This window comes from Myotis myotis, unplaced genomic scaffold (assembly GCF_014108235.1).
Source record: "Myotis myotis isolate mMyoMyo1 unplaced genomic scaffold, mMyoMyo1.p scaffold_m19_p_1, whole genome shotgun sequence".
Lineage (NCBI taxonomy): Eukaryota > Metazoa > Chordata > Mammalia > Chiroptera > Vespertilionidae > Myotis > Myotis myotis.
Window position 1 is genome coordinate 26998597 of NW_023416313.1, and position 144179 is coordinate 27142775.

The 144179-nt window shown below is 41.6% G+C and overlaps 1 protein-coding gene and 1 pseudogene across 1 annotated transcript; one reads left to right on the forward strand and one right to left on the reverse strand.

Moving 5' to 3' along the window:
* The first annotated feature begins 8906 nt into the window (after positions 1 to 8906).
* On the forward strand, positions 8907 to 108574 carry GRXCR1 (glutaredoxin and cysteine rich domain containing 1). Its single transcript, XM_036318250.1, has 4 exons — positions 8907 to 9373; positions 49602 to 49844; positions 98873 to 98938; positions 108395 to 108574. The coding sequence occupies exons 1-4, from the start codon at positions 8990 to 8992 to the stop codon at positions 108572 to 108574; spliced, it is 873 nt and encodes a 290-aa protein (XP_036174143.1). The 5' UTR covers positions 8907 to 8989.
* On the reverse strand, positions 18234 to 36155 carry LOC118665066 (annotated as a pseudogene).
* Positions 108575 to 144179: the final 35605 nt, after the last annotated feature.

Below are 144179 nucleotides of genomic sequence, written 5' to 3' on the forward strand. Positions count from 1 at the left end.
ATGAAGGGCGAATATATTCCTTAATAAGGGAGCTCAAGGCAGACTGTACACTAGGAAATGTCTAATGTTTTTCTTGTGTACTTACTTGAAACAAAGATTTTTTTTCCATGAATAACACTATTTTTAGAGTACTACCATTTTAAACCTGAGTGATTACTTGGGAACTTTTGGAGGTTAAACTATTCATGTTCAAATTGTTCTCTGTTGGTACTGGAACTGGCTAATGACTGGAAGAGAAAGCAGAGCAGGCCACTTTCTATGTGGGTGAGGATTAGCTTTGCCCATCAATGTGTGGGCAGGGCCAAGGGCAATGCTGAATACATGAGAAGTACTAAGAAGTACTTGCTGAATAAATGAATGGGTTGGGAAATTGAGCAATTGGATATCTAAGGGAAAAAGTGAAAGTCTAAAAATGAGTGTTGATTTTCTGACTTACTGAAAGATTACTGGCATTCAACTTCAACTCAAACATTTCATTTATATAGGACATTAAATGGGGATAAACAGTGAACTTGGAATAATTTTATCTCATTGTGCCTCACTTTCTTAAGTCTGCAGATTGGACATGGTAATTTTTACCTCCTTTTTAATTTTTTCTACGCCTCCCTTTTTCTAATTGCTTTAAATTTATGTTGCTATATGGTATGCATTTTTGTAAACTTCTTGTACTTCCTATAAGAATTGGGTGGAGTAAACATAAATTAAAAATAATGATTGTTATTTTATTTTAAATCAAGTTACACCCTCTGTAACTAAGCCGTCATAAATTCTCCATAAACATCTGTAAACATATATGAGGAGTCATTATTAACACACACTTTGCTTATTACTATTATAATTAAATAAAAGATTATTTCCCCCCAAAGTAAGTCACAGCTAATGTGCTGCTCTACCTGCTCATTCTATTGGTCCATGTTAGAGTTCATCTGTGACTCACCATTTAGTCTCACTTTTCCTATTTGTCAAATGGGTGTTTCACATCCCCTAGTCTCGGGAATGTTATAAGATTAAATAAGGTAACAGGGAGTGTTCTCTGCTGGTTTCACCCTGTTCATTCCTTCTCATTCTCACCTTTCCAGAAGGTACTCCCTTCCCCACCCACCGCGGTAGCATTAACATATTACATTTGTGCCATGAGGTGTGATTAATATTGATGAGAGAACATGGTTTCAGAGGTGCTCCATTCTGAAAGCCCTGAGCCTGTTCCCACAGTGGGGTGAGAAGAGCCCAATTCAGTGGCTGTTACCACATGGAGGGATAAATACATGGAGCACTGGGACCCTGGGAAGAGAACAGAGAGGAAGAAAAGGAAGAGGGTAGTGGGCAAGATGTGCATGGGGAGAGGAAAATCTTGGAAGACCCTCTGAGGCTAACTGTATTAGATAGAAAGGTGACCCTGTGGAGACAGCAGATAGCGAATGGCCTATCTGAGTTTTTCTGACTAGTAAAGATGCCTCTTTCCTGGGAATGAAGGTCTTGTCTTGGGATCTTGCACAGCTTTAAATAAAGGTTAAAGGTTATGTGTATGTGAATATTGTAGCATATGCCCATATTTCATTGAATCTAAGATGCTATCAGCTGGAAGATACATCCTTATTTTATGAACCATTGAGAATGGATGAAGAAGCCCTGCTAATTTAATCACGGCGCAATATTTTAATGTCACGAACTTTTTATTTAAACACATCGAAAAAACTCTTATTTTTCTTATTTTTCTTTATTTTTTCTTTATTGATTAAGGTATTACATATGTGTCCTTATCGCCCATTACCCCCTTCTCACCCCCTTGGTGCCTGTGTCCATTGGTTAAGCGTATATGCATGCATACAAGTCCTTTGGTTAGTCTCGCCCCTTTACCCCCACCCTCCCTCAAAAGAGCTCTTGTAGATGTATTTATACACAGCGTGCTCTTCTACATCACTCTTAAGTATACATATAAAGGCAAATAAATGTAAAATAAATTTATTAGGATATTCCTAACTGTGTTCCCAGAGTTTATTCTTGTGAATCATTTTCCACCAGCATCTTCGATGTGTGTGCTTTTTCACACAGTGCGGTCGGCCCTTCCTGCAGTCAAGGCCACTGATGATGCAGCGTTATTTAAGTGTGTGCTTTGCTATTGCTCTGATTTTCCTCCAAGGTGTTCATATGCAGGTGCTGCCAGCTATGTCATGACTGTCACCGAGTGATCTGCACACCAATTTCAGAGACGTGAACATTTGAAGAAACATGTCCTAGAATTTATGAAATATGGTAGGGAACATCCAAAGGATCCCCATGTCTCCCTTTTAACTACCCAAACAGCATTCAGGTTGAGTCTTTCACATGTATTCATGGGCGAATACATGTTGTGGGCTTCCACAACCTGAAAGAACAAATGATGCCTGAATTACTGTGGCTCTGAATCTTTAACTGATGGCGGGCTGGACTTAGGGTCCCCAATTCTAAAGCCTCCAGAATTATTTCTGGAAGAGGGGGTTCAGTGAGTCTCACGTGGAAAACTACACAGCCCTGTGTGGAGTGCTTTCCCCCCTTTGCTTGTGCTTATCAATACCCACTGCCCCAATGTGAAGCCACAATGTCCTCACCACAATGACTGTTAATCTCCAGGGAGTCAGAGATGTAGGAGTTTTCCTGCAGAGGTAGGGACAATGGATTCCCCTCAATTCTTATTCTCATTTTATTCCCCAGGTCCCAAAGCAGCAAGGTTCACCCCTGGAGTCAATTGCATCTTCCAAGAGACTACCAGCTTTTACATACTGGTACAGAGAACATTTTGATGGTTACCAGGTGGGAGGGGGATTGGGGAAAGAGGAGAAAAAGGTGAAGGGATTAAGAAGTACAAACTGGTTGTTACAGAATAGTCACGGGGATATAAAGTACAGCATAGGGAATATCTATAATAATAAAAGGGTAATATGCTAAATAGACCAGACATCATCTGAGACATCATTCCAGATGTCCTTCTGGACAAAGCCACAGCCAGAGGGAAGCCTGGGTCCCGGGTGCCAGACAGAAGCTGGTGCCGGCAGCTAGGGGAAGGAAGGCCTACTCTTGCATGATTTAGTGCACTGGGCCTCTAGTAGTCAATAATCTACACTAATAAAAAACAAAGATGCTAATTGACCGTACCTTCGCTATGCCCCAAGCCACGCCCATCAGCCAATCAGAGCGACTATATGCAAATTAACCCAACCAAGATGGCAGCTGGCAGCCACAGAGCTGGAGCAAGCAGGAGGCTTGGTTGCCCTGGTGATGGAGGAAGCCAAGCTTCCCACCTGCCATGAGCCGGCTGTGGCCTCTGCTCATGGCAACAAAGTTTCAATTATAGAAGACAAATAAATCCCAGATACCTGATTCCAGCCAGCCTCCACTGGGAGCTTGGGTGGCTGGAGGCCATGGCCAGCTTGCAAACAGCCATCAGCCCCTCACCCAAGCTGGCCAGGCACCCCAGGGAGGACCCCCATCCTGCAGGGGCTGTGGCCAGCCTGCAAACAGCCATCAGCCCTTCACCCAGGCTGGCCAGGCACTCTATATAATAAAAGGGTAATATGCAAATTGACCCTAACAGCAGAATGACTGGGAATGACTGGTCATCATGACACACACTGACCACCAGGGGGCAGATGCTCAATGCAGGAGCTGCCCCCTGGTGGTCAGTGTGCTCCCACAGGGGGAGCTCTGCTCAGCCACAAGCCAGGCTGAGGGCTGCCAGTACAGCGGTGGTGGTGGGAGCCTCTCCCGCCTCCTCAACAGCACTAAGGATGTCTGACTTCAGCTTAGGCCTGCTCCCCGCTGGCAAGTGGACATCCCCTGAGGGCTCCTGGGCTACCAGAAAGATGTCTGACTGCCAGTTTAGGCCCAATCCCCCAGGAAGCGGGCCTAAGCCAGCAGGTGGTCATCCCCCAAGGGGTCCCAGACTACAAGAGGGCACAGGCCAGGCTGAGGGGACCCCCCCGAGTGCACAAATTTTTGTGCACCAGGCCTCTAGTCCTATATAATAAAAGCCTAATATACTAAGTGTCCGGACAACTGGTCGACTGTTCAACCAATCAAAGCATAATATGCTAATGATGTGCTAAGGCTGCTCAACAACTCAGTATGACATGCACTGACCACCAGGGGGCAGACAGTTGTCCAGTAGACCAGTCACTATGATGTGCACTGGCCACCAGGGAGCAGATGCTCCGACCGGTAGGTTAGCGTGCTACTTGGCTCCATCCAATCAGGACTGAGCAAGACAGGCTGGACATATCCTGGAGCCCTCCCGCAGTCCCTCCCTGGCTGACCAACCTCCTGCATCTCTCCTTGGCCCCAATCGTGCACTGATGGGGTCCCTCAGCCTGGCCTAAACCCTCTCACAATCTGGGACCCCGCAAGGGATGTCAGAGAGCCAGTTTTGGCCTGATCCCACAGGCCAGGCCGAGGGACCCCCTGGTGCATGAATTTGTGCACTGGGCCTCTAGTATTCTAGTAACTATGTATGTGTGAGATGAGTATGAGATTTATCAGGATGATCACTTAGTGATATTTCTAATCACTGGGGTGTACATCTGAAATGAATATAATATTGTATGTCAACTGTAACGAATTTAATTTTAATCATAATTTGTTTCCCTAAAGATGACAAACTCCTTGAGAGCAAGGGTTATCTCAAATACCCTTTTTGCAAATCTTCTAATGGTGGGCAGCCAATATAAGTGATTAAATAATTTTTATTTAGCTTCTAATATGACTTCTATAGTCATACAGAAAAAAATATTCTATTTGTAAGTAGAGCTGACCTAAGCCAAATCACTCAAATTACCATCGAGTTCCAAATGCTTTGGAAACTGCATTAACTCACTTTGCAAAAAATGATGCAAAAATTATATATCTACAAAAGCCCTCTCTACAACGTATAATTGGACTCTGGGAGAGGGGGCTGAGCTTCTGGGATGATGTGCTTTTTCAGCCACAGAGCTCACAATTCGTATTCTATCATGTCTCTCTTTAGGGGAAATTTGGCCTCTTCTTGATAACCCTCAAGTGCTCTTAAATAATTTTCTAGTTTATTTGTGGACTCAGGACTACAATCCCACCAGAAAGCCAAAAACATCTCTAGATCTCTAATTTAACTCAGGGTTTTTTTCGTATCTTGCTGTCTCCCCATTTTTCCTCTCCCTGCCAGCTTTAACCTTCATCTCAGACACTAGAATCAACAGTCCTCTGTAACCTTGGCAACGATGATGATAGGATAATAGAATTAGAATTTCCCAGGGGTTCGTTCTATCATCATACTCTTGGAAGAAAAAAAAAATACAACACAAATCAAATTATAATTTGTGATACTTTAAAGTGGCAGTGTCCAATCATTTTAAACGTATGGCATTTATTGATAAAACATAATGTGTGTTAAAATTTCATTGATTTAAAAAAGTTCAGCCACAAGAATAAGACAGGAAGTCTGTCTCATTTCTTTTCTTGTTCATTTTTTAAACATATATATTTTTAGCCAGACTTGTATGTTTCTCTTGACATCCTGCTTTTTCATTAATTTAAAATGAATAAGAAAAATTTATCACAGGGTAGGCTCTGAGAGGATTGTCATTTTATTTCAATGGATTTGAAATCCTGAAGGATCTTTTTATACTTTCCACCAGAACATTCTCACTATGGAAAAATAAATTGCCACTCTAGGGATTTACACTCCCAGGCTGCCACAGGAAGCACTGACATTCTATTGTGCTGTTGATTTGAAGAACTAGGCTGATGTTTCTAAGACTGTGACTTAACGTCTCTGTTCTCTTATTTCTGTCCTGATTTTGGAAAAATCTCAAGGATAAACACTGGTCTTTTTTATATTTAGTAGGCTGTCTTGAGTATCCCTGGGTCTGAGTCAGTAATTTTGATGGTTTATTCATCAATCTTTATTCTTGAGTGCCATGTTCATACAGACCTTTTCCCCACCCCACAGCAGTTGGATTTGCTTTGGGTATGGATTCAAGCAGAAATTTAAGAAGTAAACTCCCCATGTATAGGATAAGAATAGACATAATTCCATTCATTGACTATCTCATTTCTTTAGGAATTAAAATATATCAAATCCATATACCAATATCTTAGAGTAATAATGCAGTTAGTTTAAAAATATTTTTTACCATAAGGCATATTTATAACTATTCTATAGACAGTGCCAATCTGATTGAAGAAGGACATAAAAGTGATTTTTTTCTGTATTGCAGTTTGAAGAATCTTAGCCACACGATACATAAGAAACTCATTATTCAAGAGGAAATAGAAAAAATCCTTGTTTCTTGCTTGAGAATGAAGCTTAAGTTTATTAAGTGGGAAGTGGACTGGATGTTTGAGTCACTTGGCTTTTGTAAATTGAAGGCAGCTAAGTCAAGTTTTTAACACCATTTAACAGGTAAGCTTGATTCATGACTCTTTCATTTCCTCTGGGACTTGGATTCTGTAGGCAGAGTATATTACTTGTTGTCCAGCATTCAACAATTTCTTATGTAGTGTAGATGGTCCTTTTATGATACCAATAGCATTAACTGAGATATTTTGCCCGAAAAGTTAATACATTATTTCTTGCCTTGCATTTGGACTGGAAGCAGGACAAGAAGAGATGGAAGTAATCATATTAGTTGTTATTTACCTCTCTCCTAATGTCAGTTTGTTTTGACTTTAAAATCTAACTTATCTAATTTCAATTCAGCAAACATTTATCTAAGCATTGTTTATATGCAAAATCCTTTACAAGATCCATTGGGGAATCAAAGATGAAAATTGAACTGTAAAAATTTATTTTGGGAAGTTGTTGCTCTGTGGACTCTATTTACCCTCCTTGTGTTAATTTTAGAGTTTGGGTATAACTATAAAATGGAAATGCTAGATTCCACAGCTGAGCAGTCCCAGGAGTCTGAGACAGCTATGCCCCCTCAGGATCAATAGTGAAAGGATGTATGCCAGCCCCAAGGCTCCCTGCCCCAGCACAGCTCTTAGATACACTAAACTCTCAGTCCAGAGACATACAGCATGCTGGAAACTGGAGCCCTTCTCCAGAATCTACGTAGTAGCAGGCTGGTTTAATCTGGAAGCCCTAGAACAGCGATGGCGAACCTATGACATGCGTGTCAGAGGTGATACGTAAACTCATTTTTTTGGTTGATTTTTCTTTGTTAAATGGCATTTAAATATATAAAATATCAAAAATATAAGTTTTTGTTTTACTATGGTTGCAAATATCAAAAAATTTCTATATGTGACACAGCACCAGAATTAAGTTAGGGATTTTCAAAATGCTGACACGCTGAGCTCAAAAGGTTCACCATCACTGTCCTAGAATCAGACCCAAAACAGAATGGGTTGCCTTTATTCCCTGTCAGTTACTTATGCTTTTCCAGTTCCATTCTTCTCACTGTCCCCAAATAGTATGTATATTTAGCTAGTTTAAGTAAACAAATAAGAATTCATAGCTATCGCCCTAACTGGTTTGGCCCAGTGGATAGAGTGTCAGCCTGCAAACTATAGGGTCCCAGGTTTGATTCCGGTCAAGGGCATGTACCTGGGTTGTGGGCACATCCCCAGTGGGGAATGTGCAGGAGGAAGCTGATCAATATTTCTCTCTCATCGATGTTTCTAACTCTCTATCTTTCTCTTCTCCTCTCTGTAGAAAATCAATAAAATATATTTAAAAAGAAAAAAAGAAAAAAAAAGAATTCATAGCTATCATTTGTTGAGCAGCGTGCTAACCATTTCATATACATCACTCTATTTAATCTTTGAGACCACTCTATGAAATAGAAACTGTTTGACAGATGAGGAAACAAAATGATGAACATCTCTTGTGAGATTATTTGTGACTTTTCAGCTTTGTGCCATTATTTTCTGTGTTTTCTAACATAGGTATCAATTAAGGTCATCATCAGTTAAAACTGTAAACATGAAAAAACTTGAGGGGTGGTGGGCGGGCCAGCTGCTTAATTTCTCTCTGAGACGCAGACAGGCCAGGGCCCTCACTGCAGTGGGAGTTTCAGTATGGCTCTCTACCACACGCGGTTCTTCAGGTGCTTGCCAACCTGACAGAAAATACACTGAGCACAGCATAAGGCGGACTCTTCTCTATGCATGGGTGATTTGGATATAATATTTATCAATGCCGATCACCTGGATTGCTTTGGCTGATCTGGCTGGCTTCGGGGATTTTCCATTCTTCCTTCATTGCTCCATATGTTTCCTTTCCAAACCTTTCCCTCTGTCCAAGAGAACATTTCTCTACTAGCAGAAGTGGGAAAGTTCTCTCTTTTCACAGCCTGTTAAAAAATTATTCCTTAGAAAAGCCCCTTGTGCATAACGATGTAGGTTGCAAATTCACTGTATACAAAGCTGGTAAAGTCTGATCAATGATTTAAGAACTAGCAATGAGAGCTCTATGCAGAAATAGCATGTTCACTGCCCTTTTTAAAGACTGCTGGTTGAGAGTGAAATACAGAGGAAATTAGCCCTGTGGGAAGACTGTGACATCTCTGATGCAATACATTTGATTCCCTATTTTATCTCTGGCCTCCACTCTGGACCGTGAACTGTAGAGATACTTCTGTCACTAAGATCCTTTTCAACAGTCCCTGTTGGCTTTGAAGTTCAAGTCTTTCATTTCTTTGCCCTTACTTATTTTCTGTTTCATTGCATGCCGCTTTCTTGCACTTGTCCTGTTAAAGAGCCCACCATAGCTATTTAATATTTAACGGCTGGGATCGTTTTGCAGGTTTTAGTGTAAAGGTAACCATAGCACACACACACACATACACACACACACATTCATTATTAATAGCCGAGATGCACTGTAAGTTCTTGGGAATCTCCTTTCCTTTCAATGTTAGTTTCATATGAGTGCTGCTGTCACCAGAATTACGTCCTGATATCGTTATGTGGCAGGTGGACTCATGCAGTGACGGGGGATCGGGAATGATGTGACCTGTTGTGTGGGTGGCTGTTGATCATGCTCAAAAGGGAGATGAAGCCGGAGAGTGACAGGCCACGGAAAGTCCGGTTTCGGATCGCATCGTCCCACAGCGGGCGAGTTCTGAAGGAGGTGTATGAAGATGGGCAACCGTCAGGCTCCCTGGACTCCGAATGTGCCAGTCTCTGCGGCATCGATGGACTAAGTGAGTCTGATGGACAGCAAAACGGCCACATAGGATCAGAAAGTGATGAGCACGAGAACGACCAGGATAACTTGCTGGTGTTAGCGAGGGCCGCCAGCGAGAAGAGTTTTGGTACCAGAAGGGTCAACATTTTAAGCAAAAATGGCACAGTCAGAGGCGTCAAATACAAAGTGAGTGCCGGCCAAGCTCTGTTTAACAATTTGACCAAAGTATTGCAGGTAAGTCATTGCCCTTCGCTCCTCCTGAACTTGCTCCCGGCTCACCATCTCCACACCCCTCTGCGCTCCAGTTTAAAGCCTCCCTTATTCACGGCTCCTACATACTTCATGAGCCACTTTCCCATCTAAGATATTGTCTCCATAGCCACTGATTAAAAACGGGGTTATTACGTTAGCTAACTAGATTGACTTCTCAAAGCCAAGTTTCTACCAGTGAAGGGGTCTTTTCTTCCAGTGTGTAATGACTAAAACAACATATTTATTTCTTAACCAAGAAAAAAAATGACACACTATAGTGTTCAAAGCATCTGAGCAAAACTTAGAAGTTAATTTCTGGTTTATCATCCTTAAGACACCGGCTTGGTGTTTATCATTACTTGTGTAAGTATTTAAACCAGAAAAAGACTGAGTGCTGCACTCAGTGGGGATGGATTCAGTTGGCTGTTGTAAAGAGAGGAAGGCTAACTCTTCCTCTCTCATTCCTGGGGAGGTTGCAGGCTCATCGGAGTTGCATTTCTCCATTAATTTGCTCTCTAGAACTCTGAGAACGGCACTTAGAATATTTATTCTTCTATAAAAGTACGGACTGAGATCCAGATTTTATAGTAAAGAACCTCCCTTAAAACGAGATAGATTCTGCACAGTGATGTAGGACTGTGGTATTCAGGTCCTGGGCCCGTGGCAATGATCTAATGTTAAGATAGTTTTTGGAATTGCCTGGAAACATTGGTAAAAATGATTTTTGGTTAAAAATAGGGATCAGATTCAGGAAGGAAATTCATTGTCACTATCATAAGGTAGCAGACCAATATTTTTCATTGTAATACCATTTTATATTATTCTCAGTATTTAAATAAAATGATATCTTATGAATTATTTAATGCCTGACATTATAGAAAGCTGCTAGAGAAAGGATTTTTAAAAAGGTACTTGACCATTTTTTTTTTTATTTCAAAGGAAGTATTTAGGAAGATTACAAATAAGTACCTTAAATCTTCAAAACCTACAAGAGAACAAATTTTCCTCCTATGGCTTTATTTTGATGGTGCTATAAATTTGCAAATAGGAAATGGGAAAAAAATTCCAAGTAAATTTTAGTACTAGATTAGCTTATAATATTTACATATATATTTTTCTATGCATAATTCCATTGCCCTTTTTGGGGGGGAGAAAGAAATGAAACTGTCAGTTTTTAATACTTTAACCCCATTCCAATATACTTTAAGAAGAAAATAGTGGTTACTAACAGAGGTCTCTCAAAGTCTTTGATATTGAATCAGTCCCTCTTCCCTCCCCCCCAGCCTAGTCCTTCTTTCTTTATAATGTGAGTAATCAGCATATTGTAGGTATTCACAAATGTTGGCCATCAGCATCAGTTTCACCATCATCACTATCATCATCGCCACAGAATATTCTCTGGTCTCTCCAGGACAAAACATAAGTTAAAGGCGTTCCTACCTTGAATCAGGGCTGCCAGTTGCACTATTTCAAGGGCTCCATTCACCTAATTGTCTGGGTGAACAGCAGCCCCTGGAGTTGTGCAATAGAACCTACACAGCATTAGGTAGAGAGCTGACTTGGATACTTGCTGCTTGCTAAGGGATGTGTCATAAGTGGTGATAAATGTCTTAGGCATATGTCTTAGAATGATTGTTTCCACATGCATTCCACAATGCAATAGCAGAGAAGTTCTAGGGGCTAAAAGCAGAGGTTACATTTCAATTCTTCCCATACTTGGGTTATGGGACCAGATGTGACTCTTCCTTGGAACTCTTTATATTTTCCATATCCCGTGGAAAGTAAGCAGCAAACTTAGCTACATGCAATTGTAACAGCAATTTCGTAGCAAAGAAAAAGTAAGGACTTGTACCTTGGATATTTGATTAAGGTTCCAGTGCACAGGCAGTCTTACTGAAGCAAGGAACTGTGATTGGAGAAACAGTCACCTCTTTCTTCCTGTTTTCAGTTATGAAATCTTGAAGCACTCAACTTGAAACTTGAGAGGAAACTCTAAATATAACTAAAATCTTTCAAAAACCCTATAAATCACTTTGCTTCCTCTCTATTAGTTTACCATTCTATTATTCCTATCTCATTAAATACTGGCATGTGCTGTGTAAAAATTTTAACTGTGCAGAGACTAGTCATTGAAATCATTTGCTTAAAACATGTTTACTTCTTAGCAGCACTTACTTAAAAAGTCATCTATGAAAGAGTTATTAGAACAAATTTCCATTTGATTTATCAATTAGTTTTCCTTATAGAATTCTGAGCGATTGAGGATGTACAATCTTAAACAAGGTTGCTACGGGTAGTGATGGATCAGAAGGCGTAGAGAAAAAAGGTCACTTGGATTCTCAGGGGAGTCTTATAGCAGGTGGATTTTTGGTTCCTTGGTGACTTGCTCAAGGACCTCCAGCTGGTCTAGATTGTAGCTCTTCAGATCCAGATGTTTGACTTTTCTAGCTCTCCTAGAGATGCCAAAAATTTAATGCTCAGGGGAGATCAGTTTGGAAATCTGAAAACCTAGAATCTAATAGAGTCCTGGAAGTATGCATTTATTGGAAGCTCTTCAGGTTGTTCTTACATACATTAAAGCTTGAGAATCATTGGCCTAGAGTGTAAAAGGGAAATCCATCCAGTTTCCTAAAGTTAAACATATTCCATAATGTTTTTTATGTCTTCAATATTTAATGAGGAGAACAAAGAAAATATAGATTGATCTATGATTTGTTAGAATATAAGGGGGGTCTTTCCCAAGTCAAAGATGAATAAAGATATCCTGACAGACATGTTTCCTATGAGTATGCTAACATATCAATTAGTTGGTTCAGGAGCAGGCCCAGAAATCCTAACAGTACACTCTGATATAGGCCTAATGTTTTGGTTATTTTTAAGACATTCTGCTATAAGGATATTTTTACCTAGATAAATGATTTTATTCCTCATTAATGGAATATTTTAGAAAGAAATTATTATTTTTAATTTTTAAAAGAAGTCACTGTGTTATGCTATGCAACATAAATTACAGAACCACTGTATAGATCATAGCTCTCATCACTCAGTTTGCATGATTGGATTTGAACTATACCTTGTTCTTAGCAGCAACATATTTCCAAAATCTCTTAGGATGGGTCAGTGATTCAGATAATTAAGGTAATTAATTTTTCTAACTTATGCTTACAGGATTAAATTTCAGACAGTAATTAAATTTCAGACAGTAAGCTTATCTTGACCTTATCCTCAAACTTGTATACTTCATTGGATACTCCATTAGAATCTTCTATTGTAATTTTTATAATATCATTTCCCTCTTTTTCTACAAATTTAAAGTTGTTGTGTAGAGAAAAATATATACAAAGAAGGAAAATCATTACACCACATATTATAATTTGGCGGCTCCTTCTAAGAACTCTATGTATATACATGCACATCTGTGGTTAGTGTGCTTATATTTATGAGTACTCTAATAATATTTCAAGACAAATAAAATAAGAGTACTATTGAATTTGCTGAATGAGTTGAATTTTGCAGAAGGTTTCCACATACATAATTTTGCTTCAGTATACCCAAAATTTTGTGAAATAAGCAAGAAAATTATTATTATTATAATGCAATTTTTAGATAATTGAGTGTCAGAGAAATCAAGCATCTGGCCCAAAGCTAGTAACATAAGAACTATGCCTTTCTCTGTTTTAGCTATGTACATTTTATAAAATAGAATGACATGTGCAAAAACTCCCAACTTTACCTTTTGAAGTGTTATAATTACAAATATGAAGATTAATAAGAGTAAGTCATGTTATGGTTTAATCTGGTCTTTTGAAAGGTCAACATTTGGTTAGAAGATTTTAAAATCTTTTACTTAATTATATTCAGTCTTAGCCAGGGAAGGTTTTTCTGTAAAATTAAATCACCTCCATTCATTTTAAAATTGTATTTTTTAAATATATCAAAACTTACCATGTCTATCACATCATTTGATTAAATTACCATGAAGTTACAAGGGTCACCTTTGGAACAGGATGCCTTAATTATTTCAGTAAGGACTGTGCTCAGTGTTGTTCACTGACTTTAGGATGGATAATATTAACAGAGCCATACTTATTATCTGTCTCTGGCTCACTGACTCTAGCTTTGTTAATAGAATATTACTCCAGTGAAAACAAGGTGATACTCTTAATGACTCCTTGGTCTCAGTGGTTTATTTGGGCCACTTTGGAAAAGCAACGACAACAAAATTAACACTGATTAAGTGTTTACTGAATGTCAGGCACTGTTATTATTATGTATGAGCATTGACATCTTTATTTTTCACAACTTTATGACATAGTGTTATCACTAACCTATTAATAATTTTAGCTTCTTCTCTGTGTATGAAACATTAAATTGTAGGATTAAAAGATTATTTTTTGAAAGCAGAATATAATAAATAAGTACCCACTATCAAAATAAGCACCCACTAATGGAAATATTGCCTTTTAGCTATCAGGGAGTAGAAAGAAACTCTAGAACTTTTAATACAATTCCAAACAGTACAAGAAACTACATTAAGCAATTAGGTGACTTGTAATTCAAGAAACAGGAAAAAAAGAAGCCCCCATATGCGTTGGTACTACTGATATATTTTTATGTGCAATTAAAGACTTGCAAACCAATATTCTTTAAAATCCTGTGACCACCTTCCACATACTGTCTCTTTGCTATTCTTAGTCACAACATTTGACACTGATACTGATTAGGACCTCAATAAATTCTTTCTTTGAATTATGAATTAAGTGAAATTCTCAAAGACAGTGGTTATTTTGTTCTTTTCCATCTCTTTTGGCTTTGGAAATTTCTCATCTTGGTTAAGAATAGTGTTTGCATCATGAAGCATCAATAGCTTGCTCCATTCAATCCTTTCTGCTTCAATATTGTTTTCAGTCATTCATTTAATAGTCATTTACTGCTGATCTATTATGGAGCAAGCACTATGCTACATAACTTGAGGGATGAAAACCAATTCTTGCCTTCATGGAATATTCAGTAGTGCATTGTGAGTGGGTGTGTAAAGTGATTCAGGGAAGAATTCAGGTATGAAACTCACTTTTGTTTCTTATTGCCATAGGACTCTCCTCTGTTTTCATGTTGGCTTAACATAGCCTCTGCGTTTCTCCAATGATTATATTTTTCTCCTTTTAGCTTTTCTCTGATTAGACTATAATTTTATTGCACCCCTTTCTTCAGCTTCTCTTGCTTTCTAATCTAGTTGTCTCCAGGCCCAATAACTGTAATTAGTGACAATCTTATCTTGATCCTACAAGTCTCCAGAAGTCTGTAATGATGACTCTGACCATGAGCACTGACGTATCCATGTTCTATGAATCTTACTCAAACTTTCTCTCTTTAGTTCATTGAATATCTTGTTGGAATATCTCTTATTCTCCTCTGTTCATTAGAACCCTTGTGTCATCATGACATTTTAATTTATGGGAACTTGGTTTTAATTGTTTGATGCTCTGAATCTATCTGAATTCTGTCTTTAGACTAACATGCTGAGCAAAACTACAGGTTCCACAGATAACTTGGAACTGCTTAATGAACTCATGCTGGCAACCCGTGGGTACCACATAATTAGGGAATTATCTTTAAAAGCCATATAACTGCAGAACTATACAGACATCCTTTGGGTGGCCTGGTCATGCTTGCAGAGTTTCTGATATTTTCTCTAAAATTCAATATTGTGAATGTTGCATAAGCACAATATAAACATTTAATAGTCTTGAATTGACACACTATGTAACTATATCAGTCCCTCAACCATTATTGCCTGGGAGGAATTTAAAAATTATAATCAGAATAAAATATCATAAAGAAATTTTCGGTTATGGAAATTATATTTATGATCTCTTTGCTCAATTTCATTTTTCTAACAATTCATTATCTTAGCTAATTGCTGGAAAATTATTTGTGTCTTAGAATATTTCATTAGGAGGGAAGAAATAGATGTACATTTGTTCATAAAACTCTCCCACGCAGTTAATATATCAAATTGTGGGAGTAGTCCTTATTTTATTGATTCCTAAACAATAAAATCAGGTCATGAAAGAAGTTGCTCTTTTTCTGAATCTTTTATGTAACTAGTGGTATGGAATTAAAGATCTCTTTTATTATTTCTTGCTTGTAGATAGACAGCAGGCTGACAGCTGGAGTGGGGGCATTGGGGTGGAGGTATTGAGCAAAAAAGAAAAAAGAGAAAGAACTCAGGAAACAGACAATAGCATGGTGATTGCTGGAGGGAGATGGGGGGGTGGAGGTGGAGGAGGTTATGGGGGAATAAATGGTGATGGACGGTGAACACACAATACAGTGTGCAGATAATGTGTGATGGAATTGTGCACCTAAAACCTGGTGAATCCATTATCATTGCTGCCCTTTCAGCCCTGTGATACTGCAGGCAGCCCCTGAGGCCTATCACATAAGTCCTTTCCCAGGATGCCCAACTTCTACTCCTTCTGACTCTTGGAATTACCCAACCTCATTGCTTTATGCCCAGCTCTTTAAAGCATAGCTATATTGATTACTCCCAGGGGCAAAAGAAGACCCATGTTTCTAGGAACCAAAACCCACTTTCTATGTGAGAGAAAGAAGAGACAAGTGTCATAATCCTCTACTAGTCTCTTAAAAGATTTTGGTGTTTATTTTCTCTCCACTAATGGGTCAGGGTACTGTTCTCTGGGGGCAGATGACCTGGTTTCAGAAGCAGAGTCTGCTGTGTCCTAGTTGGGCATTCTGGGAAAATTTACTTCTGTAAATGCCAGTTTTCTTCATCGGGAAAGTGGGGATAATGATAGTGACTATTTCCTATGAACTAAATGAACTGTCATGGGTAAAGCATTTTTCAAAGTGCCTGGAACATGGTAAGGGCTCAGTGAATACTGTTACTAGTTTTATTACCTATCCCTCAAACAAATTTTGAATTAATTCTTGCTAAGAACTCTGCTAGGCAATGCCTATGAAAATATGAATAAGGCATCATTCCTGTCCTCAGAGAAACTAAATTCCTTCTTATGAGGGAAACAAACACACAGTTACTGTAAAATGTAAGTACTCAGGAGCTTCCTGGGGGACAGAGGCGGGACTTATGTCCCAATTCTGTACATCTTATAGAGATTCTGCTCCCTTTACTCACCCCGCCCCCCTTCTCACATCTTTTAAAACCAGGGCTGCGTGGGAAGCAAGTCCAGGGCCACTCCTGAAAAGGCATTCTGGTGCTTCACGCTTTATTGGTGGAACTCACTTCCCTTTGGGAAATCCCAGCTGCTGCCTCTACACTTGGCTTAGCCCCTGTCACATACCCTGCTTCCCCAAGGCTAATTCCTCTGTTCAAGACCCTGTCTTAGTGGCAGCCCCTACCTCGTTTGCTTTGTCTTGGATTCTGTAGTGCTAACCTCCCGTGGCTACTTGGCCATGTCGGTCAGCCTGGCTCTGCTGCACTTGGCTCCAAACCTGTGAGCTCTGCCAGCCGGGCACCCATGCGCCTTGTGTCTGAGCATTCCTCTGCAATGCCTGTCATCCTGAAAGCTTGGCCTGCTCCTTCTGCATAGACCTGGACTCTTTCTCTTCTTTAACAATAGCCTGGGTTGATTTCTGATGTCATTCAACACTAATCCGGGTAATTGTTTGCACCTATATGGGATGTGCTGTGCTACAAGCCACATTGTGTAAGAAGCTCAGGGGAGGCCTCTGGGGTTGTTTGCTGGCTTCATAATGCGATAAACAAGCCAGTTCCTGCTCTGCTCTTTCCTCTTTAGCTTATGTGTGATGTTCCCTCACAGATTCCAGATGGCTGCTATAGCTTACAGCCAGGCCAGAATCAAAAACAGAAAGGGAGGAGTGACAAAAGAGAAGATTCTTTGTAGGTGTGCCTTTTCTATCAGAAAAGAAAAGAAAATTCCAGAAACTTCCTAGATGCTTTTTCATACAGTTCATTGGCAGAATAGAGTGTTACAGCCACTCCTTGTTATAACAGGAGGCTGGGAATGTGAAGTCATTTATGGCAGAAGAGAGCATGGGGCATGGGGTTGGGAATGTACTTATCCATGGAGCTCATGGATAAGTAAGCAATGGTGCTTGCCACCTCATCATCCAAGAACTTTGATGAGACCATTCTAATTTTATGCAATTTAACTCACATTGGGTTATGCTACTTGAATTACAAAACCATTTTAATAGTGATCTTATTTCACGATCTGCCTACATTAATTTTGCCTGTCCATGTTTTTCTGTCTTTCCAGTTTGTTTTTTTCTTAATTATTTTCAGTTTCTATTCCTTTCGATTTCTGACTGTTATCTATTTTTTTCTCAGGCCTAGAGCTTTTTTTGTTTGTTTGTTTTGTTTTTTACTTGATGGCTTTAATTATTCTAACATGGAAACTTCAGAACCTCAAAGTGACTTTAGGGGTGCTAAACCATTTATTTTCAACTAACAGCAGTTAAAAGTCTTAAGTATATTAGTTATTTATTATATCTGTTGTGGGGGGGGGGCTAATTGTGCAATTTTAAAGAGGTGCAAGCCACATTAGACCTAAGCTGAGCAATCCAAAACAGAAAGGCACTTCCCCCAAACGGTACATATTGCTTTATTTTTCCCCCTCCTTGTCTGCCTCCTTTAAATCAAAACTAAAATACAAAACAAAAACACAATGACTGCAGAGTCAAGGCGATCATTCCCACAGCTCCTTCCTTCCCTCCTGCTTCCCAAGCCAGGCACCTGGGGGCTCCGGAGTCAGTGGGCTGGAACTCTTTCACACTTGAGAACAATGATAGGAAAGCTCTCTGCAGATGGAGTAGGGCAGACCCTTCCTCAGAAAGCCATTCAGCAGTGCTGCTCCAGCTCTCCTGCTTCTGTTGGTCGTAAACAAGCTTTCACAAAATTAAAAAACTAAACGCAAAACCTCGAAGCATATTATGCTAAGCGAAATAAGCCAACCAGCCAGAGAAAGACAAGTATCACATGATCTCACTCATATGTGGAATCTAATGAATAAGATAAACTGATGAACAAAATAGATCCAGGGACATTGAAGCATGGAAGAGAGTGATGAATTTCAGAGGGAAGGTGGGGTTGGGTGGGTGGATGGGAGAAGTTAACCTGGGCAACTTGTATGCATATATGCACAGCCCATGGACACAGACAATAGTGTGGTGGAGGCCTGGGAGGGGCAGGTATGGGGTGGAGGGGGTCAGTGGGGGAAAAAACAAAGGAGATATCTGTAATACTTTCAACAATAAAGATAAAAAATTTTTAAAAATTATTTTAAAGAATACTATTAGTATTCATAATAAGGACAACTCTTTATTGAATGCCTACATGTGACAAATTATTTTAGGTCCCTTTCTTATAATAGTTTCTTTAATCCTCAGGGAAATTTGCAAAGTTGATATTAACTTGTTTTACTTGATAAGAGCTGACAACACCCCAATATGATTTAAAGGACCATGAGAAAACATGGTCCCCAAATATTTTGGCCTTAAGTGTTGATTTGCTATCTGAAAATTGTTCTGCTGTTTTTCCTACTTCTCTACTCTAGTAATCTCCTTTGTCCTAAGTTGAGTTCCCTAGAAGCAGAACCTGAAATTGCCTTCCTATGTAAAGTGATTTATTAAGAGAGCATTCTCTGAAGAAAGGGGGAGAAGGGAGCCGATTAGGACAGGGGAAGCAAGCTAAGCCGGGCAGTGATCTTGGCTGGAAACCAGCTTCAGCCTGGACATTCACAGTAGAAATTGCACCATGTATTTGGTCCCACTTACAGCAAAGAGCTGGCATTTTTGTATGCCTGTGTCAGTCTGTCATTGGCCATTGGCTTTGCCTGTGCATGTGTGTGTGTGTGTGTGTGTGTGTGTGTGTGTGTGTGTACATGCCTTATAAGTTCTGCTGAGACATTTTGAAACATTCATCTAGGGAAGGGGGAATTTCACCTTTTAGCAGCCAGTATTTACAGTACCCACTGTAGTCTGTCTTTTGCACCCACTTTAGCCTGCCCTTTGCACTATTCAGAATTAGTTGCTTCTTCCATTAAGTTTATTCCATCTGCACACAGCCTTGCCACAGTTAGTGAGAAAATTAGGGAGGTAAATTATAGCCCCAACACTGTTGTTGGCCTTAAAGTTGTAACTAATATTTATTCTCCCTCTTTTATTATCCATGTTAGACATCCTCCTCTTAGCTAGCACTTCTGCTCATCCAGGCAACTTTCAAGGTTGGGTTAGTCCCCGTGGAACCTGAGCCTCTGGTCACTATGCCCATACCAGGCAGTGGTTGCTGTACTTGCCTATTTACATTGAAAACCACGGGAGGTACCCAAGCACCAGGCATATTTTTACCTGCCCCTAATATGTAGCAGCAGTTCTTCCTCCTTAGACAATCAAGCTCTATTACCCCTGCCAGTTATGTAACTCCTTTTCATGTCAGCTGGATTACTGTCATGATGACTCCAAGGTTACCAGGTGTCAAGTGTAGCTTTAAGTTTAGTGGGCCCCTTTCTGCATTGCTTGGTGGAAGTACTCCCTTCTGGGATCAAGGACATAGACTAACCAGGCCTGAGGTTGCAGGGATGGACAGCACAATTGTCCAGGTGGGTGGCTGGGAGTGATGGTGAATGGGATCATTCCTACATCTACCCATTGGTTCCTGGACCCATGAATTCTAGCTATTTGGCAATATAGCTCCCTATAATGACCATTGGTTTAAAGTGTTGACTTTAAACAAACAGCCAGATATTTCTTTTAAAAAAGGGATTTATTCAGGAACAACAAAGGACTGCAATTTGGGACTTGCAGTCTAAGGCCAAACCACTTTGTGCAAGTGCAGAGAACAAAGGAGAGAATGTTCTATAGAGGAAAGGCTTATTATATATCCAGAAAGTTTGTGAGATGTTATGAAACCCTTGGCAGTTGAAATTGGCCATGGTGTGAGTATTCCCAGCAAATACTACAAAGTAGTATTTGTGCTTTTTTCTTCCCCTTGAAAGTAACTTACCAGCATACCACTGCTACTAAAAAGAGGCCGAAAAGAACATCATCAAAATAGGAAAAGGTGAAGACTCCTTAATAATTTATCCTGAAGCCAGCGCTAGTCCCTGCACATTTTTCCCCCCTAAAATGCACTCAGAACATGCCATCTGGTTAGTTATTTTCTCATTAAAAAATTGATCTACCTCCTGGATTTGGTCAGTAAGTCTATGTTGCTGTAGACATGAAGACATTCTTCCTATTTAATTTTCCAGCCTCCAGGCGTGCCTTCGGCGATCCTTTCCTCCTGCAACCGAAAAGCTAATCGTATTGCTCCCCTGATAAAAACAAACCAATGGTTCTCTTCCAGTCTCTCCCTGGACTTGTTCTCCCTGACAGCCTACACATACCAGCGCAGTTATCCTAACCATACTTTGCCATTTTATATAACCCTTTTTTTTGGAGGGAGGGGGTCTATGCTTACCTGCTGATCTCTCTTCTCAAAATGCAGCCGCTTGCTTCTCTTAGTTAACTAACCTCAGATGTGACTCTTTCCTGGAAGCTTCCATGTTTCCCCCAGTCAGCGTTCAATGTGCAATTGCTCTTGCAACCTCCTTATTGTAGCTCTACCAAAGCCCTCATTACCACATGCTGTAACTCTAACAGAAGCATCTACTTATACTCTGCACAAGGCTGTGAGGATCTGAATTCCAAATCCCCATGTTCTGAGGGCCTAGCATAGTACATAACGACATAGCTACATAATAAATGTCTAGAAATACTGTGGACTGGATGAATGAGAACATTTTGATTTTGCAGTGCATTTCTTTTACAAATTTTTAAAAAAATCCAATCTAAGACCATTCCAAAGCAATTGAAGCATGGATCTATTTTGAAAGAAGTCTACTAGGTGCCCAAGTATGTCACTCATTATGTATATAACTAAATAAGTAAATAACACTATATAACTATATGTGTAAATAACAAAGCAATGACAATGAAACTGTAAGAAAATCAAGCAATAAGTCAATAATAATGAGTGTATGACTTCTGCTTAGAAGAATTAAATGAATAAGACGCAAACATAGAACAAGATGACTAATGATAAAGGAGGAGGAAATAACACGCTGAGCTATGAAATAGTATGATGTGGTGGGGGGTAGGGGAATGAGTAGCAGGAAATATATGTGCTATGGTGGAGGGAGCTCTGTTGTAATTCGGCATTTTATTGGAAGCTTGTGCTATTCTCTCCCTCCTAGTGATTCTGAAAGCATGGGACGTGCGTAATTTTATTTCTCTTCCTTATTGACCTTATTTTGGGGGGAGGGATGAATGGAGTGATTTGGCTTCAGGCAGCCAGTGTTATCTGAGGGCTGACCAGACCTCTGAGATCTGGTCTTTTGGTGTCTTCCTTATCTATGGCACTCTCAGTCGGTCCCCAGGGTAATTAACATTTAAATGAAGATTTCTGATGAACTAATGTATGTGTTGATGAAAACGCTGAGAACAGAAATGCATGCTCTATTTTCCCACAGTCTTTCATTTTAACAGCGTGTGGTTGCTTTCCTGTCAAAGCTTGAGAGGAAACAAAGCCAAGAATTACCCCCTTAAAATGAACACTAATAGGAGGGTGGTTTCTGCAATTTGTTTGTATACATTGCCTTCAGAGGCTGCTGTTGTTTACCCAATACACTTGGCATTGTTTCTGTAGATAGGCATCTATGTAACCCAAAGTGCAATCCTTGGCATTATGAAAATCTAATGCGATTTTATTGCTGAAAGCAGAAGTTTATGGAGGAGGAAAAAAGTGTCCCATTTCCTCCAGTATTGGTAGCACAAATGAGAGTTTAGTGTTTCATTCCAATGAGACTGTGGCTTTCATTAATCTCACACTCACAGCTGATGAATGAAAATTGCTTTGTCGCGCTAGGCAGGCCGCTCCCGCAGAGTAATTAATCCCCAGTGAAGGGCTGGAACAACTGCCAGTGAAAATGCTGCATGTTTGCAGCTCAGCTGAGCCCCACCAGTGAGGGCTTTACTGCACTGACTCATGACTTTACATTTCCTCTCTCCGGCATGGGGAGAGGGACAGATGGAGCCGCCGACCCTGAAACAGGTGGCCAGTCAGTCAGGGTGAAGAAGGTGCAGGGGAGCATTATGCTAAGTGAAATAAGCCAGTCAATGACAGAAAAATACCACATGATCTCACTCATCTATGGATAATAAAGACCATTATAAACTGGTGAACAAAAATAGATACAGTCAGAGCAGCATTGAACAGACTGGGGAGGGTTGGAGGGGTGACAAGAGAACTTGTATGCATGCATATAAGCATAACCAATGGACACAAGACACTAGGGGTAGGGGAGGCCGGGGGAAGGTCAAGGGGGAAAAAAAGGAGACATATGTACTACTCTTTGTAATATTTTAAGCAATAAAACAAAATTTTAAAATAAGAAGGTGGAGGGGGCTTCTTAGGTAAGAGCTTCTGAGAGTGAATGTATTTCACTGGGAAAGATGCTGCCCTGGGCAGAAAGGCTCCTTAGTGCTTCTGTGTGGAACTGGAACGATTTGGGTTGTGAAGCACAAACCTTAAATAGGGAAACAAGATAGGAATCAGACACATGGCTAGGAAGGAAGGATGGCCATGAAATATTCACCTTCATATATAGCTTTTCAATATTAGGAGGTCTGATATAGAACCTAACTCGTGAGTATACATTTTAGGATTCCAGCACCACCAGCACTTACTTACATTTGAGTGTGGAATGGTTTGAAGTCAGTTTTATATGCCCATAATGTTTCTCCAAAACTCACCCTGGTGAGTGGCTCCCTTGCCACACAAGCCTCACCTTCATGAAGGCGTAAAACTAGGATCACAGTTAAAAAGCAAAATAATTATTAAGTCAAAGACAGGGTATGGCAAAAGGAGTATACAAAACACAATTTATTTTTGTATTATTATTTACTAGAGGCCGGTGCATGGATTCATGCACTGGTGGCATCCCTCAGCCTGGCCTGCATCCTCTCGCAATCCGGGACCCCTCGGGGGATGTCAGACTGACTGTTTCGGCCAGATCCCCACACGCCAGGCTGTATGCATACAAGATCTTTGGTTAATCTCTTCCCACCCTACCTCCTCCCTGCTTCTCTCTGAGATTCATCAGTCTGTTCCATGCTTCCATGCCTGTGCGTTGAGCGTCGTCCCCTGGTGGTCAGTGAGCGTCATAGCGAACACTTAAATGGTTGGCTGGTTGCTTAGGCTTTTATATATAAAGATTAATCATTGTACTTTTTTTCTATATGAATAGTTGTAGACCCACTTTTGTCCCGTCCTGTATGTATCTTGATCTTTGCTTTTTGTGTATAGAAACTTTCTTTCACTTCACAGTTATGCAAATAGCATAATTGTAATTTGGCTTAAAAATGTGTTCTGGGCAACATACAAATTGCCAATTTTATCCCTTCTCATCTTAGCCTTGCCCATGCTTCTGTGTCCCCACCAGTCTAGGAGATGCACATGCACATTATTCCCACAAATACCAAATACTTTAAAATTTCCTAAGATACTCCAACATTTTTTCCCCTTAAGAAACATAGACATAGGTAATTGATATTGTTCACTAACCAGACACCAGTTTGTGGGCAACAGTGAAGGTGATACACAGTTTCTTATATGATACCTTCACTCCAGTCTCTGTCTTTCAGGGGAACATTTCAGAATGTTAGTGAGTGAGCATGAAGTTATTATGGGGATAATAATAGTTTATTCTATTTTATATTAAAAGTTAGATAACTTAGAGCCCGGCTGCTGTGGCTCAGTGGTTGAGCATTGAATTATGAATCAGGAGGTCATGGTTCGATTCCTGGTCAGGGCAAATGCCTGGGTTACAGGCTCGATCGCCATAGGGGGCATGTAGGAGGCAGCGGATTAATGATTCTCTCTCATCATTGATGTTTCTTTCACTTTCTCCCTCTCCCTTCCTCTCTCTGAAATCAATAAAAAAAAAACTTATAAAAAGGGAAATCACTTACACACATCATTGCTATTACCAATAATAAGTTACCTGGCACAAATTGCACAACTGATGATGGCACTAAAGTTGACAAGTAGTTCCCTAGATTTAGCAGAAAAAGCAATAGAGAATAAGGTGCTTGAACAAAGATAGAGGATCTGATTCCTGAGAGGGGCTCCAATTTATGGAAAACCTTAGACAAATGGATCAGGTCCTGTAATTCATTTTCAAATTCAGCAAGTACTCATTAACAACTGACATGCTCTTAACAGTACTGTACTTTTAGAAAAAGATGTACAATAAGTGTGTGTGTATGTGTAATATACCAGCAATAATGTTTAATGGATTTATTATTTTAGGTATATTATCACATTTAATATTTAAAATAATTCTGTGGGAGAGATGAAGTTGATTTCATTTCATAGGTAAGGAAACCGAGGCTTAGAGAACTTCCATAATCTGCCTAAATTCATTCATTTAAGACAGAATGCACTAGCACAGTCATTATGGAAAGTATTATGGATATTCCTCAAGAAATTAAAAATAGAACTACCATATCATCCAGCAAACCCGTTTTTGGGTATTTATTCAGGAAACAGAATCACTATTTGAAAGAGATATCTGTACTCTCTTGTTCATAGCAGCATTATTCACAATAGCCAAAGCAGGAAACAACCTGTGTCCACTGACAGGTGAATGAATAAAGAAAATGTGGTTTAAATAAAGCATAGTATCACTTTTATGTGGAATCTTAAAAAAAAAAAAAAAAGGCGAACTCCTAGAAAGAGAGAGGAGAAATGTGGCTGCCTGGGGCTGGGGCAGGGGAAGTAGGGAGAGGAGGTAAGTGAGTACAAACTTTCAGTTATAAGATGAATGAGTTCTGAAGATCTAAAGTATAACATGGTGATATAGTTAACTCTGTAGGGTATAATTAATTTTGCTAAGAGACTCGAACTTAAATGTTCTCACCAAAAAGAAAAAGAAATCTCATATGTGAGGTGATGGACTGGGTTAAATAATTTGATAGGAGGAATCCTTTCACATATATGTGTACATCAAATCATCACTTTGTACATTTAAAATATCTTACAATTTTGTCATTTATACCTCAATATATCTGGAAACAACAACAGGAGCAACAACTAAAGAAGTAATGAAACTGTGTTGCAATTCAGGGCCTTCTGACTCTAAAACCAATTTTCCTTACTAGTATTTCTTTCTCATCCTTTATTTTTTCCTTTACTTAACAGAAATCTACAGAGAATGTGCAGGGTTGTTTTTTTTTTTAGTTGTTCTTTTTAAATTTATTTTTTTACTTTTTTAATTACAGGAGGGTATATAAAGCCTCGGACCCCCACCCAACTTGCCCTTCAGATGAGCTGAGAGCCCGTCTGCATTTAAGCCAGATGTATAGGTTTGCTTGCTTTGCTTTTTCAACAAAGGTGCATGCTTTATATTTCGGCTTTTCACAATGTAGTCAAGGTCTCTCGTATAAATTCATTTACATGAGAAGGCAAGGATCGAGGTTGGGGACAGCCTTCTCCCACCAGCTCAGGGAGCTGTCCAGTGACACCTCTCTGGTGTCGGTGAGAGGTGCCTCTAACATTTGGTGCCGCTGCCTCTAACAATTCTGTGTTTCTTGTTAATGTCTTCGCTTTAAAGTCTATTTTGTCTGATGTAAGTATTGCTACCCCAGCTTTTTTGTTTTTTTCATTTTTATTTGGATGAAATACTATTACCTTTTTCCATCCCTTTACTTTTAGTCTGTGTGTGTCTTTTGATCTGAAGTGAGTCTCTTATAGGCAGCGTATGCATGAGTCTAATTTTCTTCTCCATTTTGCCACCCTATGTCTTTAGATCGGAGCATTTAATTTATTTACATATAAATAGGTATGTAATTATTGCCATTTATTATTATTTTAACTTTTTTCTTCTTCTTAAAGAAGTCCCTTTAACATTTCTTGTGCAATACTGGTTTGGTGGTGATGAACTCCTTTAGCTTTTTCTTGTCTGGGATGGAGGACTGGTTATGTGCCAGGTTTGTTTCCAGGTGCTGTATATACAGCAGGGACAATGACAAATTTCTGCCTTTCTGGAGCTTATAATTTATTTGGAAAGGCAGATAGTCATCAAGTAAATAAATAACTAAACAAATAGTGTGCCTTCAGTTGGTGGAAAATGCTATGAAGGAAATCTCCAAAAGGTAAGGAGATTTAGAATGAGGGGTGGGTAACAGGTGGGGGCAAGAGTAAGATGGTCTTTCATAGACGGAAGTCAGGCAAGCCTAAGAACGGATGTGCTTCACAAGTCCTTGGCTACTTTACTGAAGCATTCAAGTCCCCCCATGGCCCTGTGAACAACAGGAATCTGTTAGTAGAAACCTTTACTTGCTTTCTGCAATTTGTTTGTAGCTCATGAGCTGTTATGAAGCAACACACACATTTGCTCTGAGCATCCCCCACGAGAGAGAGAAGTTTGTGAGATGTTTCTAAATGCGTGGGACAATGTCTGAGTATATTTAAGAAGATGTTAAGTTCTTACATGGCAAGCAGGTACAGATCCTATGTTTAGGTTAGATGCCCTTTAACCAAGACCAATATTATATGTTTGGAAGGAGTAAGAAAACGACAGTGAGAGGGTCAGTGAGGAATTTGGGAGGGCATTAGTAAAGGCAACTTGCTCATGAGAGCAGAATATGAAAACTATAGATTCCCCTCCATGGGAACTTCGAGTTTGTTTTACTCAGGAATGTATAAAACTAGGAATAACTCAATTCCAGGAACAAATAAAAAGTGAGTCATTTTACAAAGTGTATCAGCCCCCTAATTAGAGGTTCTTTTTTTCAAAATAAATTGCAGCAGACCAATTAACTGAATTTTTCTAATTTCAGTTGCCTATTATTTTTCCAGCAACTTGATTATCGTTGTAATGTATTTAAGCATTTTCCTAATAACCTTCTCAGAATGACATTTTCAGATATAACTGTCTTCAAAAATATGCTGAATCTATGCATGTAAAAATTTTACAGTCGATTTCCTTTTCTGCAGTTATAATTGAAATGGAATCATTTGGACTCAAGCCCTTCCACCATCTTTGCAGGGGATTTAATGAGGTGGAGAGAGAATGAAAGATGGAGAGAAAGTGATTACTTTGATAGAGACAAAAGGTGGAGGAGAAGCGGGTTGTACTGAAAGGTAGCTGATTCAGTTAATCCCACCAACCAACCGTTTTCACCACCTCCAAAGATAAGACCCTGACGCTGTTGAACACGCCTAGAAGTGAATGAGCAAGAAGTTCAATGTAGGATGCCTTTGGGTGGGAGAAGATCAGATAGCTCTGACTCATTAATTACTCGGTGAAATTTCAGCTGCTGTTGGAGAAATGGCTTTGTACATTTCAAATCTCCTCAAGTAAAAGGTTTCTTTCAAATGGGTTCTAATCTTAACGCTTTTTATCCAAAGAAGCTCAATCGATATTTGTTTAGTTCTTCCAGCTAATGCTGCTGTTTGTGAATGAGGAGTGACTCAGCATGTCAGAGGTCTATTCTAGGTTATAATAAACTGAAAAGAAAAATGTGCAATGAGTTCTAGTAGAGAGTTAAATTTATTTGTATGTTCTCTTCATTCTGAGTTTCTTTGAGCCCAAGTCTGGGCAAATACGGTAAAAATACTCCAAGTGTCTATTAGAATGTTAGCTCCGTATGGACTGAAATTATGTTTTAGTCTTTTTTTATTCACTACTGTATCAACAGTTCACAGAACCATGCTTGGCATATAGCAGATGCACAATAAATATTTTTAAGTAAATAAACAATTGATGTAGTATCACCCAATTTAGTGAATTTTTCAAATTCACCATTCCTAGATTTTGTGATTCTGATTTTTAAAATTATTTTTCTTTTGGGAAGCAATCCATTGAATGAAAAGTAACACTGACTTTTCTGTTAGATTCTAAGGCTTCAGTGTATTGTGCTGTGGATTTTATTATTCAAAACGGATGTTACACATATTTCACATTGGGTTGTTTTGCAAAATTGTAAGTCATTCATGATGCTTTGTTAGTTGAAGATCTTTTTAACATTGAAACCTTTGGCTGATTATTCTTTAATTGAGGCTGATAGCTAAGTGTGTGGTTTAAGATGTTTTTAATTGCCCAACTTTTAAATTGTGGTTGAAGATTTTTTCAGCCAGGTTTATTGAGGTATAATTGACCAATGAAATTGTTTGTATTTGAAGTGCACAACATGATGATTTTATATTTATATAAATTGTGAAATGATTACCACAATAAACCCACCATCAGCTCAAGATCTATATTCTTAGCAAATTTTAGGTATACAATGCAAAATTAATAACTATAGTCACCATGCTATACATTAAAGCTTCAGAACTTATTTATCTTTACTAGAGGCCCGGTGCACGAAATTCATCCATTGTGTGTGTGTGTGTCGGTGGGGAGGCTTCCATCAGCCTGGTCTGCACCCTCTCACAGTCCAGGAGTCCTGTGGCAGATTGTCCCACAGAGGGAGACCCTGCCCACCTGCCGTAGCCCACCGGTCAATGGCCTGGGCCTCCTTCTGCAGGGCGATTGTGGGGTGATGGCGGGGGGCCCCCCAACCAATTGCATGACACCTGCCTTGGCTGGCCGGGCACAGTGCGAGTCATAGCATGGTCATCCAGATGGTCATTCTGCTGCTCAGCCCTTTGGTTGATTTGCATGTTATGCTTTTATTATTATAGATAATTGAAACTTTGTACCCTTTGACCAACATCTTTCCATTTCCTTCATCCCCCATCACCTAGAAACCACCAATCTACTCTCTATTTCTATGAATTTGACTTTTTTTTAGATTCCACATATAAGTAATACTGTACGTATTTATTTTTGTCTAATTTATTTTACTTAGCATGATGTGCTTCAGTTTTGTACATGTCACAAATGACAGAATTTCCTTTTTTTATTTGGTAGAGTAATGTAGCATTGTATAAATATATAGTGCATTTTCTTTACTCACTTATTCATCAATGACCCTTAGATTGTTTCCATAACTCAGCTATTATGAATAATGCTGCAATGTGCATGGGAGTGTATATATCACTTTGACATAACATAGCTATATATGTTATGGTGATAGTTTTATAAGTTTTGTCAGTAGGATCTCTCTCACACTTACCATTTGTAAAGAACCTATTATTTGTTTGATAACCCTACATGTTGACAAGGATCTTATTGATCTTCATATAAGAGGTCACTCTGTGAAATCACAGATTTCTACTTGATCATTAACATCACATATATTAAACTCTGTATTTACCCATTATAAATTTTTAATAAACAATGAACCAAAAAAGAATTATAAATCATCACCAATAGAGCAAACCAGGCTTAATCAATTTCATAATTGACTAAATATTCAACTTATAAACTTTAATAAAGAGAATTAATGAATGATAAAAGTAATATTTAGAAGTTAGGAACTATTTTATATGGCAACATTAGTTAATGTTCCACTCCATTAAAAGTAATAAATCATCAGTTATTTTTATGTCTCTATATCACTGAAACAGCATTGTGTGCTTAGAGGACAAGTGGTTATCAGAAGCTAGAGAGTAAGAATAGGTATACATTTTTATTAAAAGTTAATTGTGTGTGTGCCCTAACCGGTTTGGCTCAGTGGATAGAGCGTCGGCCTGCGGACTGAAAGGTCCCGGGTTCGATTCCGGTCAAGGGCATGTACCTTGGTTGCGGGCACATCCCCAGTAGGGGATATGCAGGAGGCAGCTGGTCGATGTTTCTCTCTAATCGATGTTTCTAACTCTCTATCCCTCTCCCTTCCTCTCTGTAAAAAATCAATAAAATATATTTTTTTTTAAAAAAGTTAATTGTGTAAAGTGTTGGTAATTTTTTAAAAATATATTTTATTGATTTTTTACAAAGAGAAAGGGAGAGGGATAGAGTTAGAAACATCGATGAGAGAGAAACATCGATCAGCTGCCTCCTGCACATTTCCTACTGGGTATGTGCCCGCAACCAAGGTACATGCCCTTGACCGGAATTGAACCTGGGACTCTTGAGTCCGCAGGCCGACGCTCTATCCACTGAGCCAAACCGGTTAGGGCATAATTTTTAAAATCAAAGAAAAATTATTTTGTCAATGTCATTGAAAGGTAATATAGTCATTTAATTGAAATAATAAAACTAGAAGAGATTTCTAGAAACCCATAGGCACTGTTCCTTGACTCATTTATTGGGCTATACTAGAGTTACAATCTGATCATAGAAATTAACCATTTATTTTAGTTCAAAATACCCAATGAGATAATCATTAAAATGTAATAGTTTAGATTTCTGGCTTCAGCTCCAACATGTAAAAAGCTTAGAAGCGGTCACTTTCATCCTTACAAGAAAAGCTGAACAAAACCAAAATCACTGACTTTTCTTGGCCCCTCAAAAAACTCGGGTTGCAGGGCAAACTGCCATCCTGAAACCTGGAGAGATATGCAATCCTGGGCACTGCTTACCTGGCCTGAGAAGAAAGGAAAATAAGTATTAACTTTGGAGCCAGGAGCAAGAGGGTGGTAGTTGAAGACAATCATAGAGATTAGTCTTCATGGGAGGGAATTTATACAAAAGATATTGAGATTTGAAAGACTAAGTCTTGGGAAATACTAGTAATTAACAGCAGTAACTTACTCACGGTTGTACAAAGTATAGGCATGTCATTCATTTTATTTAATCCTTATAAGAGCTCAGTGACATGGTGCAGGTGGGTTTTACCTATGTTATGAATGTGGGAATACATTTACTATAGGTTATTTTATTACAGAGTAGCAGAGATTAAATTCACAATTTAGGTTTTATATCTCCCAATTCAGAATTCTTAATGCCAAGAAGTCAAGAGGAAGGAGATCAGCCAGGCATGCCGGAGATCGGCAGCCACTAATTGCATCAAGCCTAGTGATACATGAGCATAGGAATGGGTCCCACGCCCATGAAAACTGAAAGGCTAGTTTCCCTACAAAAAAAAAATTATTTCTGAAAAGGATTTTATTTCTGGAAAGCAAAAATGTCATCATAAAGTTCATTGAATCTGCTGGAATCCTGGGTATTATAACAGTATCTTTGGTTGGTCATGACAGAAACAAGACCAACTCAAACAAACAAACAAAAACACAGAAAGAGAAATTATTTATTGGCTCATGTAAATAAACCATGACCATGACAAGGATGGAGATGAAAATGAAAGTGGAAATACTGTCAAGACCCTTTCTTTCGTTTCTGCTTCTTTCCTCCTTTTCCATTTTTTGGAGGGGGGGCGGGGGGGAACGCCATGTCTGACCTCTTCTACACTTACCTTCTCCTAGGCTGGGAACCAGGGAGAAGATGCTTTCTCTTCCCCAGGGCTGGCTGAGGGTGTGACTGTGGCATGCAGTTTAGAGGGCAGTTGTTTTCTGATGGACTTTACATACCATGTCAGCTGATGCTACCAGGAAAACAGTGGATGATGACAAACGCCATCAGGCTTTCCTCCGGCATGACTCGCATCTGCACAAGCATTTCACCACATCCTGATGGAGAGCCGTGGAGAAGCATGATGCTCTCCATTGTGGTTTAGAGGTGGTGAGCCAGCTTCTGTCGCACCTCCCACTTCACAGATGCATATCTTAGAGCTCCACGTCACCGTCTCAGTCTCCAGTGTTTGTGGAGTGGTACCTTCTTTCATTTTAATTGTAACACAACTCTTTTCCCTTTTCATATGTTGTTTAAAATGATGCAATGAAGACAAGTGAGAGTCCTTAGGTGATTTGAGTGCATCATGTTGGTTGCTGGGCAACACTCAGCTGTAGCTTTTGGCCTGGCGAAGGGGTTTCAGTGCAAATCAGAGACAAGCATTACACATGATCCCACTCAGAATTCTATACACCGACCGGAATGGCTGGGCAACAGCAACAGCCTGCACTTTCACGCTGGGTATTTTGCAAAAGGTACATTAGTCATTGTTGTTATGTCAAAAATTTGTAAATGAGGTAGAAAATATATCCAGTGTACATGTTTCCCTAAGTGACAAATTATTTTGATATATACTCATGACATTTTGCTGGTTTGCTTATTTTGGATTAAAAACATCACTATGGAGATTTTTCTTTTTTCTTGATTTTCTCCTAAACCACACCATATTGTGTTATTATATTATCATGGAGAAAGCACAAAAACTTTAGGTTCTCACAACCTTAAGTTTAAATTTTAGTTTATTTTTCATTCAGCAAACATCTGCTTAGTGCCTCTGATTTTGCTCTAGGCATCTGTTAAGTGTGGTGGACACAAAATCAAATAACACAAACCCTTCGTTTGATCTAGGAAGTCCATAGTAGAAGAAGGTGGTGCAGAGTGAGTGTGAAGTGCAGAAGATGGGCAGCACACATCCCACTGCAGAGAGGGCTGGGAGAGACGCCCTAAGACAGTGGTCGGCAAACCGGCTCGTGAGCCACATGCGGCTCTTTGGCCCCTTGAGTGTGGCTCTTCCACAAAATACCACGTGCGGGCACGCACATACAGTGCGATTGAAACTTTGTGGCCCATGTGCAGAAGTCGGTATTTTGTGGAAGAGCCACACTCAAGGGGCCAAAGAGCCGCATGTGGCTCGCAAGCCGCAGTTTGCCAACTACTGCCCTAAAAGGTGCTGCTTGACCTGAATAGTGTCAGTTGAGAAAGAACAGGGGAAAGTGTGTTCCAGGCACAAGGACTACATAAGAGAAAGGCAGAGACACTGAAAGATGTAGTGTAATTTGGAGAACATATTTTGGTGTTCTGGAGAAGTTGGCACATAGTTGGAACCTATAAATATTAGTTAAATAATCAGTACATGACAGGAGTGCTGTGGAAAACAGGCTAGGGAAGGAAGTAAGAACCACATCACAGAGGGCTTTTGGGGGTATTTTTGACATTTATCCTGAAAGCTGTGTGAAAAAATTATTTATTATTATTATTATTTTATGTCAAGAAATGACATGATCAGATTCTTACATGCACCCTGGAGAAGGGATAGAAAAGGCCTCCGTTAGAGGAATGGAGGCCAGTTTAGAAGCTGGTGAGAAATTGTGGGGACCTGAGTTAAAGCTGTAGGAGTGGGGACAGCGAGAAGGAGGCAGGCTTGAAGCATATAAGAAAAAACTGGTAGGACTACTTGATGTACAGAACATGGGGAGTGGAGAGGGAAGGCTCTGGAGGAATCTGTTCCTGTATTTGAAGCAACTAGTTGAGTAGATCTAGTGACAAATATGAGGTTAGCTTCGGGCATTCTGAATTCCAGGTCTGGAGGGTATATCCAAGAGGAGATGCTACATAAAGAGCTGGACATCCAACCTGGATTGTTGGAGCAGAGTCTGAACTGAAGATGTAGGCTTGGAGCTCACCAATCTTTCATTAGCTATTGAAATTTCTGATGAGGTCCTCCAGACAATGGGGGCCTGTGGACCAAACTGAGAGTCCATGGGAACCAGCATGTTTAGGGGAAGAGTGACCACAGGTGAACATGAAAAAGGACTAGCCAGACATGTAAGAGAAAACATGAGAAGGATGTTATGTACAACAATAGAAACATATTTTTATATATTATGACTTGAGCAAGTTTGCAATATCCTTATTTACGCTGACAGTGAGAGTAGAAAAATAGTAACTATTGCATTATATTTTGTCAGCATTATAGTGACAATAAATGCATTCATTTGACATAATGCCTATAACATAGAATTCATTAGTGAATATTTTTTCTATTTCCAATGTTGTTAGCATTGCTAATAAAATCCTTCATGATAAAAATCTTCCACTTAATGGGACTTACTTTTTAGTTCAATAATTTAGTCAGATCTCTTGCCTAATGTCTGAATCTCCAAAATCTAATAATCAGCTCCAGTAAGGAGCTCTGTTATCAAAGCAAGCAGTGTCTGATGAAGAACATTTCCAGAATTAATTTTATTTTCTTCCTTTTGATAATACTGTGATCAATCTTGTTTAAAAAAGAACAGTGCTGGCATCTGTTTCTTATTCGAATATAAATCAATATCAAGTGTTAGACTTCCTTTACAGAATTACATCAATCATCTCGAACAACACAGCATATACTTGAAAACATAACTCCTAAGGTTTTGAGCATTATTTTTCACATCTGTTTCTGTTGGCTTCCTTTCTCACAATTTAATTGCTTTTATTAAAGCAACATAATTTTGGGGAATTTCAGAGGAGATGGGAAAGGCAACATTTTCTTGCTTTTGACTTATGATTATTTATTTTCTTTGAAGCTGAAAAATTAGCTAGATTCCTTTGTGGAGCTCACAGACAAATTGAACCTCTGAGTTTATGCAGTCATTTCAAACATTTTCATTTGTATTTTCCTTTTCATGTAATACAAAGTACCTTATTCATTTGGTTATACTTGTTGTTTGATTTTCAAAACAATTTCTAAGGCTTGTTTGACAATGGGAGGCAAAGCATATTGAAAGGTAAGAGATAGAAATGAGTAGAAAAGAGAGATGGGACACAGTCAATTGATAAAGAGCAGGCAAATCTTTTTTAATGCACTTCTTTTTTATTATTTGTTCAGGACCAACTTAGAGAATAGGCCTATTTGCAAGTAATTGTGTCAAATGCCTTGGAAGAACAATGTGTATTATACTTACTTTACTAGAATTTACCCTCATTTTTTTTATTACAAAGCTAGTAGATAAACACAATGAGGAAGATCTAACCTGATAATCAGAGGTTTACGTATTCTTCACATCTCATACATTTGTTCAAGTTGGGCTATCTCCAAGTTTCCTTTCTGTTTTAAGATTGTGTACCTTTTTTTTTTTAATAAATCTTTATTGTTCAGATTATTACAGTTGTTCCCCCTTTTTCCCCAATAGCTCCCCTCCACCCAGTTCCCACCCCACCCTCTGCCCTTACCCCCCCACTGTCCTCATCCATAGGTGCACGCTTTTTGTTGCCAGGTCAAAAGTCATACACATGGAAAATGTAGCTGTTTCCATCCGTGACGTGTCCCCGTGTTCGGAAAGGTCTCTCACGACTTGTTCACACTCTACTCAGAAAGGCTTTTTAAAATAATGTATCCTCTTATGTTTAAAATGAGGATTTCGCTACCAAAAGTGAGGAGAAAGCAACACTACAGCTGCTCTCGCCCCTCTCGCCCTTCGGGTGATAGTTGTGCTGCACGCTGGTGATAGGGCTGCACGCTGGTTTGCGGGCTGTCGTTGAAGCCATCTGGGTAGCTTGTGCGGTTCTGCCGGCTTCCCAGGGGGCTGCCGCAGCCTCGCAGGGGCATAGGAGCTTTGCAGGGGCTGTCTCAGCCTCACAGGGGCCATCGCAGCCTCGCAGGGGGCAGGGGCCGTCTCAGCCTCACAGGGGCCATCGCAGCCTCGCAGGGGGCGCCGCATCTCACATTGGGGGTGAAGGTGCAAGTCAGAAGCTCCTCTCGCTGTCTCTCCTGCTGCTCCCTTGCGTATCGCTGATGCTGGAAATTTCTGAGAGCAGTCTGCAGGTGCTGGACATCATACTTTAACTGGTCAACACGAAGTTTGGCATTTTGTCTTTTGTTGGGCGGTTCCTTGCTGGACAGAATCTCCAGGCGTTCTAGCTGGCTGAATATCTGGTATGCTTGCTTGGATTTCGTTTTCTACTAAGTGCACAGACTGCTTGTCTTCCGTCTCCTGGTGTCCCATGTGAGACTGGATCTGGTGGACCTGCGTGTGCGTTTGCTGGTACAGCAGTTCCATGTCGTCGGCCGAGCCAGGTCCGGCTCCGGCTTCCTCTGAACCTGATTCTGCTTCTTGAGTGTGTACCTTATGGATGCGAGGAGTTGAAATCTGCAGTTTGTTGGGTTAGGCTGAACAAGCACAGGTGGTTCCCTTTGTGCCACTGGCACAGCTTGGGTGGGGATGTAAATTGAATAGGGTGGGTCCTCCTGGATTCACCAGGGCAGAGCAAACAGCAATGGCATCTCCGAAACTCCTCGCCTCTCCTAGACTCCGCATCTCCATGTCCCCGAGTGCCGGCGAGCAGCTCCATGAGAAAGCCACCCTCGCTCTCCGACCCGCTGAAGGCCGTCCTGCCTCTCCTCATAGGGGTCTGGGACCTCAGAATCCCACCCCAAACAAGCTCAGTGGATTCGGGAGTTTGTAACCCCTTCCGATTGAAAAAATCTGCGCATCCAGTTGCAGCCTGCCTGGCGCACGACTCTGTACCTCTGTTCTTGGTGCCTCTGCACATCCTACTCAGTCTCAATGCTCTTCTTTCTTTCCTTCCAGTTGTAGAGCTTCCGCTGGGCGAGCTTTCCCATGGTTCTGAATGATAGCTGTTTGTCTTATAGTTGGTAGTTTCAATGTTGTTGTGGGAGGCAGCACGCACAGGTCTATACCTTACGCCGCCATCTTGGTTCTCCCAAGATTGTGTACCTTTCATTCCTATACCTAAGATCCAGTATCTAAACATCTATCTGGCTATCTATCTGGCTATCTGGCTATCTATCTATCTATCTATCTATCTATCTATCTATCTATTTATCTATCATCTATCTATCTATCTATCTCATCTATCTACCTATGGTAGGCTAAATAATCTAACGATCTACCTCCACTGCCAAATGTGTCCATGTTCTAATTTCCAGTGAATATGTTACCTTACAGCCAAAAAGACTATGCAGATATAATTAAGTTAGGGATATTGAGATGGAAAAATTATCCTGGATTATTTGATGGGCCCAATGTAATCACAAGGGTTCTTATAAGAAGGAGGCATGACAGTCAGAGTCAGAAAGGGGGTGTCATGGAAGCAGAGGTTGTTACAATACACTTTGAAAGTGGAGGAAGGGACCACCATCCAAAGAATGTAGGCAATTTCTAGAGCTGGAAAGGCAGGGTAATGGAGTCTCCCCTTGATCCTTTGAAGGCAGTGTGGTCCTGCTAAGACTTTATTTTCTGCCCAGTGAAACCCATTTGGAACTTCTGACCTCAAGAACTGCAGCATAACACAATGTTGTTTTAAGCCACTAAATGTAGTAATTCATTATAGGAGCTGTAGAAAACTAATATACTACCTATCTCAAATCCCTACATATTTATGAAAATTGGGGATTCATAAATTTGGTATATATCCCTCTAACTTCTTGTTCTGTATCAGATGAGATAGGGTATAGATGGACTCAAAGAGAGTCAGTACATGACCAAAAAGGTCATATAAAGAGGCCATTCTGTGACTCATTTGGATCAAGTACTAGCTCCATCATTTGATAGGTGTCTGACTTTAGGCTTGTCACATACTTCTCTGTGCTTTACTTTTCTCATGTGAAAAGTTAAGACACTGATAGTGCCTACTTTCCTTATAGAATTGAAAGACTTGGTACTCATAAAATAATTTTTTTGGCCTGAATACAGTGTTTGGAATCTGGAGAAAAACCTATTTAGGTGAGGTCGGGACCATGGCAATCTGTATAGTCAGAGGGACATTAGGTTTAAACCTGTAAACCTGAGGAGGAGGCAGGAATGAGGGATTTGCCTGAGGCTGGGTCCAGTAGTCTCAACTTCTAAGTTTCCACTGGCTCTGTTGCTTTCAGTCTTCAGTCTATTCTGGGAATTCCACAGAGACTGAGACGATGTCTCTTCATCAGGTTGGCATTTATGGAAACATCAGGTTGAGAAGAGATGCAGCTATTTCAACCCCACTAAAGAGAGAGATTGGCTCCATGAGGCTGATAAGGCATTTTCTTTGATGTAGAAATTCAAGGAAGGTTTTAATGTTTTGTTTTATTTTTATTTATGATATGTATGTATTTGGGAGAGCTGAAGGTAAAGAACACCATTCCCTTTTAGAAAGAGCACCAGGATCCCTAGCCAGGGAGCTCAGTTGGTTAGAGTGTTGTTCCGATATGCCAAGGTTGCAAGTTCAGTCTCCAGTCAGGATACATACAAGAATCAACTAATGAATGTATAAATAAGTGAAACAACAAATTGATCTCTCTCTCTCTTTCTCTCTCTTTCTTTTTCCCTAAAATCAATTTAAAAAAAAAAAGAGCATCAGGATTTTTGTAAAGTAAAATGGTCAAGGAAGGACTATCTAAGCACTTATTACTTTGATGCTATTGTTTAATATTTTTAGTTCCTCTTCTTTGGTTTTGCAACTTGAATCTTTCAAAAGATGAGAGGGAAAAATAATTTTTCAGTGTATCCATTTGTAGAATGTTCCTGATTCATTTGCTACCTACCTTTTCACTGTTGTTGTATGCACATTACTTTGGGATTGGATGTTCCTAAATATGGTGATTTTGGTATTTGTTTTTTTATTAATATATTTTATTGATTTTTTTTTACAGAGAGGAAGGGAGAGGGATAGAGAGTTAGAAACATCGATGAGAGAGAAACATCGATCAGCTGCCTCCTGCACACCCCCCACTGGGGACGTGCCCGCAACCAAGGTACATGCCCTTGACGGGAATCGAACCCGGGACCTCTCAGTCCGCAGGCCAACGCTCTATCCGCTGAGCCAAACCGGTCAGGGCTGGTATTTGTTTTGATATCACTTTTATCTGCTAAAATGAGCATAATCTCAATTGCCAATAAATAATTTTTGTGACAATTTCTATAGAAATCAAAGTATTCATATTGGAAGAGAGGTACTTTTGTCTGGTAGGAAGGTGGTTTTTATTAGATCCTTGTTCCTCTTCTCCCAGCCGTGTGACTTAGGGTGATTGTGAATAGCTAGTGTGTTTGTAAAGTTTTATAATTTACAGTGTATCTTCAGTTGCATTGTACCTGTGATCCCGCAACTCCCTTAGGGGCTAGATTATAGCTACTCCTATATTAGAGAAGAGAAAACATAGTCCCAGGAAAGTTAACTTATTTTCCCAGCTTATGCAGGAAAGTGCCAGAGCAATGGCTCAAGATACACATGTTGCTTATCCAAAAAAGTTTTGAGTCAGATAATTAAACTGTGACTCTCAGTTTCTTCCCATATGAGCAGACACATTAGACCAGATGTGATTTCACAAATTCAGCTAAAAAGGAGTAATATAGGCAATGTTAATGTAAGGAATTGTCCAGGCATTAGAGATGGGTATTAAATGTGGCATCAAGAGACAGGTGCCACTAACTGGGGTGCCTGCCACCAAGCTTCAATTATTGTTTTTGTGCAGGAATGCAATAATACTAGTGTTGTCATATTTTCTGCTTTTTCAAGAAAAGATAAAGTCTAGCTCTGGAGGAAACCTCCCTGTGTTTGATGAATGCTAAATGGCAAAACTGTGACCCCTTTACCAGGTCTCCATGGTGGGAGATGGTGGGCATCCTTATTCTCAGTAACTCTGATGTATTGTTAAATCAGCATTTTCTTTTGCTTGGAGGATTTATTAGGTTCATTGACTTTTCAGTTGATGTCTAGACCAATTTAGTAATAGATTTGGATACAAAAGATAATTCCTAAGGAAATAACTGAAGTTCATCTATTTATATGATTTTTGAGCATTATGAAAACTGAAAACATTTTCATATTTGCATGCATTGCTCAGGCATTTCTTGGTGCCACCAAAGAAACAAACTTTTCTGAACTTAGGAAAGGAGGGATTTTATAATGTCTGGTGTGTGTACACCACTCTACCGCTTTCACTCAGAATTGATGGCATGTGCAAACGAATGTGAAATGGTCATTCAACTCATTAAAGAGATTTTTTTGATCACTGTGTAATTATGAAGTTAACCTTTGTCATTCAAATTTATGTCCTGTGAATTTGGATTTGTTGGTTATAATGATAGTGGTGATAGTGCTGGGGCTGGTGTGTGTCAGTAATATTTTATTATAATGATGATATTAATAACAAAGAGATATAATTTTACTGAGTGCTTATTATGCATCAGGCTTTATGCCAAAGGTATTTCTGTTCATGAAATCATTTAATCCCTAGAAATCCCAATGAAGTAAGCATTAGTGTCCCTATATTTCAGCTAAAAAAACTGAGATATAAAGAGATTAAGTAAATGGTCCAAGATTATCCAGTTACTAAGAGGCAGATTCAAACCAATGTGAGGAAAGAGGCCAGAAGATATATATTGAGCATGTACTAGGTACCAGGTTATTTCCTGGGTTCTTAGTTCTAGAGAACAAAACGAAGTTCCTGGTATATTGGGGCTATATTTTATTTGTGGAGATTGACAGTAAACCATTAAACATATACAATATAATGCCCAGCAATGCTAGGTACAAAGGGGAAGAACTGGGTCAGAAGATATAAGGCCTGTTTCCCATGGGATGCTAGGGCAGGTCTGTCTGAGGGGTGACCTCTAGGCAGAGATATTAAAATGAAGTTGAGAGATAAATAGTGTGCATTTCTCAGACTGTCCTGTGACAGTCCCTTCATACAACCCAGATTTCATTTCTAGAATGGTATGACCCGTTGCTTGTTTGTGTTTAAGAGGGATATGTGGTATATCCTACAATAAGGATTTAGGAGGCAGACCCAAGTCAAAATTCTAGTTCTGTTCTTTTTCACTCTGAGCTATTTGGGCACCTTAAATTTTATTCAACTTTAGGGTCCCCATCTGTAAAATCTATATATACAAAAGCCTAAGTGACCGAATGACTGGTCAACCGGTTGCTATGACGCACCTGACCACCAGGTGGTAGACACTCAATGCAGTAGCTGTCCTCTTGTGGTCAGTGCACTCCCACAGCGGGAGTGCCACTCAGCTGACTGATGGGCACCAGACACTGGGCTCACGGCTGGTGAGCGCAGCTGTGGGGGAACAAGCCTCTCCCACCTCCGCAACAGTGGCAGGCGCAGCAGTTCCAGGATGAGCGGGAGCGGCCCGGCACCTGGCCCCACTACTACATCCCTCGGGGGATGTGGGACTGCTGGTTTCGGCCTGATCCCTGCAGGCCAGCCTGCGGAGATTGGGCCAAAACCTGCATTTCAACATCCCCCGAGGGATCCCAGATTGTGAGGGAGCAGGCCAGGCTGAGCGACCCCACCCGTGCACTAATTCATGTACCAGGCCTCTAGTTTATATAATAATCCTTCTCTCTTACGATCAGTGAAAATTGCACATCTAAAGTTCTAGGGACTTCAAATTGCACATTTGAAGTCCCTAGGACATATATATCCTATATAATAAAAGAGAAACATGGTAATTAACCGTAACTTCGCTACCCTTCCCATTGGCTAATCAGAGAGATGTGCAAATTAACTGCCAACCAAGATGGCGGCCTGCAGTAAGGCAGCTGAAGTGGAACAGGAGGCTTGCTTTCTCCAGTGAAGGAGGAAGCCAAGGTTCCCCGCCTGCCACTGCCAGCTTCTGAGCTTGGACTCTAAGAAACAATGTTGCAATTATAGAACCTAAACAATCCCCAGAAACCTGCTTTCAGCCAGCCGGGCTTGGAGCTGGAGCTGAAACAGTGTTTCAATTATAGAACCCAAACAAATCCAGATCAGCAGCCGAGGTCTCAGAGCTGGAGCTGAACCTCAGAGCTAAAGCCGGCTCTCAGTTCCAGTGACAGCCATAGAAGGTAAATAAATCCCAGAATAAAAAAAAAAAAAAGAAAAAAAGGAGAGGTTGGGAACTTCAGTCACCTGCCAGCCTGAAAACGGCCCTCAGCCCCTCAGCCAGACTGGCCAGGCACCCCAGTGGGGACCCCCACCCTGAAGGGGGTGTGACCAGCTGCAAACAGCCATCATCCCCTCACCCAGGCTGGCCAGGGACCCAAGCGGGACCCCGACCCTGATCCAGGACACTTTTCAGGGCAAACCAGCCAGCCCCCACCCGTGCACCAGGCCTCTATCCTATATAGTAAAAGGGTAATATGCCTCCCAGCACCGGGATCAGTGGAGCCACGAGGCCTCCCAAACCCGGGATCAGCAGAGCCACGAGGCCTCACGCCCCGGGATCAGCGGAGCCACGAGGCCTCCCAGCACTGGGATCAGCGGAGCCACAAGGCCTCCTGGCCCCTGGAGTAGTGTGACAGGGGGCAGTGCCCAAACCCCCTGATCGCCCTGCGGCTCTGTGTGTGACAGGGGATGGGGCCACAACCTCCCTATCCGCCCTGCTCTGTTTGTGACGGGAAGGTGCCCCAACCCCCTGATTGGCCCTGCTCTGTGCCTGATAGGGGGGAGCTCCCCAACACCCTGATCGGCCCTGCTCTGTGCATGACAGGGGGGAGCTCCCAACCCTCCTGATGGGCCCTGCTCTGTGTGTGACAGGGGGTGGTGCCGCAACCTCCCCATCAACCCTGCCTTGAGTACGGCAGGGGGCGGTGCCCCAACCCCCCAATCCGCCCTACCCTGAGCGTGGCTGGGGGTGGCTTTTCAACCTCCCAATCCGCCCTGCTCTGTGTATGACAGGGGGTGGCACCCCAACTCCCCAATCGGCCCTGCTCTGAGCCCGACCAGGGGCTGCACCTAGGGATTGGGCCTTCCCTGTGCCACCCGGGAGTGGGCCTAAGCCAGCAGGTCGTTATCCCCCCAGGGGTCCCAGACTGTGAGAGGGCACGACTGGGGCTGAGGGACACCCCCCCACCCCCCTCCCCCGGCCAATGCACAAATTTTTGTGCACCGGGACTCTAGTATGTGTGTGTGTGTGTGTGTGTGTGTGTGTGTGTGTGTATACATATATGTGTGTGTATATATATATATATATATATATATATATATATACACACACATACACATATATGCAGGAGTCATAGAATAAATAATAGCTATTATACTTATTTCTATATTCTGTGCCTTACAGAGGGACAGAGAGAAGTTCCCAGGGTTTTCTGTGGTCAAAGTGTGGCAAGGGGATATGGCATAGATCGCTTTTCACTTTCAGGGCTGAATAGGGAATAATTGATGGAATGGAAACAGATCCAGGAAATAGGCTGAGGTACCTGGTGTGGATCAAGTGGGTTTTGAAATCACATTAGTTAAGAGCAAGAATGAGATTTCAAGAGGTGATTTGAGAGCAAGGTGAGCAGGGGGTTACTTATTTTAATTCCGTATTAGAAGCATCCCATAATACACATATAGCTAGCTACAGGGGTTCACAGAGTCGCATGGAGATGAGAGAGAGAGAGAGAGAGAGAGAGAGAGAGAGAGAGAGAGAGGAAGAGAGAGAGAGAGGGATTTGTAAAATTCCCTTCCCTTTGTAGGCATGTGGCTGTTATTGAAAATGACAGTTTCTGCAGCCAGGTTGACCCATTTCCTGATAATCAAGAAATCTGGATCTAGTCCCCATTTGTCTCTGATATGCTGACCCTGAGCTGGTCACTTCACCTCTTTGCCTTTGGCTGGAGGAGACAAGACCCCTGCACTTGGCCCATCTCAAGGGAGTTTGTTTAGACAGAAAAAAGTAGCTTAAAATGTCCCCTCTGTGATGTTACTTACTGTTAAATGTGGGAGCATGCGTTAGTGAACAGGCAAACCTCCTCAAATTGCGGGCAATATGTCCTAGGCAATGAGTTAGATCTATAGCTACCTCTGGTTTGGCAACAACTTTATATCCAGGGGAGGGGGCAGCGTAACAACAGTGGCTCCCTGGGTCGATGTGGCTCAGTGGGAAGCACGCAGACTTTGGAAGAATGCGCATCTGGGTCCAGGCTTCTAACTTGGATGAATTTTAACTCTGTCACCTTGTCTAGGACACTGATCTCCTCTGAGCTTAGGTTTCTAGGTCTATAAATAATGACAGTGACACCACGGAAGCTATTGTGAGGATTAAATGAATGTAGAGCATTATGTCTGCCACTGACATTTTTGAAATGTTACTTTGCGGTTGTGGGGGGAGGGCCTATGTTTTTTTAAAATCTTTACTGTTGAGAGTATTACAGATGTCTCCCCCCTTCCCCCCAACCCCTCCACTTGGTTCCCGCCCTGCCCCAGGCCTTCACCACTCTATTGCCTGTGTCCACAGGTAATGCATCTATACATGTAAGATCTTTGGTTTATCTCTTCCCACCACCCCACCCAGCCCCTTGCCTCTCAGATTCACCCATCTGTTCATGGCAATAAATACATATCTATCAACAATTGAATCTAAATATCAAAACAAATGAACAAGGCATCTAATGAACAAAACAAACTGACGAGTAAAATAGAACCAGAGGCATGGAAACATGGAACAGACTGACAAAAAAAATGTTGATTTTAATTTTTGTTTAAGACCTGAATTCCTGAAGTTGTCTGGAGGCCATAACTTCTCAGTGGTTTGGGGGCAGACCGGGATAAGACCAGGAGGCCTTGTCGAACAGGGCAAGGCTGGGCAGGCAAGGGTCAAGTTGAAATGACCCATTGGATGGGCTGCAGCTGAGGAGCTGGGTCTGCTCCAAGTTCACCCTCTGACAGGAGGGCGGGGGTCTAATTCTTGTCCTGGGTCCCAGGGGCAGTTCCAGTGGGTGTGGGGCTCCAGAATGGTCCCAAGATGACCCGGTGACTGAAGTGCCTACTGTTCCGCAGTGACTAGTGCCGAACGAAGAGCAGGCTGAGGACATGTGCTGGCCAGTTAGTGACCTCTGGGTCTCATTCACAGCAGTGTGCCCAACCCTTGCCCACACCCTTGTCTAAGTTTGCTGTGGATTGTTGTGAGGCTTCGGGGCACCACTAAGATTCATATTTCTAAAATAAATTTTGTATTTAAAATTTTTAAATTATAGTTTGTATTCAGTATTATTTTGCACGTGTTTCACTTGAACAGCAATAGTCACACACCTTAGAAAATGATGCCCCTGATATTTCCAGTGCCTCGCGGGCACCAAGATTCATCTTTTTAATCAATGGAAAGGAGGAAATGACCTGCTTTTATTAGCATCTAGGTCGGCTCTCGGAACAAGCAGGCTACAAACCCTGCTGTCTCAGACGCTTCCTCCTTCGTTACGCTATTCCCATGGTAACCCTCGGCAAGGGAGAAGAGGGACAGCTAACCACGGAGACGCTATTTTTAGAATCAGGCAGATGCTTGACGAGTCTGTTGAAGGAGAGAAAATGAAACAAATGTAGGAGAGGATTTTTTTATTTTTGGACCAAAGACAATATCATTGAAAATTCATATTATAAAACTGGAAAAGACCTTGAGAAATCATTCAGCCTCCCTTTACCTTTAAGAAGATCTACTTCCAAGTCATACCCAAAGTTGTGCCATGAGATGATGTCAGAACATTTTACTTAATAGCCCACTCTAATGGGTACCCATATCTCTTCCCCTGAATTTACCCTGTATTCAATCTCGGCTCCAAGACCAAGGGAATTGGGAATGAGACTATGCATTGTATAGGCTCAAGCTGTGGACTATACAGCCCTGAAGGCATAACTCATGGAGCCTCTGCTACCAGCGACGCACCGGAGGTCTGTGCAGTGCATGGCCTGTGCACGTCTCCGCACTGGCCTCGCCTCACTTCCCTTTTTAAAATGTAAGTGCCTCCCAGCCTCCTTGAAAGCCTCAGGGACTTCTCATTGCTCTTAGATTACAGGCCCTGCGTCTTTACGGTGGCTATAAAGTACAACATGATATTGATCTTGTGCACCTGTCCAGAATCATTGAGTACTGTTACAACTCTCTCTGTTTCAGCAAAAGACCTTATTTCAGAGTCTCAACATGCCATCTGCCTCCCATTCAAGATCTTTGCACTCACATATAATACTTTCCCCCATGCTCTCTACCTAGGTAATTTCTCTGTCAAATCCTTCTTATATTACCAATCAGTATTCAAATATCAGGAGACACTTTCTCAACCTGTAAGATAAGGCACTCCTGCAATAGCGTCTCCTAACATTTTGTGCATTTCCTTACCAACATTTAACAGTTGTAATTTTTTATGTAACTTTTTGGCTTCCTTTTTATTGCTTTAGTTCTATGTTGTTAGGGAATTATATTCTTTGGTCACCATTATGTATCTAGCACCCAGCACCATGTTTGACAAATGAATTGCTCTAATAACTGAAAGAATGACTAGCAGTTATTTTAAAGGGATATAATCCCTGATTCTCTGCCAAGTCAAACTGCCTAGGTGATTGCACTGGAGCTCCTCAAAATGTCACGTGGATCTAAATTTCCAGAAAACTTGTTAAAATGCAGATTCAGATTCAGTAGATCTGGGAGCAGACTATGATTCTGTATTTCCACTGGTAACTAGCTCTAGAATATGGCTCCCCATTAGAATCAACACTGGAGCTTTAAAAAAAATCTCGGCTCTGCAGTCCCAACCCTGGAGATATTGATTTGATTGGCGTGTGCTTGGCGTGGTCTTTGGGGATTTGTAAAAGCTCCCAGTTTATTCCAATATCTAATATCACTCTAGGAGATCCACTCATTCTAGACAGAGCTCATCCTCAACAGCAGGTAAAGGGATATTTTTGTTATCCTTTGCATTAAACAGCATCCAACGTAACCACCGGATAGGGATGTATCTCATTACTAGTTTTCAAATGCACGACTCACAGAGACACACAGAGGAGTGGTACCTATTGTTTAATGTGTGAGTAGAGAGCATCCTATGTGAGTTGGTTAATGTGGCAGCAGAGAGAGCCAATCTCAAACTTCCCCACTTCTACACATGGGGCAAATGCATTTCTGATCAAATATTTTTAAAAAATACATGTAGCTGTTGGAAAAAAGTGGAACATTTTGGGAAGACCACATGCAGTTAAATGCAGTCTCTGCACCCAGAAGAACAGTGCATGATTACTCAGATAATAACCGGAAAAAGAGAACGTTGCTCTCCTAAGAGCTGTAGCATTTGCAGTGAGTTCCCTCATTCCAGGCTTCCCCCTAATGGTGAACGTGAACAGGAGCAATAGGTTCACGGGCATTTGGTTGCTCTCTTTGAAGATCAGTCCTTGATCATCTAAAGCAGCGGTTCTCAAACTGGGTCGCGATCCCTTTGGGGGTCAAATGACCCTTTCACAGGGGTCGCCTAAGACCATCGGAAAACACATATATAATTACATATTGTTTTTGTGATTAATCACTGTGCTTTAATTATGTTCAATTTGTAACAATGAAATTGGGGGTCACCACAACATGAGGAACTGTATTAAAGGGTCGCAGCATTAGGAAGGTTGAGAACCACTGGTCTAAAGCATAGTAGTCATCTCCTTGTCTTCTCATGTATTGCCCTGATTTTTCCACTGACTTATTTTCTGTGTGGTTTTAATCTTAAAGATTTCACAATGTATAATAACATTTTTGCACTTAGCTCAGTACTATATTTCAAGCCCCATACTAATTGTTTTCCTACTCTTGCTTACTTTATCTTCTCAGCAAATCTGTTAGGTAGCTGTTGCTATTATAACATTGTACAGATTAAAAAAAACAACAACTAAGACTTATTAGTCCATTAGTTTCTAAAAGACACACAGATGGTCAGTGGCAGAGTCCAGGAATATCAGATGCTGTTTCTGCCCCAGTGTTAAGATATTAGCAGTTTTTAGGCCAAATTCAGCCTTCAGATATATGGGTCTACATGGGCTCAAGTTTTAATGAGGTGCTAAAATTTAGAAAGAACATTTACTATAAAAATCCATGTTTCAAGCATATATTTAAAATAACCATGTCTGACAACAGTGAATAACATGCCTGCAAGCCTGAAGCTTGCCTGAAGCTGAGTAACATTTTTCTCTTTCATATGACACTCCCCTTGCCACTCACTAGGATCTCTTTTAGTCCTGAACTGTCTGAGAATTTATGACACCGGTTTGTCCACTCCAATTCTCTGGGGTTTCAACTTAGCCTCTAACCTCTTATTGAGGGAAGAAATGGTTCTTTCATCTTTAATCAACTTGATCATCAGGAAAGAAAGATGTCCTCTCTTATGGTGAGGTGGAGAACATTACGTTGCCGCCTTCATAACTTTGGGCCTTTTTAGAACTACCTGTACATATGCATCCAGCAGAGTGTTCTGATTTCTTTGAAGACAAAGTGGTGGAGCTTAGTATCCTACCTTCTGATTCTGGTGCTTAGCTGGCTGGAGCAGTTTCCATTCAAAGTTTGGACTTCACCTGGGTTTACAAATTGTGTGGTTGTGTTTCAACAACTGGAGCCCTGTGAAGACTCCCATGTCCCTTGTCTCATGGTGTAGCCATATTCTGTTCAGTCTCCTGCAAGTAGCCCTTGATAAGGAAGAAAAGGATCTTTCCTGATGATGTCAGGACCGACCTGGTGTGGTCTGAGCAATGCTGGGCAGGGTTTCCCAGGAATACAGTCCCTGACTTCTGATCTAGCAGGATCTGCTGAAAAAACAATTCTCACAGGAGACTTCTTCTTTGTTGTGAGAGTTGCTTGCCTCCGTTGCAGTGTACCTGTTGTTGTTGTGGGTTTTTTTAAAAAATATGATTTCAGAGAGAGGACGTGAGAGAAACATTGATTGGCTGCCCCCTGAATACCCCCCATGGGGGATCAAGCCCACAACTCAGCCATGTGCCCTGACTAAGAATCGAACCAGTGACCTCCTAGTACATGGGACAAAGCTCAATTAACTGAGCCACCCTGGCGAGGCGCAGTGTACCTGTGTCTTTGTTTCCTTGTCATGCCTGGCTTTGACCCACTCCCCACTTGGCTGTTGATTTCTATGCTCTCCCCCTGAGTTACTCAGTCTTTCATTCCTTGTGGCAAAGCCTTCCCACTGCACACTGGAGATCTGTTGCTCAACAGAGCACATGCCCAAGTGTTGTGCTGTTTAAACCTCAGAAAACTCCTATGGCATAGGTCTTGTTATTCCTAGGAAATTGTGGTGCAAAAGACTATGAAATTTGGTAAATTGATTAGTAAAAGAATTTTCAAATGGTTAAATGCTAACCTATTTTGTTCCATATTTTACTTTGGGTTTAAGAGGCAGATATCGTAATTTAACAATGTCTACAAAACATGAGAAAAATAATTCAACCAGTCCTTATTTCACCACATGGTATGCCAAGTGAGACATCATCAGTTTTAAGATATGCCATCATTCGACGTGCCACTGAGAACAGCAAAAATACTGTCAATTAGATTATGTCATTTAAATTATGATGATTGCTATCTCTATCTCAATTACAGATGTTTTAACTTAAAAAGTCATGTCTGAGAATATAGCATTTATTCAACTTTTATTGCATGCCCTTATTACATAAGACACTTGCTAAAACTTAATTGTCTTAAAATTAATTGTCTTAAAATAAGACGTAATAAAGTAAATGCAAACATATTTACACTACAATGTTTTCCCTTTAGCAACCATCAACGGAGCTAGAATTTGACCGTGTGGTGATTTATACCACTTGCCTTCGGGTGGTTCGGACAACCTTTGAGAGATGTGAACTGGTTAGAAAGATCTTCCAAAACCATCGAGTAAAATTTGAAGAGAAAAACATCGCTCTGAATGGTGACTATGGAAAAGAGTTAGATGAACGCTGCCGACGGGTTTCCGAAGCTCCCTCCCTCCCTGTCGTGTTCATCGATGGCCATTATCTTGGGGTAAGGAAAATCTTATTTTTATCAAACCCAGCCAGTATTGATAGAGATCTGTAAGCCAATGGCAAGATCACTTGCAACATAATCACCAGGACACTTGCTATTTTTCTTTTTTTAAAAAAATATATTTTACTAGAGGCCCGGTGCACAAATATTTGTGCACTCAGGGGGGAGGGGGGTCCCTCAGCCCGGCCTGTGCCCTCTCGCAGTCTGGGACCCCTCGGGAGATAACGACCTGCTGGCTTAGTCCTGCTCCCGGGTGGCAGAGGGCAGGCCCAATCCCTAGGTGCAGCCCCTGGTTGGGCTCAGAGCAGGGCCGATTGGGGAGTTGGGGTGCCGCCCCCTATCATGCACAGAGCAGGGTGGATCGGGAGGTTGCGATGCCACCCTCAGTCACGCTCAGGGTAGGGCCGATTGGGGGGTTGGGGCACCGCCACCTGTCACACTCAAGGCAGGGTCCATGGGGAGGTTGCGGCGCCACCCCCTGTCACACACAGAGCAAGGCCCATCAGGAGGGTTGGGGCTCCGTACCCTGTCACGCACAGAGCAGGGCCCATCAGGGGGTTGGGGAGCTCCCCCCTGTCACTCACAGAGTAGGGCTGATAGGGGAGTTGGGGCACCGCCCCCTGTCACACACAGAGCAGGGCGGATCAGGGAGTTGGGGGGCCACCACTGTCACACTCAGGGCAGGGCCGATAGGGAGGTTATGGCTCTACCCCATCACACACAGAGCAGGGCCCATGGGGGGTGGGGGTTGGGGCGCCGCACCCTGTCACACACAGAACTGCAGGGTGATTAGGGGGTTGGGGAGCTCCCCCTATCAGGCACAGAGCAGGGCTGATCAGGGGGTTTGGCTGCCCCCTGTCATGCTGATCCCTGTGCCAGGAGGCCTCGTGGCTCCGCTGATCCCGGTGCTGGGAGGCATATTACCCTTTTACTATATAGGACAGAGGCCTGGTGCATGGGTGGGGGCTGGCTGGTTTGCCCTGAAGGGTGTCCTGGATCAGGGTGGGGGTCCCCACTGGGGTGCCTGGCCAGCCTGGATGAGGGGATGATGGCTGTTTGCAGCTGGTCACACACCCTTCAGGGTGGGGGTCCCCACTGGGTGCCTGGCCAGTCTGGGTGAGAGGCTGAGGGCTGTTTTCAGGCTGGCAGGTGACTGAAGCTCCCAACTGCTCCTTTTTTTCTTTTTTCTTTTTAATTCTGGGCCAGTTTTAGCTCTGGCTCCAGCTCTGAGCCCTCTGCTGCTGAAAGCAGGTATCTGGTTTGTTTGGGTTCTATAATCAAGACACTGTATCAATTCCAGCTCTGAGATCCCGGCCGGCCAGCTGAAAGTGGGTTTCTGGGTTTTTTTTTAGCTTCTATATTTGTTACAATGTTTCAAACTGCAAGCTCAGAGGCCAGCAAGGCAGGCGGGGAACGTTGGAGTCCTCCGTCACTGAAGCAAGCAAGCCTCATGTTCGCTTCCAGCTGCCTGGCTGCCGGCCGCCATCTTGGCTGGCAGTTAATTTGCATATCGCTCTGATTAGCCAATGGGAAAGGTAGCAGTCGTACGCTAATTACCATGTTTCTCTTTTATTAGATAGGATTGATTTTTTTACATAGAGGAAGGGAGCGGGATAGAGAGTTAGAAACATCGATGAGAGAGAAATATCGATCAGCTGCCTCTTGCACACCCCCTACTGGGGATGTGCCCACAACCAAGGTATATGCCCTTGACCAGAATCGAACCTGGGACTCTTCAGTCCGCAGGCCGATGCTCTATCCACTGAGCCAAACCGGTTAGGGTAGCCATGGGCAAACTACGGCCCATGGGCCGGATCCAGCCAGTTTGAAATGTATAAAACTAAAAAAAAAAAGACCGTACCCTTTTATGTAATGATGTTTACTTTGAATTTTTATTAGTTCACACAAACACTCCATCCATGCTTTTGTTCCGGCCCTCCGGTCCAGTTTAAGAACTCATTGTGGCCCTCGAGTCAAAAAGTTTGCCCATCCCTGGGTTAGGGCAACACTTGCTATTTTTCAAGTTCAAACCAAAGGGAATCAAAACACGTATTTCTGTCTCAAACAATGTATGTGTTCAACAGTGTTCATCCCTACAGAAGCACGGTGAGATAAAATCAGCATGGAATTGCCTTTTTTAATAGGATACATTTTTTAAATGTTTGGTAGACTTGAATTTTGCGTTATGAAGCTCAACATGAGGTATTAAAAACTATTTTTTTGATAGAGGCAAGAAAAATGGATTATTTGTAAGATGTATATATATATATATATATATATATATATTGTGAATTCTCTTATACTCCATTCATTACCCAGCACTCAGTTTCCTACCTAATGAACCTAAGATGACAATCCTGAAATGAAATCAATAAGAAATAGGGCCTGGAGCCAGAATTTTATCTGCTTGTTTAAAATTATTCTTGATTTTGGTCATGCAGCAGCATGAGACACAAATTCAGGCTTACAACAAGCAGAGAGAACTCCCAGAGCAACAAGAAAGCATGCCGCTTCATCTAATAACTCCCATTGATCTGTGGGCACGCTTAAGCTGTGAGAAGGCCAGGAGAGGGCTCTAGAGAGCGCACTTTGGAAAGACTGGGAGCAGAGAGAGGGGGAGGGGGGCTGTCTACAGGATCTCCCAGAGAACAAAGAGGGACTGTGGAAGAACAGACAAATACTTGGATTTAGGTTTTGTTTTGTATCTGGCCTTAACCTTCAACTTTCAGGGGAGTTTAGAGAAAGAAAACAAACAAACAAACAAACAAAAAAACAGAGCAGAAAATACTTATGTTTTGTTCCAGGGAATCTCATATTCTTGTCATATTCCTATAGGGAACCTGTGTTCTGATCTCCTGTCTGGAGACACAATTATTCGAGGCAGCCTGTCATCTTATGGAAAGATAAACGCAGGGAGTCATGACTCAATAGCTATGACATTATGCCACCTGAATTTCAGAGCTGGGGACGGACTGCATTCCCAAGCAGAGGAATTTTGATTTGAAGTATTGAGCCTCATGTTTGCTATTTCAGTATAGACCCTTACGTCTCAAAAGCTGTAACAATTGTGGTGATAATCATGACATATCACAACAATAATACTAAGAATAATGCTAAACTGCGCTGTCAGCATTACACGTGCCTTCTTGTCCAGTCCTCCCCACAGCCTTGGAAATCAATGCTCTGGCATACTGGTTAGGAGGCCCCGGAATCAGCCAGCCTTGTTTCAAAGTCCTGCTCCGAGGCTTCCATGTCATTCTGGGCAATTTGTAAATCACTTTGTGCCTCGATTTCCTCAATTATCAAATGAGAATAATAGAACTAGTCTCATTGGCTAATTGTGGAGATTTTATGATATAAAGTGGGGCCTTGACTTACGAGTTTGATTCGTTCCGTGACGGAGCTCGTAATTCAAATTACTCGTATGTCAAATCAATTGTGAACAAGTGAGACACGTGATGCTGGGCTGATGTTGTGGCGTTCACTGTGACGTTCGCTGCGCCAACTAGCCGTGGGGTATCTGAAGGTGGCTCGTAACCTGAATTTTAGCTCGCAACTCAAAGCAAAAAAGAGATGGCTTTTTTGACTCGAGGGCCACAATGGGTTCTTAAACTGGACTGGAGGATGGCTCGTATCTCGAAAAACTCGTTAGTGGGGACACTCGTAAGTCAAGGCCCCACTGTATATATGTATATATATATATATAGTTCCTGTGCCTGGAACAAAGTTATATTTTCAATAAATATTAACAGTTATTATTTCTGTTTTGCAAAAGAGAACATTAAGTCCTTTGTACCAAGTCACATACAGAGCTGGTAAATGGCAGGGCCAGACCCAAGGTTAGGTCTGTCCAACTCCTTAGAACCCTGCTTTTTGGTCCATGACCTCAAGGAGAGGATCTTTAACTGGCTGCTGATGTCTTAGCACCAACTACAGGGCTTGGCACAAAGTCTCAAAAACAGATGTTGAATGGATGTGTCAATGATGCTCTCTCATCTCCTCAAAAATCTTCCCTTCTCTCCTGAAGACATTCTTCCATAAGGAAATAATCTGATAAACTCACCCACACCAGGGAGAAACTCACTGACAAGGGCTGTGGGCATTTGCCTTTTAACCCAGGGAAAACTCTTCTGACAATGTGAGATATTTCTCATTGTGGAACTTAAGTTTCTGTGGAACTGCACAATGAAACTTAGTGGGCGACCGCCTGCTTACACAGGTACAAGGTCGGCCATGCCTGTCGCCCTGCGCTGGCCCATGCTTCTCCTCTTCCTGCCTCTGAGACAATCTAACAGGCTGGGGCACCTTTTCTGCTTTTCTCTTGTAGTTTGGGGAATAGAAAGAGAGTGCCACAAAGGAGGTGGGGTGCTTTTGCTGGGCCATCACTTCATTTTCACACTTAGAAGCCCGGAGGAGGAAGGATCTCACAGGTGCTACCTGGTTGCTTCTGAAATTTGAAGCTTAAGGCTCCAAACTTGGAAAGAGGCCAGAGACAGTGATTTTTTTTCCCCTTACAAAAGGAGAATTATTTCTAAATCCATAATTCAACATGGAGGTAGACACTCGAGAATAACTTATATAACAAACCCCCACCTTCCACAAGAGCCTCTTTACTTGAGTCACAGTGCACAGTTGTCAACGGAAGACACTGCTGGCATTGCGGAGCCTTTTTGCTGCATCTGAGATGGAAGGATGCCCTCTGCTGGGTGTTGGCACGTGGAGAAGCATAATTTTTTAGGGAGAAAAAGAAGCCGATGTTGGTAATTTCCTTATAACTGTGATGTTTTAAACAGTCACATGAAACCATTGGTTTCGTTTAAATTTAGATGAGTGATAAAAATTAAGATGTGTGAATCATCTGCATAATACAACTTCCTGTAAGGAGGGAGAGAGAGAAGTAAAGTGACAGAAGGAGCCAGGGAATGAGTTAGACTGAGACAGAGGCACCTGGAGGCAGACTGTGTGACAATGAGATGGGTAGCGGAGAGAATGAGAACATTTTTCAGCTCCTTTTTTTCCTGTCATCATAGCCACCCAACCCAAGTGGGTGGTGCCAAAGGAAGTCAGTTACCTTCATTGAAGAGAAGACAACAGAGTTCAATGGGCAGGAGCAGGAGAATTGATAAGGATGCTGGGTTCTTTTCTCCTGAGGACTCTCTTTCCCAGCCAAACTAAAAACTAAAGATAAAAGCAATGCAATCATCAAGGGAAAGAAACCACTTAAGAAAACAAATTTATACTGCCCTAGGATGCTCCATTGCTTGGGAGTGGGGTCTGGGAGTAGACATAGCGGGTGGGAGCAAGTTCAACTTGGAACTTACTTAGGGCAGCTGTCCTCTTCTTTTGGCAACAGAAAATCTACACAAGATTATGTTCCAATAGTTTAGAAAGAAATTACCTTAGAAATTGCAGTAAGAAATAGGTTAGTTTTTAAATCTGGGCCAACCATAAAACTCTACAGTGGAAATCCACAAAACACACACTGGAACTGAGCTGTAAAACAAATAGAATGAACCTACGTGGGGGCTTTGGTAAGAGAGAGAAGAATAGAAGGCCTGGTGATTTAAGTAGGTCCCTCAAACTAGCTGATATTGAGGTGTGACTGTTTGATAATTCTATGCCTGGAATTGAAGTACTGTTTATCCATTAAGAATGCAGGAATCCTTACTAACTATAGCTAGTTTACAGACTTACAGACACTTAATATGTTTCTAGGGACCACTTGCAAACCTTCTCTCAGGCCTGTTTACTCAACTCAGGGAGTCCACCAGGCTCTGCTTGGATTCCCCCTTCCTACAGAACTTGGTAAAGTTGTCATGACAATAAGTTTAAGAAACCATAGATGTTACCTCATGTATTTCCTGCCACTCAGACATCATAGTTCATTGCTACCTAAGGTCCAAATTCATGAAAACAATCCTCTGAAAATCATTATTTGTTGAAATGAATTATCAGTTAGTCTACCTCCAGGCAGTATCTATAATAATAAAAGCATAATATGCTAATTAGACCAGCTGAACGACCTTCTGGGCATCATTCCAGATGTCCTTCCAGACTAAGCTGCGGCTATGGGAGCTGAGGCAGAGGTGGTTAGGGGCGATCAGGCAGGCAGGTGAGTGGTTAGAGGTGATCAGGCAGACAGGTGAGTGGTTAGAAGTGATCAGGCAGGTAGGCAGAGTAGTTAGGGATGATTAGGCAGGCAGGCAGGCAAGCAGTTAGGAGCCAGCATTCCCAGATTGCAAGAGGGATGTCTGACTGCCAGTGGAGTCCTGGATTGTGAGAGGATGCAGGCCAGGCTGTCCCTTCCTTCCTCCTTCCTCCTCCCTCCCCCCACCAAAAGAATTTTGTGTACTGGGCCTCTAGTAACAAAATAAAGTGAAATTGGCTGGATGTCTGTAGCAGTTATGAATTACATTATTTTTGGAATAAGAGTGATCCTTTCCCACAAAAAATTCCTAAACAAACAACAGCAAACCCCAAAGCATGAAAAACCAGGGGTTTACCCCCCTCCCCCTACACACACACATTAAAAATACAGTACAGGAAGATGCTCCAGAGAGGTTTAAAGTTGCATGGCATCATCCAGGACCACTTTCTCTTTGACAGCTCTGCCATTGTTAGCACATGCCTTCCATCTCCAAGGTCTCCTGAGTTCAGGATAGTGGCTGAGACTCTTGGCCTCATGCCTGCATTCCTGGCAGGAAGGGAATGAGAAGGAAAAGTGCTAAAGGAGCTCCCTTTTAAAGAACTCTTTCAGCAATCCCACTCAACTGCCATTTGCATCGTATTGTTCACTTATAGTTGCAAAGGAGGCTGGGAATTGTGGTCTTGATATGTTGAAAAAAGTCAGGTTTTTCTTAAATGAGAAGAGGGATCATGGCTATTGGGAAGGCAGTCAGTTAGTTTTGATATTTTAGCATTTAATTATGGAATCAATGAATTTAGATTTGTATCTTCCTTTTTCTTTGGAAGCCATCTTCATCCCTTTTTGGTCATTTCCTGATCATTAGCAATTTCATTAGAGGTCTGGATGGGAGAAGGATCCAATGAATGTTAAAATCTAGCCCTATTGTCTTGCATTTTGTTTGTAATAGACAAGGTAAGTGATTAATCTTCAAGCCTCCTTGTTCAAAGTCATCAAGTATTTTTCCCTGGTCTGTTCACTCCACTTCATACAGTGCAGGGATAGAGAAATTTGTAACTTAAGCCTTAAATCAGGCACTTGGAATTGAAAGTAAGCAATGGCTTTCTTGAATGATTGCTTTTTTTCTTTTTCCTGAATAACTGAGGAGAGTTTTTAATATCAACCACAATGACAATGACAGTAAAAACTAACTTGAATGATAATGCTATTATCATCTCTACCACTACAAATTTTGTACCTGAAGAAAAGCAAGGCTTAGTGATGTTAAGAAGTGTTTACAGACCTTCAGATCACAAGTGATCCTTAAAATGTAGTTGTGTCTGCTTTTAGAGTTTAACCATTCAAAATCGAGGCCACACAGTTCCTTAACCCTCATCTCTAATATCTTTCCATTTCATTTTTTAGCAGCATTTACACATCTTGAGTTACTTCATCATTTGAAACCACTCCACATTCAAAATCTTGAACTTAAAAATGTCCTGCCCTGGCCATAATTTTCTATCCTTTAATCTCTCTCCTTTGTCTCTCTATTAAAGTTACTGTATCATCATCAGTATTGTTTATCCCATCCCCCTTTCCATTTCTCTCAGCTGATAGTCACAATTTTGGTTTCACTTGCTTCCCTACCATCTTGTACTCAAGAATATAACACCTAGTCTGTCGTCACTTGCTGGATAAACTCTCTTGACTTTCCAAGGTTATTAGTTCTCAGTCCTTTGCAACCCTCTCCATCTGTTTCCTCCTCTTTTACTCCAAGGGAATTATTGGAGAAAAATCACAAAATCATAGCAAAGACGTCTACACCAGAGTTGTAATATCAAGGTCCATTATCTAACATTCCAGTTAATATTGTCTTGGTTTTCTATTGTGAGCCACATAACCAGTGCTCTTAATGTTTTCTAATTTCCCAAACAAGAATCCCATTGTCATCTCCTGCTCCCTCTTTTTCACACTTATTATTATCTGTATCTTTTTCAGCCTTCAAATCTATTTACAGTTCCTATCTTGTAGGGTATTTTAAATTTTTGCAGATATTTTATCTCAACACTAAAAAAATACCATAGGATGATTCTTCATTATTAGTTTCTTATTCCAAATCTCTGGTTTTGATTAATGACCCCCAATTCTCCTTGTCACTCAGACTCAAAAACTCACTTTTCTTGGACTCCATCATTTCTCTTCCTCATATGTAGTCAATTGCCAAGATTTACATTGTATCCTGTGGAGTCCCCCATCTTAGGGGCTCCTTCCGGAAGGTGGAGTAGCAGAGCAAAGTAGAAGCAGGCGTCTGGAAGCAAGAGTAAGTTCTTTGTCTAACTGGTACGTATGTTGGACAAGTTATTTAATCTCTCCAAGATGAACATAATAAAATACCTATGCCTGGGTATTTTAGGAATGAAATGAGATCAAGAATAAATACAGTTCCTGGAACATGGTATATACTAAGTACACTTTTGCTAATATTATTAAGGCAAGAGCTTTAGAGAAAGCGTACATATAAAGTCTATAGGTGGAAAGACATGGAGAGAAAAAAAACAGCATTAGGAGAGTGCTGGATCAATGAGTCATTCATGAGAGGAGAAAGGTGTAGGCTATTATTATAAGACTATGCTCAGACATCAATGTCCAAGTGGTCTAATCCATGGGGACAGGATGCTTCACAGCATCTGAGCTTCTGGATAGAGGTCTTGTTCTTAATAGAAAGCAGGTATCAAGGTCAAATAGCATTAAGTTTCATGTGAGCTGATATGTGGGATGTTAGAGATACTCCATCTCCATTCATGACACTTTTCTATGAATAGTAAATATAATTATTTATGTAGTGTTATATTTGTTTGTTTTAATACCAGATAAGTTATTATTTTAATTAAAAATGCTATTTAAAACATATTAATGAAAGTCTATAACGTAAGAGATTTAAAAATTAACTATATTTCTTTTCTCTTAAAATGAAACAGAACTTATGCACAAGAAACTCTATACCTTGTCCACTTTTTCCTTATAAGATAAACTTTGATTTCTCTCTCCTTTTAATAGTAAACTCACTTTTACTTTATTCAACTCAGAAAGCATTTCACTATGGCAGTAGTTGACATCTGATTTGCTACTTATTTTTAGAACAAAGCTAATAAATTTAACATGTGTGCCCAAGTCAGGGAATTAGGGTGAGAGAGTTAATTTCTTACACTCTTTAGTTAACATCTCCCCTCAGTCTCAGATTAAGACTAAGTTGAGAGACAGGTGGGACAACCCCGGAGATGAGATTGCAGAAGACTTCCTTTATTAGGTTTTGTAAAGACAAATGTAGATAGATGCACATAGAAGTTTCACACAGAAGCATAGACTATTGGATTTGAAAGGAAACTTCGTGGCCATCTTATCTAATGTTCCTCTCAGCACAAGAATCCTTTCTACCACATTCCTGGGCAAAGATGAGCAATCTTTGAACACAGCTAGTAACAGTATCCTCACTACTGTTCAAGCCAATCTATTTTATGATTCTACCCCTTTGAATATTAGAAAGTTCTTTTTAGGTTGAGCACAAGCCTGCCTCTGACTTTCTTTACCTGTTGGTCTTAGTACTTCTACCTAGAGCAATGCAAATTAAAACCAGTTCCTCATACTCATAACTAAAACTTCATATACAAAATGATGGCACGTTTTCTCCATGATTCCCTTGATTCATACTCTTATCACAAGGTTTTCTGAACTTCCACATCCCAATTACACTCCTTAGGACACACTCCAGCCTTTAAGTGCAGCACCCAAAGCTAGAGCCACCCTTCTAGATGATTATCTCCCTGGACAGGGTCTCTATCCCTCTCATAATGGGCCTTAGATTTCCTCTACGCATCATTACCATACAATTGATCATACTGAGTCTGAGGCCATGAACACTGTGGTCTGCTTGTGGGTTGGCTAGAGCTGGGTGGTCCGGGATGGCCTTACATAGCTGGAAAGGGCTCCTCAGATTTCCTCCACCTGGCTTCTCAGGGAGATTATCTGGGATGTGTTAAATGGCGGCAAAGGAGTTTCTAGCAGTGAAAGAGGGTGAGCCCAACGCTCAAGCACTTTTCAAGTTTCTGCTTGTGTCATGTTTGTTTTTGTCCCATGGACTAGAGCAGGTCACATGGTCAGATCCAAATACAAGGCGGAGAGAACAGACTCCAGTCTTGATGGGAGGACCACCAACGTCATGTGGTAGAGAGTGTCCATACAATGAGACATGGACAAGTCAGGGGCAATTACCACATAGTCTTCCAAAATGCAGAACTTTGACATCATCTAATCATGGCTTTTTGCCTGAGACAGGTGTGCTCACTGACATTTTCATATTTTCACGGAGGACTGGATGCTTTTACTAAAGTCAGTCCAGATAATTATGTTTTAACATTCCACGTGCCCATGAAATTTGTTTGTGGAACAGTTTGGCATTCAAGGAACAGCTACCTGGAACTAATCAAAGTGCCAAATCTCCCTGAAATTTCCAGAGTCAGACACCATTATCTTGTTCCTTCAGTAATACTGTAGCATCACTAGTCACACCTTGTGACATTTTTGGTCCATGGACCAAACCATTGCCTTCAGCTTTACAGATATGTTTGGCTATCACCTTATTCTCAGAGAAGAAATGAAGCAGCAATAGTTTCTTCATCTCATATTTCAGGTGCTGGAGTTAATTCCATGACATGAAAAAAAACCCTAGAGCAGTGGTTCTCAACCTGTGGGTCGCGATCCCTTTGGCGGTCTAACGACCCTTTCACAGGGGTCGCCTGAGACCATCCTGCATATCAGATATTTACATTATGATTCATAACAGTAGCAACATTACAGTGATGAAGTAGCAACGAAAATAATGTTATGGTTGGGTCAGAACATGAGGAACTGTATTTAAAGGGCCAGAAGGTTGAGAACCACTGCCCTCGAGTATTAAGTACCTCAAAACCTGTTTATGCACAATTCAACTTTCACTCCAAAAACTCAGAGTCTGTTAAAGAGAGGGAACTTTTGGGGCATGCAGACATTACATTTTTCTAAATTGTAGGCCCAAGGAACAACTTCACCCACGTAGGATTTTCTCAATATATATCCGGAACCTGGCTTCATCCTTTCACAAATGTAAATCTGCTGTCCCATTTGCCCAAGGCTTTGGTACCACTAGTTTGTCTGCTGTATTTCTCTGTACGGCAGGATACCTTAAAGTGTCTGGGAGGTCCATTGTTTACTGATTTGTATACTATGTCAAAAACTGAGTCTTAAATTTTGTGCTTTGGACCTGGGCATGTAAAGTATAAATCAGTTGTGTCTATTTGTAACTTGGCCACAGTTAAAAGAAGCTATAGAGCCCTAACTGGTTTGGCTCAGTGGAGAGAGCGTCAGCCTGTGGACTGAAGGGTCCCCGGTTCGATTCCGGTCAAGGGCATGTACCTTGATTGCGGGCACATACCCAGTGCGGGGTGTGCAGGAGGCAGCTGATCGATGTTTCTCTCTCATTAATGTTTCTAACTCTCTATCCCTCTCCCTTCCTCTCTATAAAAAAACAATAATAAAAAAAAGAGGCTCTAGAACGTGCCACTTAATAAAGGGCTCCAGGAGCCAATTTGCCTATATTTCAATTTAGATGTAAATTGCTAACTATGCTCAGTCTGATTGAGAAGAAAATGTACTTGCACATAATCAGTGTTTTCTTATTAGGATTTAAAGACATAATATAAGTAATTATTTGAGATCTTTTTTTAAAAAAACCTAGAAAATGCATAAAAATAAATTGAATTACAATGCTATGAATAGTGAAAATTAATAGAAATTTTAATAAGCATATCCATTTCTAATTGAACTTGAAGTCAGTATCTCAGTTAAAGAAACCAGGGGGGCGAGGGCATGGGTGGGGGCGGCAATGGGGGAATAAGGACACATATGTATTACCTTATCAATAAAGAAAAGAAAGAAAATAGAATATGGGCAGTGAACCACTTTTATACCAAACTGTTAAGATGAATACATTTAAGGAGAGAACCAAGATGGCGGCAGAGGTTAACGCCGGAGTTTGCTGCTTTGAACAACTACTTCAAAAGTGAAACCAAAAAACGGAAGGGACATCACCCAGAACCACTGGAACGCTGGCTGAGTGGAAGTCCTACAACTAGGAGGAAAGAGAAACGCATACGGACACTCAGAGGAGGCGCAGTGCTGAAGTCAAATTCTGAGGTGCGGAGTGCGCGAGCGGGCTGGCGGCAGAGGGCGCGGTTGGCGTTTTCAATCGGGAGGGAGTCGCAGAATCTGAGCTCCAGATCTGGGCGAGTCTTTAGGGACCCAGACTCAAACGGGAGAAGCGGGACTGTCTGGCTTCGGTCAGAGCGAGTGCAGCTTTCTCTCTGAGCTTTGCAGCGGGTGCTGGGACTCAGAGAGGCAGAGCCCCTGGGGACAGGACTGAGAGCCGCCATAACTGCTCTCTCCGGCCCACCCTGTTGATCCTGTTCGACCCGCCCCGCCCAAGCCCTGCACACAGGCATTTGCCAGATAGCCTCAGGCAAAGGCTAGATTAGCACCTCCCTAGAGGACAGAAGTTCTCTCACTGCTGACACAGCTGATTCTCATAGCCACTTGGCCTGGAGGTCAAACCCTCCCTGGAATTAGCTACAACAATCAAGATTTAACTATAAGACTGCGAACAAAGACCACTAGGGGGTGCACCAAGGAAGCATAACAAAATGCGGAGACAAAGAAACAGGACAAAATTGTCAATGGAAGATATAGAGTTCAGAACCACACTTTTAAGGTCTCTTAAGAACTGTTTAGAAGCCGCCGATAAACTTAATGAGATCTACAAGAAAACTAATGAGACCCTCGATCTTATATTGGGGAACCAACTAGAAATTAAGCATACACGGACTGAAATAACGAATATTATACAGACTCCCGACAGCAGACCAGAGGAGCGCAAGAATCAAGTCAATGATTTGAAATGCGAGGAAGCAAAAAACACCCAACCGGAAAAGCAAAATGAAAAAAGAATCCAAAAATGCGAGGATAGTGTAAGGAGCCTCTGGGACAGCTTCAAGCGTACCAACATCAGAATTATAGGGGTGCCAGAAGATGAGAGAGAGCAAGATATTGAAAACCTATTTGAAGAAATAATGACAGAAAACTTCCCCTACCTGGTGAAAGAAATGGACTTACAGGTCCAAGAAGCGCGGAGAACCCCAAACAAAAGGAATCCAAAGAGGACCACACCAAGACACATCATAATTAAAATGCCAAGAGCAAAAGATAAAGAGAGAATCTTAAAAACAGCAAGAGAAAGAAACTCAGTTACCTACAAGGGAATACCCATACGACTGTCAGCTGATTTCTCAACAGAAACTTTGCAGGCCAGAAGGGAGTGGCAAGAAATATTCAAAGTGATGAATACCAAGAACCTACAACCAAGATTACTTTATCCAGCAAAGCTATCATTCAGAATTGAAGGTCAGATAAAGAGCTTCACAGATAAGGAAAAGCTAAAGGAGTTCATCACCACCAAACCAGGATTATATGAAATGCTGAAAGGTATCCTTTAAGAAGAGGAAGAGGAAGAAAAAGGTAAAGATACAAATTATGAACAACAAATATGCATCTATCAACAAGTGAATCTAAGAATCAAGTGAATAAATAATCTGATGAACAGAATGAACTGGTGATTATAATAGAATCAGGGACATAGAAAGGGAATGGACTGACTATTCCTGGGGGGGAAAGGGGTGTGGGAGATGCGGGAAGAGACTGGACAAAAATCGTGCACCTATGGATGAGGACAGTGGGTGGGGAGTGAGGGCGGAGGGTGGGGCGGGAACTGGGAGGAGGGGAGTTATGGGGGGAAAAAAGAGGAACAAATGTAATAATCTGAACAATAAAGATTTAATTAAAAAAAAAGATGAATACATTTAAAAGAAAAAACTGGGAAACAGCTGCTGACTGCATAGAAGAGGAAATTTCACTACTGATTCTTACAGTTTTTTTGTTACGAAAGCAATGATTTTGCCAAGTTTTATAGTTCAGGAATCAGAACTTTCTACTGTTCCAAAAAATAAACATAAATAATAGCTAGTTAAAAAAAGGGGGCGGGGGGGGGGGGGGAAATCTTTGGTTTGTAATGAACTCTATTTCTGTTCTTGTGAGTATACAGGTTTAGTATCCTTTCCACCGCCAGAGGGCGCTCACAATCTAAGAAAATACATTAAATAGGAGAATAAAGGAAAATGGATGAACTCATTTATGATATACTTTAGCTCTCAATTTAAGTTAAATGTCTTAAATAGATTATAAACAAAATTTCCAATATATATTTCCTTTTAGGAAAATAAAAAAGATCAGGGGAATGATTTTAAATGGACTATTCAAGAACCTTAAACAAATATAATAAATATTTTATTATGTGGAGGCTTAATCCTGACTAAAATGCATATACCATTTATATTTTGACTGGGGGAAAATATAAAAGGAAAGTGCGTATATATTCTCTGAGAGTTTCTGGCCCATAGGACCTATTTTTCTATAAACATCTAGTTTGTTACCATGATATTATATATAATTACAACTGAGCAAACATCTCACAGGGGGATTTGACAAAGTAAATAGCTCAGGAGCCAAGTGGCAGGCTGCCTTCTGCCAGGTGGAATTATGATACATTATGTTGTGGTTTTGTTTTGTTTTTAATCACTCCTTGGACTCCTAGTTTGGTTAAGCTCATCCCAAGATGCCCGTCTCTCCAAAAACAAAAAATTAAGCTAAAGACCTGACCATATGTTTTTGTCCTGATGGTGTTTATTCTCTGGATTATATTCAGAGAATGAATAGAATGAATACAATGAAACAAACCACCTATCCAGCAACAAGCCCTGAAATGCTGATGTGGGGGGGGGGGGGGGAGGGCAGCGGGAGCAGGGGGGGAGCTCCTCTTCTTTGGGTGTAACAGAGGTCAGTCTTGCAGGAAATCAATAACATTCAGTCCCCAGGATCCTGTGCTCAGCTTTTTTGTGTGAGTTTCAGAGCCTCTCTAAGACTCATGTGGTTCATTTGAGGGGCTGAGGAGGCTGAATCAGAACTAGTGCTTTTCAAATAGTTCTCTGTGGTCCCCTAGAGGTTCCTTCGACCTTTCCTTAGGGGGCACCTGGTGGGTAGTGTGAACAGGAGGGATGTCAGTCAATCTTTTCTCCAAATGCCAAACAACACTGCTGATCCACACACTTTCTTGTATTCCACATATGATTTCCCTTGAATGACCTGAGTTAAACCAAAAAGTTCAGTTAAAAGACTTGGGAAACACAGAAATAAATAAAAGCTCTTTTCAGCTATTTTATGTCATTTGAATTTCTTTGGAACTTGGGCCATATTGCTAAAATACGGTGTGGATGGTGATCTACAATCAGAAGGCACAGGACTGTACATATGTCTTTGCATAGCCTCCAGACCTTTGTAAAAATAGTCACCTTGGAGGGCCCAGAAGGAACAAACATTGAGCACCCTCTGTGTTCAAAGTATCAGAAAATAGTCTAGGAACGCAAAGATTTTAAATCTCTAGAATCCGAATCTAGGCTCAAAATTTGAAAGGTGTGTGGGGTGAGGAGGTGGGGTGAGTATGGATATGAACTATATCACTCTGAACTACTTGTGCTATGTACTAAGTTGATGGTAAACCAAAGTTTATTTAGAAGGAAGCGTCATTTCAATCAGGGCAAGGGCAGAAGGTCCTACAAAGGAGGCAGCCTGTGAGCAGTGCTGTGTGAAATGAGTTAGACTCCATTCAGAAGTGGAGGGAATGAGCCCTTAATTCCATGCCACATGTGTCCCCAGCATAAAGGTTTCTAGAGAGAAATCTGGCGCTGCGCCTAACTGGTGGACATCTCTGAGTCTTTCTCATGAGGTGGGGTTCAGTTCAGTTCTGAGAAAGAGTTAGCTGATGAAATGCAGGGTAAAGAACTCTAGGGAATAACCGAGTTTCTTTCTGTAAGAAGGACGGGCCAACTTAGATCTCTTTGAAACGTTAGCACCAAAGGAGAAAGTTATGAGCCTGGTCTGACATTCAGCTTCACTCCTAGCCGATTGTGTCTGCGTCCCTGCTGCCTGTCTTTCATCGTGGCTGCCAAATGAAAGGCCCCAAAGGACCTTCGGGTCCTCTGAGGGTCCCAGGGGCCATGAGCTCCTCCTTGTTCTTCCCATTGGGGTCCTCAGGTGTCACATTTTTGGAGTATGCTGTGCTTTGGAGCTTGAAATGACTTGGGCTTTAGCTTGAGTCCTTTGTTTTCCCCTTGAGTGAGTCAAGAGAGTTCAAACATGTGGGAGAGGGTAGGAGAAGGGGGTTTCAAGGACGTGGGTGTTGGAAAGTGCTATCCTAGCCATGGGAATGCTTGCTGAGAATCCTGGCTCCACTCTGCCTACTGTGTTTTGTCTCTGGAGTAAAAAGGGCAAGATCGACATTTTCAGATTTTTTTTTCTTGTCGTTTTCAGATTTGTATAAGTCAAAATGAGAAATCAGTTTCATGCTGTCACTGGCTGAGAGCGCTGATGCAGAATGACACCAAATCTCAGTTCTTTCTCAAGCAGAGGATACAATAAAAATAACAACATGATTTTTCCTGAAGACTGCTAACTCCAGGCCACTCATTCACTTTGATAGTGCAGAACTCAGGTTAAACAGAGTTTATTCACAATAAATATTCTTTCAATGTCACTTGTATCCCATGTTCAAAACCATCCTATCTAATAAAAGAGAAACATGGTAATTAGCATACGACTGCTACGCTTCCCATTGGCTAATCAGGGCGATATGCAAATTAACTGCCAGCCAAGATGGTGGCCAGCAGCCAGGCAGCTTAAACTGAACATGAGGCTTGCTTGCTTCAGTGACGGAGGACTGCAACGTTCCCAGCCTGCCTTGCCGGCCTCTAAGCTTGCAGTTTGAAACATAGTAACAAATATAGAAGCTAAACAAAACCCCAGAAACCAGCTTTCAGCCGTCCAGGATCTCAGAGCTGGAGTTGATACAGAGTTTCGATTATAGAACCTAAACAAACCAGATACCAGCTTTCAGCAGCTGAGGCCTCAGAGCTGGAGCCAGAGCTAAAGCTGGCCCAGAATTAAAAAAAAAAGAAAAAAAGGAGCAGTTGGGAGCTTCAGCCCTCAGCCCCTCACCCAGGCTGTCCAGGCACCCCAGTAGGGACCCCCACCCTGAAGGGTGTGTGACCAGCTGCAAACAGCCATCATCCCCTCATCCAGGCTGGCCAGGCACCCCAGTGGGGACCCCCACCCTGATCCAAGACACCCTTCAGGGCAAACCAGCCAGCCCTCACCCATGCACCAGGCCTCTATTCTATATAGTAAAAGGGTAATATGCCTCCCAGCACCGGGATCAGCGGAGCCATGAGGCCTCCGGGCACCGGGATCAGCGTGACAGGGGGCAGCGCCCAAAGCCCCTGATTGCCCTGCGGCTCTGTGTGTGACAGGGTGTGTCGCCCCAACCCCCTGATCGGCCCTGCTCTGTGTGTGACAGGGTGTGTCGCCCCAACCCCCTGATCGGCCCTGCTCTGTGTGTGACAGGGTGCGGCACCCCAAGCCCCCCCTACCCCACGAGCCCTGCTCTGTGTGTGATGGGGTAGAGCCATAACCTCCCCACTGGCCCTGCCCTGAGTGTGACAGTGGCGGCGCCCCAACCCCCTGATCCTCCCTGCTCTGTGTGTGACAGGGGGCGGTGCCCCAAGTCCCCTATCGGCCCTACTCTGGGAGTGACAGGGGGGAGCTCCCCAACCCCCTTATTGACCCTGCTCTGTGCGTGACAGGGTACGGAGCCCCAACCCCCCTGATGGGCCCTGCTCTGTGTGTGACAGGGGCAGCACCCCAACCCCCTGATTGGCCCTGCTCTGTGCGTGACAGGAGGTGGCGCCGCAACCTCCCCATTGACCCTGCCTTGAGTGTGACAGGGGGCGGTGCCCTAACCCCCCAATCAGCCCTGCTCTGAGCCCGACCAGGGGCTGCACCTAGGGATTAGGCCTGCCCTCTGCCACCCAGGAGCAGGCCTAAGCCAGCAGGTTGTTATCTCCCGAGGGGTCCCAGACTGCGAGAGGGCACAGGCCGGGCTGAGGAACTCCCCTTCCCCCCCGAGTGCACAAATTTTTGTGCACCGGGCCTCTAGTATATTATAAAAAGTCTTACAATTCATAGTTTAATAAATTATTAGGAAGTTGGAATTGAAAATAAAATTGAATAATCAGCTATATTTTTATTTTTTAGGAAAAGGTGCATTTTCCTGAATGTCTCCTCATCATTCACTAGTTTAATATTTTTTAAAAGATTTTTAAAAATTGATGTTAGCATGAGGAATAGAGGGGGGAGGAGAGAGAGAGGGAGAGAGAGAGAGAGAGAGAGAGAGAGAGAGAGAGAGAGAGAGAAACAGATGCAGAGAAAGAAACATCTATCAGTTAGTTGCCTCCCGTTTTGCCATCCCTCTTACCAGGGTCAAACACACAACCTGGGCATGTGCCCTGACCTGAAATCAAACTCGCCATGGGCCAATGCTCTAACCAATTGAGCCAAACCAACCAGACACTACTAGTTTAATATTTTTGAAATTGTTATGCCCAGAGTTGGGGGTCCCCAATAATCCACCACCAGGGAGCCTTTTCCAATGCAAAAGCAAGGAGTCTTTATTATTCAAATCCAGGTTTGGCTCCCAGCCTCTGTCTGACATAGCGGTGAGATGAGAGAGTGTGTCCCAGGAGAACAAAGGTTATATAGGGCAAGTTATTTGGGTGGGCTTTAGGGGTGACGTGAGTTACAGAGATTGGTCATTTAGGTAAGGGTCAGGAAGTGACCAACACATTCTGAAGGTTAGAACCGTCCTCCACTATAGCCTTATTAGGACCTTAGCTGCATTTCTGGAGCTTCATTGGTCCACTCAGGTGGTGGTTGGGGGAGTTAGGACAATACCAGAATTCTTGTGGTCACTCTCAGAAAAGGGGGGGCTTGGGTTGAGGGCCCAGCCTTGCAAGACAAGACAGAGGAGAGGGAGGAGAGCGTGTCTCTACTTTGTCCTTGAAAGGGAGGAGGGTGTGTTTCTGCTTTGTCCTTTCAGAAATGACCAATTAATAAATGAATGGGAATCTATTATGCACTGTGTCCTTTTGGAGGATTAACAGCAATATAAGCTATGAGGTTTGCATGCCAGGAACTTGCAGTAAGACTGAAAAGACAAGAGTATATATGGAGTCCTGTGTGCCATATAGTTTTCTTCCCAGATTGTTAGTACTATAGAATATCAGCTGAGAAAAAGATCACTGGAAACTGGAGTTATCCTAAAAGACTTCTTGAGCTCATGGAGTTTCTTTATTTCATAATCCTTTCCACCACCAGAGAGCTCTCACAATATAACAAAGTATATTAAATAAGAGAAGGGCCACTCATGAGTTCTAGAATATAGTTTCTCACACTGCCTATTGATCAAGACAAGTCAGAAGCCCAGATACAAAGTAAGGGGATAGACCCCACCTCTCGATCAGTGATGTGACATATGTCTACAGGGAGAGGAGGAAGTGATGGTGGCCATCATTGGAGATCATCTATAAAATGTACATAGAAACTGTGGGAAATGAAACTGGAAAGGTTGCTAGATCCAGTTAATGGGATAATTCATGGGCTGTGCTCTGATATATGGAGCTGATTTGTTTTATTTATGGGCTTCTAGAGCGAGACTAAACTAATTTTAGAGTGTCCATAATGATAAAATTGTTTTTAATGGTTTTATACATTTTTTTTTGACATGTACCACACTTTTTTCCTTCTTTTCCCTACTCTTGACTATTTAGGCCCACTGTTTTAGAAAGTACTGCAATAAGCATCTTTGTGAATGTAATTTTTATATTGTTAGACTATCTTCTTAGAGAAGTTTCCCAATATGAGATAATTGAGGCCAAGGTCACAAACATTTTCACTTTTTTGGAGACATTATTGTCCTTATTGAGAATATGTGCTCGACAGAGGGGTCTTCTGACCACCACTCACCTCTGAATGAGCAAGCGTAGGTCATGTATTTGCAAATATTTTCTTCAGGCAGGCAACTCCCTTGATGGTGGAGTTCATGGAACATTCAGTCCTGTCTGCCCTTCTTTTTGCAACATATCCATTAAGTACCTGACATGTGGATATTATCCTGTTCAAGTTTTTATCATTAAGTCAAATTTTCCTCAACTCTTACATTTCTTTTTCTTTTCAGAGGAAATCTAGTTGTGGAGGATAGAAGAGTTAGACTCAAAGGCTTATGTCACCATCATACTCAGAAAACCATATGGCTATTTCCTAAGAAAATTCTAGTATTCATAGGCATGGCATTAAAACTGAGCAAATGCCCTTCTTCAGAGTGCTAAATAATTTAACACAGTTGATAATTAATAATCAGGAAAAAGAGGAGTACTGGAAATCAAGCCTGGAGTAATCATTTTATTGGAATGTCAATATCTTTTGCACACCAAAAGTTACTCTTCAAATTACTTAGAACGCAGATGACTAACTTATTGTGATTTTTTAGTTTATGTATTATAATGTAAGATGTATTATGCTGCCTACTATGTTTTTCTTTGAAGATCGAAAACATTTGAAGGTCACAAACATCTTATTATTCAGATACATAATTTTCATTCTTTCCTCTTGTCATAATTTCCTTACTTATAACCCTAATATTGGTGTTGAAAAAAGTTGAAAATCAGATTTGTTCACATTAAATTCCATACATTCACTGCGGATCATGCTATAGTCTTAGTAATCTCAAAATCTTCGCTCTTATTTTCATATTGGGATCCAGGAGCCCATAATGTGTAGTAGCTTGATTCAGGCTAATAACATGCTGAGAAAATGACTCTGCATCGTTCATGTCAGTACATTCAGAATAGTAAAGTGAGGTGATTGTCGGTGAAGTAAAGTTCACTCATTTTAGTATAATTACTTACATATACTATATAATAAACATGTAATATGCAAATTAACCCTCACACCCTTACAAGATGGCTTCCTATGACCAGGCGGGCAGAGGGGTTAGTGAGGGATGACCAAATGACTGAATAAGCAGGCTGCATGGGGCGACCAGGCTGGTAGGGAGGGCAGTTAGGGGCGACCAGGCTGGCGGGGGGTGTGCATTTGGGGGCGACCGGGCTGGCAGCAGGGGCAGTTGGGGGCAATTAGGCTGGCGGGGGGGGGGGGCAAGGAGGGGCTACTAGGCCAGTGGGGGAGGGTAGTTGGGGGTGACCAGGCCAGCAGCAGGGGGCAGTTAGGGGCAACCAGGCCAGAAAATGGGGGAAGTTGGGGGAGACCAGGATAGCAGGGGGGCAGTAAGGGGTGACCAGGCAGGCAGGCAGGTGAGCAATTAGGAGGCAGCAATCCAGGATTGTGAGAGGGATTGTGAGAGGGATGTCCCTGGGATCGGGCCTAAACCCGACATCCCCCAAGGGTTCCCGGATTGGAGAGGGTGCAGGCTGGGCTGAGGGGAACCACCGCCCCTCCCCGTGCACAAATTTTGTACACCAGTAAAAAATAATTGAAATGGGTTTCTTAAAAAGGATTTTAAAATCTTTTCTTTAATTTCTTTATTATTTCCCAATTTGGGGAGAAAATAGTAAACATGTAGTTTTTAAAAATATATATTTTTATTGTTGATAGCATTACTTATATTTCCCATGTAAAAATTTAGTGTTTAAAAAAGGTCTTTTCCTTCCCCCTCTTTCCCCATCTTAGCAAACATCACACACACTACATTTCGGCATAGAAAATACAAATGTGATTCTAATCAATGGTGGGATTTCCTCCCTTCCTCCCTCCCTCCCTTCTTCTCTCCTTTCCTCCCTTGTCTTTCCTTTCTTTCTTCCAACTAGAGTATGTTTTATCTTTCACAGGCAAAACATGCGGGAAATTAAAAGAACAGCTGAAAATGTGCTCCAGCCAGATTGGAGCAATTCACTTCAGTGACATCTCAGAAACACTCCCTTTATCTTCTTTGTTATCTGTCTCCTTCTTGCTTTTCCTGAACTCTGGGTTATTTATTTCTTGGTGCATCTCTGAGCTAAAAAGCCTATTGTATCAACTTCTCAGCAATAAGCTCTGGTTTTCAATTACTTGCTTTCAACTGGGAAACATCATTAGGTTCCAAGTAGGTATCAGCAAGTTCGCTGGAGGCTGTGTGTATTTTGAAGAGTGGAGCAGACACATTGTCTCTTTGTTTCTTTCATAAATAATCAAGCGTAGAAGAAATCCAGTAGAGCTCTGTGAGCATAAGGCCCCATTTGCTAATGCTGACCATGAATGGGCCTGGAAGGAGCTTTCTGATTTGGGAAAGGAGGGTGAAATGCTTTATAGGGCTATCCTATAGCCGCTATAGCAATAGTAGGTCAGCGGAAGTCCACCAGATCCAGGAAATAATTGGCCAAAGATGATTCTTGAAATAGGAAGTATTATTCTTGGAGATTAGCAACAACTGTTGATCAATTTGGATAATGTCAAGAAGGATGAGAGGGCAAGATAAGGGCTGAAGTCATGCACAGGCAACTATGGAGAGAATCAGCTTAGGTCACAAAGACAGAGTGCAAAAGTGAAAAATGCCTGGTGCTTCAATGTCTCATCTGAAGGTAATATGAGTGGTTGATAAACAGGAAGAAATGAAGAGATAGATTCCTATTAACACTACCAAGGGAACTAGGTAATTTTAGTATCATTGACGTTCTTATGTGGATTGGTAGAAATGGCCAAAAAGAATGAAGAACCACCCCTACACCTTGCTCTGCTCCAGATCCTATGATAGCGGGGACACGTTGTGCAAGTTAAAATCTCATTGAGTGTGTGCTGATATTCAATTCATTCCACCATTTTTTAGTATTTCCGATGTACACAGCCTTCTCTCATAAACTAGTAGAAAAAACAAACTTTAATAATCACCATAATGAGGGTATAATCACAAAGTGAGAGAGACATTCTGAAGGAACAGAATAAGGTCTTTGAGAACACTTAATAGGGTAGTTTCACTCAAAGGGGTAGGGTTAGAGGAGACTTTCCTGAGGAAGCGAGAGGAGATGAACTATTGAGGTGAATAGAAGTTGAAGAGAAAGCTGATTAAATCTGAGTTTTGACAAGTTTATTATTACCTTATCCTTATATATTACTCTGAAATAATTTGCAATCTAGATATGTTTTATTCTTTAACTTTTTGGGGAAAGATTAAGGATTTTTAAAATACGAATATAAAATACTCAGTATCTCTAGGGAAAGTACCTTATATGATAACATAATGATGAATACATGCCATACATTTGTCCAAACTCATAGAATGTGCAAATACCCTCATGTAACTATGGACTTTGGGTGATAATGAAGTGTCATGTAGGTTCAAATTGTAACAACATCACTCTGGTGGGGGCTGTTGATAATGGGGGAGGCTATACATTTGTAGGGGTCGAGGTATATTGGACTTCTCTGTGCCTTCCTCAAGTTTGCTGTGAACCTAAAAATGCTCTAGAAAAATAGTACTTGATAAAAACATATATAATACTACTACAATCATGTTAATTTTTCATATGGTCTTCCAGTATGTGAATATATATATATATATATACATATATATATATATATATATATATATATATATAGTGACATTCAAAATAAATGGACCATTTTTTTACTCTATTTGTTAAGCCTAATATATTAGCAAAAACATTTCTTATTTTTTCTATATATTTAAAATTAAACTTTGAGAATGATTTTATTATACACCATCATGATGACACAGTGGAATTGTTAAAATATTTCCCTCATGTTGGAAATTAATATTTCTAGTTTTGTAGTTTGTTTTATGATAATGTTGGATAGAGATTTTTGTTCATGTTGAATTATGTTTTAGGACAAAATCCCAGAGATGGGAGTATGGAGCTCTGATCATATTGTAGCAATATACATCAATAAATTTTAGTTTTCTTGCTGTGGATACTTTACAATATGCTTTTTATTATAAAGACTTTTTAAAGAGTTTATTTATACAGTGTATTTTGTTTTCATATGTAGAAATGATCCATTTAAAAATATTTCTGGTAGCAGTAATTTTTCGGAAGGGAGGAAACAGTATATATTATTTTTCTAATGCTTTTTAACTCTCCTGGAAATAGTTGCACAATTATATAACCACCACCAGGAGTCACTACTTTACCACATCTTGGCTGTAAGGAGCTCATACTTGGCAAGCCTACGCACACAGCTGAATTGGGTGGTGTTGAGGAAAGCTACATATGGTGCAAATCTTACTAAAATGCCAATACATTTGCTGCCTTAAAACAACAACAACAAAACACAAAGTATATGTGTGCCACACTTTAGGCCAATATAATGAATTGGTAAGTTACAGAATGATATTTTAATTTTTTCATGATTCTTTCCTTCTAAGGTGATGTACAGAGTAAGCAGTTTTATTTTTATAGAATTGGAGGGCCCACTCAGCCAGCTCAGGACAAAGCCTCACGGAGTCTGAAGGCTTAGAAGTTGTTTAAAGCAAAACTATGGTTTATTTACTCAGGAATGATGCCAGGCAAAACCAGGCACTACCTACTACTGTTTAATCTTACGGGGGAACACCTCAAATACAAATAACTGAAGCATTCCGATGTCTTCATTTTGCCACTACTATATCATAAGCTGCACTTAATCAATAAAGAGTAGATCGTTTTTTAAGAATGCTGTTGTTTCTCTAGAAACATGGAGAGAAATATATATATTTTTTTCAAGTATGTTTTTAAAGATGAAATTTAGGATCAAACTGTATTCATCAGAGGCAAATTTATTATGGAAGTGAAGTGGATTTGATTTATAAATCCTGCTTTATATGCAATGTCACAGAAACCGATCTCTAACATAAATAGAGTTACTGTCATCTGTCCCCATGACTTGTGGTTTGCTCTGCTGTGGCTAATACTGTCTGATTAAAAATACACATGATGGCCGGGTAGAAATAGCTTTGGTTACAAAATGACCGTGAACAAAGAAAAGACATAAATTTCCTATACCCAGTGCTATTTTATGATGCTGACAAGTCATCTTTCATTTGGACTTGAAGTGACTTGGAGACTAAATCATTTTAGTTTTTATAACTTGAACTTACTGATATGTGGGCCCTTTCGTTCACACAATTAAGATATCTTGATTAATAATCTATGTATTTGGGAGATATATTTGTAATTCTAGTAAAATAACAAATTTGCCCGTGACTAATTTTATTTTTGCTTTAAAATTGTTAAATATCAATTTTGTTGTGAATTTATATAGCACAAACGTAAGTCCTACAAGTTTGGATTTATTGTGGAGAGCTGTCATCCTCAATTATAGTGTTTTGAAGATAACTCTGTAATTTCCCCCCCAAAATTGCAATTATATATATATATATATATATATATATATATATATATAAAAGATGGTAAAATAACATACTGACTTACAAAGATATAAATTCTAGTAAGTACTGTACATTTTATAAGTTAATATTTTATATTAATAAAATAGACATAATAAAATATGAATATCTTATCATATGGATGTATGCTCCTCTATTTATCTTTTTTCTCACAGTGATCACCCTTTGTTACAACCCCTTGGCCACCACCAAGTATTCTGAGTTCTACTTTCTGAATATTGTTTACTTCTGTTCTTTTTCCTTAATTTTCATTACATTAGTTCCCTATCTTATCATGTTTAGTCTTTAGCTATTTTGTTAGTTTGTTGATCAATTGAATGGCACATAAACTCCTTTTTATTTTGTTTGTAGGTATTTTCATTGATAAATATATAAAATATTCTATATTATTAGGAAATTATTACTCACAGGTGTGGTACATTTGGGTAGATGATGTCTTAAAGCAGACCACTGAAAGTTGCAATTTGGATTGCCTATAGGCTATGTTTTCCTTGCCGTCTGTGGAAAAATTCAAATATTTGGTACTCATCACTTTAAAATTGTTTAAAAATTATATTTGACACAGAACATTGTGTAAATTTAAAATATACAACATGTCGTCATGATGTATTTATGGTGAAGGTTATTATTGATCACAGAGTAGTCAGCAAATTGCAATTTTTGTGAGCAGAAACATTGTATGTCAGTTTACATAGGCAGTTTTCTGGCTAATGTGCAAACTCCAGGTAAAATTTATGGCAGAAGAGAATCATAAAATATCTTTTATTGTCTATATTCTCAGATGCCGTGACATCTGGGGCCTTGCTGACATTGGAGGGCCTCCCCTCCCGGAGTTAGCTAATTCCTACAGACAACTGGCTGTGAAGTGTGCCTTTGACACGCAGACCAGCCAACCCAGAGCCCAATCCTCTACCATCCTCTCTACCACTCAGGGCCACCCCGCTGCCCCAGGGTCTGGTACTGGGCCACTAGAGATAATCCCTATCCCCTCAGGCCCACTGAACCTTTCAAGCCAGCCAATTATTAGTCTGTTTAGCCTGTCTTTCCTTGTCCTGCCTGTGGAAACCACGATGTGGCTCTTGCCCATATTCCCTCCCTGCCACCCCTGCCTCCTGACCAAAACTGGTACTTCTCTGTGTGGTCCCTCCGTGGCCTGGCATCCTCATCTTGGGGATGAACAGCTAAATTTTCAATCGCAATTGTCTTCTGATTTGTTGGCTTCACCATATTTGGTCAATAATTAAACCTACATTTTAAAATAAAAGATAATGTAATACCTTTGCAAAAGCTTACATGTATTGAGTAGTCTGTGACCGTCACCATGGTAAATGCTTTACAAGTGGGATCTCACTAAATCCTCTCAGCTTTATGAGGTAGATGCTGTTACCATTTGACAAACAAAAGGACAGAGGCTGTGAGAGATTAAGAGTTTCACCCGAAGTTCCACAGCCAGGAAGTGGAGGAGGGAAGTATGGAATTGGGCTTTCTGATGCTAGAATCTACGCTCTCAGCTTGGATACACTTTCTATCACTTGGTGCACTCTGCTTGGTATCACTTGCTAAAAAATTAGCAAGTTCATTTCCTTCAATTCCATTTCTCCATTTCCTCAATTAGCTGATTCCTTTCTTTTCTTAACATAGATATGACCTTGAAAATACTAAAAATTCTATTTCAGATAGTTCTATATTTTTATGTATATTTCAATATGCCCCATGTGTATGTAATTAAACAGAGCACAGACTACTTCAACATACCTCAAACTATGTAGCACAGGGACATCACAATTTCTGAAGATAATATCACAGAAATACAAGTTATTATTTATGTTTTAAAAATGTAAATAAGTGAATGAAAGGTAACAGAAGTGGTCAGGTTTTATAAGGGAAAAAAAAAGTCTGTTCATGGCCTTTCTAAAGCAACAAACAAAGGGAGGAAAAAAGAGAAAATACAGCAGGCTTCACATTGGGGCAAGCATACTTGAATTTCACATTTTTAGCATGTCCTGACAGAGAATCATCCATTATAAACATTTCATGTGTGTCCTGACTTCATATTTGCCGGAAGCCGGTCCATCCTTGCTGCTTGACACAGTCGCTGCAGGGAAGAAACATCTGCACAGCATATGTTTCAAGGGACCTGGCGTATATGGCATACTGTTCTTAATATGTTTGCTCACCTTCTTGGCACTATGTGTTTTAACCAAGGTCACTCTCCCAGAAAGGTTGTTTCCCCAGGTAGGGATTTTTCCCTGAAGTTAGGGAGGGAATAAAACCCCTTAACTAAATGCCAGGCGGGTAGTTAATCACTTTAACTACGAACAATCACCCTTAAGCTACATAATCTTTACTCCCTGAAATGGAGATAAGAAACGCCCTAACCTTTGGAATAGAAATTGACAGGATTAAAATCAACTGGTATAAATACAGATGTAACAAGACAATAAAAGACAGAACTTGGCTAGAGATCCTGGCTAGGCTGCTGATCAACTGAATGCTGTCTCCATGTTCTGTACTATCCACTTTCTTTCTCAGAGAGGTGACCTTGGTTAAAACACATAGCACCAAGAAGGTGAGCAAACATATTAAGAACAGTATGCCATATACACCAGGTCCCTTGAAACATGCTCTGCAGATGTTTCTTCCCTGCAGCCAAGGATGGACCGGCTTCTAGCACATAAGAAAGAAAGTCTTGTTTCAAGGAATAATCACCTCTGACAAGAAGAATTTAAGCAGAAGAAATGTTTTGCACTTTTTTTTTCATCGTTCTTCTTGCCTACAGTCATTGGTTCAAATTTTTCACAGGTAGATTTTGAGAACTGGCTTAAGAAATGATTAGAAAATTAGTTGATTTGGCTTTCCTGGCATTGAAATACAACTGGTGTTGTTAACTTGATATCTGGTACCTATGTTAGATCCTACTGGGCTATCAAAAAGTATTTTAAAATCAACAGGCAACCTAGGAACAAAACGGCATTTTCGGTGCCTGTCCAAAATCCTCACCAAGATTTTCATGAATTCTTGAGGATGAAGGAGAGGGGAGGGGAGAGAAGCTTCAATCTAGGATTGCTTCTGCCTCCAGTATATTCTTCTTTGTGCAGTTTCTCTTCTGCACCATATTAAGCCTTCGTGTGAGATTCAGACCTTTTGTGTGTGCGCCTACAGGATACTTGCTAAGCATGCGGGGCAGAATTTACTCAAGACGCAGAGGGATGAGCGAGGAGGGGTAGCCGAGGGACCTGCAGTGCACTAAACAAACTTGCTTTGCAGAGACAGCTTCTAATGAAGCAGGAGTTTCTTCAGCGTCCTTAGGCTGCACGGCTCCCGCAGGCATCTTCACCACAGCCTTAGGCTGCCCAGTTTATCACCTCACAGCCTCTCCCCTTGCCCCTCCACCGCCTCCAATCTGCCCTCTCCCCTTCCTTTGAAAGTGAAAACCAAGAATCCTTGTCTCCTACAGAGCAGCCAGGCCATTCTCCTTTGCTGCCTCTGGGCTCCTATTCCTCTCATCCTCAGGCCTACTTTTTCTCCCTCCAGATACCCTCAAATTAGGGCATTTGCCCCAAACAGCCTTTTCCCTTAAAGGTATCTGGCCTGGGCAATTATTAGGACTTTCTAAAAACTCACATAAAGTTCATCATATACTGAATTAAGAAAATAGCTTTAGTTCACTAACAGCTCCCTAAAAGTATACAAACCATTCAACCAACCCAAAGCATACAGTTGGCTCAAAAGTTTGTAAGCTCCAGTAAGTGAACTCCAAGCCCACTAAAGTCCTAAGATGGTTTGATATTAGATGGTTGTCAGAGTTAATTTCTGCTTAATGTACCATTTGTTACCTGCTGTGGTATCTGAGCCAACGGTGATTGGGTGGCTGTGTTATTACCAAAACATAGGGTGTAGGTGGTGAGGACTATGTTACCAATTCATGTATAGCTCTAAGTATTTCCCTCCTTCTTTAATTCCCTCTTCCTCAGAGATTACTGGATGCCATTGTACTACAAACTTTTCTTCCTTAGTCACAATGTACCGTTTGCAGAGAGTCTCTGCTTTGTTTCTTTTGCTTGTCCTCAATATAGTTGTCTTAGTTCAGTGGTTCTCAACCTTATGGCCCTTTAAATACAGTTCCTCATGTTGTGACCCAACCATAAAATTATTTTCGTTGCTACTTCATAACTGTAATGTTGTTACTGTTATGAATCGTAATGTAAATATCTGATATGCAGGATGGTCTTAGGTGACCCCTGTGAAAGGGTCATTCGACCTCCAAAGGGGTTGCGACCCACAGGTTGAGAACCGCTGCCTTAGTTAGTTAATTGGTTTGGGATTCACCTTGAGCTGGGGAGGAGGTTCAATAGATGATGGCTTGGCATGGGGCTTAATGCTGCTAGACTTTGCAAAGGGTCAAGCTCACTCTCTTAATTGAGGTTTTGACTCTTGGAAAGTATCCATTTTTAAACACTGAATTCAGGAATCAGTGGCAGGTATTTGTTCTGCACTGTGAGGTAAAGCACCTGGATTTACGTGGAGTTTCCTGGAGGAAAATCTGTGTAAGTCCTCTTCAAAATTTAAGTCCTCAGCAGGGTATGTACGTCACTGAAAGCTTCCGAATGGCTTGCTAGTGATTGTTTGGACATTGTATGACAGCCTTCTTATATTTCCGTTTATTTGTTCCCTAATGCCAGCTTAAATCATCCATTGCTGTATTTCTCCTGCTTCTTGTCCTCTTTTGCTCTGCTTGAAAATCCCAGAAGAAAGAGATGATGGTTTATTTTGGTCTCCTAGAAAAATGAGGTGCTGATACTTAAGGGCTGATGTAGACAAGACCTGTAGGAACCAGGGTTTAGTTTCTGAGGTGTTTTCTCACATCTTTCATTTAAGAATAGACCTGTAAGCTGCAGTTGTCTTTGAGAGACTGGTCCAATGCATTTTATTATTTGTAGCACACCCTTTAGTTAATTATTTTTTTTTTTGTATAATGATGTGTGTTTATTAAGTTGAACTATAACAAATTTCCAATATTGCATCATTTTTGACAATGATGGTAATGTCACATTGTTCAACCTTATATTATTCAAGAACCAAGAGCCACCACAGGAAGGGAAACTGCGACCAGGTTGCAAACTATCGGCATCAAGGAGCCAAGCCACAGACAGAACTCCATCTTACTGTACTGAGTTATCCTAACACTCATATCTAAGGTAGACAGTACACCTGGCCGAGTGAGATGCCAGACGTGGGGATGGGCTTGGAAACCAAGCATCCTGCTTCCTGTTCCTTGGTTTTGAGACTTGAGGATTCGTGTCCATTAGGAAAGCCAAGGCTTTGGAAAGATGCCATTTGTGTGGTTTTCCATTCAGCAAGTATTTATTGGAATTATGAGTCTGGTTCCATGCTAGGTGACAGTTTTGAATTAAATGATGTTGAATTAAATAGCTGTTGTCTCTGCTCTCATGGAGCCTACACTCTATGAGCAGGTGGGGGGTGAGCAGGTAAATAAATATGCACTAAAGTACAGATTGAAACTGTTATGAAGTGAACAGGATCTAGGATTGAGAGTAATTAGGCAAAGAGGTTAATTAACTGGGGTGATGGGAGAAAGCCTGCTTAAGAGTCTCAGACTTGCCCTAACCGGTTTGGCTCAGTGGATAGAGCGTCAGCCTGCGGACTGAAAGGTCCTAGGTTCGATTCTGGTCAAGGGCATGTACCTTGGTTGCGGGCACATCCCCAGTTGGGGGTGTGCAGGAGGCAACTGATCGATGTTTCTCTCTCATCGATGTTTCTAACTCTCTATCCCTCTCCCTTCCTCTCTGCAAAAAATCAATAAAATATATATTTAAAAAAAAAAAGAATCTCAGACTTGAGCTAAGACATGGAACATTACAATGAGGCCGCCAGAAAGACATCCTTGAGGTTGGGGATTCTGAATGGAGAGATTTTGCACGTTCAAACATAAGCTGATGCTCTAAGGCAGGAGGAACTGGAATGTTCTAGGAACTGAAAGAAAATGGAGAAGAAGCTCCAGGAGAAGTCCATGAGCTCAGACAGAGGTGAGGCTGTGAGGTAGGTTAGAGTGTTAGGCAGGGCCATGCTTCACAGAATCCTATAAATCATGGGAGGAGGTCTGGCTCTTGTTATAAATGGAAGGAAAAGGTGTTCAGTGTTTTCCGAAGGGGAATGGCAAGCGACGTGACCATTTTGACTATGTAAAAGATATAGTATCACTGGTATTTTTTTCCTGGTTTTTATTTGCTTAATCTGGTTTTCATTAATTATAATAAACTTCTTTTTATTCTCGGGATCTACTTTTTTAGTTTACTTTTTACTGCTTCTAGCATGTTTTCCTTTCTCATAGTTTATTTCATCTTTTAAAATGTTTAGTATGTTATCTTTTATCTATGACCATGCTTTGCCTTATTAAATGGTTGGTAAGATAAATGGTCATTTCATGGATAACTGTTGTATTAGCCCATCCTCTGAACAAGAAGACTATGCATTACTTTTTGGATGCCCTGAAACAGATGTGCCTCTGTCCTTTAACCAATGACCTATATTTCTATCCATTTGTTTCTGTGCTTCAAGGTAGGAACATAGGAGACACATAGATCATAAGCTTGCCTATATTGATGGCATAAATGAAATGTTGAAATGGTCTATGGGTGATAAGAAATGACAAGATCTAAAATCTATGTTTTGTCATCTACCATCACTGAATATTAAACGGAAAAATTTTGCCTATACTGATGGTATAAATGAAATGTTGAAATAGTATATAAGTGGTAATAAATGCCAAAATCTAAAATCTATCTTCTTTGTCATCTACCATCACTGAACATTAGACAGAATCCTATATAAAAAAAAGCCCAGTGACTAAACGGCAGAACAAGAACAACTGGTCGACCAGTCGCTATGACACACACTGACCACCACGGGACAGACGCTCAATGCAGGAGCTGCCCCTTGGAGGTCAGTGCGCTATCATAGTGGGAGTGCCACTAGGCTGACTGGGATGAGTGTCTGCTCCCACTGCAAACCCCAGGTTGACAGGTAGGAACTAGGCTGCAATCATCGCCTCCTCATTCAAGGCTCCTCCTCCTTGCTCCCTGCCACCTCCTCCAGATGCCTGCAGGCCACACAGCGCTGCTGGGCTCGCAGAGCTGACCCCAGAGGCTGGGAGGCGGGTTCGTGGCCACTGAAGGACTGAGGCCTACTCTGCTGCCACTCAGTGCTGTTGTCCCTGGGCCTGGCCCCGACTGAGTCCCCTAGAGAGGCGAGTGCTCCGGCTCGACCGAAGATGCCAGACCAGGGAGCAGCTGCTCAGAGGGCAGGTCCACAGCTGCTTGGCTGATCCAGATGAGCAGCGCTCCCACAGTAGGCTGATCCCCACAGGTCATGCCCCGCACCAGTGCACGAATCCTGTGCACCAGGTCTCTAGTTTATAATATATTACTATCATGGTGTTTGAGTATAATAATAAAAGTAATTTTAATAGTAGTAACAGATATCATTTATTACTATGTTCTATATTAAACCATAGCTTAACATGCTTCATTCTCCTAATATCTCTTAGAGGTAAATGCTGTTTCAAATTATGTATTTATTTATTTATAAATGGGAAAAGTGAAGTTCAGTGAAGAAAAGCATAGGCTTTGGAGATAGGTAGATCTCAATTTGGACTTTGACCCTGCCAAATGTTAGCTGTGTGAGATGATCTTGAACAAGCACTCTTATAACACCTGTGCTTTTATAATCTCTGTGAGTCTCAGTTTCCATATTTTAAAACTGATGGTTTTAAAAGACAGGTTTCAGGGATGCCATGAAGGTTAGTTAAATGAGTGATACTTATAGAGTACATGGTTAATGGTAGCTGCTCATTAAACTTCTTACAGTTTGCTACTTTCTCATTGCACAAACTCTGTCCTCTTTACATCAGAAATTGTACAGCATTCCATTTTCAACTTGAACTTTATATTATCCCTTCCCCTCTCCAAGAATTATCTACTATTTTCTTATAAGCTTGCATCTGAAAATCTTTTGTTGATCACTCTAGCGTACTTTTCTGAAACAATAAAAAATGTGTACACATAATTTTAAAAAAATAGGACGTTCCTCCTGGCACTGTCCTACTCACTGAAAAGCCAATGTCCTCAGGAGATGAATCATGGAAACCCTGTAACTTTGAGAAAATCCCAAGCTCCCTTTCTTTGGAGGCTGAAAAGGCCAGGACAAAGGGAGATGACACATGAGTACCAGGCTTTGTTCTCATTCCATTTTTAGAGACTCAAGTTTATTCATCCTCCCTGAACTTGCCTACACAATTATTCCTTAATTTGCTTCTTCAAATTGGAGACAGTTCTAATAGGGGGAGTCCTTGGAGGAATGGAGGGAAGAGTCTTGAAATTTCTACAATAAATTTCACTGGACAGGGCTTTGTTGCCATGTTGTTTTCCTTCTTTTCCTAAATATTGTAGCCAAAAATAAATAAATAAATAAAAAACCAACCACAAAAATGAAAGAACCTTTCATTTGTGCAGTACATAAGAGTTTGTGCTGGCCTCCAACTCATTCTAGCTAGTGTCATTCTCATCCTCTCTCTCTCTCTCTCTCTTTCCATCTCTATCTCTACCTCTATCTCTGTCTGTATCATCTTTATCCATCTCCATCTCTATCTTCCTCTCTATCTCTGTCTCTATCTCCATATCTATATACATTTATCTATCTAACTAGAAGCCCATTGCACAAAGATTCACGCAATAGGCCTTCCTTCCCCTGGCTGCTGGCACCGATTTTCCTTTGGCACTTGGGACCCAGGCCTTTGGTCTGACCACAGCGGAGAAGCCAAGCCTCTTCAGTTTTCAGTCTTCAGTCTTCACTCCATGCCTGTGTATGCAAATTAACCACCATCTTTGTTGGGTTAATTTTCATAGTCACTCTGATTGGCTGGTGGGCGTAGCAGAGTGACACCAATTTGCATGTTTCTCTTTTATTAGTGTAGATTATCCATCCATACATATATATGAACATGTCTATTTATCTATATCTGTCTCTGTATCTATCTATCTATATATATCTATACCTATCTTCTCTGGACCATAGCCTATGATTTATATATCGATAGATAGATAGATAGATAGATAGATAGATAGATAGATAGATAGATCATAGGCTACCAGTCCATAGAAGGTAGTTATTTGTCTCTTAAATAAGTTGGTGTGGTGCAGAGGTATTGATATCTCTGTTTCATGAATGATTCTTTCATCTTGTTGTGCCTTCCTTTCACGGTGAATCCTCACTTCATGGTTAAAAATGGCTCAACTCCATCATATTTTTTCCAGCTTGTTAAAAGGTAAAAAGAGTAAATATGAAATTATCAGTTTGCTTTTAAGAGGATGGCCTGGAAGCTATATGCATTACTCTGTTCATATTTCACTGGCAAGGACTTAGTCATGTGGCTACATCTAACCATAAAGAGGTTGGAAAAACAGTCTTTCACTATATGCTCTGCCCAAATCAACTGCAGAGGATCTTCTAACTAAAATGGAGACTGGAGAGTGGGTAGTGACAATGGGGCAGGGGTAATTAGAATTCTCTATACACTATTAATAGAAGCAGGATAGTCCTAATAAGAGGTCACTGTAGCTAATTTAAAAAAAAAAAACAACCACAACATTTGACAATAAATCCTTCAAAAAGGATCTCTGAAATTGGGGTCAATGGAAAATCCATTACTTCTACTAGTCTGCTGAAAAGAAAAAGAATAAACAAATGTTATTCTTGTTACTAAAGCTCTATGTGTGCCTGGCACAATGTATTATCTCATTTAGTTCTTACAACACTACATGCAAGAGTTATTTTCTTCACATTTTATAGCTGAGAAAACAGGCCTTGAGATGTTCAGTAACTAGCTCAAGTTCATACACTAAATAAACAGCAGAGAAAGGATTTTAATGCATGGCTGAGCCCACCAATTTTAACTCCAATGCTACAGCCTTCCAAACATATCTTGTTACCCACACAATTCACTTTCTTTCATCCTAGGATTATGGAAAGACTCTCATCCTTATTCTCTTGTTCTGAAGACACATAAGGAATGGATTCAAACAGGGATCTACCCTGACAGAATGAAAGCAGTCCTCTGATTCATTGCTGGCTGGTCAGGTTGCTTTCTGTTTTTCCTTCCAGATCCACTCTCTCCCAGGCTGTGGTCCGTCCTGAGCCTCGAGAAGGCAAACTTACAATGGAAGCACTAGTGGTTACTGGTTCCTTCCCCCGACTTCCAGTCACAGGGAGGCTGGTGTAGGAAATCTGAGTAAGGCAGGACAGAAAGGTTGAGGTAATCATTTTCCCTGCCCCCATCATACAGAGGTGCTTTCTTGTCAGGCCCCATGTTCCTCTCAGCCCATTCTATGGCTACATTTTTTTTATTTTTTATTTTGTTAAGGTCTGGAATACAATACCTTCCCTATGAACATGATACCTCTGGATAGCAACAGCTTCCTATTGTTTAAAAAGAACCACTGTTAGACAGTCACAATTCTTTAGCATTATAATACTTTATAAAAATGGGGTCTCTGCTTCATTTCACGGTCATGAACTTTAGAACACTGCAGAGCAGTCTTTCCAGGTGGCAACAGGGTGGCATCTTCCATCTTTTGATAGTTTTAGTAAGATGGCCATATAAGCCCTGGCCGGTTTTGTTCAGTGGGTAGAGCATCGGCTTGCGGACTGAAGGGTCCCAGGTTCAATTCCAGTCAAGGGCATGTACCTTGGTTGCGGGCACATCCCCAGTGGAGGGTGTACAGGAGGCAGCTGATCAATGTTTCTCTCTCATTGATGTTTCTAACTCTCTATCCATTTTGATCAACTAATATATTTCTCAATGACTCTGGTCATTTTATTCTTACTCAAATATTTTTCCTGCTCGGTGATTAAGTACTAATATTCTCCCAGAAAAACAAATCAACTCGATTTTCGTCAGCAATATTGGTCACTAACTATCCTCAGTTTTTTCACTCTTCACAGAGCCCTAGCTGAGGTCTAGTTAAATATCCTATAATAAAAAATACCTTAGCCACTCCACAACTTAGCTGAGAAGTTTTATGGTCTACAAAGTCCTCACATTTTATATCAATTATTCTTTTTAAAAAGTCACAAAATTGAGTATTTCATTCTAATATTTTGCTTTACCTCCTCTCCTTTTCACTTTATGGTGATATCATCCAACAACAATGTAAACTCCTGTAGATAACCTTTTATTTTTTATAAATTATTGACTCTACATAGAAAATGTTTGTGGACTAAATTGTGTGTACCCAACATTGATTCTAAGTTATAAATGCTCTCAGGGAGTTTGATAATAGTAACAATAATACAATGGCTATTTATTCAATTCCTATTATGTATATTGCCATGATCTTTGAAACACTATAAACATTATTATGCCAAATTTACAAATGAGGAAACTGAGTGTCAGACTTTACATTGTTTGTCCAAGATAAATTAATTTGTAAGTGGAGGTGTTAGAATTTAATCCAGAGTCTTATTCAAAAAGCCTTTGCTAAGCTTAGTCACTGCATTCCAAAATTCGGATAATGCAAAGAGAATTTTATGACATAGGAGACAGCAATCTTAAATCTATTAAATAGAATAGTCTTCTGGCTTCTTCTAGCTCAATCCCCAATACTATATTATTGTTCTAACCTGATGACTTGATATCACTTTTGTGTGATTTTTATATTAACTTTAAAGAAACAAACGAGATGGCCTTCTGCCATAGAGAAGGGAATAATACAACCCCATGATCATTAATTTTGATGATACAGTATTTATTTTTATTATTAAAAAATCAAGTTTGGCCTCTATTGGAAATTGTTCTTTACTGCTACACTGAAAAACGTGGCTCAGCACTAACTGTATACGACTAAAATCGCTTTCTTCAGCAGGCATTTTCTAACTCCCGAAGGTCTGCATTACATAATCACACACAACAAGTCAACCAGTTTGCAGTTAATTCTTCCTGCCAGGGAAGCAAGAAAGCTATACTCTTTAGAATGGGATTATCCACGAAGCTTGTGCTGTGCGTTTGAAGACACTGGTGGGATACTGCTACACCGGCTTTGAGCATTTTTCCAGACTCGTGTTTGATGTAGAACTTCAGGGTCTTCACGGAGCTGCTTTACATCCTAGAAAAGACCCAGAGCTGATTCCCGAAGCAAATTCTGACTTTGTCAACAGGGCTCAGGTGGCCGGTCTCCAGGGTTGATGTACCCTCCCTCTCTGGTGGGCACGGCAGCCAGAGTGACACACATTTATGGAGCACATCCTTCGGCAGGCGCCATGCTGCGTGCTGGTTGAGCTCCTTGAACGCCAGCCCTGCCATCTGCTCTCTGATTACACAGCAGAAGGCTTCCCCCGCAGCCAGCACCAGACAGTCCTGCTGCCTGGTTGCACCAGAGAGTGCGGCCTCCAGTGGTTTGCTCTGCACTTCCCATCGGGAGCCTGGCTGAGAGAAGGGATGGTGAGGGGAGATCCTTTCACACCGTGCTCATCCCTTTCGCTCCTCTCCTGTGTGGCCTTCTATCATCAAATCACATCAGCTTGGACCTTTTGCAAATTTACCTCCACCAAGGTGCGCTTGATTCACACCTTGGCTGGTCTTTCCTTTTTGAATCATCCGTCTTTATAAGACACGGCTATTTGGGATTTAATGCTGCATCTATTACAAAATGGCTGAAGATACAAATACAGCAGATACGTACTGAGTGTCTATGGTGCACCACAACAAAGTGCTGGGTCCTTGAAAGTGCAGCCCCTGTCATCACCGCTGTGTTCACTGTGCAGAGGGGCAAAGTGTGATCGGAGGGAACATCTGATTGTTGTCCTGGGAAAATCAAAGAAGCTCCACTGAGAAGGAACGTGTCCATTGGGGTTGAAAGTGTGTATAGGAGTTTCCGGGAGAAGGTGGTAGAGAGGATAGAGGAAACTTTGGGCAAAGGATAGAGCATGTATGTGCAAAGGCATATTATCTCATGGAAGGACCAGGAGAAGGGGAGGAATTCAGAGGGTCAGGAGCATATGGTATTAAAGGACAGGGCTGGAAGGATTGATGTAGCCAGAAAGTGGAGGCCTTTGTAGACCATGCTAAGAACTTTGGGTTTTATCCCAGTTACTAGAAGACATTCCAGTGAGCAGTGTACTGTAGGATATACAATAAAATAGGAAGAAATAAACGGCAGGAAGGTAATTAAATGAGAGAGAAAAGGAGCCTTGTTTAACCCAGCAGGAGGGATGAAAGCTTACTGTTTGATTCAAGAGCCAGTTCTGTGATGGCATTTATCTGGAGACTATGTTTTTATGCTTAATTAAAAAGCAAGACCGTTATTTATCGTATCATCCAGTTCCTCTAAAGCCTTATGTAAGGCATTGCTTTGTTGGACTACTGTGCTAAGAAAAACTTTGTTTTCACTGAGGAGCTGGCTCGGAATTAAATGTAAGCCTCAGTTAGCTATCATTTTGAGATTTATTTAGGGCATTTCCTATGTCCTGAATTCCTATTCAAATTTTATTTTGTCATATCATTATATGGATCTTTTGTTGCAAGCTGCTTTCTGAGTAACATGAAGTGTGTATGAATAGATGCAAGTAAAAAATAAAATAGATAATCTATATATGCACAAAGTTTATGTTTGGTTTTGGTTACTGAGAACATTTTTCTACTTCTTATGGACCTCTCAGAAATGTCAGTTGAATAGCTTTCAAATATTGGTGTTCCATGTAGAAGCCAGAGCCTGGGTATCAGCATGGAGATGCATCAGCGTGGAGAAGTATCAGCGTGATGACAACTAACGTCTGTGTTTGTGATTTTAAACAGTGTTTGAAAAAAATATCCTTAAGTGTTTATATTGTTTATCTTATTTTGTTTTCAAAATATGCTTTTATAAATTGATTTTAGAGAAAGAGAAAGGGGGAGAGAGAGAGAGAGAGAGAGAGAGAGAGAGAGAGAGAGAGAGAGAGAAACACTGATGTGAGAGAGAAACATTGATTGGCTGCCTCCCGCATGCATGCACCCCAACTGGGGATCAAGTCAACTACCTGGACCTGTGCCCTGACGGGGAATCGAACCAGCAACTTCTCAGTGCTTGGGGCAATGCTCAACCAACTGAGTCACACAGGCCAGGGCTATTATATGTTTTTGATAATGGTGTCCGGAAACTCTTGAATTAGTAACTCTTCATGGAAATCTAGAATAGTGCTAGATACAAGCTGGTTTATACCAATCTGTTATTTTCTTCAGCTTACTGTTGAAGTAGATTGCTTACACTGGCCTGCTATCTTACCTCTGTTTCCTCCAGGGCACCGATGCAAAATAATATGCAGAATATTGTCGAGTGTGTTTCCTCCCACATCCTGCATGGATTAGGGTTCGGGATCTGAAAAGAGGAGCGCACACAAATGAGAGAGAAATGACACGAGATAATTTTGAAATGTTGGGGGACCAGGCAGGCAAGTCCAGAAGGACTTCCACTGATGCTCAGGCCGCTCCAACCTTTTATTGATCTGGAGTAGCCCTTAGGGTAAGGAGGTTTCAATGACACACAGATTAGCTCATCAGCAGATAATTTCCAGAAATAGGCAGAATATCTAATCAACAATAATCAACAAGGATTTACATAAGTATCTAAGAAATTAAGTGAACTAAGGTGGGGATGATGCTTCAACTATTATTACCTAAATTAACTGGGTGGTTCCTAGATTAACTGGGTGGTGCACAGCCCTGACCTTTGCTAGGACTTCAAAGGTTACTAGCTTTTGGGGGTCTCTGTCTATACTCAGCTAGTGAAGACAATAAATGGACTCTGGCAGAATATCACAGAAAGTTTCATGAAACATAGATTTTCTCATTTTGAATGAAAGGATATGGTGACTACAAAGGGTGATGTACATATAATATTTGGTAACCCTATTGCCATAATTAATTTCTTTCCCTTTTTCTTTGTGCTCAGTGAACTATTATTCTTCCTAAAGATATGTAACCATTACATCATTTTTTAAAAAATTTTATTTTTATTGATTTCAGAGAGGAAGGGAGAGGGAGACAGAGATAGAAACATCAATGATGAAAGAGAATCATTGATCGGCTGCCTCCTGCATTTCCCCCCCCACCCCCACCCCCCTATTGGGATCAAGCTCACAATCCAGGCATGTGCCCTTGACCAGAATAGAAGCCTGGATCCTTCAGTCCACAGGCCGTCACTCTATCCACTGAGTCAAACTGGCTAGGGCATCATTACCTTATGAAGAAAACATTTACTGACCTTTTTAATTAGGTTAAATTTACCGTGTTATATGCTTTTGTAGCATCTTGTACCAATGGCTCTTTTGTAGCATTGATGATAGTGGTAAGTTTATACTTATTTATGTGATCTTTTGCTTAACATCTGTCTCCTCCAAAAGACTACATTTCCTCAGCAACAGGGAGCCATTTATTTTCTTATTGTGGTATCTCTTACGCTTAGCATAGTGCCTAACCTATAATAGGAGCTCAAAATAGTGTTGACTGTGGAAATGAGTGAATGGACACACATATAATTGAGTACACGTTGCCCATCCGTGCATCAGAAATGGTGGGCATGTCCCCTGGCAGTCCTAGTCAGCAGGGGGCTGATTTCTTCTCGCAGCCTTTTCTTATTCCTTGAAGGTGTGGGTCTCTTTGTGGGGGCCCACACATGAGGGAAGGTTATGTAAACTGTCTTATCTTCCTCTGAAACATTTGTTACACGTAAAACAAAATGGTTTGTTCACAAGTCACAGGTCACCACTCAGGATTTTAAGGTGGGAACTAATCGAGAATAAAGCTAGTTTTGTGTATGGAAGGGTAATGAAACAGATCCTTTCCTGGCATATGCAATGTATTAAAAATAACTAGGGGGATTGATAGTCTGATCGCTGGTTCTCTGTCTTTGGATCTGTCCCTGTTCATCAGTCTATGTTGTTCTCTATATTCCACAAATGGTGAGGTCATGTGGTATTTACCTTTCTCTGACTGGCTAATTTCACTTAGCATGATGCTCTCCAGTTCCATCCACGCTGTTGCAAATGGCAAGAGTTCCTTCTTTTTTACCGTAGCGTAGTATTCCATTGTGTAGATGTACCACAGTTGTGTGTGTGCGTGTTTGTGTTTACTGAATTTATGTGAAATGTCCCCCCCTCACTCCCCACACCCCTATAGGCATATCCCTGGAGGCATCTCCCCACAGAAAGCAGATTAGTGACTGCCTGGGGCTAGGACGGGAGGACAGGGAGGGGGCACTGGGAAAGGGAGGCGACTGTTAATGGGTATGGGTTTAAAGTCCTACAGTTGGCTCCTCTCTGAGGGGGCGTGGCTAGGCCCTGGGGGCGTGGCTGGACGCTAAGGCAGACCCAGCCAGCTTAAAACCCTGCGGAGGGCTGGCGGCCCACGCTGTGGTGGCTGTTAAGCGTGGAGGCATGGAGGAGTGCGCTTGCCTCTGCCGCGTGGGCTTTCAGGGGGATGTGGGTGTCGTCAGGAATGCCAGGGCCCAGCTGAGACGGCAGCGGCCGAGGGCAAGCGGTGTTGTCAGGAGTGCCAGGGCCCAGCTGAGACAGCAGCGGCCGAGGGCAAGCGGTGTTGTCAGGAGTGCCAGGGCCCAGCTGAGACAGCAGCGGCCGAGGGCAAGCGGTGTTGTCAGGAGTGCCAGGGCCCAGCTGAGAGGGCAGCGGCCGAGGGCAAGCGGTGTTGTCAGGAGTGCCAGGGCCCAGCTGAGACGGCAGCGGCCGAGGGCAAGCGGTGTTGTCAGGAATGCCAGGGCCCAGCTGAGACGGCAGCGGCCGAGGGCAAGCGGTGTTGTCAGGAATGCCAGGGCCCAGCTGAGACGGCAGCGGCCGAGGGCAAGCGGTGTTGTCAGGAGTGCCAGGGCCCAGCTGAGAGGGCAGCGGCCGAGGGCAAGCGGTGTTGTCAGGAGTGCCAGGGCCCAGCTGAGAGGGCAGCGGCCGAGGGCAAGCGGTGTTGTCAGGAATGCCAGGGCCCAGCTGAGACGGCAGCGGCCGAGGGCAAGCGGTGTTGTCAGGAGTGCCAGGGCCCAGCTGAGACGGCAGCGGCCGAGGGCAAGCGGTGTTGTCAGGAGTGCCAGGGCCCAGCTGAGACGGCAGCGGCCGAGGGCAAGCGGTGTTGTCAGGAGTGCCAGGGCCCAGCTGAGACGGCAGCGGCCGAGGGCAAGCGGTGTTGTCAGGAGTGCCAGGGCCCAGCTGAGAGGGCAGCGGCTGAGGGCAAGCCGGCCCCGGCAGAAAAGCACATGGAGGCGCACCGGCAGCGCGGTGCTGTGCGGGGAGTGGAGGAATCGCGAGCCCCATGCCGCCCCCGCACTGCTCGCTGCAGGACCTGCCTCCCGAGCTGCTAGTGGAGATCTTCGCCTCGCTCCCCGGCACCGATCTGCACAGCCGGGCCCAGGCCTGCACCAAATTCCACCACATCTGCACATCGACAGCATCTGGAGACGGCGCTGCCGGGAGGAGAATGGCGTTCCTGAAAACTTGCCGAACCAGGAGAGGAGGGGTATGTCTTATCGAGAAGTCTCTGCGAAGCTGCTCCACCCATACAGACACATGTTGGGATTGTGGCAGCTAGATCATGGCTATCGAACACTGCTGAATGTCGTGGTGGACGGCTTAGGCATTACTGGTTCGACGTGCTGGCCTCCCATTATCACCGATATGGATGGCCCACTGCAATCCCCGCCGTTGTTCAGAATTCGCCTGACGGAGAGGAAATCAGCCACGGTGGAGTGCAGGACGGCTTCTACAGCTTGTCCCACCGCCGCCACATGCAGATTCAGAAGGACAGGCTCAGCATCCAGTGGATCAAGGGAGACCAGCAAAAGGATTCACCAAGGCAGCTTAGGGGAGAACGCGGGCGGGTGCTGTGGCGGGAGGACAGCCTGCCCGATTACTCCGTGACCTACGCCGCGTCTACCTCCAGCCCAGCCACCCGGACGACCTCTTCAGGCCAGGCCTCTTCCAAGGCGGATTCTATGACGTCCGCCTAGTGCTTGCCATGCTCAGCTTCCATGGGAAGGATGCCAGGGTCACGAGCGTCACGGCGGACTTCATCTGGACGTTGGAGATCCACCTCATGCGCCGCATCCAGCCGATGGCGAGATCTTCCGCAACTTCAATGAGCTCTCCCGCGTGGTCCAGGAGATTGAGGAGCAGGTGATCCGGGAGCAGCAGCAGCAGCAGCAGCAGCAGCAGCAGCAGCAGCAGCAAGAAGACGGGGCTGAGGAAAGCGAGGGCCATGCCTGGCAGAGCCCTGCCCAGCCCAGCGTCGGGGAGTCCGGGGCTGCAGCTTCGGAGGAGCAGCCTGTCCCGTTTGTTCTGCCTGTGGGCGTGCGCTCAAGAGACGAGAACTTCCCCCGAACCTGCAGGATGTGTTTCTATGGCGTGAAGATTGTTACCTCAGATGGCTTGGCCTACCCCAGTCGCTGCCCTGGCGTCTTCTTCCTGTTCGATGAGAACCACTTCGGGTTCATCTGGCTGGAGCTGAAATGCTTATTCCTGTTCTGCAGAGTCCAGAACACCTTCCAGAATGTGGAGGCACCATCCCTGCAGAAGGCCTTCCTGGAGATGCTCTCCAACATTCAGTCCAGACCCCCTGAGAGGAGCAGCTTCTAGCCACTTGGAAGATCTGACCTTCTGACCAGGTTACCCACCTTTATTTGTTTTTTTAATCCTCACCCGAGGATATTTCCCATTGATGTTTAGAGAGAGAGGGGGAGAGAGGGAAAAACAGAAATAATCCATGTGAGAGAAACACATCAGTTGTTTGCCTCCTGCCCAAGCCCGGACCGGGGCCAGCAACTGAGGTAGAAATAAACCTTAGACCAGTGGTCTCAACCTTCCTAATGCTGAGACCCTTTAATACAGTTCCTCATGTTGTGGTGACCCCCAATTTCCTTGTTACAAATTGAACATAATTAAAGCATAGTGACTAATCACACAAAAAAATAAAGACATCTTAGTTAATATCTACTGTTTATTTATTAACATTGAATTCATGGCCAATAGCAATAGAGCTCATTCCTTATGAAAGCTTATCTAACAGACACATTATCTCCATAAAGCATAGCTAGTGCTTTGGCACTAAGGCTGCGGGCTATTTTAAACAGCCCGGGCCACAGGCTCCTGGGATGGCGTCTTCAGAGACAAATGGGGACTGTTCTCATTCCTCACGGGGATCTGAAGAAAAGAAGGAACATGGGGGAAAGGCAGAAAGCAGCAGCTCCTCAGACTCCAGCAGTAGTGATGAAGATGCCAGCAGCTCCAGCTCCTCTTCCTCGGGGGACGCCTCTGACTCAGACTCCAACTGAGCTTTGTTCATTCCTAGGTGGCGGGACAGAGAACTTCCCAACAGAAGTCTTTGGCATCTATGTACATTGCAGGGCTCTTCTCCCTGTCCCTGTTTATTGCTTTAGTTCCTTCCTTTGCCCTCCTCCTCAATACAGAGTAGGATGGGTTGGGAAGCGGGGAATTGGGACAGAACTCTCAATATCAGGTCCACACACCTGGGAAGAGAGGTTCCTGCTGGGAGAAGAAATAAATCTGAGCCTGTTTTGGGTCCCCCTACACCAGTGATGGCGAACCTTTTGAGCTCGGCGTGTCAGCATTTTGAAAAACCCTAACTTAACTCTGGTGCCGTGTCACATATAGAAATGTTTTGATATTTGCAACTATAGTAAAACAAAGACTTATATTTTGATATTTATTTTATATATTTAAACGCCATTTAACAAAGAAAAATCAACCAAAAAATGAGTTCACGTGTCACCTCTGACACGCGTGTCATAGGTTCGCCATCATTGCCCTACACCATCAGTACCACTCCCTCTAGGAGCCCCAAGCAATGAAGGATCTTGAAACAAACAGAGATGATTGGGCAGCTGTGAGGAGCACACTGCACTGGACTGCGTATTTGTGAAGAAATAAGTTTTGCTTTCCTTATTTTCTGTCTGCCAGAGGTGGTCGGGGGCCACCATGAGCCTGCGACTCCTACATTCTCTGCAACTCTGGACTTTTATACTACATCTGGTGTGAGAAAGGAGTTGCCATTCTTTATGTGACAGTGGTCATGTAGCAGGCAATATTTATACCTGTATATTTAACTCTGACATCTCTATGAGACTTTATTATTAATTTCAAATAAAATTATATTTTCTAAAAAAAAATAACTAAAAAAGGCATGATAATGAGATATAAAAGGGCAAGAGCTAGGATGTTCTGTGGCTTCTCTGACACATTCGCTCTGTTTGGAGTCGTTGTGAAAGCTTCCATTCACTTCACAACCTTGGGCTCCTACCCAGCAGTGATTCAAAGTACAGACTGAAATGTCCCCTGTGAGCTGTACCACTTTTTTGGAGGGCACTAATACAGTCATATCAGTAAGCAGTTAGCATGCATGGCACAATGAAAAGAGTGTAGGTTATGGAGTCAGCAAGACCTGAATTCGAGATCTGACCAGGCCTTGTGTTGATTAACTGAACTCCCTGGGCATGTCCTTCATTCTCTTTAAGTTTCAGTTTCTTCATTTAAAAAATTGAGATAATAATGCTTACTTTGCACTGATGATAAAAAGAGCTACTGTCTATAATGCTCTGAATACATTGCTTTTATCACTATTTTCAGGATTGAATTAATTTTTTAGGGGAAAAAAAAAGATTCTGAATCAACTGAACAATACACTAGTAATATTTATACAGGTCTATTGGAAGTCTTGGTAAACTTTGCCAGGTAGTAGAATGATTAATTGAATGTGGAGTTATATTTAAAAACTATCACACTCACCTATGACATTCTTAGCCAAATGCCATCCAGGAAAAGATTATTTCCTAAGAATATCAGTCTGAAAGGAAATACACTCTTTTGTGGACACAAGAGTCTCTTTTTAGGCCAAGCAATAATTGAGATACTTGTGATGGAGAACTGTGGGGAAGGAGACCTTTAGAATATATAGATGCGGTGCCGAGCAGGAGAGCTTGAGAGCTACCCTAGCATAAGCCCCAAGGGTGAGGATGGCAGGGGTCTGAACTTGCCCTTGAACTTGCCGATGAGGCTGAGATCCCCTCCTGCCGCTGCTCAGGAGCAGAGCGGGCACCGTCTGATCTCCTTGTCTGCCTGTGGGATATTGTACTTCAGTTCTGCAAGGATGTGGGACCCCGTGGAGATACAGGGGGGTTTTAGCTACTGTTTCTGCTCAGCGCGTACACAAGGACCAGAAGGCTCCTTCTAAGGAAACAATTTGAAGCCTGGCCAGATGGAGTTGTGGGTGGAGGCCATGTTGAGTAGCAACCTTTGAGAGAGAGAGACCATCAGGTCTCTGTTCCAGGGCAAAGTTTTTCCCACCTTAAGCCCTTGGTGCATCACCTGCACACTAGACACCGGAGTGTCTTGAAGAGCAAGGATTAGCGTGCCTTTAGTTAGGTACATTGCTTGGAGTGCGCAAAACCCTCATTTCATCTGAAACGTGGAACCTACTTCCATAATAGTGATGGTGCTGGCATTATTTGACTGAGGCTGAGCATATCCCAGGCATTTAATGGTAAGGAGCCGGTCCTTTCCTGGCCTATGCACTCTGTGCTAAACAACTGACTGAAGCACACTGACCGCTGAGCTCAGCGCTGGGAAGCAGATGTGTGATAGCTTCTCTGGTCCATTCATTTTGCTTGGAGTGATTGCGATGCGTTTTCTTTTGTTGATGGAAAATGACTCACATATTGTTTCCTTACTGCTTTGGCTCCTGTGCCCAATTCCCCAGAGGCGTTTCCCATCATAGCTTAGCTAACTCCTAAAGGAAATAGAATGTAGCAGTGGTAAAATATTACCAAATATTACTACATTTTAGACTTTAATGTTTTATTTTGGTGCTTTTGTTACCTTTGTTCTCACTTTAGGGGTTGTCACATCTATATTCCTAGCAGAACTACCCACGAATAAAAGCATATAACCTGCCTGTACAGCTACATATATTCTCTGTAGCCCTGTGTATGTTTTCATAGTGCTTTTTAATATATCAAGCTGACATCTCTGATGGTGATTAAGATGTCATGAATTATGTAAGATAAACTGAAGTGAAGTGAAACCCAGAACCAAAGGCTCCTTTACATCACTATGGGAATGGCCGAGCCTGCCGCAGAAACCTCACCTATAACCTTCAAGGCCACATCAATTGCCAGCAACTTCAGACATCCTCTGCCCTCATTAAGCAGATCCTTTGTTCCCCCTGCTGAGATTCCCTAGCTCGCCCCTTGTCTGCAGCATTCATTTGGCTCTAATTTTCCATTCTACCCTGTGCATTCCTCTGCCTTGTGTTTACATAAAAGTGTATTGTAACCTCCTAGGACCTTTCTTTTTTGAAGTGAGCCTGTGTTTTCTACCCTGCCCTGCAAAAAGGAATCCAAAAAGTATGTACTGTGTGATGATATTTTTCCCTGTCTTGTTGATGAATAGACAGTGAATCCAACATTCTGTGCCGGGGATATGGTGTGAACAAGGCAGATGGGGACTCTGCCTTTGATTAGAAATAACTACCCCAAGTTTTCCTTCTTCCCGCTCTATGTGTACATGCTGGGGAGTTGAGTGGGAGAATGTAAGAAGAGACTGGAAAGGAAAGGAAAGTGGGTAGTTAGAAGAAACACGGTGAGTTTTTGGAAAGTGTGGAAAGGGCAGACATTGCCCCAATTCTCATTTTCACAGAACATTTGAGAAGTTGAAAACATGGGTTCTGGAGTCAATCCCCTGCTTGTGTTCAAATTCCCACTCCGCTTCCTTTTTGGGTGACCTTGGACTTATTTAATCTCACGAAGGCTCGATTTCTGCTATGAGTAGAGTCAGACGCATCAGATTAGATGATGTTGGGTGCCTCCATCATAGTATGTGCTCAGTGGCAGTGGTTATTAACTCCTTTATTATTTTAGCTACTGTTATTTTTACATGCACGACTCTAGGAAGACCGTGCCCAGGATGCCTGGAATAGGGCAGAGACAGCCCAGGCTGGGCATGTGCTCAGAGGTGTCCTTTCCCAGATGGTAGAGCAGCTCCAGGCTCCCTGCACACCTCTGAAGGGAGTGCTGGAGCCTTTCACATCTGGGCTTACTCTGACAGTGGTGGGCTCTCTAGCGCTCCCCTCCTGCTGGCCACCCCCTCTTGCCCACGGTAAGCCTTACTAGATGGGAACATGTGAAAGGAAAGATACATTTCTTCTCCTCTTTGGCCTCCTGGTTGTAAACTTACTGAGATCTGATGGGAAGAATCATGTTCAGTATTTTGTAGCTTAAAACTTTCCTGGCTAGAACTTTATTTTCTCCAATACTAACAAAATGGATTTTCTTCCCCACCCCCACCTTCTCTTGTTAATAGGGTGCTGAGAAAATTTTGTCAATGAATGAATCAGGAGAACTGCAAGACCTCTTAACCAAAATTGAGGTAATTGTGCTTTTAGCAACTTATTTTTAGTAATCCAAATGTTAAACACATTCTGATTGTAACTGAGTTTTCCTACTTGAGTTTTCCCATGTTCTTACACATATGTAACAGGATACATGTGGCAGTTTTAATTTGATGTCACCTGTCATTAAATTTGCTCTAGTTAGAGTGGCTTTAGTGTTTGTTTCTAACAACCTCATAGTATTAGGTGAAAATTCCAGTCTGCTTTAGTAGAGCCTAATTCTCTAATAGAGGTGATGTTGATGAGGTATTTCAAATCAAACACTTGTCTTAAAGCATATTTAACATTTTTCATGTAAATTATTTTATTTTTCTCATGGATCATTTTTAAATATTACAAAAATTTATTTCTATAAAGTGCACATTTAAATTTTGTTCCTATACTGATTATTACAGCATCAGAGAAATACTTATTCAAATATGCAATGTATCAAATCAGTATGCAACCAGAAAGTCCCTAATCCTTCTCTGCTAAGCTTGCTTTTCTCTATATGTAGAAAGACCATGTATTTTACCATGGAAACTGGGAGACTTTGAGAGTGCAAAGGGGGTTTATAATTTTCTGGGATAGCAAACATGAGCCTAGGTGTTTCCAGGTGAACTAGGCTGTCTGTTTACCTGGAATCGAGTGTGTATGCCCCTAACAGCTTGTCCTGGTCTAGTCTCCTTTGCTGACCTTGTTTTTCATTGTCTACCATTCCTTCCACTTCAGTTAAAACAAAGAACTCTTTGTGCTTTATTACTGCCATTCCTTTGTGCAAGCTGTTCTGTCTGCCTGTAATGCTCTTGTTCCAATTCCTCCTTTCCCTCCACGGTCCTCGAGGCCCATTTGCAACATCACTTCTTCCCCAAATCATTCCCCAGCTCTCCCACCTCTGAATTCCTTTGACCCTCTTTTTGTTGGGTGCTTTTCAAAGTATTTTGATTTTTGTATGACTTTTCTTTGAGTATTTGATTCATGTCCCAAATGAACTCTGTGCCCCTTGGTTTTATCCCTATCATGTTTCATATTGTGACCTTCTCAGAAGGACAAACAATGTGGGTATGCACTTGATAGTTTAAAACTCCTTTTGAAAACCTCTATGGGAGGAGCTAACTTCTTTCCCTTGGTACCTATATCCTACTCCAGTTGCATGGAACCATTAATTTGGGTGAATATGTATTTTTTTATTTATGTGAATTAAGTTGGTCAATGTGTATTATTTTCTGTGCACTTTTTAAACTTATGTACATTTAATGAAATATATGTTATGAAATATACGTAATTTTGTGCCATATTATTTTCTCTAGGCACTATGTTTTTCAGTACCATCTATATTTCTGTGTGAACATTTAGCCTGTTTCTTCTAAGTGCTGTGTAGTTCTGCAGGACAACAGTGCTCCATAGAACTTTCTTCGGTGATGGAAATGTTTATATCCGTACCATCTGAAATAGTGACCATTGCTGCATGTGGTTATCTAACACTCAAAGTGTGGCTAGTGCGACTGAGGACTTAAATTTTAAATTTTATTTAATTATTCTTGATTTAAACTTAAGTTTAAATGCCACATGTGGCTCATAGCTCCTGTTTTGGATTGTGTAACTCTATGAAGCCCACCTACTATTTTCTTATCTACCCTCTTGTCCACTGATGGGCACCCTGATATCCCCCAACTCCTTCCATCAAACAAACAGTGCTGCAAGGAACAGTCCTGAGCATGTTCCCTGTGGGTTTCCCTGGAGTAGAAATTGCTGCTTCCGAGCTGATGCATAGACTTAGTTTTCCAGGAAGTGCCAGATGGCTTTCTGGAATGGTTGCACCATTCAACACCTCCTCCTGTAGAGAAAGAGGTTTAGTATGTTCCTGCTTCTTGACAATTAAGGTACATTGTTCTCTAACTTACAGTTGTCTAATTTTTTCCAGGGTAATAGGCAACTTGCTTTATTGAGCTATATTGATTTATTTTTTTAATTTATGTTTTTCTGATTACCACGGAGTTTGGACATTTCATTGTATACTTATTAGATTTTTTTTTATTTTTTTTTTTTTACCATTTCTTCTGTAAATTGTGCATTCTTATACCTTGCCTATTAAACATCTTGGACTTGCTTTTTGGGGTTGATTTTTTGGAAGGTCCTTCTATATTCTAGATGTTAAATTGTTGTTGGTTTTTGTCATTGCAATGTTTCCTTCCCTTTGTTCAGCTTCTTTAGTGGTATTGTTCATGCAACAGAAATTCTCTAATATAATCAAACCATCATTTTTCCTTATGTTTTGTGCTTTTGAATTTTTACTTATGAAACACCCTTCCACCTTAAGGTCAGAAAAACATTGTCTCATGTTTTCTTATATTAACTTTATTATTCACTTATAGGTCTTTAATTCATATAAAATCCAATTCCCTTTTCTTAACATATGATGATCCAGCTTCTAAATTCATCTACTAAATTATTGCTCTGTTGTGTTGATTTTATATTATAATAAACCCCCATTTATACTTGGGTCTTTGAGCTCTATAGTAACTTCCACTGATATGCTGTTTCTTATACCAAATCATACTGTCTTTCTTTTTGTGGTTTAATAAAAACTTTCAAGTTCTTACAAGGTGAATCTCCCTCATTACTCTTCTTAAAGATAGATGATTGACTTAGCTATTTATGGGCTTTTATTTCTTTGAGTCTGTAATTCTTTAATTCTACAACTGTATTAATAGCACCAAGCTATATTAACGTAACTTATCTCTCTCAGCTCAAAATATTTTGGAAAGAAGATTTTGTTATCTTCATTAAGTGTGTCTCCATTCTACTGATGACATAAACAAGGCAGATATTTAAGACTGTTTTTGATGTTAAAAAGAGTGGGATGCTACTGGCTTCTAATGTTATAGGAGTTTTAAGGTGCTATAGCTCTGTTGGGCTGCTTTGCCCATATAACCAAACTGGTAGAGAATTTGAAGCCATTTGAGAAAGCCCTGGTGGGCTCTGTCTATGAAAGGGGCTGAGGTTTAAGACAAACCAACCCCAAAAAAGAGACTGGCTCTGGAGAATCAGTTGGAGGAGCCAAACAAAGTGAATAAGAGTTGCAAGATTCAGATCCAAACCCATTGCATTCTTCTGGTTGGCTTTTGGCAATGGAGCAGGATTTAAACGTTCATGAGGTAGGCAGCGTTGGAGTCTTTACTCTGTAGCAAGTAATATTTTTGGTATTTTATATATTAAGTCTCTGAAACCTCACAACAACTCTGCAAGGTGGATTCTAATATTATCCCTATTTTGCCAGCCAAGTAACGGAGTCACCAAAGGTTGAATCACTTGCATAAGACCTTAGACAAGGTTCAATTTATGATTCCAATCAGCCTGACTCCAAAGCCCATGATATTAACCATGAATCTATGCTCTCATCACTCTTGAATTAAGTGTCATGTAGGTTTCTGAGAAACATGACCATAGTGGCAGGACCCAGGTGCGAAGTTTACTGGGAGGTAGATACAGTATTAAGTCCTGGGAACAGATGGTTTTAACACTGGGTTCTGAGACTTGTGGTGCATCATGGAAGATATGTAAATCGGTGGTAACTTTAGAGAGAAATCAGACAGATTCTGTTCAGTTTTAATTTGCTGATACTTGTGTGCTACATAGCAGACTTGACTGTCCTGGTCCTGGTAATTCAGGCCCCGCTAATCCCAGGTGATGATGAGGAAGGATGCTAGCAGTTGCAGCTGGGCCATCAGAAAGTGTCAGCAAATAATTTCAAGTTTTCTGGTCCCAAAATCTTAGCATCCATCTCTCCTGAGTGAAAATTGCTCTGGAAAGATGAGTGGGTCTGATTCATTAATGAAAATTGTCAGTGGCCTCTAACATAAAGAGCTGGCCAAAGGCAACAGAAGCAAGTGAAATATGGTGACAGCTGGTATGAGACTTGAGTTCAATAGGCTGGCTGTACCAATACAAGGTCTGCGCCTGAGAAAAGGGGTCCTCCCCACAGACTATGAGCCCCACGTGGACACAGATTCTTGTATACGTTGTTTTGTTCTTCACTGTTAGTGCCTAGAACAGGGCTTGCAAATAACGGGCACCCAGTAAATATTTTTGAGTTGCATCCTTTTGCATCCAAGGTGGGGCTTGGTTTTTTGAGAAGGCAAAGCAGTTCATTGATGAAAAAGATGAAAAAAATCGTTATTTTAATGTAGGAGAATCCTTGGGCAAAAAAAAAAAAGATGAATAAAAACACATTTTTAAGGCAAAATTGATTTATTACTATATTTATGTATTTATTTATATTAATAAGCAGGCTATAGATTAGAAGCAAAGAGGTAAGACTTTCCCTGACCCTGATGGTGTCCACACAGAGAACGCAAGGGAGCCCGAGGTGTCTCAGCAAACACCTTGTACTGGCAGATACTGGGTTAAAGTTCTCAGTTGGTTGAGAAGATCTAAGTAAGTTTTTGCCTTGCTATTTTTTTTTTTTTTGAAGACGTGAGCAAACATTTTGTTGTCATTTCTAGTAAGATTGCCAACATAGTGTCCATTTTCTGCCTGATTCTTCCCTGAAGGCTGGGGACTGCTAATTTGCTGTTCACATAGAACAGAGGTAAGATGCCCAGCAACACACTGAGGATGCTGGAAAGACCCAGGCTGTCTGTACAAGACATCTGAGCTGTCAAAGCTTGTCCTCACCTTCCCAGGAGAAGCACCGTTCTATATGATGGCCCCTCCCCGTGGGGAGATGGCCACAGCCTGTTCAGAGACTACGGTCTCAGAGCACCACCTACTCACTGGGGAAATCAGGCCATGTGTTCAGCCTGCTGCTCTCTGAAATCCGAACATCTTTTTAAGTAGGTTTATGGCAGTTTATCCCACTGGGTTCAAGAATCAGACTCATACATTCAGGCTTATCCATTGAGTATCATAAGCTACAAATTTCCTGTGTCTGCATTTTGTTCAGTGGCTTCTTTCGAAACTCTGCTAATTGATGATGCTTCCATCTCTATTCTGCTAACTATTCATTAGCAGCGTGGTCAGACAGAGAGGTGCTTATTAGCTACTTAATAAGCATTTGCTGAGTTGAAATGTTGAATATAGTTTCAAGCAAAATACAGGGACGAAGCTGAATCATGCAGAGATGATTACACGCCAAGTGCGCACTCTTTGACAATTTGTTGCATGGATTAAGTCTGCTTCATAGACAATCTGAATGATGAGGTTTGTTGTCACAGAGACTCAGATAAGTTGCTTCCTCTTTGGTTGAATGCTTAAGGGACTTTCAGGCTCTTCTGGAATAGGATTAGATGATCTGAAGTTAAGAATAAGAAGTGTACTTATTTCCTGATATTGAAGATTACTGGTCTTGGCACCCTATTTCTATAGTAGGTAGCAGCAAAGCCTTTTTATTTTTGAAATTTGAGTTTTGCTACCAAAAAATCCATTTGATTATCATTTATGAACTCCACACTTGCATCTTTGTCCCTTGGACCTTTATGAGAGATTTGGGAGTTCCTGTTGCTTCAACTCAGATGACCGCAGTATGGAGTGGCCCTCTTCAAAGATCTAAGGTTGGGGCTAAGAGCTATCTTTTATAGAACAGGGAAGTGTCGGTTTCACGACTGTATCCCTAATGCATTGCACAGTGCCTGGCAGTAGACCAGCGGTTCTCAACCTGTGGGTTTCGACCCCTTTGGCCTAAGACCATCCTGCATATCAGATATTTACATTACGATTCATAACAGTAGCAACATTATAGTTATGAAGTAGCAACGAAAATAATTTTATGGTTGGGTCACAACATGAGGAACTGTATTTAAAGGGCCAGAAGGTTGAGAACCACTGCAGTAGACACTCAACATATTTGTGGGATGAATGACTAAGTATTTTTTAAAAGTCCTTAAGCAAGAATATGTGAACAGAAAGAGATGAAAAAAAAATACTTTTTCACTTTTTAAAAAATTGAATTGTACTCCAAAGGGGCATGCTTCTACCCGAACCACTATTCAGAGGAGTGACATTCTATAGATTCTGGGCTCTGAGTGCTATTCTCAACTAAGTCTGCATGGATTCTCACTCTGCTGGGCATCAGGACACTGAAAAGTTACCCTAGATTCTTTAGTTGCTTGAAGGTCAAAGTCCTGAAATAGACCTCTTCATTGAAATGGAAGTCTGTATTGTTGCTAATATTGACTAATGTTAACTTCAGTTATTTCTCCTTCCTCCAAGCTGGAATATTGTCTAAGTTTTGGGAAATTTCTTAGCTCATTTTACATTTTCCCCCGAGGGCAAAACTGTGAAGGTGCTGGATTTAGGACACGGGAGCATCCTATATATTAAAAGCCTAATATGCTAAGTGTCTGGTCGTCCAGTCATCCATTCAACCAATCAAAGCATAATATGCTAATGATATGCTAAGGCCACTCAACCGCTCACTATGACATGCACTGACAACCAGAGGACAGACACTCTGGCTAGTAGGTTAGCTTGCTGCTGGGGTCCTGACGATCAGGACTGAGCGAGATGGGCTGGACATGCCCTGGAGCCCTCCCGCAGTCCCTTCCCAGCTGGCCAACCCCCCGCGTTCCTCCCCAGCCCCAATCTTGCACTGGTGTGGTCCCTGGGTCTGGCCTGCACCTTCTCGCAATCCAGGACACCTTGGGGGATGTCAGAGAGCCAGTTTCTACCTGATCCCGCAGGCCAGACCGAGGGACCCCACTGGTGCACTGGGTCTTTAGTCTAATATAAGCCAGCTTATTTTCTTTATAAGAAGCTCTTTGAGATGGAGCCAACGTTCCAGTGCAACAAAAGTGCTCTTTGAAGGAGATGGCTGGGCATGACTGGATTGTTTACCTTTATTAGAAGACCAAATGGAGGAGAATATACAGGAATGGGATTCCTGGAGGCTAATGGAGTGCTGGGGATGCCTAGTGAGTCGTCTCAAGACCCACCTCCACCCCTCACCCTATTCTGCTTTAGTCATAGCATTTATCCTCTTAACTGTTTTACATTTGGGAATCATATGTAATATAGTATTTGGGAAAAATGGATGTAAATAAGGTTGAACCTACTATTAAACAGAAAGAACAATGTCTTTTGCTCTTGAAGAGAGTGCTTCAGTTTCTAGTTTTCTGATCCCCTGTACCCTGAACATTTTTTTACTCATTCAGAGGCTTTATTTCCTCATTTATAAAATGAGGTTGTTGTGAGCACTGGGTATAAACTCTGCAGGCTATGTAAGCCATCCTTTCCAAGTTTATGGCTGAAACAACTAATTTTTTTTAGGAATGGAAGTGGCTTTATAATTTTTCCAACACTGTGCTCTGAGACATCAGAATTCACACATGTATAGAAATATATTTATTCTCCCTTAAGACCTGAAACCAAAAGACTAAGTATAGAAGTATTTAAATAAAGTGACTTTAAAAACGATAGACAATGGTTGTATCATGTGACTACAAACAATTTAGATGGAGGCAGCAGTTAATACAAATCCCTTCAAATAAGGATTTATTAATGAAATAACAATGAATAACTTTATTCGGTGGTTACTATGTGCCAGGCAATATCCTATTCATTTTTCATGAATTAACTCATTGAATCCTCTCAACAACCCTTTGAGTAAAAGACAGATCTCAGAATAGCACGGCATGGATTTTGATGACATTATTTTAGGGTGGCCTTTGTCCATCTGTGATTCCCTTTAAAGTGACAATTTAGCTTTTAATATTTATAAATTAATTTTATTTTAGGAAATTTATTTGACCTGACTTATGGAAGAGCTTTGAATCTCTACAAACTTGACAAAGTTCCTTGTTTGTGTCATTCGGGTTGACAGCCATTACTTTCCATTGAAGTAATTCTGTGCTAATAAAAATGAGCTATTACATGGCTTTTCTATCTTGATATAATAGCTAAGTCAAATGGTAATTGCACATGAATGTTGCAGAAAATTCATATCTGAAAACTGGTCTGAGAATATATAAATTTTAAGGCAACCATGTTCTTAATGGTTGTTTCCCAAAGTACCTTCCACAAGGTAGAACATATGAGCAAATTACAGTTGTTTCTTGAAAAAAGGGTTCATATAGTAGTTTGTGCTGGGGAAATGGTGGGTTAAACACACTTAGGCACGCATGTTTTTTCAGTCAGATTTTTTGGTGACTTTTATTGTGCAATTGTGACGCTCCAGAGAAAAGTTGTATGTAAGTGTAAGTATGTCCAGTATGTGTGTGTGTGTGTGTGTGTGTGTGTGTGTGTGTGTGAGTATCCACATTTCTCAGCATTAGCCATTATTCTTGTTTCAAAGCTTCACTTTCAAACATTGCTGCAGATTCCTATTTTGCAAGTCAGAAGCTTGGTTTTCACTCACTTTTTTCTATGTCTTCATTTTATAATGGCTCCTAACCTGTCCCCAGCTGACGGAGGCCACCAGTGACTCCAGCAAAGGTTACACGTGCAAAACAGCAAATAGAAATGCGTATGGATCATTTTCAAAATGTTATCCTCCACACACTGGCTAGTCATTTTCATCCTACTGCCAGGGTTCTTTATCTTTCCTTGAGGTAGAAAGGCTGATAGCAACCATGAGAAATTATACAGACTTGGAGAAACATCCTAACATTTTTATGACTTTTTTAAAATATAAAATGAGGAAAACATTGCTTGAATTATCTGCTTTACGGAGGTGTCTATAGTATATGTGTGAAGGGAGAGGCCAGGGAAGTTTCTATATAATAATGCATTGAGCCGAAACCGGTTTGGCTCAGTGGATAGAGCGTCGGCCTGCGGACTGAGGGGTCCCGGGTTCGATTCCGGTCGGGGGCATGTACCTGGGTTGCGGGCATATCCCCGGTGGGGGATGTGCAGGAGGCAGCTGATCGATGTTTCTCTCTCATCGATGTTTCTAACTCTCTATCTCTCTCCCTTCCTCTCTGTAAAAAATCAATAAAATATATTTAAAAAAAAAAAATAATGCATTGAAAGTGCTTTTTAAAAAAACAAACATATTCAAATGGGCAATAAAACCTGGGGTCCCCAGGTGGTAGTGGCGCCTCTGCACTTCAGCTTTTAGTTTTCGGAGTTTCCAGACTCAACTGCTATTGATAGTAGTCTATTGACACAACCACAAAACTGTTCAGAGACACTAGAGAGAAAGTTGCCGTATTTCCCTTTAATGCAAATCACCATCTTCTGCATTGTTTGGTTTGTAAATATGTGGTTTTATATGATGGGTTTCTCTAAGTGTGTGCCCTTTGACCAAAAATGCACCAAGTTTTATAAATTAAGCTCCTGCTATTGATGGCCGTCAATGGGGCAATGAAGGAAACTTCATCTAGCTTTCCCAGTGCATAGCTATATGATGCCAATAGTATTTTTATGAGCATCAACAGTACAGAGGGACAGGGAAGCTGACGAGTTGTCCATGCTAACACATTTTCTGTTCTCTGTTGTCCTCCTGCCGCCCTATACAGAGAGTGCAGCATCCACACGAGTGTCCTTCCTGTGGAGGCTTTGGCTTTCATCCGTGCTCCGTGTGCCATGGGAGCAAGATGTCAGTGTTTCGAAACTGCTTCACAGACTCTTTCAAAGCCCTGAAGTGCACGGCGTGCAACGAGAACGGTCTTCAGCGCTGCAAGAGCTGTGCTGCTTAGGCAGTGCTTCCACCAGGGAGAGCCGCGTTTTATCAACCGAGGCAATCATTTGCTTTCTACTTTTTTTTTAATGGTCACGTTTATGGATTAATCAATAAACTTTGTTTATTATAAGTGCCTTTGTTTTGAATGTTTACTGTGACCATTTGATTTGATATCAAGTGAATGTTGATTTAACAACATGCCAAGCAAGCCCTGTGCTAGTAGATCCTGGTTTCTATTTGGAAATACCCAGCACCATTCCAACATGTCCAAAGTTTGACTCCTTAAATGGGTTTGCTTTTCTGAAGAAAAGACACAATGTATCTATCTGATGATGCCTATTGCAATGTCACCCTATGGGTGAATTAATTCAACTTTCTAGGTGTATAGAACATATTTCTATGGGAGAAGAGAGCTCTGGGATAGTGGGAAAGAATATGGTCATATTTATTCTTAGACAGCAACATTTTTACTACATCTTGGACCAGATGATCTTAATGATAAATCAATGCTGCCAGATGGATTTCATGGTGATGATAAAAAATAAGCTGCCAGAAGACTTATCCAGACTTATTTTTTTTTCAAGCATCTGCTTTGTGTGTCATGGAAAGCAAGCAAAGGCTGCCATTATTGTCCTCTTGAGCTGGACGCAGAGAACTATATAGTTTGAACACATCATAGGCAATGATAGAAAAGGGGACAGAAGAAATTTTGCTAGAATTATTGGCTGATGCCTAACTGTGCACACATCTGTACTCTGATGAAATTCTTTATCAATGATTTTAATAAATCACCTTCACAATATTTGTAATGTCATCAAAATATTTTATACCTTGGTTTTAGACAAAGTTATGTTTACCAAATACTTCCTAATCATCTAGGCACAGTATTCGGTATAATTTCTGCTTTCATGGCACTTACTCTGTAAGAAGGAAAGAAGTATTAACTAACTATAAGCAAAATAAGTCTTATAAATACTAAATGAAACTGTGCTCTGGGAGTGTATAGCAGAAGGAGCAACCTGAATGAGTTAGGAAATGGTAAGAAGAGACTGTTGAGCAACTGATAGTGAAACAGACATGAAGGGTAATAGGAAACTAGTTAGTTAAAGAGTCTGAGAGATAGTGCTTCAAGGTCAAGGATAGCATATGTGGAGACTCTGAGGTCAGAGAAAGGTGTATGTTTCTCTGTTGAGGAACTGTTAGAATCCAATATGGGAAGTTTCAGTCTAGTAATAGTGGAACAGTTATGGCGGACTAATAATATGCTAATAATATGTTTACATGAACAAGATAGGAAAACGTAAACTGCTCAAGCCATTGGAAAGCAACTAAAATGGAAAGATACAGGGAGGGATTCAATCACTAGACAAAGGGAAACAAAATGAGCCCTACATTTATCCAGCTTATCCTCTGAGAGCACTTCCAGTTGGCACCGAATAGAGCTCATGAAGAAAGAGCATTGAAACTAGAGACATCTTTAAAATGTTGTCATGCAATCCATAAACATGGTAGATTTCTTCATATATTTGGGTTTTCTATAATTTCTTGGCGGAATATGCACTGTAGTTTTCAATGTGAAAATCTTACACATCTTTTGTAAAATGTATTCCATGGACTTGATGTTTTCTGATAGTGTTATACATTGTATTATTTTAGTTTTGTAGTCTAAGTGTCTGTTGCTTGTGTATTGTATTCTAATTTTTGTCTAATGACCTTGAATTCAGCAGTTTTGTTAAGTTCACTTTGAGGTTCAACAGTTTGTGGATTTCTTTGGATATTCTACATATCAACTGTATTATTTACAGACTAGTGGCCTGGTGCATGAAATTCATGCACAGAGGTGGGGGTGGGGTATCCCTGAGCTTCGCCTGCACCCTCTCCAATCTGGGACATCCCTCTCACAATCCGGGACCACTGGCTCCTAACTGCTCACCTGCCAGCTTGCCTGATTGCCCCTAACCACTCTGCCTGCCAGCCTGCTCACACCCAACTGACCCCCCCGCCGGCCTTCTAGCCCCCAACTGCCCCCCCCCTTGCTGGCCTGATTGACCCCAATGTCCCCCCCTGCCAGCCTGCTTGCCCCCAACTGCCTCCCTGCCGGCCTGATCACCCCCAACTGCCCTCCCCTCCTGGTCAGATCCCCCCTAACCGCCTCTGCCTTGGCCCCGCCACCATGGCTTTGTCCGGAAGGTCTCCCAGTCTAATTAGCATATTACCCTTTTATTAGTATAGATGATGAGCCTCATTTTTTTTTAATCTTTGTGACTTTTTTTTTTTTTGCCTTATTTAGGACCTTCATCACAATGTGAAATAGAAGTGATGAAAGTAAACATTCATGCACTCTTCCTGAAAAAAAATAAATGTTGGAATTTGGGGCTGCAGCATGCCTTGAATTGAATGGATACTTCTAAGAAATGAGAAGACCAAAGACAAGTCCCCAAATATGCTCATCAATTCCACTCAAACCCTTGGCTGATCCTGACTTACATATACAGACTCATATCCTGAGACCAAGCAATTCTCGGACACCACCTGGGTATCCTACAATCCAACTCAGTTCTGACACTATATACCTGAAGATAAAGAACTCAGTCCTATAAAACTGCCCTCCCGCCCCAAACACTTGTTACCTGTGCTTTCAACCAAGTGGCTATAGATCACAACTCCCTGCTTAGTTTCCATTAATTTGCTAGAGGAGGTCACAGAACTCAGAGAAACATTTTACTTGTTAAGTTGCAGGTTTATTGTTAAAGGACAGGACTCAGAAACAGCCAGAGGGAAGAGATGCATAGGGCAAGGGATTGGGGAGAGGGCACAGAGCTTCCATCCTCTCTCCAGGTGCACCACTCTCCCGAATTTCCATGTGTTCACCAACCCAGAAGCTCAGACCCTGTCCCTTTGGGGCTTTGTGGAGGCTTCCTTATATATATGTTACTTATTGAATCATTGCCCATTGGCAATTGTTTTGACCTCCAGATCAGAGCGGGACTGAAAGTTCCAACCCTCTAATCACACGGTTGCTTCTCCTGGCTCTGGGCCCTAATCCTTAGGTGAGGCCCAAAAGGCCCCTCATTGACATAACAAAAGACAATGTTATGCCTTTATAACTTAGGAAACTCTAAACATTTTGAGGAGTTTTGTGCTAAAAAAGGGGATGAAGACCAAATATGTGTTTATTTTTATAAATCTCAATTATGCAGAGGAAAGAAGTCACTAAGAGGCCAAAGAGTTGAGCAGAGAGTTCAGGAGCTGTTTGTGTTGCAAAGTCAGTTTGGACTTCACAAGGAAATGCATGAATGTTCCCTTGAAATCTCAGAAGGGGCCCATCTTCAAAGTAAGGCCCAAAATTAAGGGCTGTGCTGTAAAGCTAAAAACAAAATGAAACACAAAACATGCTTTCCCCTATAAGGCATAAAACCAAACTCCCATGATATCATCATCTTTTAATATGTGACTACCTGTTAGAACAAAACTCAATACGCAAACAAGCGAAAGGAAGGAACTCGGTGAATAGGAAAATCTACAGCTATCATAATTCTTAATGTATATACAATATTAAATACTTCCCCCTCAGATCAGGAAGAGTGCATAAATGTTCACTTTCATGACTTTTATTTAACCTTGTGATGGAGGTCCTAGCTAGTGAAATAAAACAAGAAAAAAAAATGCCATAAACATGGGAAAAAAATAAATCTCAGTATTTGTAACTAACATAATTGAAATATAGAAAATCCAAAAAAATCTACAAACTGTTGAACCTCAAAGTGAACTTAGCAAAATTTTTGGATTCAAGGTCATTATACAAAAATTAGAAATACAATACACAAGCAACAAACACTTAGAATATAAAACTAAAATGATACCATTTATAAAACTATCAGAAAACATCAAATATACGGGATACATTTTATAAAAGACTAGAGGCCCGGTGCATAAAAATTTGTGCACTCGGGTGGGTTCCTCAGCCCGGCCTGTGCCCTCTCGCAGTCTGGGGCCCCTCAGGGGCCCTTTCCCCTGACTGCTGGCACCAGTTTTCCTCCGGCGCCCGGAACTCAGGTCTTCGCTCTTCGCCAGGACTCCGGCCCTGGGGACAAGGCCGGCCCGTTAGCCCTTCCCTCGCCGCTTGGGCCCCGGGGGCAGGCTGGTGCGGAGGGCTTTCCGCTTTGCTCTTTGCTCGCCACGCTGGCCTTCGTTCGCTGCTCCTGCCCGGGGCCAGCTGGCTTCGCTCCATCGCTTGGCGCCTACATATGCAAATTAGCCACCATCTTTGTTGGTGGTTAATTTGCATATCGCCCTGATTAGCCAATGGGAAGCATAGCAAAGGTATGGTCAATTACCCTTTTTGTCTTTTATTAGATAGGATGTGTCATACTTCCACATTTAAAACTACAGTGCAGATTTTGCCAAGAAATTGTAGATCTAAATACATGGAACAAGCTACCATGTTTATGGGCTGGGCGACAAAATTATAAAGATGTCTATAGTTTCAGTGCAATCTTAAAACCCCACCAGATGCTTTATATAATTGATCAATAATTCTAAATTTATATGAAAATGCAAACCATCTAGAGCAGCGGTTCTCAACCTGTGGGTCACGACCCCGTTGGGGGTCAAACAACCCTTTCACAGGGGTCACCTAAGACCATCAGAAAACACATACATAATTACATATTATTTTTGTGATTAATCACTATGCTTTAATTATGTTCAATTTGTAACAATCAAATTGGGGGTCACCACAACATGAGGAACTGTATTAAAGGGTCGCGGCATTAGGAAGGTTGAGAACCACTGATCTAGAGTACCCAAGAACATTTTGAACAAGTAAAGTAAGTATAGACAAATAGATTAATGGAATCTAATAGAATGTACAGAAGTAGATGCACACAATAAGGTCAACTGTTTTTCAATAAGGATGACAATTCAAAGCAATGGGCAGTGGAAAGTCTTTGTGACAAATAGTGCTGGAAACCACCAGATTCCCACATAATCAGAAAAATGACTTTGAAAATGACTAGTACTACCGTTGCGACCACTACCGCTACTGACATCTAATGGCTAGAGAGGCAAGCAATACTGAAAAACAGCCGCAACTGGTTTGGCTCAGTGGATAGAGCATCGGCCTTACGGACTGAAAGGTCCCAGGTTCGATTCCGGTCAAGGGCATGTACCTGGGTTGCGGGCATATCCCCAGTAGGAGATGTGCAGGAGGCAGCTGATCGATGTTTCTCTCTCATCAATGTTTCTAACTCTCTATCTCTCTCCCTTCCTCTCTGTAAAAAATCAATAAAATATAAAAATAAAAAAAAAATACTGAAAAACATCCTACAAAACACAGGGAGACTCCTTCCCTCCACAAAGGATTATCAAGACCAAACTGTTAATAGTGTCAAAATTGAGAACATCTGATGTAAATGTCAAAAGCTAGTCCAGGAGAATAACTTCACCATACTGTGGTAGGCAAGATGTTTGAACAAGGCACAAGATGCCTAAATATGTGACTTGTTCAGGTAGAAAATAATAAATTGGACTTAATTAAAGTTAAAATCTCCTCATTAAAAGAAATTATTTATACAAATCAAGAGGGAAGCCAGAACTGGGATGATATATACACAATACAAATATCTGCCAAAGACTCATATCTAGGTAATTTGTAGAATTCTGAAAAAAAATCAGTAATTCAGACAATATAAGTGGGGATTGGGGGGCAATGGGGAGATAAGGACACATGTGTAATACCTTAATCAATAAAGGAAAAAATGTTTTTAAAAAAATAAAAATAAAAACAAAGAAAAAAAGAATCTTAGAGATTATAAAATATGAATCTTATTTTATAGGTAAAAAAGCAGAGGCACTCAGAAGTAAATTGTGTTTCAGAACTGGTTTCAAACTGAGGCTCCTGACTTCCAATTCTGTGCTCCTTAGGCACATCATGTGGTCAATAATAAACCTCTGTTGAAAACATTATTAACCAAAAAAAAAAGACAATATAATAAAAAAATAGGCAACAGACACCTCACAAAAAAGACATATGGATGGCTAAAAACATAGGAAAAAATACACATCACTAGTCATCGCAGAACGCAAATTAAAATCACAAAGTGATATTACTACATCATATTTAAAATGGCTAAAATCTGAAGAGACTTAAAATGTAAAGTGTTGGTGTGGATGGGGAGCAACTGGAACTCTCCTACATTGCTAATGAGACTGTTAACTGGTACAATCACTTAGGAAAACCATTTGATGGATTCAATGGAGGTAAGCATACACAAGTGGTATACTCAACAATTTTGCTCCTAGCTGTTTAGTCAAGAGAAACATATGTCCACATGCTACAAAAGTTTCATGGAAGCTATATCATTAACAGCCAAAATGTGGAAAGATCTCAAATGCCCACTGACAGGAGAACTGATAAGCAAATTGTGATGTATTGACACAAGGGCACACCTCCTAGCCATAAAAAGGAACAGGCTATGGCCACTTGAGAGCAGATTGCTCCTCTGTCAAGAAAAGGGGGAAGAGTTTCTTGCATCAATAAAGTTTCTTATCCAACATGGTTTTAAGATTCTATGAATTAGTAGGGTCTATCTAGAAATTTCCTGACTACCCAGACCCTGGCTATGTTTCTTAAAATCTGGCCATAGTCCCAATGTTTTTGTCTGGAGCAGAATGAGGATGGAGAATTAGAACAGTACAAGGGATTCTAATTTTCAGACCCCATCTTGAACTACAAGCTCAGAGGACAAAAGGTCTCTGACTTGTGTTTGTGTTCACAAGGAATTTGTTTCTGTTTCTATACTTTATTCTTTTTTTAAAAAAATCCATTGGCATCGAATTAAAGTGTTAATGTTTTCTGCTGATTATTTGTGAGCTTCTAAAGAAGAACATCATGGAAGAGTAATGAAATAAAAAAAATCTCAGAGATCTCATGGAATTGCAGAGGTTAATGAGAGTAATAAGCTCAGAAAATAAGCTTACAATAAGCTTATTTAAGCATAAATTTAAGTTAACTTTCTAGAGAACTGGGTTTAGATACTTCACCTCTGTTCCAGTTCTATAAAATATAAATGAGAGATAATTATCCCTGCTATATTTATCCCATATTGTTCTATGGGATTAATTAGAATCTATAGGGAAGTACTTTTAAAATGCAGAGTAATAAACAGAGGCAGAGGGTAATTTCATAATTACCATGAAAATCATGCATCAGCAATATACCTTTTTACTGACCACATAAAGGAAATGAACTAACATTTATTGGACACCTTCTGCATGCTTGTTTTTTTAGAAGGTATCCCGTTTATTCTTTATAATACCATGAAGAAACTGTGATTTTTTTTTTTGTATTATAAATTGTTAATTTTCCTCATCTTGAAATTTGTTAGCTTATTGTATCTTAAGTGTCCACGTGAGCTGCCTTTATTTCTGATATAAAGTGGGAAATCAGTCAAGCAAACAACACACCTGCTCAGAGATGAACACCTACATAAGCCATAGAGTTGGAAGGAAAAGAAAGGCCTTCCCTGTGCTCTTACAACTTCATACAGTCCTCTCGGCAACTCTCCATTTATTTCAAAAGCCAGGCCATGCTGCTTGCTGGCCAAGGATATGTAGGAATATAATCAGGTGGACCATGAATAAATTTTGTAAAAGATTAAAGGAGGGATTTAAAAACATGGCACATACTTTATAAATATAAATGCATATTTAGTTTTTAATCTTTTTGTCAGATCAAGGTCTTTTGAAAAAAGATAAATTGTGAATATACTGATTAGAATTTTGTCTGGTCTTTCAGGTACAAACCTCAGAGGAGCCATTCTGGAATTCTTTGAAGTGGCATGAAAATTTAAAGACTATTTTGGCAAGCAACCTGAATGCAATATCCCTTTTAATTTAGGGGATTGTTTCTCCTGATCTTCTGTAGTTTCTTCACCCATAATAACTTGACAGTAATTTTCTTTCTTAATACTGACTTTATGAAGTTATTTCTAAAGCGTTAAGCTTACTTTCAATAGAATCAACATTTACCTCTCTGTGCTCATATTTAACAAGCCTATGTAATATTTAGTTATAAAAATTATCTCAATTAAAATTAATATGCCATTTTGGTACACACACATACACATATACTTATAAACACAATTATTAGGCCGATTTGTCAAGAAACAAAACTGACTTTATACTTGTCTGCTGGTAGCAGAAGTATGCAAACAGGTAAGACTTTTTTTCCGAGTTGCAAGCATACAGCGGGCACAGGGCATCAGAAGGCATGTGTTACAGAGGGCATGGGGAGGGGGTGAAGGTGTGTGTGGAAGCTGGCTAAGAAAGCTTTAGCTAACTGAAGGACCATTTCAGTAGCCAGGGGCATTGTTGATAATATGCTCAAGATTAGTCATCCTCACCTTCCTCACCGCCCTTTGGGTTATCAGCAGCTGGTATTGCTTAGCAGGCTGTTGGACCTGTGGTGAGTGACTGAGGACCGGGAGGAGACAGTCTTAGAAGGAGACAGTCTCTCTTTGGTTCACTTCACTTAGCCTAATGTCCCCTGGATGATCTCCCTTGTATGTGGAATCTACAAAAGTTGGATACATTGAAGCAGAGAGTAGAATGGTGGTGACCAGATGGGGCGGTAGGAAAAATAGATGTTAATCAAAGGGTACAAAGTTGCAGTTATGCAGGATGAATTTAGTCTTAGAGATCAAATGTACAGCAAAATGACTATAGTGACTAATAATACTGCATTGAACCCTGGAAATTTGCTTAGAGACTAGATTTCAGGGGCTCTTATCGCATATGCAAAAAAATGTAGCTATTCGAGGAGATGATATGTTAATGAGCTTGGCTGTAATAATCATTTCGCTGTGGATATGTATACAAAGGTTGTACACCTTAAATATATACACTCTACATTAAAAATGAAATAATGTGCATTTTTAAAATTTTTTAAAATATATTTCATTGGTTTTTTTACAGAGAGGAAGGGAGAGGGATAGAGAGTTAGAAACATAGATGAGAGAGAAACATCGATCAGCTGCCTCCTGCACACCCCCTACTGGGGATGTGCCCACAGCCAAGGTACATGCCCCTGACCTGAATCGAACCCTGGACCCTTCAGTCCACAGGCTGATACTCTATCCACTGAGCTAAACCGGCCAGGGCATAATGTGCATTTTTAAAAAAGAATGAGAGTCTCAATGAGCACACAGCCGCCGCAGACAGGCTTTTCTGGATGTGATGGCGGTGGATTCCTATTGAGAAGCACCCTCCTCCAGAGAAACCCCACTTCCTTGGAAATTCTTTGAAGAGAGACACATTTTGTCCCACGATGGAGAAGTACTCAGGCCTCAAACAAGTCCTCTAGGAAGAGAAAATGCACCCATTCTGATGAAAATGTTTTTCCCCAGCTCTATTCTGACCTTTAGGGACTCCTTTTTAAACCTAGCCTGGCGGAGCACACATTGAAAAACTCAAAATGCATGAGTTGGTAGCAAGGTGACTCTGAACAGTAGTTTGCCGGTATTAAGTACCAGTAATACAGCTTTTATAGAAGAACCTAAGATGCCCTAAAATCATTGCTTATATGTAGCAAAACTGAAGCCTACTCTTAATATTAATCAACACCTAGAAAATCCATATTAATTTCCTCTAAACTATACCTGCCTCTGTTAGCAACCTGTGCTCTTACATTGTTACTTTTGTTTTCTATATGTTTCTGTGATCATAACCCTTTTCTCCCTGCCACCTCATTAGAGGAATATCTATAAACATGTTATCAGTGCACCCCAAAATTGAGGTACACAGATCAATTAAAAAGCAAAATGTTTGCACAGTCTGGCAAATGGTGTTAGGGGTATGCTCATTTATAACAATAAAAGGACAAGATTAAGAGTGATGGGAAATGGGGATCTTTCCAGTGTTTTTCTTATAAATCGCTGGCTGTTTTGTGTGTGGGACTGTTCTGCGCTTGACGGATGAAGACGTTGTGAGGCTGAAAAGCCCCAGGAGAAGCTGTAGTACAAAATCGAAGCTGCTTTTTCCTGGAAGACCAGCTGCCACGTCATTGCTCTGAAGTTTCCATATTTGCTTTGACCTTTCGAGGTCTGTTTTGAGTGCTTTTCTGTCTGCTGTAGATTTTACCTGGAGACAAAATTGTCAATATACTTTCCGTCACATTTTTGGTTTCTGGCTGGGAAATATTATAGCATGCTTTATTCTTAGGAAAGAGATATATATCTGCTTTCCAGAACATTGTTCCCCAAGGTAAACATGTCTGTACTCTTTGTACCTTTTCAGCAGTTGCTATGAATCCTTTGCTGTTATAACTGGGTGAACAGCTGTCAAGAGCTGTTACCTCTTCCTAACGGGTTCTCTCCCCATTTTCTTCTCCTTTGATGTTTGTGGAAACGGGGGTAGGGGAAGATTTTTGAGCCTATTTATGAAGTAGGAGCACTTTCATCTCTGAATAAAATATTTAAATTTGTTAATAATGTTACTGTGATAAGTAAGTATAGAAAATTCCTTGAGTTTATGGAATCAAGACTAATCATGAGGCACTCAGTCAAGAGATGCACCAGGCATTGTGAGGGATACAAAGATGAGTGTAAGGTGGCTTTGTCGGTCTCTTCCATGATGGGGAGGTAAGACGTGTTCTAGTTAGATAGAGCACAGACTCTGCCCTGCAGGTGACTGGTTGGCAGAGGGTAAAGCACTAAGTGTTTGCATGCTCAAAGGAGCAGAATATTTGAACACCGGAGACTCCTGGGGAGACATAGCTGGAAGTAGTGCCTGTGATACCAGCTAGGATGTCTATAGGCAAAAATATGGGTGGAAAGTTATGCCTGGCTATGGAATCAGGCAGGTGGAAAGCAAAGTGCTTAGCACAGTGCCTGGCAGATGGCAAACAGTCATTACACATTCCAGACGATCCCAATGATGATGATGACAGGCTATGTGTCACTGAGGTCTGGAGCACAGGCTGTGGGTTCTGACAATTTGGTTCTGAATCCCAGTTCTGCCATTTGCCAGCTGTGTGACTTCAGGCAAGTTTGTTACATTTTCTGTAGATCAATATTATTATTTGTAAATGGAAGTAATACTAATGCTTACATTATAGGGTTGTGGGGAGCATTAAATTAATACCCATAAAGTATTTAAGTACCAGTCATATAGGATTACAGATAGTGTGGGTATAGATTGAGAAAAGCTTTGTAAGCACAAATTTTTGCATTCATTCTGTAAATGAATGCTTTTTCAGTCAGGTTATTTGTCCAATGAAACATTGGTTTGAAAAAAGGAAGTAATCTATATCTAAAAGCCTAAGCGACCATTACGACCAAACAACCAGAACAACTGGAACGACCGGTGGACCAGTCGCTATGCCACACACTGACCACCAGGGGGCAGATGCTCAACGCAGCCAACCTCCCCTGGTTCCTCCCTCATCCCTCCCCCCACACCCATCCAGCAGGCCCTGTCCAGCAGCTGGCAGGCCCCCAGGCCCCGGCCGGCCTGGCCCTGATCGGGACTGGGCGAGACAGCCCTGATAGGTCCTGATCACTGGCCAGGCCTAGGGACTTCACCCATGCATGAATTTTGTCCACCAGGTCTCTAGTTATATAATAAAAGAAGTGAGGGATTTGACAAGTAATAAATTAAGAGTTTAGGGTGCAATATATACTCTTAACCAAGACAGTACATAATAATGGTGTTTTTTGTTTGTTCTTTTTGCATTATCAGAATATTTTGGCTCAAAATATTTTTTGTTTTTTTCCTATTCCCATGATATTGGGTTATTAGCATCTTAGTATTCAAAGGAACACTGCTTCCATCAGAAGCCAAAACAATGGTCTGTTGAACTGGAAGTTGAGATTCCCATAGGCCATTTTTAAGCTTTTGATGACACCAGACCCACAGAGAAAAGATTACTGCTTGGAAAGTGATTGATCCTGTTTATCAATGGAAAATAGTATTATTGTTACACAATGTGTACAGGAGGAAGTATAGTGATAATAATATTTCTGGACCCATTACCAAGTGAGTGCAAAGTTTTAGAGGAATCTTTGACACCCAAGCCATACCCATGGAATCACTGGACACAAGCAAGAGCCTGAGTCAAGTGGTAATCTTCTAATCTCTACAAAGCTCTTGGCTAAATTCCATTTTCTTTTTACTCCATAATAGAGAATATGAAATCCTTGCCAATAATATTTGGTGTATATTACCTTCCTTGAAACGTTACAAATATTTTGTAGACTTGTGAGCAGTTCCAATAACATGAATTAAAAAAATGTGTATGTGGAAGTGGTGATTTGTTCCTAAATTTTCCATCACAATTGGCAAAAATTATTATTTCTCTACATAAAGGTAGTGTTGCCCTAGCTGGTTTGGCTCACTGGATAGAGTGTCAGCCTGTGGACTGAAGGGTCCCAGGTTCAATTCCGATTAAGGGCACTTGCCTGGGTTGCGGGCTTGATCCCCAATAGGGAGCGTGCAGAAGGCAACCAATCAATGATTCTCTCTCATCATTGATGTTCTATCTCTCTCTCCCTCTTCCTTCCTCTCTGAAGGCAATACAAATATATTTATAAATAAATAAATAAATAAATAAATAAATGAATAAATAAACAAACAAAGGTGGAGTTAATGGATGGGAGAGGGGCTCATCTGGAGGTGGTTGCTGCTGGAGGTGGGATTTTTGCGATATCCTGAGAAGAGGACTATTCTGAGACTCCCACGGGAGAATAAATGATTTTTATTTGCATGAAATTCAATCCCTGAGGTTTCAAAGTTCATTTCCTTTAGTGCAGGCAGAGAAGGAGTGTCACTGGGGCTTCAGTAGAGCTAAAATCAGAGCCAGTGTCCAGGGTTTCCTTTCCCTGTTGGAGCTGGGTCCAGGCCAGCACCTGGGAGCTTAGCTTGTTTCCCTATTGCAGTCCATCAGTCCATTGTGTGTGGGGGTCTGCAGGGCCGTATGGCTCTGGAAGAAACACAGGTAAATGCCAGGAAACCAGGAGCACAGGAGCAACCACAGCAGCAAGACCGATCGTTCCTTTGTGGAGATGATGTAGTCCCAAATTTCCGCATGCTTGCAATGGCTGTGCCTGTTCTGGCCAACCACCTCTGTCCTCAGGTGTGATTTACAGACAAGTACCTCCCCCAGGCTCCCAGCTTTATTGGGCATACGCCTATCTTCCCCTTGTTGGATTCCTTTCCCCAATGTTTTGAAGGGAATAGATCGGTGTCCCCTGGAGAGTGTGAAATTGTGCTTCCTTGTGAAGCTTCCCAAATGATATGCCTGTAATATCCGGCCTTCTCCCTTTGCTCCTTTCCTATCCTATATAATAAAAGAGTAGTATGCAAATTGTCCCTTCACCTGGGAGTTCTTCTGGGAGTTCGACCAGGGGGAGGGGCTGGCCAGGGAGAGGGGCCGGTCAGGGGAAGGGAGGGAGGCCCCAGTGGCAGCAGGTGGCTTGGGGAAGGGAGGGAGTACCCGGCCGGCCGCTGCCAGCCACTAAGGACCCTACCAGTGCATGAATTTCATGCATGGGGCCTGTAGTTATTAAAAACTAGCCAATCACAACAGTATCAGTAGGACAATCACAATTCAGATTATAAATGAAAGTTTTCTGACATTACTTAGAATTTCCACACATGGAAATCAGTCTACATCTAAACATTTTTTTGTACTCATCTGCTTTGCCAAATTGTCCTTGATGTCTCGTATGGGAAAAAAAAGGCAATATGCATTCTAAACGTCACAAAGATGCTAAAAAGGAGCAAATGGCTGAAACGCATTTCAATACGTCTCTTGGAAGATTATTGAAAATGTTTGGGCAGAATTAGAGATGCTTAGATTACAAAAATGAAAGAAACAAACTAGCTCCCAAACTTTTGCATATGTTTTAAGTAGCATACGAAGTACAAGTGCAACATGTACTTTGCAGTTTCTGAAGCTCTGTCACCGTCTTCATACTAAAGCATAATCACCAATATCCCAGCAGCTCCTCCATTTCTCTCTTCAGGTGCTGGAAATTTTAGCACTGCTCAGCGAGGTCATACCTTCTGACCTGCTCAGAATTGGCATGCTGTAAACCTATAATACATGCAAAGTTGTATCAGGAAATATGACTTATCCTTGGAGTTTATTGTTGCATCAGTGTGTGAATATTTTTCTCACTGGTTCAAAGTACATTTTGCTGCTTGTGTTATCCAATTGTCATTTAATCTGAAGTGCAGGGAGATACCATGAAAGATATTCATCATTATTCAATTAAAATAGGCAACTCAAAAATAAAGAACTGGAATGCCATTTCCTTGTGCTTCTAATACCTAGTTGTGCTTGTTAAAGAAAAGTGACATGGGGTATAGCTATCACTCGGTAGATTGTACTGGTGTAATTAGGTAGTTATTAATAATAAGAAAGAGGAAAAGGCCAGACATTATATCATCTGGGCAGCTCCACCAGGAAACTGCAGTTTTACACTCCTCAGGAAACTACCCACCCTTTCCCTGCAAAACTCCATTCCCTGGGAGGAGAAGGGGGTCTAACAAGGGAGAGATAGATGCGTGTTCAGTAAAGTTGAGATGACACAGGGAAGGTGCCTGTCAGTCAAATCTGGGAACAGGAATCGGCTTTAACTCTGATGGGGAACATAAAAATACATTTTTGGGGGGAGGGGAGGCTAGCAATCTGAATCTGTGCCAGTAACCTGCCTTCTAATGCACAGTCTTGCTAGCCAATAATTAACTCCATTTGTGAAAGAATGTAGGAGGCTAGCAGCCTGACTCTGTCCCTAGTTAATCAGTATCTCTAATGCACGTTCTTGTTAGCCAATAATCAAGTCACTGCCCCTTCCTTAATTATCTGGTCTTGCAAGAACTATTTACCTAAATACTCCCATTTTGCAGAGGCCATAAACCATGAATCATACACAACCCCTGGAGGGGGTTATCAGCGCTGGCACCAGGCCAGGCCTTCAGGTGTGCTCTCAGATCCCCCATCCCAACACACTGGGCTTTTTGCAAAGCCTGCAAAAGGTCCAGAAGTCTGATCCATATTTGGGGGACAAAGAAACCAAAGGGTATAAAGGGAAAGTTTCCTCCATATGGGGGGACTCAGGATTTGGAGAACTGATCCCCTGAGTCACTGTACTAGTACATGTGAAACATCTGAAAATAAATGGGTTTATCCTGAATCTCTGAGTACTCCTGTGTATGTTTTGGTCGCCTGGTAAATTCTGTAACAACTCTACTGGAGAACCTTCCCTGAGTCACTTGGGGCTCTTCCTGCATCCTGCACCCACCAGGTCACAGCCATTTTCTGGATGATACTCTCATGGGGATGCTAGCTTTGCCTTTGTACCCCAGTCCCTGGCACAGGCAGGTGCTCAGTAAATCCGAAGGAAGGGAAGGAGGGAGGATGGGAAGGGAGCAAAGAAACACCTCTCATAGGACTGGAGAGGATCTGAACCGTGAGCACCTGGCACCTCCACAGGAGCCTGGGCTCCAGCACCTTCTGCCTCATCCTATTTGCAGCTGGCTCAGGGGCAGTCTCCATACCCGCAGGCCTGTGTCTGTCGCCCATTAGATGCAAGGTAATTACACCAGGATGCAGACATGCACTTGACTTCATAAGGAGTGAGTGTGTCCGGGAGAAAGGCCTCCGTTATTGGAAATCCCCGGGACTGTGCAAACTTGCAAGGACCTGAGGGCTGACCATGAGCAGGGGCTTTCAAATGGTATTCACAATGAATACTTTCTTCAAACAAAGCCTGACCTGAGGCCATTCTAGAAAACAGATGGAAACTAAGCTTCTTGGGGCAAAGTGGTGGGTGTTGAACTCAACTGGGAGACAGGGACCAGAGTCCCCTTTCCCCTGTAACTCTAGGTCCTGGGGAGATGGGGGTTGGGGTTGGTCCTGGTGGTGGGATGGGGCAGCCAGGAGAGAGGGAGAGCCCTGGGGAGAGCCCAATGGCTGACATTTGCTAACTGGTACAGAGGGACTTCAATATTTTCAGAACTGTGTGTTCATGCCCATGTGGCTGGGCCAACAAACTCATCTTTCACAGCAAGAAGTCAGTCTTTAGCCAGTGGTCGGCAAACTCATTAGTCAACAGAGCCAAATATCAACAGTACTTCTTCAAAATGGACTCGCCCAGGCTGAAAACCGACTTCTGCGCATGGGCCACAAAGTTTCAATCACACTGTACATGCGCCCGCACGTGGTATTTTGTGGAAGAGCCACACTCAAGGGGTCAAAGAGCCACATGTGGCTCGCAGTTTGCCGACCACGGGTCTATACAAACAAAAATGAAACAAAATGTTCTTGGAAGAAACCATAATAACTTAAACCTTTAATATTCTCACAGTTTTTTTTTTTTTTTTAATCTTGAAGGGATATTTTAGGGATAATTAGACAAGTATCTCTTGTCTACAGGAAATATTTATATGAATTCAGCAATTCCATCAACTTCTCTCTCTTTTTATTTGTGAAATTCAAGTCAAATTAAATTGTATTCAAAATATAATTGTAATGGTTTTATAAAAGTATCTCTACCCATCTGTGTATCACCCATGCTTCTCTTTTTGTATTTGCATATCAAGTTGTCCACAGTGATGTTCACCTGATGTGATTGGTTATTCTGGTTGGTGGGATTGGGGTTGTTTTTTTCACTTCCATCTTTGGGATTTCAGTATGTTTTACTGAATTCTTTATCATGAGCAGATACCAGTTTTTATTTTAGTGTGATTTTTTTTTTCTTAAAAAGAAATACGGGGACAGGCTATGCATGGCTACTGATCCTCCGGCGGGTGGGGACGGGCGGGGGCAGGCTGCTCATGCGACTGCTGCTTCTTGGAAGAAATACAGGAAGAAAACAAAGCTATGACCTGTTCATTCAACAAATATTGATTGAACAACTTGATGCCAGCTTGCCATGTTTACTGGTAACTTTAGATTTTTGGTTACTACACCCACCATGTAAATCTTTTCTCCTAGGTTTCTCTGCAATTATTGTATGCTGCCAGTAGGTGGTAGTAGACACAGCAGTATTTTGGAGGTTGTTTATTTATTTATTTATTCATTTATTTTATTTTATTTTATTTTATTTATTTATTACTTATTTATTTATTTATTTATTTATTTATTTTTGTTCAGGTCTCAGATAAGACTTTGGATTCCAGATTTGTAAGTTCTCATTGACAACTATTTTTGTTTTGTTAATTATGTCTATTGTATATATGTTTTAAATCCCACAAGGTATTATTTAAGACTGTCAATATTGATTTAGTTTTGTCTACCTTTCACTTTGGCATTCTTTATTTTTACTTTATTGACTCCCTTCATCTGGGATAGTTTTCCCTCTGCCTGATGAACTTTTAATGTTTATTTTGAGGATGCCGAAGCTGGTGAGAAATCCTGATACCTCTTCGTGATCCAAAATCATCTTTATTTTGTGTTCCCTTCTGAAGGGTCTTCTAGCCTAGTGCTTCTTGCTCCACTTCACATAATTGTGTCTTTTCCGCTGGCTACTTCAAAATTTTTCTCTTTAATTTCATTTTTCACCAGTTTGGCAGTGAGCACTCAGGTGTTCTTAGAGCTCCTTGAGTCTGTGGCTTGATGTCTTTTGGAAATATTCAGCCATTATTTCTTCAAGTATCACTTCTGCTTTATCGTCTCCTTTCCTCCTAGGACCGGAATCTCACATGTGTTACACTTTTACACAGGGCCTCACATTTCTCCAATGTTCTTTCTCTGTGTTTCCCACCCCATGTCCTTCCCATGCTCCAGTCTGTGTATTCCCTACAAAGCTAACTTCTAGCTCCTGAATCCTCTTTTCTTTTTCTTTTTTAAATATATTTTTTATTGATTTTTCACAGAGAGGGAGGGAGAGGAATAGAGAGTTAGAAACATCAATGAGAGAGAAACATCGATCAGCTGCCTCCTGCACACCCCCTACCAGGGATATGCCCGCAGCCAAGGTACATGCCCTTGACCGGAATCGAACCTGGGACCCTTCAGTCCGCAGGCCGACGCTCTATCCACTGAGCCACACCGGTTAGGGCCTGAATCCTCTTTTCTGCTCGCACAAGTACCCTCTTATTTCTGAGAGTAGCGCCCGGCAGGATGTCCGTGCAGCATGGGGCGGAAAGAGCAGAGGCTCAGACCCTAGAGGCTGCGTACCAGTCCTCACCAAGGTAATAAACCGACATTGAGCTCTTCTGCACAGCTTTCAATAGCAATTCAGGGAAGGACAGGAAATTGTGTTCAGATATAAAAACCTGAAAAATACTGACACTGGAGGGAAGAAAATTAAACACTTAATTTACAAAGTACCTTATATAGGCAAAGTATAGTTCTGGGAGCCTAACTTCTTAGTGTTTAGAAACTGAAGTCTACCAGTTATTAAAGAATATGACCTAAAATGACAATATTCTCTCAAAAGGTTTAGCTATAGCTTTCTGTGGTGGGCATATATTGACTAACTGCCCAGCTCCTGGACCAATAAATTCTCCCTTTGCTATGGAAACTTATGACAACCCTAGTCCCCAAAGCCACATAATGAAATCCTTGTTCTGTTGATTTGGCAGTAAGAAGGTATTTGGCTCAAGTGTGACTGATAAGATTCTTCCTCCAGGCAATTGTAGGTGAGTCTGAGCTTCTTTTGAGCATACTAGTAGTTGATCTAACCTTGGGAACTCTGGGTTAGCCAAGTTCTGGCTGCCATGTGGACTGGGAAGCCATCTATGGAGAGAGGGAGATAAAGAGAAAGTCCAGAGAGAAGCAAGCTACGGGGTGTAGTGAGCCTGCAGCTTTCTAATTCCTGTAAAATACCCCTGTGTCCATATAATAAATCCTCTGCCCTCAGTCTGGCTCAGCTATTTTTTTTCCCCCCCCCCCCTTTTTTTAAGGTATCTTGAGTTGGCTTCTGTTGCTTGCAATGATAAACCACTAAGAAAAGATATTCATGATATCTAAAATACTATTCTATTCAGAGAATATCTTAATTTAATTGAAGAGACTATATAATGAACAAAATAGTGCTCTTAATTGCTTATTCCCTTTCTGATTCATTTAGTCACTTCCATATTCTTATTTTCCCTTCCATTCTCTGAGTTTGGCATTTTGACTGACCTTCTTCCTCCTATCTCCCACCTCCCTGACTAGTAAGAAGATCAGAAGAGAAATAAAATCTGAAACTCAAACCATGTGGCTTTGGGCTAGCTAAACACGGAAGTCAATGAGAGACAATTACATTTCATGACATAAGTGAGGTTCTAGTAAGGCTTCAAGGTAGTCTGTTCCTAAGCCTGGGGGCGGGGGGGGGGGGGTTGTTATGTCTTAACAGCACAATCAAAGCTATGCTACAAAGCTATGCTACAGAGAGAATGCCTGGCTTCCATGTCAAATGACAGACTGCCAACGTCTCTTCCACAAAGTAATTGGTCACACTGGTAAGTCTATTATTGTTAATATAAACTACTGTAATAGGCAACCATGTTAGAGAATAGTAAGAAGCTAGGAAAATTCCAGGACAAGTGGAATAGGGAAACTAAGACAGATAGTTAAACAGCAGTTTGCAGCCACATAGTAAATCCTGTCTTCTCTAAATTAAGGACACTTTAAGAGTAAATGGTTTGCACTTCTCCCCAACCAGAGGGTAAATAGCTTAAATCACCCTACTCAGGGGGACAGATAATGGAAATTTAATTTAGTGCCATTGTCCAACCACACCCAAGGATAGACAAATTAAGAGAGTAAATCTCATTTTGATACATCTACATAAAGCTGATGAACTTCTTACTGATCTGTCCCTCAGAACTCCCCTAAACTCCCAGCCTTTAAAACCTCCTTGAAAATTAAGGTCCCAGCATGCTCTCCCTCCAGGGAGCACTCCTGTGCCATTCCCTTCCCCCTTTCTCTCCCCACCTCCCTGGCATGTATCCCCTAACCCAGGGGTGGGCAAACTTTTTGACTCGAGGGCCACAATGGGTTCTTAAACTGGACCAGAGGGCCGGAACAAAAGCATGGATGGAGTGTTTGTGTGAACTAATATAAATTCAAAGTAAACATCATTACATAAAAGGGTACGGTCTTTTTTTTTTTAGTTTTATTCATTTCAAACGGGCCGGATCCGGCCCGCGGGCCATAGTTTGCCCATGGCTGCGTAACCTCTAAGGGACCCCAAGAGGCTTACAACCAGGAGAGCAATGGGCAGTGGCAGCTCGTCCAGAGCTAACTCCCTGATCCTGTCTCCAAGGCCCCCTTTTCTCTGACTTCCCAGTGAGCTAAGGCAGCCTGGTCTAGGCTCTCCTGTTGCTTCTTCCATACCCTTCCTTGTTTCCCTGCCCTAAGTGTGCTTTTGCTGCTGTCAATAACTTCTTGCTTGCTTTTCTATACTTCATCTCTTTTTTTTTTTTTTTTTTTTTTTTTTTTTTTTTTTTTTTTTTTTTTTTTTTTTTTTAATATATTTTATTGATTTTTTACAGAGAGGAAGGGAGAGAGATAGAGAGTTAGAAACATCGATGAGAGAGAATCATCGATCAGCTGCCTCCTGCACATCTCCTACTGGGGATATGCCCGCAACCCAGGTACATGCCCTTGACCGGAATCGAACCTGGGACCTCTCAGTCCGCAGGCCGACGCTCTATCCACTGAGCCAAACCGGTTTCGGCAGTATACTTCATCTCTTGATTGAAATCTTTCCCTCAAGAAGATAAGAACTGAGGTCTCATTGTCTCCTGGTAACAACCAGAAACCTGAAGTAGCAATGGCAGATTTAGAAGTCAGTTAGAAAATCGGCACAGGAATATTTATTGCAATTGACTTTCATATAAGGAGAGAGGAGAGATAGGAGCAATTTCTTGTTAGCACAAACTTTATTTAAAACGATAACAGGTATATTATTGCCAATATCTACTTCATCATTTTCATAAGAAAAAAACAGTTACCATCACTTCATGTATTATTTCTAACCATTCCTTTTGTATTATTGCATTAAAGCTACTTTTATTCATTTAGGCCAAGACACAAATTATGACCACAAAAGCTTTCAACAGGAAATGTTTATACCCTAAATAATTCAGGCAGCAGTAGAATTTAGTTTCCTTTCAATAATTTAGAGGTGGCACTTAAAGACACCAAATAATCCACCCATGAATTGAGGAGCGAAATTTTGGTGCATAATTTTTGATATTTATTTATCACTAGAGGCCCTGTGCACAAAAATTTGTGCACTGGGGGGCGGAGGGGGGGTCCCTCAACCCGGCCTGTGCCCTCTCGCAGTCTGGGACCCCTCGGGAGATAACGACCTGCTGGCTTAGGCCTGCTCCCGGGTGGCAGAGGGCAGGTCCAATCCCTAGGTGCAGCCCCTGGTCGGGCTCAGAGCAGGGTCGATTGGGGAGTTGGGGCATTGCCCCCTGTCATGCACAGAGCAGGGCGGATTGGGAGATTGTAATACCACCCTCAGTCACACTCAGGGTAGGGCCATTTGGGGGTTGGGGCACTGCCCCCTGTCACACTCAAAGCAGGGCCGATGGGGAGGTTATGGCTCTACCCCGTCACACACAGAGCAGGGCCTGTGGGGGGGGGGGTGGTTGGGGCACTGCACCCTATCACACACAGAGCCGCAGGGCGATTAGGGGGTTGGGACACCTTCCCCTGTCATGAACAGAGCAGGGCAGATAGGGAGGTTGTGGCTCTGCCTCCTGCCACACACAGAGCCGCAGGGCAATCAGGGGGTTTGGGCGCTGCCCCCTGTCATGCTGATCCCAGTGCCAGGAGGCCTCTCGGCTCCACTGATCCTGGTGCTGGGAGGCATATTACCCTTTTACTATATAGGATAGAGGCCTGGTGCATGGGTGGGGGCCGGCTGGTTTGCTCTGAAGGGTGTCCTGGATCAGGGTGGGGGTCCCCACTGGGGTGCCTGGCCAGCCTGGATGAGGGGATGATGGCTGTTTGCAGCTGGTCACACCCCCTTCAGGGTGGGGGTCCCCACTGGGGTCCTGGCCAGTCTGGGTGAGGGGCTGAGGGCTGTTTTCAGGCTGGCGGGTGACTGAAGCTCCCAACCGCTCCTTTTTTTCTTTTTTCTTTTTTTATTCTAGGCCAGCTTTAGCTCTGGCTCCAGCTCTGAGGCCTCTGCTGCTGAAAGCAGGTATCTGGTTGGTTTGTGTTCTATAATTGAAACACTGTATCAACTCCAGCTCTGAGATCCCGGCTCGCTGAAAGCAGGTTTCTGGGGTTTTGTTTAGCTTCTATATTTGTAACTATGTTTCAAATTGCAAGTTCAGAGGCCGGCAAGGCAGGCGGGGAACGTTGGTTTCCTCCGTCACTGAAGCAACCAAGCCTCATGTTAGTTTCAAGCTGCCTGGCTGCCAGCCACCATCTTGGCTGGCAGTTAATTTGCATATCGCCCTGATTAACCAATGGGAAGGGTAGCGGATGTACGCTAATTACCATGTTTCTCTTTTATTAGATAGGATTATTATTTCTTTATTGATTAAGCTATTACATATGTGTCATTATTCCCCCATTGCCTTCCCCCCACCTCCCCACTCATACCCTCACCCCCCTGGTGTCTGTGTCCATTGGTTTTGCTTATATGCATGCATACTTTTTGATATTTAAAACTTAGATGTCTTTCCTCTTTTATTCCAGCATAAAGAATCTGAAAAGAATTCTTTGAGAAGAAATGGATTATGATTAGATCCTTAAAATATCAGCTCTTAGCTGAGTTTTCAGCAAGGAGAGAGGAAAACAATTATAGGCCCATATAAGGCCCAGCAAACCTAAGTCCTGTTATACCTTTCCTGCAAGACTCACTTCACATAGATCATTTCTATTTTTTTTGACACCATGTATTTCTTTTACAAAAAAGAAACACTGTCCCCTAGAATGTTTGATATATTGCTCATAAAAGAAATTACTGATGTCACAATTAAAAATGCTTTTGGTTTTAGGATAATAAAATAAACTTGTTCAAATAAACTAGGGTCATGATAAAGCTTTTGGTCCAAGCATTTTTAAATACTATATTTACTAGGAGATGTGGATAATGAAGTCACAGAGTTCCTCCCCTTGACTAAGCTAATCAAGGCATTTGCTTGAATCTTTATGCAAATTGAGTTGTGTGGCATTAAAACAACAACATTGTTTTAACAAAGCATAATTAAAATAAAGTTGAGCTACTAGGATAAGGAATACTTTAAATTAACAAATTTACATAATAAAGTAGTTTGGTTTAGAAAGTTTGTTTTTGTAATATAATTTTATTAAATACATAACATTAAAATGAAAAGAGATAAGTAAATTAAATGCTTATAAGCTTATTACATTTACTAACTGATTAAATTTCAGTAAATAAACAGGTAATTTACCATTTCATAACTTTATTAAAAATACTTCCAAAGAGAACAGTTGCAACTGGCTTTTTAAAATTTATTATTGTTATTGATATTTTACTTGCTGTTATATTTCCTCTGTTATTATTGCCTTTTTATTACCAGCAATATTTCTTTTTATTTAAAATAAAACTTTTTTTTTTTTTTAAATATATTTTATTGATTTTTTACAGAGAGGAAGGGAGAGAGATAGAGAGTTAGAAACATCGATGAGAGAGAAACATCGATCAGCTGCCTCCTGCACATCTCCTACTGGGGATATGCCTGCAACCCAGGTACATGCCCTTGACCGGAATCGAACCTGGGACCTTTCAGTCCGCAGGCCGACGCTCTATCCACTGAGCCAAACCGGTTTCGGCTAAAATAAAACTTTAATGAGGTATAATTGCATACAGTAAAGTTCAAATTTATGCCTATTGACAACAGTATACACCTACCTAACTACCACCCCAATGGACATAGCACATTTCCGTCCTTCCAGAAAGTTCTCTGGTGCCCCTTCACTGCCGGTGCTCCTGGATTCCCCACCCTCCAGAGCTTGCATCTACAGGTCTTATTTCTATTGTTTTAGGTTAGTTTTGCTTGTTCTAGAGTGTTTTTATACATAAAATCACAGCAATTTGTGTGTGTGTGTGTGTGTGTGTGTGTGTGTGTGTGTGTGTCTGCCTTACTTCATTTAGCATAATGCCTGTGAGATCCATCCATGTTATTGCATGTATCAGTAGCTCATTCCATTAATTTCCCTGGTTGTATTATGTGGTCTGAATACACTGCAGTTTGTTTATCCAGTCTCTTTTTCATGGACATTTTGGTGTCTCCAGCTTTTGGCTTTTGTGATATTTACTTTAGTTTAATTATTTATTAAAATAATTTTAATTCTGAAATAATTTTGAACTTAGATTAAAAATTACAAGAACAGCACAAATAATCTAGTTTTCCTTTTGTCATTTAGGATTTAGTTGATGCCATGAGGTTTTATTATCCAATTGCCTTGCTGTATATTTCCTATAAACAAGGACATTCTCCTACACAATCACACTACAACCATTAAAATGAACATTAATGCATTATCACCAAAGAATTTACAGATCCTCTTTAAACCTCACAGTTTTCCTAAGAGTTTAAACCAAGGTTGCATACTGCAATCTATTTAATGCCCTTCAATCATAAACAGTTCCTCACTCTTTCCTTGCCTTTTCTGGTCTTAATATTTTTTAAAGAGCAGTGCCAGTTATTTTGTAGAATTTCCTCAATTGGGATCGTGCCTGATGTTTTTCCATGATTAGATGCAAGTTGTGCATTTTTGGCAAGAGTATCAGAGAAATAATGCTGTGTTCTTTTCATTGTATTCTACTAGGTGGTAAACAGTTTTAATTTGCCAAGTTATTGATGTTAACTCTGATTATTTGATTAAGGTGGCATCTGCTAAGTTTCTCTGTATAAATTACTAATGTGCCCTTTTGTGATTAATAAGTATTTTGTGGAGAGGTACTTTGAGGCTATATAAATTCCCACTGCTCATCAAACTTTAATCTGTTCATTTTAGCATCCACTGATATGTCTTGAGTAAATTAATATTGCTATGCCAAATTGTGATTTTCTAATTCTATCCTTCCCTCTACACTTATTAGTTGAAATTATGCCAAAAGAAAATGCTTTCTGTTATCGGTACCCATTTATTCATTTATTGATATTAGTATGGATTCATGGATTCCTATTTTTAAAATATCTGTTAATCTGTTACAACAGTTGTTATATATTTTGACATTCAAATTGTCATGAAATTGGACATGTTAACATAAAAAACCATTGAAACCTGTAAAGAATTTTTGTGAGTTATTTGAGCCAAACTGTTGACATATGCCGGGAAGCAGAACCTCAATGAATTGAGATAATGCTCCGGAGAATGGCGGGGTTACATTTGTATTTATACATTTCAATCAAAGGAGGAACATAGGTGGGTTACATGAAATTCATTGGTGATAGATTAAGGAGGAGGGATAAAGTGAAGCGGGGAAACCTCCGGGATTGGATAAAAAGTAAAATGATGGACAGGAACAGTTAACATGATAAATGAAGGAATCTGTGGTATCTGTCCTGAGCCCAGCACACCTGGCTGTGCCCCAGGGGCTCCATAAAAAGGGAAGTCACAAGTTACCCAGACATCCCAAGGACATGTTATCATAGATGCACAAGAGACAGATAGGCTCAGTTACGGTAAAGGTGGACCTTGTCAGTGAAGATACCGGCCTAGGACAAAACTGCCCACCATAACTGCTTTTAGTTAAAGTTTCATTTCAGACCATCCTTTGTGGTTACTTTAGGTCTCCGAGTTTGCAAAACTGCCATGCAGGCCTCCCGAGCTTGTCAGGTTAGCATGTGGCCCCTTTCGTCCATAGACAGATAGTCTTAAACTAGGCTTTACATTCTTTTAAAATGTCTCCATCATTCTTCATGCAATTTCTTCTTTCTGACACAATGTTTCCAGACTCACTTTTTATTTTCTGTATCCTGGCTCTAAAATTAGCCTTTTTGCCAAGGAGCCCTAGAGACTTTTAGAGGAAAGATGTATTTAGAAGCCAAGATCCGGACACTAGGGTGTTTGCTGTTATTGGGATGTCACTGCTCCAGACTTTTTTCTCAGTGGACAGAGTTAGGATATATATCTGTGCATATACATATGCACATTTAAATTATCTATCATCTATCTATCTATCTATCTATCTATCTATCTATCTATCTATCTATCATCTATCTAATATGGAATTTTTGGACTGCAACCCAGATTCTTTATTGGCCGTAGTTGAAGAATGAATCCATGGACAGAAGGTGGTATAGCAAAGATTCAGATTTATTGAAGAACAAGTACAGACTCCCATGTGGGGAGAGGGAAAGGGTCCCACAGAATGGATTCCCACGTGGGGAGCGGGAAAGGGTCCCACCGACTTCCTGTTTCCATGGTTTATAAAGGCTATTCCTGTGTCCTGACATCCCCTCTGATTGGTCAATATTCCCTTTAGAATTGATTTCTATTAGTGACTCCTGAACTCAAAGGTCAAACACCACATGGGACATGTGATGCCCTCCTCCCTCATTGTTCTTTTCTTTCTGGGCTTTCTTCCTTCTTCTTTATTTTGTAAATATAGACCTTTTTGGCTACTTCCAGCTCCCTTGTCTTATGGAAATGCAACTGTTGCTGCTCCCTGCATCTGGCTTCCTCCTGTCATAGAGATATATCTTTTGCTGCTTCCTTGTCTTATGGAAATGTGACTGCACCTGGCTTCCTTGTGTTATGGAGATGTACCTTCTCCCAGTCTGTAGCCCTGTGTTTTTTTCCATGGACCCCAATTCTAAAAATTCTCTAAACCTGCCTATATCCCTTTAAAATTCCTGTTTCATATCTATCATCTATCCATGTTCATATTGATACCTTCAATTCCAGTTCAGCAACAAGTAGTAGTATTAATTCTAATTTTCCCCTTTTCTACATTTGTAACTCTCTTGTCTGGAGAAACATATTTCTTAGTGAATTCCTCTTCCAGTATGTTCCCAATCTCCTCTTGCCACTATTACCACCTCCTTCTCCTTATGAGGGTGCTTTTCCCTCACCCTGCTTAAGCTGTTAATGACCTAGGGGTGCCACCTACCAGTGAGCAAACACTCTTCCCTGCTCTGGCTCCAACATCTTATACCAAATCACTGCCTTTGTCCCCAATCCCTGACTAGCCCTTAACTTGCTTGCCCCTTCCTACTGGCTAAATTATGCAGGAAGAAAGAAAGGAAGAAAAGTATGAAAACAGGCAGCAGTTTAAGAGTTTATAATCTCAAAGAGGAGTTTTAAAAAGTTACTAACTCAAATCACTACTTCAGGGTAACTAGCCATATAGAGAGAATGAACTATGATGTTTTCATTTTATACAAAAAACGTGTTGATTAACATATTATAAACAGGTTGATAACATAAAGGCAACTATGCGTATTACCTTTAAGAACTACAGAATCAGTTTCAGAACTAAAAGAGGAATTGATTCATCATTCAAACAAGTCATTTTAGAGCTAAGGTGGATGAGAGACATGGAATGATGCTCTCAGAGTCATAGCATTGGCAGGCATTAGGACACTTGATTTTAGTTAACGAAACAAGAAAAAACATTCCATAGTTTTGAGTTTCCCCCACAATTTGTATTTAGTTTTTCATTAATATCAATAAGGACCTCTCAGAATGGCCCATCATTTCTGCTGAGGAGGCAAAAACAATAACCACCTTCTTTTGAGTGCCCACTGTATGGCATACACCGTATTAGAAGCCTCCATTGACCATTTGGACTTTATGGTTGGTGTATGATACAAAAACTGAACCCAGAGAGAATTGACTTACCCAGAATAATATGTTTGGTAATGATGAAAGTAAGATTTATATATAGATGTGCATAATTCTAAATATCCTCTGCTATGCTGGAGAACCTCTCAAAACTTTTACCATGATCTTAGAACATTAGGAGAGATTATAGTGTCTGCAATATCCATTAGCACTTGATTTATCATTTGTTTGAATTCATTACCAATACACCCAGAGCGAATCTATCAGCTTACCATTAAAATGAAAAATTTATATTCCAAGACACAAAAGGATTCACAATATCATGTTCTGCTAGTTAGTTAAAAAGAACAGAAATCTTCTTTGTGTGTGTGTGTGTGGGGGGGCGCGTTGCTTAAGCTGCACATTTTGAAATAGATGCCACCTGTTACTTTAAAATCAGAAATATTAATCCTTCACTGATTGCTATTAATATACAATAAATCATTCACTTCCACTACTGATTGTACCAGAATATTTTCTTCTTAGAGGATATATAAACCAATTTTCACCACTGGTCATATCTCCCAATAAAATAGGGAAGATATGAGATTTCAGACTCAAGATAATTTCTATTTACATCTTTATTGTTTTCCCTCACTTGATCTGGCTGTACTTTTGTGATTTTGGTTGTTTCATGTCACAGCATATCTCTCTAGTCTATACAATGTCCTTCATCACTTCCTGGCTGTAAATAAGCTGTCACTGTTTATAACCCTTCACTTACAAATTGCCCATTTAGTCTTTGATGGTGTGGAGCTGATAGATTTGTTTGTGAGATCACTGCTCCTTATCTGGAACCACTACCGTTTTCCTGTGCTCTGAAGATTCCCAGTGTCTCAAAGGTGGGCTGGGAGTATTCCGTGGCCTGTGATGATGGGACTCATGGCAAAGAGGTGGGGTGGGGCAGGATTAGTTAGTACTGAAAGAATAAAAGAATGTTACAAAATGCACAGGCCCAGCTGCCAGGCCTAATTGCCTGTTTTAGCTCAACTCCCCAGGCTCCCCCCCCCACTAGAGATAGGAGCAGAGGGAAAGACGCCCTCCCTGAGGAGGTTCCAGGAGATAGCCCCAACAAAGGGCAGGCTTCAATCAACCATTGAGATAAACAGGTTGTAAAAACACCAAGCGGGAGTGCCTTATCCCTATCAAGACACAAACCAGACCCCTTTGGAATTCCTTTGTTCTCCTCTTACCCTCCTGCATGCCACCCCTCCCTGATGTGTGATTTTTGCATATAAAAAGATGAAAAACCCCTGACTGGGCGCCCATCTCCTCTGCTCCTGCTTGAGTATGAGCTGAGCCCCAGTGCGCGCTGGAATAAAACCTCTTGCAGTTTGCATCAAGGGACGTCTCCTGCGGTTGATTGGGGTCGCCGTCGGTCGGTGGGAAGGAGTGGGATCCCTCTGCGGGGTTCTCACATTTGGGGGCTCGCCCGGGATCAGACGACCACCCCTCATCCGCGGAGCCGACCTTGGAGGTAAGGGGGGTACCCCGAGTTGTTTGTCTTTGTCTTGTGTTTGTCAAGCGGTCTGGATTTGGGTGCGCGCTTTCGGTTTGGCAGCCGTTCGGCAACTCGTGAGAGTGGCCGAACAGTGGTCGGTAGACGTGCCTGGAGGACCACAGGTTGCAGCCTTGGGGGACGCCCCAAGGGTGGTGGAGATGCCGGGGACGCCTGGTGGTCTCCTTTAGTAAGGGCGCTGATCGGGTTCAGCTGTTGGATCAGAGATTGTCAGGATCACGCCCGTCTGATTCCGCTATGTGTTTGTGGCAGACGAGGAGGGGGAAGTGGGTCCTCGTGTCTGCAACTTCTGTGTTATTTGTGTTTTTGGTGGCATACGAACTGACTATGGGACAGACTCAGTTTTTCTTCCGCGGGGTCGGAAGGCTGTTCTTAGGTGTCTTTGTTTGTTTGTTTGGTGTCTGTGTTCTTTTGTTTGATTTTGTGGACTCACTGGACGGACGCTATGGGACAGACTCAAACTACTCCTTTAAGCATTATGGTCGTTTTAAAGTCAAGGGCTGGGTCAAACCTGCTTGTCAGCCTCAGGTGTGGTTTTCCAGGACTGCTGAGAACTTGGGACCTTGAAGCTTACTGAATTCAAATGATAAAAAACTTATGTCTTGCATTTTTGAAGGTTATTCTTAAAAATGGTACTGATTGAGAAAAACTGTGTGTTGTGGTGGCTAAATGCCTTTGCTGAATGAATGTTTGGTGAAAGTGTGCGAGTGTGGAGGGAGGGGGCCTGCCCTCTCCTCTCCTTTGTGTGGCTCCACAACTTTGGTCAGGCGGGTACCTGAGTGAAAATCTGTGAAAACAGGTCACCCCTCCCTTGTCTGTCTCTCATCACCGATCATCATGAGGTCGGGACAAAGTAAACCTGCTGTTCTTAATTACATGTTGAAAAATTTTTTAAAGGAATACAATAGAGATTGTAAAATTAAAGTGAATGCTAAAACACTGAGGAAGCATGAGTGAACAGCTGTTTGTTTGTGTGGAACTAGCCAATTTGCTACCAAAAGGGGGGACTGGATGCAGTCTTAACTCCTCCGGTAGGTTCTCACCAAAACGTTGGTCAAGAATTCTGTTCTGGAACATGGGTGCCAGGAGTGCCCCCACGCCCGTCTGGGGAGTTGGGCATTGTTTTGTTTATCTGCTCAGCTTCAGTCTGGGCTAGTCTACTGAGAGCGTGAATACGAGTGTTTATCTATTTTGGCTGCTCATTACTAGTCTGTGTAAAGTGAAAGTTACTTTGATTTATTTTGCATTTCTGTTAATTCATCTGGCTGAACATTTGGACTGGACCCGCGGTGGGCTGCAAGAATCTCTAGCAGTTCTCAGAGTCTTTTGCTCGCCACTACAGAAGGAATCAGCCCACTTAGTTAATATAAATTTCTGTCTATCAGTTGCTCTTTGCTCTTACCTGGGTTGTAAATCGCTGTAATTCCAAGATTGCTTAGTTCTGAGATTGCTTATAAAAGAGTAAAAAAAAAAAAAAAAAAAAAAATCTGTGAGGAAAAGCAGCCTGGGCTGAGAGAAGTGGGGGGGTTGGCAGTTATGCTGCTGGCTGCAAACCTAACAGGTCTTATCAATGAACTTCAAGGTTACAAAAAGTAACTGTAAGCACAGTCTTTCTCTGCCCTGGTTTATTCTTTTAACCCCTCCAATGCTGAATCAGACCGATACCTGTTCTTAGTTTTATCACAAAAGGTCTAGATATATCTTAAGAGTAAAAGTACATTTAAAATATGTTCATAAATATTAATCTAAAATTGCCGAATGTTCACCTTTGGTAATCATTAAAGGATTAAGGTTTCTAAGAATAAAATAAAACAACAACTGAACTCCCGCTAGAAAATCGGAGGAGGAACAAAGCTAGAATCCACAGCCCCCCTGGTGATTTAGAACTGTTTGCCAGGTAGACTCAGCCCCTGAGAGCCAGGTCAAAAAAAGGGGGGGGGGGGGGCTGAATGCCTGAGCTGCCCGCAAGGCCCGGAAGCCCCTGGTGGAGCTCCAAGAGAGGAGGAGGAGTCTGACTCAGACTGGCCGAAACCGCGTTGGGTTAGAAAAACCGGAGGCTGCATATTGAACTTATAGGCTGCAGTTTGCTGGGCAGATGTCCGAGCCCAGTTGTGTAGAGGTTAGCTGCCTCTGTGCAGCAAACAACCTTCTCCTGTGCCAGAATACGTTTTAAGAAAATAGAATGCATAATAGACCAGTAAGCTGGGACAAGTAAAATAGGGAAACTGAGCAGAAACCACTTTCTCCCCAGATGACTCAGCACAGCCTTGCCTAGGTGAAGAGACCTCTCCAATGGTCCTGTCCTTAGCAGTGCCGAGAGAGAAAGAATGGAGACTTTGTACCCCCCAGCCAAAGGCCCCCACATCTGTTCTTGTCAGGCCCCCATCAGGGGACTTGGGCAGTGTTCCTGTTATCTGCCAAAATTCCCAAGACTGTAAAAGTACTTGTTCACTGAAAAGGTGTAAATATGGATGTTTATTTGATGTTTATATGTCTACTTAGGTGTAATTATTTGTAGATAAATGAAACCCCTGGATAATTTTCTGGTGATTCTGGAGCAGCCTATTCAGTCTTGACAGAGCCAATGGGACCAGTAACATCTAAGAAGACACCAGTTCTAAGAGCCACCGGACAAACTGCCTTTTTCCTTGGACATCAAAGAGGACTGTGGACCTCAGAAAGAACACGGTAACTCATTCGTTTCTAGTCATGCCAGAATGCCTGTACCCCTTACTTGGATGTGATCTCTTACAGAAATTGCAAGCCATCCATAAGCTTGTTCGAGATGCCCTGCCAGTGCCACCTCGGACTCTGTACATCCTTTCCAGCCTGGGGACTCGGTATGGGTAAAGAAGTTCACAACCCCAGGACTCACCCCAACTTGAAAAGGACTATTCCTGCAGAAAATTGCATAATAGACTCAGATGATGCCTGCATCTTCATAAACATGGCTTCAGAAAGACAAGGACAATTTTACCTTATATAGAAAGGTCAAAGTATGGACTTTAGTCACCTCCCTAAAACGTTTGTATAGCCCTGCCATATCTCATGTTTAGTAGCAGAGGATTTGACTGCCTGAAGAGGCCATGATGCCAATATTATGTTATTATGTTTCATTGTATTAATGTGTTGTATTAACCTTCAATTCTCTTACAGGTTTAAATGCAGCTGTAACTGGCAAATATCCAGTCTCCCACACTGAGGAACATTGCTATAGCTATGTGTTAGCTGTCCTGGAAGGGGACTATGTGGGGTGAACTCCAAAAGTAAAGGGTGTCTAGCTGCCAAGAGGGCAGGTGCCCAACTGGGCAAAGGAGAATACCCATCAGGTTTTAGTCTCTATCGAGAGACAGTTGACAGTTGGCAGCCTGTATACTATCTTTTGGGCCTGTTTGACCATGCCCATGTCAGAGGTGACACAAAACCTCAACTGTAGAAAACTGGGAAAAGCCTGTTTGGAATAGAAGGCCTAAGGCATGGTTATGCATTTTTTAAGGACATAGAAAGAAGGTTTAAAGGCTAATTTAAAAGCATGAAATTTAAAAAAGGTTGTATATGTGATAAGAAGGAGAAGAGAAATGTTAAAAGAAAATTAATCAAATGATACAGGCCAGTAAGTCAGAAAGAGTAAATAATTTACATTCTGCCTCCCTAAACAGAGGGTAAATAGTTATGCCAAAGTACTTAGGGAAAATGATAAAAGAGCAGTAACAAGAAAAATCAGAAGATCTTAGAGCAGATCAGTATGTTTTTCTCCTTATATAATTCCTCTGAAATTTGGCAATGCTTAATAAGTCATGGCAATACATTTCTTTGCATAAATTCAATAAGACCAGTTTCCAGTAGTGGTTTTATTTAATGAAAACTTTGACTGGAGTATCATGTTTTAAAGAGTTCTGTCTGAGCTCTGAAGACTTGAAGCCAATAAAAGTGCCACAGGAAAAGTCTGGTATCCTGCTTGGTAGCCCTGAAGATGGCTGGCGCTGAAGCGTCAGGCCCATGCCCTACCATCACTAGCGGTTGGTAAGAGTAGAAGGGGAGCAATAAGGATGCCTCTGCATCCCTGCGGAACCCCATACACTCTGGGCCGCAACGAGTAGGAGGGCTACTGAGATGGGCCTTAAAGCCTAGAGCGTGGGCTCAGGTGGAGTTGCTACAGGTGAGGGATTCACCTAACGCAGCAGATACAGCAGGCAGGCCTGATGGCAGCTGGATGGCTTGGCTTCCTGGCCCTATGGGGCACATTAAGATTCAATCATGAAATTCCAGCACAGGTAGTCAGTTACCATTCTTGTTGTGTTTATGCAAACATCAGGCCAAATTGAATACAGTAGATAAATTGGTCTTGATTTGGCTTTTTGATAGCCATAGAGGAGTTTTAAGAAGAAAAATCCTATTTCAACAGAGGTTATTAAAACTGAAATGTTTTCTTTCCCTCCCACCAGACCATTGTTACAGTTTGTCTCTGCCAGGTCACAAGCCCACCTCCTTCTGTGCCCAGGCCTCATCGTCCCTCTGACAGATAGCAAGGATCTCTTGGCTCTGAGAGAAACTTCTGTCCCTCCTCAGCACGAAGCAGCTACAGAAGAGAATTCAACGCCCATTTTCCCTGAAAGAATTCAGAGCCAGGATCCTTGAGGTAATATAGTAAGTAGTTAGACAGACATGAGCAGAGCAAGGACGATGGGCCAACTGGCACTGACTCCCCAGAAGCAGGAGGGAACTAGGCTGCAGACAAAGCAGCCCAGGAGGCTGCCCTAAAACCAGTGGGCCTTTACAGATTCTAGTGACTCTTCCAGACCCTGTACTACTCATCTCACCCTTTACTCAAGTTCTTTCAGGCTTTCCAGTCTACCCAGAAAGCAGACCAGAAGCACGTCCAAGATGATCTGCCTGTATCCGGTTCATCCCTTCCAACCTGGTGACACTGTTTGGGTAAAGAAATTTGTCACCCAAGGACTGAAAGGACCACCCCCACGGCAGTCAGGTCGACGGGATCCCGACGTGGCTTCATCACACTCGGCTTAAGACAGCCCAGGCAAAATAGGGAAGTCCAGGACTCAGTGGACCCTCATACCCACCCTTATGGGTCCTCTTATTATATTGCTTTTAATTCTTACTCTTGGGCCCTATATCTTAAACCGACTGGTCACCTTTATCAGAGAAGGAATAAGTGCTGTGCAGGTACTAGTGCTCAGGCAGCAATACCAGTCTCTCCGCCAGAGAGATAGTTTCGAGAAGGAATGTCTAGAGACAGAAGTTCCATGATTAGAACTTACCAAAAAGCAAATGGGGGAATGAAAGAATAAAAGAATGTTACAAAATGCACAGGCCCAGCTGCCAGGCCTAATTGCCTGTTTTAGCTCAACTCCCCAGGCTCCCCCCCCCACTAGAGATAGGAGCAGAGGGAAAGACGCCCTCCCTGAGGAGGTTCCAGGAGATAGCCCCAACAAAGGGCAGGCTTCAATCAACCATTGAGATAAACAGGTTGTAAAAACACCAAGCGGGAGTGCCTTATCCCTATCAAGACACAAACCAGACCCCTTTGGAATTCCTTTGTTCTCCTCTTACCCTCCTGCATGCCACCCCTCCCTGATGTGTGATTTTTGCATATAAAAAGATGAAAAACCCCTGACTGGGCGCCCATCTCCTCTGCTCCTGCTTGAGTATGAGCTGAGCCCCAGTGCGCGCTGGAATAAAACCTCTTGCAGTTTGCATCAAGGGACGTCTCCTGCGGTTGATTGGGGTCGCCGTCGGTCGGTGGGAAGGAGTGGGATCCCTCTGCGGGGTTCTCACAGTACGTAACATGCTATTAAATTTTCCCATGTACTGTACTATTTGTAGAAAGACAAAAGAGATAATACAAGTAAAAGTCTTTGAAATTCATAAAATGATTTCAAATATACTATTATTATGTATTGATTGGGAAAAACTTTCCATTCCAAGTTTTCTTAAGTAAATGCTCTAAGAAAAAGAAGAGGGGAATTCATTCCCTTGTTTTTAACAGGGAAACTTTTTAATGTTTATTCTCCTTAAAATACCTGAGCACTTATCGCTTTCTCCTTTATATTCTCACTAGAGGCCCGATACATGAAATTTGTGCAAGAGTAGGCCTCCTTCTCCCGGCTGCCAGCACCAGCTTCCCTCTGGCACCTGGGACCTGGGTTTCCCTCCAGAACCCAGCAGGAACCCAGACCCAGGCTTCCCTTACAGCCTTGGCTTCGTCTGGAAGGTTGTCCGGAAGGACATCCGGGAGGATGTCTGGTCTAATTAGCATATTATGCTTTTATTTTTAGAGATTTTTAGCACATCTATTACTGCAGATACCATCAGTGCCCCTCC

Excerpts from the sequence above, each read along its gene's own strand:
- GRXCR1 (XM_036318250.1), top strand. The coding sequence starts at position 8,990 with ATGCTCAAAAGGGAGATGAAGCCGGAGAGTGACAGGCCACGGAAAGTC. Across the intron at positions 9,374-49,601 it reads ATTTGACCAAAGTATTGCAG|CAACCATCAACGGAGCTAGA; the intron begins GTAAGTCATTGC and ends TTTTCCCTTTAG. Across the intron at positions 49,845-98,872 it reads TCGATGGCCATTATCTTGGG|GGTGCTGAGAAAATTTTGTC; the intron begins GTAAGGAAAATC and ends TCTTGTTAATAG.